The 105459-nt window shown below is 38.4% G+C and overlaps 12 protein-coding genes and 1 pseudogene across 21 annotated transcripts; 4 read left to right on the top strand and 9 right to left on the bottom strand.

Moving 5' to 3' along the window:
* The first annotated feature begins 2753 nt into the window (after nt 1-2753).
* On the top strand, nt 2754-6249 carry LOC116205988 (MDIS1-interacting receptor like kinase 2). Its single transcript, XM_031538708.1, has 2 exons — nt 2754-5579; nt 5698-6249. Exons 1-2 carry the CDS (start codon nt 2777-2779, stop codon nt 6042-6044), a joined length of 3150 nt encoding a protein of 1049 aa, XP_031394568.1. The 5' UTR covers nt 2754-2776; the 3' UTR covers nt 6045-6249.
* Nucleotides 6250-8916: 2667 nt separating this feature from the next.
* LOC116203810 (uncharacterized methyltransferase At1g78140, chloroplastic) lies at nt 8917-11995 on the top strand. Of its 2 annotated transcripts, none has more exons than XM_031535747.1 (9): nt 8917-9116; nt 9213-9430; nt 9895-9998; nt 10110-10250; nt 10464-10545; nt 10813-11006; nt 11118-11229; nt 11365-11472; nt 11620-11995. In XM_031535747.1, exons 2-9 carry the CDS (start codon nt 9263-9265, stop codon nt 11758-11760), a joined length of 1050 nt encoding a protein of 349 aa, XP_031391607.1. In that variant the 5' UTR covers nt 8917-9116; nt 9213-9262; the 3' UTR covers nt 11761-11995. The 2 variants fall into 2 exon arrangements, with proteins under 2 accessions (XP_031391607.1, XP_031391608.1); XM_031535748.1 differs by having other exon boundaries at nt 8933-9116; nt 9226-9430.
* Nucleotides 11996-14935: 2940 nt separating this feature from the next.
* LOC116203809 lies at nt 14936-17495 on the bottom strand. The gene is made up of 3 exons (XM_031535746.1): nt 16952-17495; nt 15843-16597; nt 14936-15759 (listed from the first exon to the last, which is right to left on the bottom strand). Exons 1-3 carry the CDS (start codon nt 17237-17239, stop codon nt 15234-15236), a joined length of 1569 nt encoding a protein of 522 aa, XP_031391606.1. The 5' UTR covers nt 17240-17495; the 3' UTR covers nt 14936-15233.
* A 1571-nt stretch (nt 17496-19066) lies between these two features.
* On the bottom strand, nt 19067-20594 carry LOC116203798. The gene has a single exon (XM_031535733.1). The coding sequence runs from the start codon at nt 20399-20401 to the stop codon at nt 19406-19408; it is 996 nt and encodes a 331-aa protein (XP_031391593.1). The 5' UTR covers nt 20402-20594; the 3' UTR covers nt 19067-19405.
* Nucleotides 20595-21161: 567 nt separating this feature from the next.
* On the bottom strand, nt 21162-25258 carry LOC116202874 (annotated as a pseudogene).
* Nucleotides 25259-26668: 1410 nt separating this feature from the next.
* On the bottom strand, nt 26669-28020 carry LOC116202897 (F-box protein At1g22220-like). Its single transcript, XM_031534534.1, has 2 exons — nt 27552-28020; nt 26669-27449 (listed from the first exon to the last, which is right to left on the bottom strand). The coding sequence occupies exons 1-2, from the start codon at nt 27935-27937 to the stop codon at nt 26903-26905; spliced, it is 933 nt and encodes a 310-aa protein (XP_031390394.1). The 5' UTR covers nt 27938-28020; the 3' UTR covers nt 26669-26902.
* Nucleotides 28021-32460: 4440 nt separating this feature from the next.
* Nucleotides 32461-33741, top strand: LOC116203081 (NDR1/HIN1-like protein 13). The gene has a single exon (XM_031534747.1). The coding sequence runs from the start codon at nt 32663-32665 to the stop codon at nt 33470-33472; it is 810 nt and encodes a 269-aa protein (XP_031390607.1). The 5' UTR covers nt 32461-32662; the 3' UTR covers nt 33473-33741.
* Nucleotides 33742-36340: 2599 nt separating this feature from the next.
* On the bottom strand, nt 36341-39676 carry LOC116202804 (probable trehalose-phosphate phosphatase D). 3 transcript variants are annotated; one of them, XM_031534415.1, is made up of 11 exons: nt 39306-39676; nt 39039-39179; nt 38871-38942; nt 38520-38612; nt 38201-38257; nt 37924-38025; nt 37624-37701; nt 37358-37427; nt 36973-37043; nt 36788-36880; nt 36341-36677 (listed from the first exon to the last, which is right to left on the bottom strand). In XM_031534415.1, the coding sequence occupies exons 1-11, from the start codon at nt 39555-39557 to the stop codon at nt 36615-36617; spliced, it is 1092 nt and encodes a 363-aa protein (XP_031390275.1). In that variant the 5' UTR covers nt 39558-39676; the 3' UTR covers nt 36341-36614. The 3 variants fall into 3 exon arrangements, with proteins under 3 accessions (XP_031390275.1, XP_031390276.1, XP_031390277.1); XM_031534416.1 differs by having other exon boundaries at nt 36788-36871; XM_031534417.1 differs by lacking the exon at nt 38201-38257.
* Nucleotides 39677-53993: 14317 nt separating this feature from the next.
* LOC116203586 (endoplasmic reticulum-Golgi intermediate compartment protein 3-like) lies at nt 53994-59753 on the top strand. Its single transcript, XM_031535380.1, has 13 exons — nt 53994-54402; nt 55150-55223; nt 55633-55716; nt 55918-55998; nt 56450-56530; nt 57243-57335; nt 57717-57896; nt 58045-58112; nt 58230-58281; nt 58825-58878; nt 58954-59046; nt 59174-59240; nt 59339-59753. The coding sequence occupies exons 1-13, from the start codon at nt 54261-54263 to the stop codon at nt 59428-59430; spliced, it is 1161 nt and encodes a 386-aa protein (XP_031391240.1). The 5' UTR covers nt 53994-54260; the 3' UTR covers nt 59431-59753.
* A 572-nt stretch (nt 59754-60325) lies between these two features.
* Nucleotides 60326-62354, bottom strand: LOC116203587 (ethylene-responsive transcription factor RAP2-13-like). Its single transcript, XM_031535381.1, has one exon. It carries the CDS (start codon nt 61648-61650, stop codon nt 60640-60642), a length of 1011 nt encoding a protein of 336 aa, XP_031391241.1. The 5' UTR covers nt 61651-62354; the 3' UTR covers nt 60326-60639.
* A 12539-nt stretch (nt 62355-74893) lies between these two features.
* On the bottom strand, nt 74894-80865 carry LOC116202260 (uncharacterized WD repeat-containing protein C2A9.03-like). 7 transcript variants are annotated; one of them, XM_031533734.1, is made up of 10 exons: nt 80532-80865; nt 80275-80428; nt 79906-80073; nt 79161-79247; nt 76856-76990; nt 76655-76765; nt 76475-76566; nt 76283-76388; nt 76102-76188; nt 74894-75662 (listed from the first exon to the last, which is right to left on the bottom strand). In XM_031533734.1, exons 2-10 carry the CDS (start codon nt 80416-80418, stop codon nt 75249-75251), a joined length of 1344 nt encoding a protein of 447 aa, XP_031389594.1. In that variant the 5' UTR covers nt 80419-80428; nt 80532-80865; the 3' UTR covers nt 74894-75248. The 7 variants fall into 7 exon arrangements, with proteins under 7 accessions (XP_031389594.1, XP_031389593.1, XP_031389596.1 ...); XM_031533733.1 differs by having other exon boundaries at nt 76655-76768; nt 80532-80864; XM_031533736.1 differs by lacking the exon at nt 80532-80865 and having other exon boundaries at nt 76655-76768; nt 77498-79247.
* A 3192-nt stretch (nt 80866-84057) lies between these two features.
* LOC116202202 (2,3-bisphosphoglycerate-dependent phosphoglycerate mutase-like) lies at nt 84058-88911 on the bottom strand. Its single transcript, XM_031533640.1, has 9 exons — nt 88657-88911; nt 87523-87788; nt 86838-87061; nt 86263-86381; nt 86022-86178; nt 85195-85296; nt 84953-85072; nt 84473-84545; nt 84058-84370 (listed from the first exon to the last, which is right to left on the bottom strand). The coding sequence occupies exons 2-8, from the start codon at nt 87785-87787 to the stop codon at nt 84501-84503; spliced, it is 1032 nt and encodes a 343-aa protein (XP_031389500.1). The 5' UTR covers nt 87788; nt 88657-88911; the 3' UTR covers nt 84058-84370; nt 84473-84500.
* Nucleotides 88912-95083: 6172 nt separating this feature from the next.
* On the bottom strand, nt 95084-96582 carry LOC116205768 (major pollen allergen Lol p 11-like). Its single transcript, XM_031538430.1, has 2 exons — nt 96326-96582; nt 95084-95650 (listed from the first exon to the last, which is right to left on the bottom strand). Exons 1-2 carry the CDS (start codon nt 96477-96479, stop codon nt 95325-95327), a joined length of 480 nt encoding a protein of 159 aa, XP_031394290.1. The 5' UTR covers nt 96480-96582; the 3' UTR covers nt 95084-95324.
* Between the last annotated feature and the right edge of the window lie 8877 nt (nt 96583-105459).

Genomic DNA, 105459 nt, shown 5'->3' with positions numbered 1-105459 from the left:
ATTTAAAATTTACATCCAAATGATCAAACTATGCTCTACTTTCTTAGGATAACTGATATCTGAGCTATGGAGTCTTGGCTCTGAAGATGTATCTTTTCCTTCCTTATTTATTCTTGTACAGCTATCCACTCATGATGAGTGAAAAGAAGTGAAAAAATAATCAACAATGTTAGTTCAAGTGATTTAATAATTGTTTTTCTTAAATAAAATTTTGAATTTGAATTTTATGAACATAAGAAAAAAAAATTGAATGATAAAGTTTTAGTCCTTAAAAAACTGATCCACTTTGAATTGGATTAATTGAACCATTAAACTTATGAATATTACGACACGCCCTGAAATAGTAGCAAGAAAATATTTTCCACAAAGCTTGACTTTGAATAAATATCCTTTTTCCTTCTTTCTATTTACTCTATTCTATGTATTACTATTTTATAAATTACAATGTGGAATTGGGGAAAATAGTGGGTCGAATGGTTATTTTAAAAATGTTTGACTGGTCAACCAAATACGCAACCATATTTTTCAAAGAAGAAATTTTAAAATATTAATTAAGACTTTTATTCTATTTTTATACTTCTTTTTTAATATCAATCAGATAAGGAGAAAATAGATATCCAACAGATAAGGAGAAAACAGATATGCCACTAAGTAATTAGTACAATACTAATCTAGATAATGAAGCCTATATAAGATTAGGAACAATACAAACTGAAATTTTGGCCAGCCAATACAAAATGAATATTAGAACATGCAATTTTAGAATTATTACAGTACTCAAATAATTCGCGCAAAGTATGATTTCAGCCAAAAATTGGCACGAAAGAAAGAAACTAAACATTTTTTAAAATATATTTTCATCTAATTAATATGTAGAAATTTAATTTTTTATTTTTTAAAAAAGAACCCAAAATTTACTATAAGTGAGTGACAAAATGCTAAGAAAAAATGTACTATTTTTTTCACTTCATTGGAATCAATGAAAATTTTAACATGACATCGAGCCACGGAAACATATTGAATACTTTTAACTGCGTATTTTGTATTTCAGTTCAAATATTTAATATTTCTATTATCGTGCTGAAGAGTATAAAATTACTTAAATTAAATTAAACTAAAAATACCAAACGTGTCATTCACTCAAATCATATGTTCTTGATAATGCATGACATTAGTTTTCCACACCAATTATGGGGGTCAGAGTCAACGGAAAGACTCGAAAAGTTCCAAGTCCACCAGCCATCTGATTTATCAAGAAATTTTTGTCTGGCATTTCCGAAATATTTCGACCTACACAACCAAAACAATACGAAAAAAGAAAAAAAAATTGGTAAAAAAGATTACACCACAAAAATTAACAGAAAATCGGGCCGTGAAAACAAAATTGGGCTCGTCACAGATTATTCTAATATACGATTCTATTAAAAAATAAAAATAAAAATAAAAAACACGGGAAAGAAAATATGATAAGTGGTAAATTACGAATTAGATATTCTTTTTCCCTTAGGTTTCATTAAAGTAACCTGCCATATTTCTCATAAAATTATCGGGAAAAAAGGAGAAATGAGGAGGAGGAGGAGGAGGAGGAGGCCGACCTGAATTATAGCTTAAGGAAGATGTCAAAAAGTTGCATTTTCTCCCAACGAAAATGACTAGCGAAAATGTATTGTGGGGCACTGAGAAGCCTTATCCCTAATGGAAGCTTCACTTCCTACTTGAAGGAAATGCATACATTACCTTTTGGCGTCAACCTCCAATTGGAAATGATTGGATGAGAGAATGCCAAAAGATAAAGTATTATCGTACTAGGTTTACGGGACTCATTTATAATCGAAAATAAAAGTACCATCAATGAACTCGATGCCCGACGGTGAATGACTTACTGATTTGATGATAGTCAGTTAAATGAATTATTGGTGCTTTCACTGATTTTATCATTCGCCTCGGCCAAAAGAAAAGTATTAGTTTATTATTCTCACCCAAAATTTTAGTTCCTCTCTTTTGAAAAATTTATACGAGAAACTTTAAATGAGTATAATTAATTTCAATTATTTTTTCATTAAGGAAGATCAAATTTATATAAATTAGTCCACGCAGTCCAGCTTTTCCATAAAAGACAATAGCCACTCTAACCGCGTCCACCTTCCTCAATCGCATGCTTCCATTTCTCATATCACATCAAACTCAAACCCCCGCAGAAGGAAGAAGACTCTCCGTCTGAACATCCCGACGACTTCATTTACCCTCAGGACTGATTCTTCTGCTTCTTAAATCCGTCCGAAGAAAACTACACGGCAAGTTTATAACTCAATGCCTTTTTATTAACTCGGAATGAAGTAATTATAACTACTGACCCGATATGAATCGAGAATTGTATCCAATATTGTATGGGAAAGGATCGTATTGTATACCTTGTACTTCTTTCCTCCCAAGGTAAGCACTGTTTATGACCCAGAGGAAAAACACATAAAAGTAAAATAAATAAAAAAAAGTGTAGATCAGTGAAACACATCTTCCTTAGTAATTCGGAAATTTTAATTTTGATATTCATCATGAATTATTCATGTGTCTTTATTATGTATTATGATTTTTTATTATTATATTAAATTCATAAGCTTTTCTTTTAGTAAAAAAAAACTTTTTGACTTGTAAAAAAAAAAAAGGCTTTCTGATCAAATTGAGTTGGGGAGTTTGGAAGATGACAGCCCAATGACTGCTTTGAAATGCTGCTATAAGTACTCGAAGAGGTGAACTCAAATTTGAAATCAAGCCAGCCATGGAGCCATCAACAGACTTCAACAGAGCTTCCCTCTCCCTACTTCTTCTTCCTCCTTTCCTCTCCCTTTCAGCCATTTCACTCCTCCTGTCCCCTTCCTCTGCCTCTGTCCAAGAGGCCACTGCCCTCCTCAGGTGGAAATCATCCCTCGAAAACCAAAACCGACCCGATTCCTCCCTTGCATCATGGACCAATGCCACGGCAGGCCCATGCCACTGGCTCGGGATCCTCTGCTATGCCGACTTAACCGTCAGAGGGGTCAACCTCACAAATATGAGCGTCTCCGGCACGCTCTACCAGTTCCCTTTCGATTCCTCGCCGAACCTGACGTACATAGACATGAGCATCAACAACCTCTCCGGGTCCATCCCCCGGGAAATCAGGCTCCTTCCCAAGCTCAAGTACCTCGACCTATCCTTCAACATGCTTTCCGGTGAGATCCCACCTGAGATTTGCGAGCTTACAAATCTCGATACCCTTCACTTGGTATTCAATCGGCATAATGGCTCGATCCCGAAAGATATCGGGAATCTTTATAAGCTGACCGAGCTTGCCTTGTACTCCAATCATATAGAAGGGCCCATCCCTACTTCCATTGGCAACCTGAGCAAATTAGTAAATCTTTTCATCTACAATAACTCCCTCTCTGGCCCAATCCCCCCTGAGATGGGGAACCTGACCAATCTGCAGATAGTTTTCATGGACACCAACCACTTCTCTGGCCAGATCCCGTCCACACTCGGGAAGCTCATGAACCTCCTTGAGCTCCACATTTACCACAATCAGCTCTCCGGTCCCATCCCGCCCGAGCTCGGGAACCTGAAGCAGCTCCAGAAGTTGACCCTTTATGAGAACCACCTCACTGGCCTGATCCCGCCATCTTTCGGGAAGTTGACCAATCTCGACCTTCTTTACCTGTACGACAACCAGCTGACGGGCCCAATCCCCGATGAGCTGGGGAACCTCCAGCTTCTCACCGATTTTGAGGTTAGCAATAACAGCCTCACAGGACCTATCCCCTCCTCTTTTCGGAACTTGACCAAACTAGAAGTCCTGTTCCTCCGCATCAACTATCTCTCGGGTCCGATTCCTCCTTTCATCGGGAGCTTACCAAACTTGGAGACGTTCCAAGCAGACACTAACCATTTCGACGGTCCCTTGCCGCTAAACCTGTGCCAAGGCGGTAAGATAAGGTCCCTCACCCTCAATAACAACCTTCTAGTCGGGCAGGTTAGTTTAGTCCTGAAGAACTGCACGAGCTTGGTCAGACTCCGGCTCGAACGAAACCAATTCCGTGAGAACATAACCAAATCCTTCGAGGTGTTCCCCAACCTCGAGTTTGTGGATTTGAGTTATAACCACTTCTATGGTGAGCTCTCGGACAGCTGGGGAAGCTACCCAAACCTGACCGATCTTCGCATTGCTGGAACAAATGTTTCCGGTCGGCTGCCGCCAGGAATCGGAAACTCCACTAATCTTCACTCCCTAGATCTCTCCTCGAACAATTTGAGCGGTGAGATCCCAAAGGAATTTGGGAAACTGGGGGCGATGATACGGATGAACATGAGTGACAACCGGCTCTCGGGCGGGATCCCTTCGGAGATTGGTGACCTATCAAACCTTCTGAACCTTGACCTATCGAGGAACACGTTGACATCCATTCCCGACAGCATCACGAAAATCTCGCAGCTGTACTCCTTGGATTTGAGCCACAATCAGCTGAGACAAGAGATCCCGCCCGCAATCGGGTCACTGACGCACCTCACGGACCTAGACCTCAGTGACAATTCACTCCGAGGAGAAATCCCTCCACAGTTAGGTAACTTGGGAAGCATTGTGAACCTCAACCTCTCCCACAACAACCTCTCGGGCCCAATTAAAGAGGTGCTAGGGAAACTACGCGCGCTGATGTCCGTGGACATATCATACAACAATTTCTCAGGCCCGATCCCAGACACGACTGCCTTTCGTAATGCTCCCCCGGCAGCTGTGCGAGGGAATATTGGGCTCTGTGGCGATAACGCTGCCCTACACCGCTGTCCTCCATCAGGAGCAACTGGAAAAACTTCCAAGTCAAACAATAAAGTGCTTGTAATCGTTTTCTCGATAGTGGGAGGAGTCCTAATCTTATTGATCGTGCTCGGGATTTTAATCTTCTTATGGAAGAGAAAGGAAGCTGAGCAAGTGGAGCAAGAGGAGATGCAAGAGGAAGTGTTCTCGATTGCGACATTTAATGGGAAAATCCTGTATGGGGAGATCATAAAGGCCACGGGAGGATTTGATTCAATGTACTGCGTTGGAAAAGGAGGATACGGGAGCGTGTACAGGGCGAAGCTCTCCTCTGGGCTCATGTTAGCGGTGAAGAAGCTCTACTCGATATCTGACAGTGAGACAGGACAGACATACCAGCAGGAGTTTCTGAATGAGATAAAAGCATTGACGGAAATTCGGCACCGGAACATCGTGAGGCTATACGGCTTTTGCTCGCATCCTCTCCACTCCTTCCTAGTCTACGAGTACCTCGAGAGAGGAAGCCTGGCTTCAATCCTAAGTAACAACAAGGAGGCGAAGAGCTTGGACTGGGACAAGAGGGTGAACATCGCGAAAGGGGTGGCCCATGCCCTGTCCTATATGCACCATGACTGTGCGATCCCAATTCTTCACAGGGACATATCGAGCGGAAACATACTGTTGGACTCGGACTATGAGGCTCGAGTCTCAGATTTTGGGACGGCAAAGCTTATGAAGCTCGACACCTCCAGTTGGACCGCTGTTGCTGGCACGTATGGGTATATCGCCCCAGGTAACATATATGCACAAATACTCTTCTTCATATGTTTTGACAGTTCCAATTCATAATCTATATATCGAACCACGACTGTTTCTCTATGGTTTTAATTGGTGCTTTTTGCTGCTTGCAGAGCTCGCATACACGATGAAAGTGAATGAAAAGTGCGACGTCTACAGCTTCGGAGTCCTGGTGATAGAAGTGTTCAAAGGACAACATCCAGGTGAGAGCATTCCATCCTTGTTATCTCTTGATGCGTCCCTGAAGGATGTACTGGATCCCCGACTGCCTTTCCCGGAACCAGCAGTCGAGCACAAGATCATGAGCATTCTCCACATCGCGAGGCAATGCTTAAACGGGAATCCACAAATGAGACCGAGTATGATGACAATCTCTCAAATGTTCTCGGCGGTTGCCGCAGCCCCCCCTGTCGAGGTTACAAGTCACGAAGGTGAAAATGGTTGCTGCCCAACTGAATGAAGCACTGACAAGCATCCCGATATGCCACTGTAGGAACATCAAACAGATGTACTATTTGTGATTGGAAAACAAAATACTAGGAAAATGTCCGGTCCGATGATTCATTGGATTATGCTATATAGTCATCAAAATGTAACGATACCATCATATATAAACAAGAAGGTGTGGATGAGAAAGTCCAAGACATTCTAGGAGCTCTTCATGACATTCATGGCATCAACATATCATGTTCCTCACTTTCTTGAAGTCAAATATATATGTCCATTCATGGCATCAACGTATCATGTTCCTCACTTTCTTGAAGTCAGATATATATGTCCCATGTGCTAAGCCGTATAACTGCTACCAAAACAACAAGTTGTATTAATCCCCATCGAGCTCCCCTTAAAACCAACGCTATACTGCTCTTACTGCACCCCTGCACTCTTCCTCGTGCTGTCAGGGTCACGGCCTCAATAACCAAACTTGGCATCGGTGTCACTCCGGCATATTTCACCCAAGTGCCACAAACTGGGATGTTTTCTCGGTGTATCTATATGATAAAATAATTTTTTTTTTATGTAAATCTCACCTTTTAATTAGAATTTTGGCATTAATGTGTGATCAATTATGGATAACTCTGACGAAGAATTGATAGGCTATATATATATATATATAAAACACTAGCCTTTTGTGCTAGAGTGTTTATTTTTTAATGATAATTTTAAAAATTTGCCATCCCAATTATAATATTTAATAAGAGACATCTTTCTAAAGTAAAACTACTCAAATGCTAGTAATAACAAATTAGAGACAGTTCAAAGTACAGTTATAATATCAAATATTATTTTCTTTAATACTATATATATATCGATTAAAATTATTAAGCATTTTGAGAAATAAACTCTTAATCAATATAAATTTGCCATTTTAATCTAATTTAATAGAGGGAGAGTGAAGTATATATATAAATATATGTTATTTATAAATATGTAGATCTATGGACGTTATTTTTTATATATTAATTAATTAATTAATATTTATAAATATTAATTATTAAAATGAATTAATTATATATGTGTTTATAATTGCATCGCTATGTATTTGCATTTAATTCATGCACATATTTTTTTATATATTAATTAATTAATATTATAGATATCAATTATTAAAATGAACTTTATTTTTATAATTGCATCGCGCCGCATTTGAATTTAATTCATTTACATATATCATTAAAATAGTACTTATTTTCTCTTTAAGATAGTATTTTTAATCCTGAATATTATTTAAACATTTACATTTATGGCCTTATGCTATTTAGAAAACTACCTTTCTACCCCCATTTATTATTGGGCTATAACTTTATATAAATGGTTTTCGTTAAGATAGTATTTTTTAATCTTGAATATTATTTAAACGTTTACATTTATAACTTTATACTATTTACAAAATTACCTTTTTACCACTATACATTGTTGGGATACAACTTTATATATATATATGTGGGTATATTTAGTGTAGGAATAGTTTATTATGAATAGCAATATATACATTTATATTAATAATGAAATAATATCTATATCTATATTTGTACTATACTATATATACAAGTATGACCTCTCTAAATGCGTGACCTCTTTAAAAGTGTTTCTCCAATTTTTCTTTCAATTTTACCCTCCCTTAAATAATAAAATTACAAATTTGTCCTTTCATATGGTCAATACCAACCAAAACTCTTGTGACTATCACACCCTTTAATTAGTGCTCCTTTACTCAAATAACTCAAGTGAGACAACATTTTAAGAGGGCTTACTCGTATTATGACTTGGTGAGATCCACACGTTCACTTAATATGAATTCTTATTAGAAAATTATATGTATTTTAAGTATAAACAAAAACTTATCATGAAAAATATTCATGCTGCCCAGATTATATGGAGTCAGTAATACACGTCCTCCGTGATTGTGTTCGGGCCAAGGGAGTGCGGTCTCAGCTGGTACCACAACATATGCATCGACGCTTCTTTTCCTTGCCTTTTATTGCAGTGGCTGATAGTTAATTTGCAGGAGGAGGAGCTATGGCAAATTTGGGACGCCTTGGTCCTCTGTTTTTGGAACCGGTTGTTGGTTATTGTGGGGGTTGGCGTAATAAAAATCTGTTCGAACCTCTGTTTATTTGTTTATTTGTCCTGCTTCGCCTACTGTCGTTATCTGCAGAGCTGCGCTCAACTTCAACCAAATCATCTGCAGCTCTGTCTCAAGGCTTGAAGCCGGATCGAGTGCTGCATTGGATTCGTCGGTCTCCTCCTTCTTCAGGTTGGATTAAAATCAATACCGACGGCGCTTCTTCGGGCAATCCCGGTGTCGCTGGGGTGGGAGGGCTAATCCGAGATGATAATGGGCATTGTATTCTTGGTTTTGCTCGTAACATCGGCTATGCAATGGGGGTAGTGGCTGAGCTGTGGGGTGTCCTGACAGGTATGGAACAGGCTTGGCACCTCGGGTACCGTCATGTCGACCTTGAAATGGATTCGAAGGTGGTTCGTGAGTTCATTGTCAGCGCGGATCCGATCCTAGGGCACCGCACTTGGCAATGTTGATCGACCCCATTCGTGATCTTTTGAATCGAGATTGGAATTTTCGGGTGCATCATATTTATCATGAAAACGGCTGCATAGATTGGATGGTGAGGACAGCTCTTACTCCAACGGCTGGACTCCATGTGTTTCCTCATCCTCCGATCTCCCTAGATTGCTTCTTTTTGGCTGTATTGATGGGTTTCCATGCCCCCGTCTTGTTTTCTTTCTTTTGTACTGGGCTTCGGCCCCCTTAACCCACCAAAAATAAATAAATAAATAAATAAATAAATGTATAGAGAAAATCGAGCTCTGCGTAAAAAGTCTTCTCGATTGTTGTTGTCGTCATCGCCCGGCTTCGACCAGAAATTAATCAATCATCTCGAATTCTCCGACCAAACATTTGCCGAATGATATAGATATAGCGGTACCTTGCAATTGTTGAAGCTGTGTAAGCAGTAGGGAGCAGTGACCTCACTCGGAATCTGCTGAAGAATTTCCATCTCTTTGAAATGTAAGAATTCAAGCTTCACATGGCAGCTTTTCTTCAATTTCTTCCCCTTCCCTTTCTTGGGTAATTGATTTACGGGGAAGTTTGTATATTTTGGAGCTCGTTGTCTCAGCAAGAGGGGTTCTGTTCTGTTCCGTTCCGGAGCTTTAATGGCGGCCGTGGCAATCTGCAGCAACCTTCCCGGCCTGACTCTTGCAAGACAGCTCAGGAATTCGAGAAGTTTGGTCCTCAGGCGGCCCAATAAACTGTTCCTGAGGCGCGCCTTCACCGCTAAAGTTAGAGCCTTGTCGACGGCTGTAGTTGAAACTAAGCAACCGGTATGAATCTCCCCTATATCAAGTCATATTCATATTCCTTTCTGTGTGTACTTTTTCTCTAGTATTTGTATGTAATTGTTAATGTTAATGTCCTGCTGTTCTGTATGTTCTTGAGCATTGGAATGGTGTATGTTGCGGATAATTGGACCTCAGTTTGCATATTTGTGAACAATAATACTTGCCCTGCTACCTTTCGTTTCGGTTGTTCACTCTTTCGCGTTTTTTCAATCGGTTTTTGGCCGTGTTATATTAGTTTGTTGACTTTCGTGGTTTTATAGATAAGGGACTAATCAAGTCAAAGTTTTTCCTTATATTCTCTTAGTACATGGCACTAGTCCCTGCTGTGCATCTCTTGATCCAGCTGTTCAGGGTTCACGGGTCACTGATGGCATCACAATCATAGTTATGTTCAGTGCTTCCTAGTTTTCATTTCGTCCATTCATTTAGAACCTGGTTTTGATTAGGAACCTGCTGTGGAAGAGACTAACGTCAGCACCAGCAGGAACATATTAGCTTGTCCAATATGTTACGAGCAGTTATCAATCGACAGTGATGGAGGATTGACAGTGTGAGCCCACATCTTATTTCTATCGGCCCTATCTTGTTAGTTTTTGTTATTGTGCTCAATTTTCCTTCTTTTATCTTTCATGTGATTTTGATGGCTCAAGTTCGCTGCCAGGGATTCTATATCTGGGTCGAGCTTGCTGTGCAATACTTGTAAGAAGACTTATTACGGCAGTGAGACACATTTTGAGCTCACAGCTTCTAGTGGAGCTAAGGAATATGGGGAAGCCAAGGCCCCATCAACTGAATTTTTCAGGTGCGTAAATGTTCAACTCTTGATCGGTTTCTTTGGAGGCTAAATCTTTCTCCATCATCTTCGCAAGCAGACTTTTGGGTCTTTTCGAGGGGTATAAATTATGTAACTATATTCAATCTTTGTCACTTTCAGCCCCAATTTTACACTACAGTAATTTAAGGATATAACCTGGAATCTTTCCTCACTGTCATATTGAATCAATTCTTGATTCAGGATTCCGTTAATATCATATATCTATGAGAGGGGCTGGCGCCAGGGCTTTCTATTTGGTGGTTTCCCCGGCCCTGAAAAAGAGGTACTCGGCCTTTCTGTTCCGTGCTTATACCAACATTCTGTTACCTCGGGAATATTTTTTTCTTTTTAATCTCCTTGAACATGTATATCTGTTATTTACTTTATAAGTAAGGACTGCTTTCATAGCTCAAAAACATACTCAGGATGAGCTGCTCAAGGAATGTGTGATTATTTCGGATTTCTCTTGCAAGAGACTGAATTAAGAAATAGAGGTTTTCTTATTGTGCTTGTCCATGTTACTATTGGACTTACTTCACCCTTGTTGCAGTTTGAACTGATCAAAAACTACCTCAAACCTGTACTTGGTGGAAATATCATTGATGCTAGTTGTGGGAGTGGCCTGTTTGCTCGACTCTTCGCAAAGAGTGGGTTGTTTTCTCTTGTCGTTGCTCTGGATTACTCTGAGAACATGTTAAAGGAGTGCTACGAGTTCATTAAGCAGGAGGACAATTTCCCGAAAGAGTGAGGACAGAACACTCACTGATATTTACTCAAAATCAATTGTTAATATTAGGGCTTACTAGAAATTTTAGAGATGAAGAGGTTTAATGCTCAGAATGTTGTTTGATGCAGGAAACTAACATTAGTCAGAGCTGACATCTCAAGGCTTCCATTCCCTTCGAGCTCTATTGATGCTATACATGCTGGGGCTGCTATACATTGCTGGCCTTCACCATCAGCAGCTGTGAGATTTTCTCTATCTTTATAGCTTTATAATTTGCATCAAGCTTTGTTAGTGGAAATTAACAGTGTTCGTTTCGCTTCTCGAACATTGTCAACGAATCATGACGTGGTGTTACCGCCCAATGATATTTTGTAGGTTGCCGAGATCAGTCGAGTCCTCCGGCCTGGAGGAGTTTTTGTTGGAACTACCTATATACTCGATGGCCCTTTCTCTTTTGTTCCCCTGTTAAGCCCTGTGACACAGGTACTGTTTTGTTTTCATAGTGACGAACTGAATATATGAAAGTAGTCATTTTTGTCATGGAATAATAGTAATAAGAATCACATTGGACCAGAACTTTGATGATGATCTTGACCTGATATTTTTGGTTTATTGAATGTATCATTGTAGAACTTGACTCAAATATCGGGCAGCCACATGTTTACATCAGAAGGGCAACTCAAAGATCTCTTCAGAGCATGTGGGCTCGTCAATTTCCAGTGCACAAGGCAGCGGAGGTTCATAATGTTCTCGGCCACAAAACCTTGCTAAGTATTTAGTTCCATTTGCTTCAACGCCAGATTCCGCGCAGAGCTTGATCTGAACTCTGAGTGGCATGATTGGTCAGTGCATATGATGCTTGAGCTTGTTTAATTGTTATAGAAAGCAAGATCCAATCGCAATGAATAAAGTCTTATATTGACCTATCACTGATGGTTTTCCAGTCAGTTTCGCTTTGTTTTGATGGATTAACGTGTGTAATCGTTCTTCTAGATTCCATTCTCCATCTTCGTTTGTCCTCGAATTTTACTTTGTCAAGTTGGATACTGCGACAATTTGGACCTGAAAGTCGAACATTCTTGATGGTCCTCTTTATCAGAGCGTGGATAGATAACCACAAGAAATCTTTCTCTACAACCAAGTAAGAATATTCTACTGGCCGGCTCTCTACTATTTACCCGTAAGCTATGTGCCTAAAAAATGGTTTTAATCTACACACAAATTCTCTATCTATTCGACTTTTTGAAAATTAAGACATTGTATTGGAAAAGAAAACTAGAAAGGGGATGTTCCCAGCGAAAGAAACTCCTCTAGAGTTTTGAGACATTGGCCGACTCACTCACCCGACTTCGCAAAGGTTTAACTGCCGATAAAGCAATGCGTTTTCATCTCCTTCACAATCCTCTTGCAACTCTTCGCCGCCATACTTAATGTCAACTGCGCTTCTCTCCCGTGCTAATATGTCCTCTTGATTGAAGAATGTGAAGAGAAGGAGCAGCATGCCAAGCTTAGAAATTATGCTTGTGAGCTGTTTAGATCAAAACCCAATTCAAGTGTGTGCTTGCAGGTGTCTTCTCAAACTCATCACTGTGAGAGGCTATAGATATGCTTGAAAGCTTGTATGACAGTCTTTTGGAAGGGTGAAGGCCTCTAATTGGCCTAGATAGATGTTTCCTAAATGGTTATTATGGGGAACGATTACTATCTGTGGTTGGCCAAGATGGGAATAATTCATTTTACGTGATCGCTGATGTAATTGTTGAAGTAGAGATTAAGGACAATCAGACATGGTTTTTTGAAGAATCTGGTGGAGGATGTTGGAGATTCAGTGTAGAAGAATAATACTTCCATATACAAAAGGTGAGTTATCTTTCAAGTTTTTTTTTTGAAAGGACTTCTTTCGAGTTTTAATCCTCTGTTGCAACTCCTCGATCATTGCTTGAGAACCGGTAGATATTTGATTCTTCAAGCTTCGTCCTCAGATTGAACAGCTCCCTATCAAACCTTCCCATGAATTCTAAGAGCTCCCTCATCTTGAATTCTTGATCTCAATCATGCCCTCGGGTTCAAGCACATTGCCCTTCGTCATTCGCTCAGCGAACATAACGATATAGTCAGAGTTGATCCGACTGTCCACAACCGCCCAAGCTCCCAGGTTATATTATCTGCATTAACCGGCATACCATGAAGAGGACCTTGGGCAGATTAATATGGAATGGTAAACCACTCCGTGTTTGCCGATATCCTCTAACTCTCGGTAGATCTGGATTTCATTGGTAGTTGGTAACGAGATAAAAAAAAAAATTATATCCTTAACTTACATAGTGAATTGATGTTAAAATAAGACAAACTTACGTGGGTTGTGCATGCATGTCTTGTCAAAATTTTAGTTCATCAACCTCAACCTAGTTTGATTTCTCCCGGACTTTAACACTACATTTGGTTTGCAAAAAATGGAATGGTGCACCTTCCCTTGTTTGGGTAGGCTAATTTTAAGAAAGGGGAGGGAGATGAAAGGAGACGTAATCATTTCTGCCCCGTTTGGATTCAGAATTCGTTGATTTTAATTTTAACTTTAATTTTAACTCAACATACTACACAACAAAAATACACATTTCCCAATTCAAAAATTTTAACTTTAACTTTAACTCAACACACTACACAACAAAAACACACGTTTCCCAAATCAAATTTATAATCACATCTCATTTGTCATTTTCCACAATCAAAATTAAAATCAATATCAAAGTAACTTTAACTCTGAATCCAAACGGCTCATCAATTCTCATTTCTTATTAAGTTTTTAATCCCCCAAATTGGGAGGATTTGGAAGGAAATGGAACAACTAAAACATTATAACCTTGAAGAGACTATTTTACCGCCCTTTTAATATAGAAAACTAAATTATGAAAAGGGAAATGCTAGTCAACTGATGCAAGTAAATTTTTTCCCCCTTCCTTTCTCTTCTTTATTGGTCTATCTAAACAATGAAAGCTTAATCCTCCATTTACCTCCTCTTCCCTCCCATTTTTTCGATAGGTTGAGTGCTACGAGTTTGTCAAGCAGAGGACTGTACGCTCTTTGTTATTACTCAAATCAGTTGGTAATACTAAGGGTTTTGGAAATTTATGGATAAAGAGGTTTAATGATGAGAGATGTCTTATTCGCGGCAGGAAATTAACATTGGTCAGGGTTGACATCTCAAGGCTTCCATTCCCTTCGAGCTCGATTGATGCTGTGCATGCTGCAGCTGCTACACATTGCTGATGGCCTTCACCATCAGCAGCTTTAGATGTTCTTTATTGGTATAGCTTTGTAGTTCGCATCGAGCTCCGGTAGTGGAAACTAATAGTGTTCATTTCACTTCTCGAACGTTGTCAACGAATCATGACATTTACATGGTGTTACCAAATATCACCCGATCATATTTTGTAGGTTGCTGAGATCAGTCGAGTCCTACGGCCTGGAGGAGGCTTTGGTTGAAACCATCCACGTACTCGATGGCCCTTTCTCTTTTGTTCCCCCGTTGAGGCCACTGACACAGGTAGCGTATTTAGTTTTTATATTGACGAACTGAAAATTTAAGCGCAGTGATTTTTGGTAATGGAAAAAATTATGTTAAGAATAACGTGGGAGATCTCTGCAGAACATGTGGGCTTATCAATTTCCAGTGCACAAGGCAGCAGCTGCACATAACGTTCTCAGCCACAAAACCCAGCTAAGTATTAAGTTCTGTTTGATTCGATGCCAGATTTTGCGCGGAAGTCGACTTGAACACCCATTGATATGATTGGTCAGTTGTATATGATGCTTGAGCTTGTTTTAATGTTAATACAAAGCAGATCCGATCGCAACGAATGCCTTGTGCTCTATCGGTGATGGTTTCAAGTCTTTCGACTTTGTTCAATAAAACTTTGGGATGAAAATATTGCGACAATTTGGACCGGGAAATTGAACATTTTCCATAGTGTTATTTATCGAAGTGCGGACAGATTGCCACAAGAAACCTTTCCCTACAACCAAGAAAGAACACTACCAGCACTGGCTCTCTACGAGTATTTACTTGTACGTTATGGGCCTGAATATGTTGCAATCTATACACATATATCTATCTAATCGATTTTCCTTTTCCTCTTTTTTTTTTTTTTTTTTTTTTGAAAATGAAGGCATCGTATCTGAAAAACACTACAAGGGAGAGGTTTCCAGCAAACGAATCTCCTTGAGAGTTTGGAACCTTAGCCGACTCACTCGCCCAAATTAGCAAAAGTTAACTGCCGATAAAGCAATGCTTTCTCATCTCCTCCTTCAAGATCCTGCTCCTGCAACTCTTCGCCATCATACTTGATGTCAATTACGCTTCTCTCCTGTACTAATGTATCCTCCGGCCCATTAATCAGATTCCAGGAAGAAGAAGAAGAATCATCCAAGTGCAGGTGCTGCATCTCCGACTCTATTAGGGCCTCCATGCGGGCCCTTTCCCTATCTCTCGGATACGTAAAGTAGAGAAATGAGTAGATGATGCAGCACAGAGTCATCGGGATGCCAATTGCTGCGTAAAGTGCCTTGGCCAGTGAAGTCGCGTTCTTTCGATCTGTCTCGATCTCTTGGGACGTACTGGAGCCCTGAGGAAGCTGTTTGTAGCCGTAGACGTGCTGAGCTAGGATCCCAACTATGGGGGGAGCGAAGGATGATAAAATGGACTCGAAGGACCGGTCCAGTGCATAGACACTTGTTCGGGACTTCGCTGGAACTATCTCTGCGAATATAGGACTGCATGGACCGATTAGTTCTGGTGTTAGTCTCTGAAGGAAGTTGCAATACTGAGAAAAAAGCATTGAGTTTGAATCTCTTACTTATTTGTTGCCGGTGCATTCCATGAGATGCACAGGCCCATGATCACGAGGACTATACCGTGGGCAGCTGCTGAAGGCGGATCGCCAGGTAAACCCAGCAAAAGTATAGCTGCGAGTGGGACTGCTGAGGCTGAGCTAATCTGCGCGAGAATTATCCTCCCCGAGTTTGGGAGTCGTAAAGAGAGAAAATCTCCCATTTTCCCTCCGAACAGGCCCCCGAGTGAACTCGAAACCACAAACAGGGCTATGAGAAACGCAGTTTTGTTGTGAGAGAATCCCATGAGCTCGAGCCACATTGGTGCAAAAGAGAGGGCAGACCAGGGGAATAAACCGGTGACCCCCTGAGCCACAATAATCTGGAAAGAAGGTACTTTGATGACCGACTTCGCCTCCTTGACCAAGTCTTTCACCTCTGAGCAAATGGACTTGCCCGGCTCTTCCTGGATGCTACCTTTGGCCCCCGTGTCAGTAAAATGCGGGTCACTCGCAAATAGGCGGACCAAAATACCGACAATTACGCTGATAAGCCCGACTAGATGGAAGGAGACCCTCCACCCTGGGATTCCAATGAAAGTGAACGGAGCTATCATGACGGAGAAGAGCCCACCAATGATAGCCCCAAGGTTGCCGGTCAGTTGTAGCCACCCGAAAGCAGTTCCACGGTTGTGATCGTCAGTCGAGTCGGCCACGAGGGACTGGATTGCAGGGGCGACAATTGCGAGCCCGATCCCATTCAAAGCTCGAGATATAGCAACCTATGAGCAAAAACTAAAGCCATTAAAGGCAGGTAAGGGACACATCCGGTGATCGGTCTCGTTATTCTCATCGTACCAAGAGGTATAACCAATCCTTCCTACAGACTATAGATAGCATAGCTAACACTGATCCAATACATGTTTCAGTTTTCCATTTTTTCCATCATACTACCGTCTAGTTTCTAAGGAAAACGGAGAACTGGAAAATTCACCAAGTTTTCCACTTTTTCACAGCACACAGGGTTCCGTTTTCCAGTAAAATGAAAACTGGAAAATGGAGGAGATCGATCGATACTTCACCACTGGCTCAATCCCAGACAGAAACAGAGGAATGAGGAGACGGGGGTCGCTCACCTCAGCGAAAGTGGAGGAGAAGGCGACGAGGAAAGTAGCTGCGGCCCACAGGAACGCCCCCAGCGCAATCACATGAGCTCGATTGTGGCGTGAGGCCAAGTAAGCGGCGATCGGGTAGCACAAGGACTGAACGGCGGACCTGAACAGGGTGAGGGAGCCGAGGCCGGTGGGGTCAGTGTGGAGGGCGGCGCCGACTTCCTTGTAGACCCCCGGGAGGAGGGACTCGTCGGCCCTCTCCATGATCCCGGCGAGGTTCACGAGGAGGAGGGTGAGCTTTTCCGGGTTCATCTTCTTTGGCCGGATGGATCTGCTAGGATCTCTGCTCGCGGGGCTCCATGGTGAGAGGATAAGCACGAATAAAGGTCAAGTCAAGGAGGGAGTTCGGTGGGGGAAGAAGGATATGGATGGATTACGTCGTAGCGTAGGAGCCGCTGCAGAGCTGAACGGGGAATATAGAAGACTGACGACAATGACGAGAAAGGTGCAGAGCGGCCGACGACCGGCTGGATTGGGGGTGGAAAAGTGGGAACTCATCATCAAGAATTATCAATGGGTTGCCATCCCTTCGAGGTTGGCTTTTGACCAATTGGGAAGATTCGCTTTGCCACGTGTTGTAAATTATTATTATTATTATTATTATTATACTATTTTTATATGTTAATTGAAAAAAAATTACGTACGCCAATGCGACCATCGAATTAGTTAGCATTCAGCCTGAGTTTCTCTTTGATTTTATTGAATGCCTACTAAGAGATCAGTTCGAGCCTTTTCGGCATATCGGTGCCGCTATAGGCTGATCGAAGGAAGCGGTTTAAAGTAGGAACAGAGAACATTGTACAATCATGCGTCATGCTAAAAGTAGAAAAATATGCTCTAGAATGAAAGTATCATCATCACACTAAGTTGAGAATTCGCGCTAGAACTTTTTCAGTAGAGTTTGGCTTGATATTAATTATTATAAAATTCGAAGATCATTATTAGACATTTTTTTAATTCAAATTTAAAGATAAATATCAATAAAAAGGATTTAGTTTCCCTTTTTTGAAGGGAAAAACTTTACTCCACTTGTAATGAATACCTTATTATATCCAACGAAAATAACCTTATTGTAGCGCTAGCATCAACACCGTGAAAGATGGTCCTCTTATTCACATCTTGAACGTGTAATAACTAGGAGGATGGTCTCTTGAGTGCTCGCTTGTCTTTATATTGTGTTTATTAGCACTCCTTTTAAGGGCCAAGAACAAACTCTCAAATTCTTTACATCATCTATCTTCTTAACCGAGTGTAAATTTAGCATTTCGTGCTAATCCTAAAACGGCCTCGAAAGCCTAGGATGATCCAACGACTCAAAAAATGGACCCTCTACAGATCTAGTATCATGTTACTCCTTCAGTCCATGAAATTATAGCTGCATCGTTGAAAGTCTTGTAATGGTGGGATTTGTTCCAAAAACGTTCTATGGACCTTCGATAGTTTAGATCATCGAATTCGGTATCATATTCTAGGATCATTTCAAGCTCATCCCGAGACCAATATATGGGGATCGATCAGTGAGCTCGTTCATGCATGTGGCCGGCCTTAGGCTTGGAAGTTGGAATAAATGATGCAATGAAGCAAGTAGCTATCAAGGAAGGTATCATGAAGTATAGACATAATTATGGGAGGATCATCATTAATAAAGATGGAAATTTGTCCCCACACAGCTCTTATTTTTTCTATACCCCTCGACAAAGGTGCCCCAAAGTAAAATTCCTAGATCCCACACCCACAGCTTATAAAGTTGTCTAAGCAACCAGTAAATTTACTGTTCTGATTTTTATCGGTAAAAAAGAAGAGGAATTTCAGGCTTTGTGCTCCCCGCCTTATAAAACTTGAGTTATTATTTTTTTTTAAGCCGATGAAATGACGAGATAATCTCAACCAACAGCTGAAAATTAAACCTTATTTTGGTATCAAACTTGGTCCTGACATGAAGTACTTTTAGCATATTTTGAATCCACGATTCACTGATAAAATGTTTGTTCACATTAAACGTAATTTGTCAGCTCCACTGCATCCGATGAATGCCTCGTAAAACCTACTTTAACATACATTAAATTAAACTCTAATTAATTTAAGAGGGAACAAATTCAAAATGTTGATATATTTGAAGTCTTCAATCTTAGGGAAGGCCTAACAGTGCATAGGGAATGCCCTCACCCAACAATCAAAACTGATGGGTGGCAGCAATATCTTTTCCATCCGAAGGAAAGTAACAGAGCTGTACATAGATGTATTAATCTTACAAACCATGGCAGAATAAACTAAGGATTAGCAACCCGGAAAACCGGTTGTAGCAGTAGAAGATATCCAGTCGACTCCCTTACTTGACCTGACAAATCACTCTTGCAACAAACATTCGAGAAATTAACTTGCAGCAGTAAATGTACTGGAATTCGGTCAATCTCACAGTCACCTCTTCCAACTTCTACTCCTCGAGAATGGATCTCTCCTCCGGGATACAACCCCTCTTCCTGTTCCGATATCATCAGATGAATCTACCAAAATGCCCGCTTCCCTCCTCTTTCTCTCTTCATCTTCCTCCCTCATCCTCTCCTGATTCATTAGAAATCCCAACTTCCTCGTTCTCTCTTCTGTTACTGCCCCATCTGATGAATTTTGATCTTCGTTGTTGTCACGATCTCTTTCTCCTCCTCCGTTTTCTCCTGAAGCTGACAATCTCTTCACAGGAGCTGACCGACACCGCATTAGCAGGAGCGCATTTGGAGGAGGAACGATTGGGGCATCATCACAAGACTTTCCTCCATCCGTTCCATCTTTACTGTAGAACTCACAGTTTTGATTCTCTTGTAGAACCATGAACCATTTCGAGAATATCGTTCTCGAAGTGCTCTCGTCGAAATTTGCCTCGACGACACCTTCTTCGTACCTTCCATCTTCGTCTTCATCATCTGTCTCGACCTCCGATACGGGAGAAGTCCCGAAGCACTGCAGATCAAACCTTATGCTCCTCAAACACGTCAGGAACTGCACGACATCCTTCTTGAAGACGCCAAGGGAATCGAACCAAGTCGACCTCCTCTTGTGCTTCCTACTGCTGTGGTGGATTTTCTCGATCTCTTCCATCACGGATTGCCAGCTCTTGCAAGGCCGGGTTCTGGGCCGAACCTTGATCTGCCCTGAGCAGGTCACCTTCGGGGAGGTGGGTTCGGAGATCTCAGAGCCCATCTGCTTGGGCTTGGCCCACAGTAGAGGGCTCGCCTGGCCACCCCGGGTAACCGATCTCTTGAGGTGTGGACGCTGTTCCGACCGCCTGCAGTTTCCAGTGTCTAGCGGCATCCCGGGGCCACAGATAGGCTTGGGCCTCAATGTGAAGTTCGCCCGAGAAGGGAAGCATAGTAGAAGATCTGCTGAAGGGGCTGACTTGGTGGTCTCTCTTCCTTTCATGGAGTTCAGCTTACTTCCTAGTATTGTAAAACTGCCAGCTTTATGATGTGTTTTGGGTTCCAGAGAGTTTCTGGTGGGTTTTTAAAACAGAGGAGGGAAGGGAAGGGGTGACAGCTTTTCTCCTAATTGCTCTTTTACCCTTCTTTTTGTAGATTTTATTACTTCCACACCTTTTCTGCTTCTTTTGAAAATGGGGTCACAAGAGGCTTCTTTCTTAGCCTTTACTTTATCTATTCTATTTCTATTTCTATTGCTTGGGGCCATTGGCCTAACTAATAATTCAATAAAAGATTGAGAGTAAAGGTTGTTGAAGTTGTAAAGATAGGAGCTCATGGGTCTTGCCTTATCATCCCAATCATACCCTCCACTTGCTTCCATTCCCTCCTTTACAAATAGAGGCAAAATAGAGCCTACACATTAAGCATAGACAAATCAGTCTCCAATTTGAAGTCATCCATGAGCGAATAATACCGGAAAACTGCAGATTTTAGAGTAAAAAACAGAACAATCTAGGATGCCGACAATTAAAGAAAGTGATGTACTCGAGAGCTTGGGATGATTACAGGGGGTCCCTCTAAGCTCGATTCACACTTAGACTAGGCTTTTTGCCGGTTGGCTTGGCGAACTCTGTTAGCACTATCTTTCATCCCTCGAGATCAACTCCAGTATCCCCCCAATGATAAATGGCTTCGAAGACGCATCTAGTCCTTCAAATAGGTAAAAGAACTTCATGTCCATCAGAGTAAAATACCGCTGTAAAGATTCAATGCAATCTCTTAAAAACAAGTACGTCCCACAAGTTTATCAACCACCTCCTCTTCAAGCTGAAGTGAAGCACTACCAGAATTAACAAGACAACCTACAAGCCCAAGGAGCGGGGGTGGTGTACACCCGGCCTCAATCCATACTTTCTCTATTGAACCAGACTTTTACCAAAGCTTAAAGCTCGCGAACCATGCCAAAATATAGACCATCAAAGCACATTACTGTCAAGAAATGAGCTTTTCCTCTGCAACTAAAGCACGTGCTGCCTTTCCAATTTCTCAATGAGCAAGTAAATACATGAGCAGTTAGCTATCATTCAGCACTAACTGAGCTACTAACTGTTCCATATGCATCTCCCAGTATATCTGAATATGGAAAAACATACTTCTTCAAAAACACCTCCTCTGAAATTTTACAAGTGGTAGTCAGAGTGGGCTTCTTCTTGAGTAGATTCTTGCTCTCAAGGATCTTCACGACCCGTAACCGCGGCTTCAACCTGCGCTCCGTGCTCAACATCAGCAACTCTGGTCGGCTCACCAACAAGGCCGTATTGGCCTCTCCTGTCTCGAACAAAATTCTTGACACCTCTCTAATTTTCTTCTCTGAAATAGTGAAAGTAAGGGGCACCTTTCTGAAGATAGAGAGGATATCTTCGTCGGAGAACCCCAGGCTCCGAAAGACTCCTAGCTTGAGCTCCCAACTTTCAGGAGACATCGAGCCAATTGCCCGAATTGCAAGGAGGAATACGAGGGACCCGCGCTCAACCCCCATCTCATCGACTTGAGCGATGAATCCCTTAAGCTTCTCGGGCTTGTTGAGGAACATCCTAGGAAAAACTAGCAGGTACCGGGTTATCTGTTGCGAGGGGACACCACAGCTCTTCATCATTTCAACATTAGGGAGAAGGGTTTTCTCAAGATCGCTCCTTAAAAACCATCCACACAGCTTCAGGAGCTTGGATGCATCCGCAACCGAGCCCAGGACGTTCTTCAGTGCCACGACCGACGGGAACAGCCTATTGTCGGCGCTCCGAGTAAGAATCCACGGGTCAGAGGAAGTTATCTCGACGATGTCGGAGGGGGAGAACCCTGCGTCCTGTAAGATCTTGATTTTGGGTCTGATGTTGTCGACGATAGAGAAGAGCAGACAAGGAGCTCGATACAGTGCCAACTCGAAATGGGTCGTCGTGAAGCCGACATCTTTGAGGAAATTTATGATGGCATCGGCCTTCTCCGGGTCCTTCAAACGGCTCCTGTAAGATGAGACTTTTAGGGCGGTTGTCGGGGAGAGGTTGTGGCGATCAGTCAGGTAATCGGAGACGAAGGTTGGGGCTGCTGATTTCTCAGGCTCAGAGGTAGAAAAGAAGAGAATTGACTCATAAATTGAAAAGGGTTTGTGGAGATGGGGACGGCGATTCTGGTTACAGAGTGAAGAGAGAGTTCTTCGGATTTGTCGAATCATACTTTATGGAAAAAGGCGGAAGCAAAGACTCATGAAACAGTGTTAAATTGAAGGAAGAGAAGGAGGAGGAGATGACGATAATGGAAGCGGCTTCAGCTTTGCACTCTGAAGCCGAGGATGAAGAAGAAAGATCACCACTCGCGACAAATTGCAGAGGTTTAGGGTTTTGTCAACGCGGCCTATATACCGACTGTTTAAAAAATATACACTTATCCAACCGGCCTTGCCCTCCTAGACGAAACTTAACGCCAACTCAAAATAACAATGGATCCAACCCAGATTGCAAAAAGGATGGAGCAAATGTATCAACCGATGTCGTGTGCCTTAATTATCTAGATTTTCCAGCCTCTTGATTTATTGATGTAATATATCTATATTGAACAAGCCGAATTACTTGTTGCAATCATAGAATCAGATGAAGCTCACGGACAAACGAACATTGTCATTTCCATAAGTCACTTTATTTCAACTTTTCTGATCATGATTAGCAATTGATCCTGCCATGAGTTCTTCCCGCTTATCATAACCCTTCGTGCTATCTCTTTAAAGAGTTAATTAGCACATGGCATTGCTTGCGCAGACTGGGGACAATGCAAATATACCATGGTTTGGGTTTGGCAGCAGGAATTCGTTCCATATATGAAATGATGGGCATATTACGAGGCGAGCACCGATGTATAAACATGTTCATCTGAACATACACGATCTGCAAGATCCACAAAATTCTTTAATGATCAAGTATTGCAACAGCATCCTCCACAACATAGCCATGGACTCCGTGGGATCCACTTGACCGGATGACCGCTGCCGTTGTGCCCTCAGGAGTCCAGGCAAACCTATCTGATCAGAGTGAAATACATTGAACTGTGATGATACAATCTTATCTCCTCCCATGAACAATGAGTCCCACATGTTCATTATCCACTTCTTTTCTAAGACAAGGTGAGGCACTATTAATACTAAATCCACATAACACAGCAAGATAGGGAACAAGACAACCTAGAAGCCCATGGCGTAGAAGGGGCGCGTGCCCTGTCCCACACCATACTTTATTCATCACACCCGACTTACACCAAAGCTTGAGAGATAGTCGATATCTAAGCTTTCCCAATTTCTCAATGACAAACTGATTAGAAACCATATAATCCATGATACAGCACTCAACCAGTCAACTCCCTGCCGCAAGAGATTGCAGTTTGCAAAACAAGCCTAAATAGAAACAATGGAGCGCATCACTATCAAGAATATGAACTTTCCACGGTAATGAAAGAGAAGGCTCCCTTTCCTAAACAAATTGTCTCAATGAGAAACACTTGATAAGCTCATATCAATCAGTACTCACTGAGACACCAACAGCCCCATATGCATCTCCCACTACATCCAAGTATGGAAACACATACTTGTTCGAAAACACCTTCTCCGATATCTCACAAACGGTACTCAGACTGGGCTTCTTCTTGAGTAAATTCTTGCTCTCAAGGATCTTCAGGACCCGTAACCTCGGCTTCAGCCTGCGCTCCGCGCTCAACATGAGCAACTGCGGTCGGCTCACCAAGAAGGCTGCATCGGCCTCTCCTGTCTCGAGCAAAATACTAGACACTTCCTTGATTTTCTTCTCTGAAACAGTAAAAGTAAGAGGTGCCTTCCTGAAGATAGAGAGGATATCTTCGTTGGAGAACCCAAGGCGCCGAAACACTCCTAGCTTGAGCTCCCAGCTCTCGGGCGACATCGACTGCCTGAATGGCAGGGAGAAACACTGGGGTCCCGCGTTGGACCCTCATCTCATCGACCTGATTGACGAATCCCTTGAGCTTCTCGGGATTGACAAGGAACATCCTAGGAAATGCTAGGAGGTATCGGGTTATCTGCCTCGAGGGGACACCGCAGCTCTTCACCATCTCCACATTAGGGAGAAGGGTTTTCTCAGGATCGCTCCTTAGGAACCATCCACACCGTCTCAGGACCTTGGAGACATCATCAAATGAGCCCATGATGTTCTTGAGTGCCTCGATCGACGGGAACAGCCTGTTGTCGACGTTCATAGTGAGAACCAACGGGTTGGCGGAAATTATCTTGACAATGTCCGAAGGGCATAGCCCTGCGTCCTGGAAGGTCTTGATTTTGGGTCTGATGTTGTCGACGCTGCAGAAGAGCAGACGAGGAGCTCTCTGGAGCGTCAACTCGAGATAGAACCTCATAAAGCCGACATCTTTGAGGAGGTCTATGACGGAATCTGCTTTCTCAGGGTCCCTCAAACGGCTCCGGTAAGATGAGACTTTTAGGGCGGTTTCAGGGGAGAGGTCGAGGCGACCGGTCACGTAATCGGAGGTAGAGACTCCGGAAGGTGGTTCCTTGGGCTTTGAGGTGGAAAATAAGAGAAGGGACTCGGAGATTGAAAAGGGTCTCTGCAGATGGAGATGTAGGTTCTGATTACAGAGCGAAGTGAGAGGTCTTCGGATTTGAAGAATCATTACTTACAGAAGGAATGTGATTTTCATGGAAAATGGTGGAAAGGTGGAAGTACAGCTGAAAGCTTGCTCAACAGGGATAAATGGGAGTGAGAGGATGAAGAAGAAGGGGGTGATGGAAGCGGATGCAAGCTCTGTCCACCAGAGGAAGCCCAAGACGAAGATGGAGGTGGATGCATCTGCATCTGCGCCTGCAACTGCAGTGCAGAGGTTTCATTTGGGCTTTGTCAATGTTGGTCAACGCTAGGCTGGGCCTTCTAGCAAGATTATGTTGTGGACACTGAGTATCAAATGAAGACGGCCTTAATTTGGAACGGTTTTAAATGAACGACACATACAAGTAAATTTTTTTTCCATAATTTACTTATAATTCAAGTAAATTATGTAAAAAGTAAATAAATTACTGAGATCATTTACATAGATTACTTATAGGTATAATGTTCTTGTTGCTTTTTTAAGTCTATTTTTCCTTATAATTTGTCTTATGGACCAATCAAGTGTCATGCTCTTGTAATTCATACGTTGTGCTTAGGTATTTTTTTTCTGTATCCGTTTTTACAGTGGACCCTTATATCCATTTGGATGTCAATGAAGGATCTTCATTACCTTTCAAGAAAAAACATAAAATAAATAAATTGCTGGAGATCAAGTAATTTACTTAAAAAACAAAAAATCATTTACTTAAAGGCAATGTCTAACATGACTTGGGATTAGGCGAACACGCACATCATTTGCCTTTGTTAGAAAGCAAGTTTGAGAAAAATGTATCTGTCATTTGCCTTTGTTATGTGGATTTTTCAGCCTTTTGGCTCGAGAAAGAGATCGTTGGTACAATGTGTGTATATAAATGATTTGATATGCAGCCGACTTCGAAGAAGCCGAAGTCTTGGCACCGTCCCTTGATAATTAGGTCAGAGCATTTATAGAATTCAATGTGCTACAACATTACTCAAAAGCTCATAGATACGAGACATTGTAAACGTCAGAAGGCTGAAACCTCCCAACAATTATTGTAATTTTTTTTTTTTTGTTATGAGGGAGGTTTACGATTCAGTACAAAAATGGAAATAACAAAGGTAAATAAAATGACACAAAAGTCTTACTGTGATGATCGAATCCATAACCTCATGGGTCTAGAAGCGACTCGTAGAATTGCATCAAATCTCCTTTCTCGTGAATTATTGTAAATTTGACTTTAACTTCAAGTGGTTGAAATGTCAGATAGCCTGCCTCCTATTAGGCTTGAACTTTCATTTGGCTTATATTCCTATCTAATTATATGATTCTGGTTTTGGTCTGCAAGTGGAATCAGTGATAGAAAAAAAGAAGCAAGAATAAGAGTCGTGGTTTCTTTTTCTTTTATCGTGTAATTCACTAAACGCATCGTGAAAATTAAGATTTGTTCTCGTATAACACTCGAAGACATTGTTGCAACGACCTCGATCGTCATCGAGAGCAAGTGATACTATCACAAACTGTACCGACTTATCACGAACTCTTCGTACACAAATACTTGGTATCAATGTTCAAGCTTAAAAGTTACCGACTCTTAAAAGGCGCAGACAGGAGACACTTGTAACTACAAACATTATACACCAATGAGATTCATCAAATTCGTCAAGTGATAATGGTTTTACATCAGAGAAGAAAGAGATCCTATACATACAGTACATACATATATACCATTTTTGGCAATTCCTATGAAGGAGCTATGTACTGTTGTGTCGGCGACATACATTAGAGAACTGCAGATGGATAGGATACAATACAATACAAAGCCAGCAGTAAACTCTCTTTCTTCCTTCCTTCAAAGGGAATTCATTTCCAGCATGTGACTCCTGCTCCTGAGCAGCGCCTCCACCGCATTGCCATACACCCCACCCCCGAAAGCCTCCATCGCCAAATCGGCATCCTCCACGTTATCGCCGCACTCTCCGTGGGACCCGCTCGGTCTCACGACCACCAGCGTGGCTCCCTCCAGGCACACCCCCGGACCAATCTCCGCCATCTTCAGGTGCCTCATTCTCATCCTCACGCTTGGCACCATGGGCGCGGTCCTGCTGCCCTCAAGGGCTCCTGACTCGGCAACGGCCTGCCTGCACTCCTCGATGCCGCGGGCGTCCATTGTGACCTCGCCCTCGCCCTCCCTGTCCCTCACCACGAGCCTCACCAAGTTCCCGTGCTGCCCCACTACCTCCCTCGCCACGTAGGCATGACGTGCGGACGCGGTGATCAGAGCACTTATCACCCACGCCACCCTCTCCCTCAAACCCTCCGTGAAGCCGCCGCCCCCTTCCCCGCTGAATCCCAGGATCACGCAGCTCTTCAGACTCGCCCCAAACGCGGCCTTGTATCTGTTTTATGACAACAATGAAAAGTGATTAATTTATGCTACAAATCAGAAAATGGTGATCTTGCAACGGGGTTCAGTTTGGAGGAATCGAATCGAACAGCACCTGACGACAGTGCCCTTCTCGAGCCTCAGGTCACCGGCGGGGAGCTCAATGTCGAGCTCCCGAATGCGGTCGAAGCCCCGGAGTATCCGCGCGGGGCTATTGGGGGCGGAGTCGTTGTCGCTGCTGGGGAGAGCGAAGGCTTTAGGGGAGAGGAAGGTGGAGAGGAGGGACTTGAAGAGGGTCTTGAGGAAGGAGAGGAGGAGGAGCGAGTCGAGGTCGGATTCCGAGACGACCCGGTCGACGCGGAGAAGGAGGGAGTCGGACTGGGGCACGAGGGAGCTGAACCGCCGCGAGACTGCGCGGCACCGGGCTAGCGTTTTGACGTCGGAGACGGAGTTGAAGATTTGGAGGATGAGCGGGTCGGGGATCCAATCGAAGTAATCCATTTCTTTATTTTCTGGGGAGCTCTGAAGTTCGGTGCGGAGAGAAAAGAAAGAAGGAAGACGAAGACGAAGACCAAAGCGTTTGGGTTTGGGCTTTTATTAATGAGCTGAGGTTAAAAGGATTTTAGGGAGGGTTTGACCGTTGACTGGAAGGCAGTTATGGGCCCTCACACTCCCGCCCTCGAATAAATGCTTCCCGTTGAAATTTTCACCCTCACGACTCCGTACCTACACGATGCTTACTCATATTGCTCATGGGCATGGACATACCTCCATTTTTATCCAAACTATATAATTTTTATTGCATTTCGATATTGAACCCGTCGAATTAAGAATCTTCCTCGAGTAAACCGAACTCATCGGATTTCTGCATTTGCCTACTTATTTAGATAAATTACATTTATAAAAAGAAAATGACGATGATGAATCACTTCTCACTTAATGTGCGTTTATTTCAATTTAATTTTACTGAAAATTAAGTGTTGAAATTTTTTTTTGTTTAAAAAATAAGTGCTTATTTAATTAAGTTGATCTTGTTTGGTGGGTTAAGTACGAAAATTTTCAAGTTATTTGAAATGTTATTTCACTTGATTACCCAATATTTTTATCTTTTTTATTTTGACCCAAGTCTTTGACTTTTTATTTATTTCCAAAATTTTTAAAAAGAACGAAATTAAAAAACAGACACGGTGTTTCAAATCGAAGGAAGAGGGGACGCTAGTGGTGCCGTCGCCGGCCACCACATCCACAGAGGAGGTCATTGGTGACCTACTATAGGTAGGTAGTGGCCGGGAAGAGAGAGAGGGAGGGAAATCGGGCTGGGTAGGCTCTGATCCTGGCTGCGCTGCTAGCACCAACACCCCCCACCCCCCCCCCCCCCCCCCCCCCCCCCCCCCCTCTCTTCTGCTACTGTTTCAAAATTGAAATGGAATGTTTTGCAAATTACATTAAGTTGAGGGTTACTGCTACTAATATTAAAAATTGACCCTTCAACTATACGAATTAAGTCACAAATAGGTATGTTCAGCAAAAAAAATCACAAATAAGTGGAAATTTTCTAATTAATTGATTCAGTATTATTTATAGCATTTTTTACTTAAGTCAACTTATTTGTATTTACCAAACAAGTTGAACCAAATTAAATGCTGAAAATTTGATTTTTCAGCACTTAATTTTGATTATCAAACAAGCCCGTAGTTTGTTATTGGGACTCATGAGATTGTGTATAGATATATAATTTTGATAAATATTCGAAGAGCAGAGGTGTAAGTGGAAATAGCAAAGCTCCCTTCACTATTCCTTTTAAATCAGTATCTAAATATTACTATGTTGATGGATGTGATTATTGTTAATTGTAAGATAATAATTGATTTATTTTGGCTTATATAGAAGATTTATGTATCTAACACAATGAAAAATAAATCTCAATAGTTAATAAAGGGGTATAAATAGTCCAATCACGAGATTTGAATATAGAATATCTTAATTGTCATGTGAGAATATACAACATTGCGTTACACTCTCTTTTCTTTGTAATATTCAAATTTGTAAATTTCGTTTGTTGGAATTTTGTTCATTTTGTTGGTACTTAATTATCTTTTTGTGGATAGAACGGGAGAAGACTGATGCATGAGCGTCACAGTGGGCCAGGATCTTCCCTAGTCAAAGGCCCACTTGCGTAAGAGTTTGGTATTAAAATAATTTAAGATTAGGAAAGTGACAAGTTCTTAATTTGTCATTATTCTTTTTATTTCCAAATAATTATTGTTTTCTGTTGCGAGTATAAGCCTGCCTGCCAGCCAGCCAGCCAGCTGAGAGATCATGATCCTATCCTGATTTTAAAATATTATAGCAATGATCGAATAATTAATAGAGCCAGCCAACGTTTTGTTAATATTAATTCAAGATAAAATTGGCTCATCTGGGATTTTGCAACATATTTTAGTTTATGTACATCCTTATATACGGGTTGCTCTTCCAAAATGTATAGGAAAATCGGGAATGTGGTATAAATAATAGTTGCTTTATTTTCTTAGACTCAAAATACAAAAATTCCATGGAAGGAGTTAGTCCGGTTTGTGAAAAGGGCATCCGTCACAATGCAATTTTAATCTTAGAGGAAGAGTTCATAAATTTGTGTTTCTTCACGAAATCTAATGAGGACACCAGAGCATGCATAATGAGGATGCTATAATTTGTAATAATTGATGGAGTTGGTCGAATAATTCTTTTCAACTGTATACATATGGGGTATGATGATTAATTCTTGAAGGTGTCATGGGCTTTGTCTTCACCCCCCCCCCCCCCCCCCCCCCCCCCCCCCCCCCCCCCCCCCCCCCCCAAAACACAATAAATTGATTTATTAGGTTATTACGGAGCTAGCTAGCTAGCTAATGATATACTATTATGAAGAGAATGTCCCCTGGAAAAAGAAAAAAAAAGATTAATTTCCCTTTGGGGGTAAGAATCCAACACTAGTTTTAAAAACAAGATTATGTATGGCTAAATGTCCATTTTAATTTATATGGGTTTGGTATTTTCTGGTTACAAGACAAAGTTTGAAGAGTGAATGACTTTGGTCCTACTTTGGGAAGTTCTTTGCGTCATATGTTTTACCAAAACATAATATTTCTGCCCCTTAATGATTTTGAAAGGACCAAAATTCAGTTTTGTTCCACCAAATTAATCCGCTTCTAGAGAAGGGCAAAATATTTCCACATAATTAGAAATTGTTGAAGCAATTTGGTATGTAAGCACTTACCAATATCCAGGACCAAAACGAAGTCGAGCAGGGAAATAATAACACCTCATGATTTTATGAGAAGGAAGAAAGAAGATTTTTATTCTTTTTGATAATCATGAATTTTTAAAAGTTATTATGGTAATAATTGGTGTTTCGTAATTTTCTTCCCATTATTCGCGCCTATTGTTGTTGTCATCATTTAATTATTATTCGACAAATATAAAAAATTAGCAAGGAACGAACAAATAGAGATTATGTAACCACCTTATTAAGAATGCATGATTTGACTAATATTTATTGAAAATAAAATCACATTTGCTTAAAAATATAACGAATTAAATGTAGATAAAAGAGAATTAGAGGGTGTATGTAATTGATGTCATCTCCTATTATAACTTGATCGAGACATTACATCTTTCTTTGACTTGCTAAGCACCCCCCGAAGATTGTCCACGTTTGAACAGGATCAATCTTATCTAATTAATGCTTCCTTGGATGGTAAGATTTGTAATACATATAAACTTGCGAAGCAAATTATTGTTCTTTTATTTTTTTTGTATTTATTATGCTATGATTTAGCAAAATAAAAATGGGAAAGTGAGGAGAGTTAGGGAATTTTGGAAGATAGAGCTCAATGATGACAATGACTCGTGAATAACAAACTTCAAGAGGGATCCTTGATGGCATTAGGTGTCTCGAGTATTAATAATGGGGATAATAATATCAGGAGAAAATAATTATTCCCCATTTGAAATTATATATTGCTACTAATCACACGTGATATGATAGTGTCCTTGTGATGAATGTAATGATAATCAAATGAACGCGGCAATTAAAATGGCTAAAAGAGTCAAGTTATCAATTCGGGTGAGATCTTAATCTTATTGATTGAAAGGATTCACTAGGTCGCTAGTTATGGTAAGAGAGTTACTATTTGCCCCATGAGGCCAAGCTGCACGTTTATGTCGAGTCTATCCTTGGAATGCCCTTGACCTGGTCTAGTGGTCCTAGTCTCTCAATCTTCGATGATTATCACGTCAAATTCACTAATGAATGATTTTCGATTACATAAAACTCGATACTGCCGGCCTCTAAACTATCTGCTTGGGTTGAATTTTCATGAACACCATAGGAACATATTATGGAATGTGGGCTCGAGAATCATGTGGATGCGGCCTCTAATACCGCCAAAGGCCCATCTGTACATTGCCCATCCACATATCTATAGTCATGTCATATCATAGAAAGTCATGCACGTCAGTCCCTTTATTATTTTCTAGTTAAATTATTTCTTTTTTTTATCTCAATGATTTTCCGGACAGTTGTATTTCATTTGTTGCTTGTCTGCGATGGAACCCCTTATCTATCTTCGCAACCGGACACATAGTAAATCCATCAGTCTTAGGTCCCCGATGTACTCTGGAGAGGCCTTCGCCATGTCATGGTCCGTCCCTATATTATAATAGCATATGATATGTCATTTCTTAATCTTTACTATTGGTGAAACTCTTTTATACTTCATTTTTTACATGACAGAACTCAGTTCAAAGATTTAAAATGTGTACAAATCTCGATTGTAAAATGGGACACACGACCAACAAAATTTTAAGCGTAATTAACCGGTGATTAGTCCAATTTTCCATTGCTAGGAGATGAACTAGTGGATACTTTTTCTACCTACCTCAAATAGAAATAGTGCGATAAGTAAGGCCACAGCAATCATTTGTGACCGTTAAAACTCTTTCAAATGGCCAAAGTGAAACTCACTCTAATAATAGCCTCACTGATTACAAACCTCTCTTTCAATCAAGAACTAATCAACTGCCTCATCCAGATATTTTCCTCCCGGCATTTTGTTGGTGTAACTTAATGACGCCGCTGCCGCTGCGGTCGCCGCCTCTGCCGCCACTGTCTCATGAAAGCTGCTACATCGTCCCACGGTAAATTTCCCTCCGCATCGCTCCTCCACCGCTCCCCATCTCCCCATGGCGGAGCGGGCCACCGTCCCCCCTGCTGATATTCCCTACGATCCCGACCCTGACTGCGCCTCAGGCCCAGATTCCGCCTTTGGCCCACCTCCTGAGCCCGCCCACGAAGTTGCAGCCCATGGCTCCTTCCCCTCCGGCACGTACGTCGTCCAGGTCCCCAAGGACCAGATTTACCGGATCCCGCCGTCCTATAATGCACGCATTGCCGAACTGCACAAGAAGCGCCCGCCTTCAAACAGCAAGAGGTCGGGCTGCTGCAAGTGCTTCCTCTGCCTCTTCCTGGTCATCGTCATCGTCCTGATCGCGATGGGCATCATTATCGGCATCTCCACACTTTTTGCCAAGCCCAAGAACCCGGTTTTCCAAGTGGATCGCCTGGTTTTCAGGAACTCGACAGGATCGCGTGAATACGACCTCAAGTTAGACGCGCATAACCCGAATTCCCGAACTGGGATTTTGTACAAAGAAGGGGGTGTAGCCTCATTACATTTCAAGAACAATGATATAGCTGATGGAAAATACCCATCCCTACACCAGGGGAAGAAGAACACAGCTGCTGTCCTAATGGTGCTTAAAGGATCAAACTCACGGCTGCCTGAAGAAATTAAGGAAAGCTTCAAGAGTGGGAACACAAAGGTTCATGTCTCATTTCTGCTGAACATTAGTGTCCCCGCCAGGATGAAATTTGGGTTTTTTAGCGAGCGGACTTCGGACGTCGCCGTTACCTGCAAGTTTACAGTAGATACATTAGCACGAGGCAGTCGAGTACTTTCCCAGAGCTGCCACACAACCCGGCATCGCCACTGAAAATTGTATCATAGGACACAAACATGTTGAATTAAAGTTTAAGTTTAAGGATCTGATGGGGCCTGATAGACTGTATTGGAATTGTATAGCATGTCCAATAACGTAACTTCTCTAATTTCTACGATCTTTTGTCCCGGATTCCACTAATTATATGGCGGCGTTCTTTAGCCGACTTTCGCGAGCTCTTAAAGCCGAATTTTGTAGGTTCTAGCTTCTTCTTTATGACATTGTACACAACTATATTCATTCAGATCAAGCTGTACATTTAACATATAAACATTTTGATTTGCAATATTGTTAATATATATTTTCCAATAGAAATGCCCCTTTTTTATGACTATGACTGCCTTGCTCTTGGGGTAGAATACTGAACCAGCCCAATAACTCTGGGCCGTGATGGTCTGAGTGGCTCTCTATAACTGAACCTGTCTAATTGAACTGGATATCAATATGAAAAATCAGTCCATTACAGATCAGTCCTAGTTTGCGTCTCAGTCCAAGGCCGAGTCGTCCCCGACCTAGTATAGTCTTGGAGCTGAGAGAAATGATACGGATCCCCAATGTTCTATGTGTACCTCTTTCCCACCTCTGAGACTTCAGCTTAGTGTTGCGGGGTGGCCAGTGGCAGTAGTGGTGGTCCTTGCATTGCCTAGCCGAGGTGTGGTTAGTGCGGAACTCGGAATTCACAGTTGCGTTTATAAATTTATAATTTTGGATGGTGTTGTTCCTCCTAAGGGTAGTAAATGCACCATCATTCTTGCACGAAATGTTCTCATCTAATCATTTTAAATATTTATAAGTAATCATAAAGTCCTTACTTAGAAAGATAAAATAGAGTGGATTGTAGTTGGTTGGGTGTCCTAGGGGAAGTGCCCCCTTTTCGACCAATAATTGTTCCGTTCAGGATACAATCTCTCTCGGTTTTGACAGCACATCAATCATGAATTATTGAAATCTAAGCGTAGAAAAAGGCCACAAAGTTTAAAAGAAAGCTTAGCTAGCTTATTGGCTAGCAAGCTAGTGGGGAGCTTCTTTTTTCTTTTCTTTTTTTTCTCTCTATATATTTTCACTTTGTATCGACATCAATGAATTATCACGGGACATATGGAGTGCGACTAAGTGATAACCCGAAAGAGGGAAAGAGTTGGGATCGATGACTACGTAATGAATAACATTCTCATGTAGTGATTTAGATCTTGAGATTGATCATAGTATGAATTTTTACGAGACGTTTGTATGCACGAGTTAATCAATGGCATCTCAACTCAAGTATCGCGAGATCTTGCTTCGCTGTTTTAGTACTTGTGAGTGGAGTCCAACTCTTCATTCAACAAAAACAAACTGAGCCCTTTCACCCTCAATCATATAGATATGTATGTGTAGTGGGTTTCACTTTCACCACCTAACGTCTCTGTAAATAGAATGAGATACATAATTAATTAATTATCCATAAATCAATTTGATTGGAAAATATATATAATCCATGGGCCCCATTGATCATAAATGAAAACAAAGTACGAGATTCCTGAATTAGCTTAGCTTCAGGATCCATGGATCCAATTTTATCGGGGACAGTTGGCCTAGCTAGCTGCTTCCTACACACACACATACATATTTATGCGTAATTTGTATCTGGGAATTTCCAATCATGTTTCGTCAAAAGATCTTTCATAAATCTGACAACTGGAACCAGTTTAGTAACATATGCATGCATCACGTCGTGTGGGGAATTTTCCTCTGAAACTTTAAAACGTGTTTGGTTGCTCTTTGGCATTCATTATTTCGGTACAAACATTTGAGTGAGCACCATCTAATTGCACAAACAACTACACACTATGCACGACCCTAATCAAGTAAACCGGTTTAATTTCCAAGTATATGGATATATATAAGTGTACACACGCATATATGATATTAGTTTTCCGTTGGATCCTCCAAGTTCGACATGCATATATACATACTAAAGCTTGCATCCGTGTCACGCGTAGTCGATAAATTAATCAAAATTATGTCAAAATTTTTTCAAGAAAAAAAGAAAGTTATAATAAAATGAGAAAAAAATAAAAGCAATTGGAAGGTGAGGTTCTAATAGAAGTAACGAAAGAGGAAATGAGAGGAATATGGGAAGCGGGATACATGGCGTAAGAAGAGGAGAGGAGAGGAGAGGAGAGGAGAGGAGAGGAGAGGGGAGAAAGTTGTGCACAGTTACAATTTTGTCCCCATATTTATTTATTTTTTTAACAATATAGTTAGAGTTTTTAAGGACAATTTAGTTAAAATCACTGCAAAATAACTCTTAAGGGGATACCAAAGATTTTCTTTCAATATATATATGTAAGTAGTATAGATACATGTATTATACTTAATTACCAAAAAAAGATATATGTATTATGCATATGCTCTCACATATAATACATCAAACCTAGCAAGAATCATGCCCTCTTAATTCTATTACACAAATTGCCTTTTCCTTAAGTTAATGATCGATCCGTGTAATTTTATTCTTGTCTGACAATATGTGTAATCATGAAGAAGATTAATGCAGCTTGATGGTTTAACAGGTCTAAACTAAAGTGAGATCGAAATATCACGTACTTAATTTGATCACCTGCCCCTCCTTTTCTTTTTTTTTTTTTTTTCTTTTAACAATAGTTGAAGTAGGACATATTAAATTGGTGGGGGTGGGAGGTGTGTGGGGGTTTTAAGAAGTCAATTTATTTGGTTATCTTTGATATGACATATTAATCAAAGCCTTTGGGTACAAAATCTAATCCTACGAGGTGAAACATTAACATAAGATAATTAAAGAGAAAGATGGCCAAATTTTGTTTGTGACTTTCTTAGTTCAATGCAAATTATGGATCGGTAGAAGATAAATTGTCAATAGAAGTTATCCATTGCCAAGATGAAATTACAATTGCGACTCAACCGACATGTGCATGAGTTCACATAATCATATATTCACAATTGCGGTATTATCGTTGATATATTTCTCTCATCATCCTTAACCTATATCACTGCAAAAAGAACATATACATATGTATATGCATTTATGTATGTTGAAAAGGCAGCCTTGCTTTGTTCGTCCCAAAACTTTTTTCCACGGGGTCAACATCGGATTTAATTTCTTCTAGTGCAGGTACTATATGCTTGCTCGGATTGAATTGCGCTTCCATTCAACTAACCGCCGCAAGAAGTCCATAACCTAGAAAAATTGGTCGGAAAAAATTGGTTAGGTCAATGTAAAATGACAATCAAGTAAACCAAGTAAATAAGCACTAAAAATATATTCGTAAACTATACATGCATATATACCTCGGATGGTTCTTGCAGAGAATAAGAAGCCCTTGTTTCCTTTGGAACTTTCGAGACGACAATCCCTAGACCTTGTCCTCTATCCTTCAATAACTAGGTCAATTTCCGACAACTCGAGTTAGTAAAGTACAAACACCTCAGAAAAAAGTAGAATTGGAGGTCTTGAAGGAAAAGTCGATCAATACCTTGAATGCATCTTCATCCGTCCGATCATCTCCAATGTAGACCGGCAAAACATCGTCGGAATTGGCATATCCTGGATATATGATCATTCAAACAGTTTAGTATGTGGTACATATTTTAGAGAATTAATCTTTATTAACGTAAACAATTTCATGCATGGCGCAACTTAATTGAGGAAATTTCTTTAATGCGGAAAACGCTGTCGAAATTTTCCGCCGGTTTGTAATATATAGGCTGCAGAAAAAGAAGAATATGTATGTGTGTACATAAACACGTGCTTTGTTACTGATAGTCTTTTAGCAAATATTATATTCGACAAATAAATATATATATATATATATATATGCTTTATTAAGTGTATAAGCTATTTTAAGTTGTAAAATTCACCTAATGAATTCAGCAAAAACTCGAGGGCCTTGCCTTTGTCCCATTTGATGGCTGGTCGAATCTCTAACACCTGTTTTCAAAACCCATATGATCTCATTAATCTAATTACTCATAGAATTATCAATTACTGTACATTAATGAAAATCACATTGCAATATTTAATTCGTATCGTCATTATTTATTTTTAAAATTACAAGGGAGGAAATAAAGATATGGAAAAGAAAATATTGAGTCATAATATGCATTATAAATGGGAGGACATTTACCTTTCTCCCATGTGTGAGCTTGAGTTTTGGGTACTCCTTTAGCACTATTCGAACTTGCTCAGCTAAATCAACCCATTTCTAATAAAAATTAAAGAAAAAAAGAAACCCAAGTGTCAGCAAAATAAAATAAGCGAGCGAAATGCCAATGGCTTTTAACATTTGTCGAATTATATTATTTTCATTATAAGAAATAATTTGCAAGATAAAAACTTTATATATATATATATATAATTCTTTTAGAAATATTGCGCATATATGGAGGATATATATGATTCTTTTTTCTTTTGATGATATTCATACCTTTTCATCAACACAGCGGAAGTGCACCGACAAACAAAATTTGTTGGTCTCAACTTTTGCTCCGGGGATAGATTTTGTCCTCTCCAACAGGATTTTGTAAACCTGTAGGAGTCAAAATATGCTAAATTGATCATTTATGCTTGTTCAATATCTAATTACTTTCAATTTTCACACAACACTCTTATATTACACATATATGAAAAGGGTGTCAATTGTCCAATGAAGAAAGAGATATATACAAATTTACCGAAGAAAAAAAAAAGATATATATTCAAACCTCATCAATCATTGGCAGAAATTCACTTGCAGGTTGAAATAGCACCGATTTACCACCCTAAAAAAAATATAGCAGCACCACTATAATAATTAATTACTTAAATTTAGTAAGTAAAGAAAATATATTCCTACAGAAAAAAAGAAAAAAGAAAAAATATATATACACTTTAATCGAGTGTCACGAAGAGAAATATTACTAACTTACATGTCATGTCGTTTGGTAAAATTAAGAAAATTTATATATAGAAACAGTTTGGCTTATATATGTTTGTACATTGTTTTATTCAGCAAAAAAAATAAAAATGTTTGTACATTGTTACCTTTTGCTCTTTGCGGCTTCTAGAAGGCCCTCTAATGTCCATCCCATGACTGCCTGCATAAATTAGTCCTCCCAGCCGCACAAAGCCGTAAACCTGCTTAAAATAAAACATCAACTATAAGCATCATTGGGTCAGATTGTTACTGTGCCGTGTGATCGAGTTAATCGTGTTTCACAATATCCGGCCGGGCTTAACTTTGCAATAATGTACGTGGAGTATCATATGCTTTCACTGCAGGAAGTCTACTTTATTGTCCCCACGGACCGATCAAAGTCCGTTAGAGAGAAAGGTCTTTTTCCATGCAGGAATTCGATAGTTTAGTAATTTCAAGGAATTAATGTACGTACGTACCTTGTCTCTGCATCTGCCACTAACAATGGCTGTAGGGAAATGTCTAGCTGTCTCCTTGACAGCTTCTCTCATCTGATCAAAGTACCGTAACCAAACCATGTAAATATATTAGCTAGGGTATTGTACTTCCTTCAAATCCAAATGACGGTATGTGTTACTGGGACCAACCTCGTCGGACATGAAAGCTTGGTCTGGGTCTTGGACTATCGGCGAGAGCGTCCCGTCATAGTCCAAGAACATGACTACCTGTTTCCCTTTGGAGGCGCTTGCAATCTGCTCAAACATTCCCAGAGCTGACGGATGACGGACCTGCCATCGAAGCTTTTGAGTCTATTGAAAGATGGGGAGCCATGCTTGACTATCGCTGATATACATGTGCTGCCTTGATGAAATACATTTTCAGTTCCGAAAAAGAAGTTCGTTCGAGAGACTCACCATCCATGAATTATGCTGCTCAGCCTCGAAGAGGGAGGCTGCGGGCCGGACACGTGTCGGGGAGGAAGCCCTCATCGAGGCGACCCACGTAGCGATCTTCCCCGGCTCTGTCGTCTCACTCTTCAGTAGCTTCCTTCTCGATGACGACGAGATCTCGATGCAGCTTTCAGCTGCTGCGAGAAGCTCCAAGGAAATGGCCAGCTGCCCGATTCCCAACTTGGCATCGGATATCATGACACTCTGCTTCGTCATTTTGTTCTGCTTGCAGGATAAGAGAACGGAGAAGAAAAAAACAGAGGAAGCTCAGAGCTTCTGTGTTTTAATGGCGATGGAGAGCTTAAGATGGATGAGGAAATTGCACGCGCTGCGCACTTTGCTTATTTCTCAGGGAGACAGATGTTCGTCGATTTTATAGCACTCTTCTCCTCTCAATCAATTGTCTCTCAGGCCACTAAAAGACGAAACGACCAACTTTTGCCTTTTTTTAAAAAAAAGAAAAGATTATTGTATTTTTCTAATTAAAATTTGGTTTGCTTTTTAAGGCCAAAATGCTTCCTTCGGGGCCAATGGGGCAGGTGTCCGAGAAGAAGCTACCCTAACTTCTTTATCAAACATCAAAACAAGAACTACTGCAAAGCATTATTACTTGCTGATTGGAGCAATAATTCTCTGGTCGTTGTGCTAAAACAAGGGTTAACGATCTCACATCGGATTCATGTCTTTTTTCATAAAGAACTTTCATTAATTATATTCAAAATTACGTAGCTTCATAATAATAATCATTTATTTTTTTGGCATGTATCTTGATATTCGAAAACCCAATAAATTTCGAATAACTCAGTTCAAGTCGGATCAATCTATTAAAAGGATAAAGTTCTCACACCATGGATTTTCTCCATTCACAAAACTAATAGTCATTTATTTGATCGGTTTTGTTATGCAATATAACTTAATTTGCTTTCATACAAGGAATTTTCCGTCCTTTCATATGGTCCCAGAAGTTGCATGCAGCCGATGTCACGTCTCGATATATTCTTGGGAGAAATGGCACTTACTGCTTAATATTGTTCGAGTTATAGGATGCCCCGATAGCTAATGTTTGCCGTGTGTAGCTGGTTTGATTTCATAAAGGGATCCCATTCTGTCAAGCTTTTTAGTATTTTAAGGCATGCATGGGCTAGCTATAGCTGGTGGAGGACCTCGACAGAGGTATTGGTTCACACCCATAAATGATACACACAATACGGTTCTCCTCTCAATATGCTACGGGCTGGTCTAAGGCTTTAACCAGTATGAACGACAAAAGGAAAATAGTAGTATGAACTGAATTTTCTATAAAAATCTAAATAAATGAGTACACGTAACCCTACATGTGAGAATCTCTTGATTCCAGAATAATGACATGTCACTGCACTACGATAAAATTTTATATGTAACAGTTATATGCAATGAAATTCACGTGGCAAAATTATAACCCTCTAGGGTATCACAAATTGCTATTTTAAGGAGAGTTTTGACCGGAGAATTGTTATTTGGAAAAAAATTTGATGTCTTGTGGTGTCACTAATCATTATATGAGCATCAAATTGTCCTAACCAATAAATAATTTCAGTGAATTTCAACTCTTAAAATGCGATAAAAATCCACCCACTAAAGTGCAGTTTGAACTTTGAACCATCTAAACCACAATTCAGAAACATCGTGATGGTCCGCCCTAAAATTTATATATATGGAAAACTGTCGCATTTGTGAAATTAATTATAAATAGTAGACTCGGTGGAGACAAATTATTTAGTCTTTGGTGAAGGTGGGGAGAGATATAAAAGAAAGTTCCATGGAGAAAAGTGTGCAAAGGAAATGTGAAAATGATTTTGCGCAAAGGAAATTTCAAATGCTAGCTAGCTAGCTTTTAATTTTGTGTCGGAATTAATAAGCTGTGATTTCTTTCTTTTTTTTTTAATTATTAGTCATCAACTTCCGCGAAATTGCATTGAAAATTACTTTGTTGCTTTAGTTGTTAATTCCCATTTGAATACGCTGCGGCCTGTTGGTAGTTGCAATGGCAAACATTAAAGTGCTCCAGCAAAGCTGTTTTTGAAGCATATTAAGTCCATGGGTCTTCTATGACTCCCCCCAAAAAAAAAAAGTAGTTTTGAGATCATCATTTTCTCATCGTTTAATTTACGCGAAAATTAACGATTACAAAAATATCTATAGCAGCTTGTAGGGAATGGAGCGATATCGTTTTTTCCATCGAGCGTATAATAATGGATCTAAAAGCCAGCGGATCTCTCAAATTAACGGTCCCGAGCACGGCATTGCTCCGGAAGAAGAAATTATTAATTAAGCACGTGTACATGAACATAGTATGTGGCTGAACCCTATTCTTTAATTTAATTTAGACCTTGCTGCCGAGCATCAGACGACAAAAAAGGTTTTTAATTGAAAGGCGTTAAGGCAAATGAATTCGGCCAATCAAAAAGGTATCCTTTCACGCAGCCCCTTGTAATGCTTAGGGAAACCGGGAGCCCTAAACCTAACTTTCACGTCGTTTTGGAGCAAAACCAGCAGCGTTTCCGTTTGAATTGTTAAACTAATTTTAGAATCATAATTTTGATTTTAACTCAACACACTACACAACAAAAATACACGTTTCCCAAGTCAAATTTATAATACTATCTCATTTGTCTTTTTCCACAATCAAAATCAAAATCAAAATCATAATTCTAAAATCACACTAACAATTCAAACGCAGCCTAAGAAATTGATGTTCCCTTCCATTTTATTTTCCATGTTCTATCTTTCAAGTAACAACAATGTTTTAGAAATATAAAGTTTTGGATGCGCAAACGAAGCTCCTACGGACGCATGATTATTGACTATTAATGATGTTTCTCAATGAGGAAAGAGTTTTGGTACAGTGACACAAGACGATAACTTGGAACCAAGAGATTCTGAGTTCAATCTTCACCACTAGAGCTTATGTGTCCATTTATTTTGCTCTACTTCCTATATTTATATTAGGACTATGGAACTCTTTTATAATCGAAAAAGAAAATGTCTCTCTAGACTATTTTCTTTGCCCTTTTTTTTCGATGAGTATCTTTGTCCAATTAATATAGCTAGCTCGATCGCCATTTGCTTTTTTGTAAATTTCTTAGTAATTTAACTATAGCTAGCTTGGTCGCCATTTTTTTGTTTTTATTTGTAAATTTCTCAGTAATTGCCTAACTAACGTTCAAAGTTCTCCTAAACATATGAGGGAGTTTGTCACGCCTCGCGAATCCCATATCGTTTTGTAAGGAGGAGATATGGGATTTATATATAAGGCCCAATGATCTCATTACCAACTAGCACTTTTGAGTAATGGTCCAACAAGTACGTTACAAGATCCTTGCATATATGTTGATCAGTTTCTAAGAAAAGATGACACAATTTCCATATATTTGCCTTCATTATATATGTATATGTGCGCTTGCTTGCTTTTTATATGAATATAATTGCAAGTGTGCCTTAAAAAAAAAAAAGAGGTGTTTGGTTTTCTGCGAAGACGAAATTTCGAGTCTGAACTGCTTACTTGACTTTGTCTTGGGCATTGTCTTGTAATGATGAGACCCTTTTTCCAATCCGTGAAGAACAAATTAACCGAACTTTCTTGGGCACTTACATTTTGTCTAATACGTCATGCATGATCATCCTGAGTCTCTTTCTTCAAAGCATCATTTGATCCTATTTATATTACGTGTGCATACATTTCTGTTTTACGAACATTCATTTAGGTCGCTATATATATTTATATATAGTTGGTCTATATAATCCATATTAAGGTGAGATTTTGGCGGCATATTATGATCGAATAAACCTTGCGTTTCACACGAGAAGGGTTAGACCGGATCCTCAGTTGATAACTGATTGTTTCTTTTTAAAAAAAAAATTGGGATAAATTGATTGGTTTATTCATTAAAAAAGGAATTGATTGATTTACCTTATGCATATTTGATTTGATATATTTTTTAAGAAAATAATAACAACTATATATTTGTCAAGTCAAAGTCGGTGGTCAAGCATGCATGCAAGTAGTAGATTCAACGAAATTGCATGCACAAGCTTTAGGAAGGTCCCTTCATTTTATTCCATTTTAAAGCTGGAGAAGTTGAACGATTGTCAAAAAGGAAACGAGAGTTAGGCAAACTAAAGTAGAGGAAAAACATTTAAATAAGAGAAGAGATTAATTTATGAGCCTTTTCCAGATGAAAATGGAGTCACCTTCTTAGCGAGAAATGTTCATCATTTGTCTGCCTTTCGCACGATAAACATCGCTTACGGTCTGCACGGAGTTACATGCATGAGCTAAAATCACAGTCTCCACTGAGCCCAAAAGTCGGTTCTATGATCCAAAGCATCTACCTAATATGGACTGTTCATAGGTTAGGCGTAATGGCGTATGCGATGTTGAAGTTATGATGTGCAATATGCTTTTGTTGATAATGCATAAAATGCGGAATATTTATTTGCAATGCCAATATTTTTTATTTATCAAAAAAATAATGTATAGGTATAGACGCACACGTATAATTTGCTCACTTTTACAAATTATTCCCTTCTTTCCACTTGGGTTATGTGAAATTTTGACCGATGCCCACGATGATTGAAAATTGGAACAACTATACGGGGAGTTTTATGCTATATTTTCTCGACTGATGTGCTGCGGAAAATTTTATTATTTTGCTCTTTTTAATTAATACTTCTTGATTTCATTTTTGACCGTCTCCGTCCCAAACCCCACGCGTGGTAGGGCCACGAAATGAGGTGTCGTGGTCGATGAATAATTGTAAATATGCGACCTAAAAGTTAGGTGATGATTTGTAGATCTGTGGGTTTTTATGCCCAAAGACTTTTTGGATGCCTTGCTTAATTATTAGGTATGTGGTTTGGCCTAGAAACATATGCTTGTGTTTGGTTTTTGAGTTGGAATCCCAACTCCCAACTCAGCTCTACTCAATTTTTTGAAATAAGAAAAGATAAAAAAGTAATTATTACAAGTGCTGAGAAATATATGAATGGATGCGAATATATATATATATATATATAGATACGAAAGTATATGAAGAATTTATTATTAAAATAATTATTATAAAAATGGTTAGAAAAAAAATATGAGTGATAAATTATTATTATTAAATGGTAGAAAAAATAAAACAATAATGATTATAATGTTAAATTTAGGAAAAAATGGAGTTGAATTGGGTAGAATATAATTTGTATTTAAAAAAAATGCAATTTCCTCTCGTTTTATTATTTTCCTGATTTCATGTGTTAAAAACAAATCCCTATATTGAAGAGGATATATTGTAGTTGATTAAGAGGTATCTGATTTGATACTGATGATGGAACTATTTGTACTCTATATTAGCTATTAGGAATATTTTTATTTCATTATACTAAATTTATGGACATCCCTTGTAATCGAAAAAAAAAAAAAACGAACTCAATGTTTTTGGCTTTTACAATAAATTTATGCATATTTTTGTGCTTTCAAGATAAATAAACTGTATCTAATCTATTTAAAAATTCAGCATGCTTCTTTAAAAGATATACGAACAATTTGATTGTTCTGTCAATTGCCATGCTGGATCATTACATGAATTATTCATTATATATATATATATATATATATATATATAGATATGTGTATATGAAGTTGACAACAAACTAATAAATAGGTGCAAAGCAGTAAATTCATTACTAATTCATATGTTAATATACTATATATTAATTAAAAGACAATAATTAATATTATATTATAATTAATAATAATCAATAAATATATATATATATATAAACTTGACTACATAAAAATAAATAGGGTAAAAAAGGTAAATATTATAATATTATAAGGTTAGAAAGGTCATCTGATATCTCTCTATATACGTGTATAAATATAAACTTGACTTCCAACATAATAAATATGGGAAAATAGTAAAAGTCTTAATTAGTCTATCTATATAATGTATAAACTTGACTCGCAGCATAATAAATATGGGTAAAATAGTAAAACAAATCTTATTAATTCATATATTAATATATTATAAATAAATTATATGATAACAATTCATTATTATGAGTAATAATGATATAAGAAAATGGTCAAAGAAGAAGGATTTTAATCACTTATTATTATTTGTAAAAAAATATCTGTAATTTAAATGTTAAAATAAAATTTTCTATAACTATGTGACATCAGAATTTTTATTAATTATTATGAATGTAATAACTTTTTTAAGCAAAGGAAACACTTAAAATGAATATGACTTGGGTAATGACCACCATAGAGGTAATTATTCATTTAAATTTCAAGAGAAAAGATAAATTTAGATAAAGTATTTAAATTTATTCAAATTCACGAACACTTAATATATAATAAAATGTATAAGTGAGAAAAATTCATCATGGAATATAGAAGTTTAAAAGTTTAAATTTGTAATTATTATTTTTTCACCAAATAAAATTTAGGATTTTGACTGAATAGAATTTTAAAATTATTTTATAAGAAATTTCTTTGATGAGTGAAATGATGAATATGCACAAACTTCTCTCATGGTTCTCAAAGTAAATATTTATCATTGTAATATAAAATTTACCATGTCCAAATTTGTAGGATAGAAAAACGGATTGTAATGTAATACAAATCCCACAATCCATATCATACTTAATTTCCTATTATTAAATTTTCTAAACAAAATCCGTACAATACACGGGCTCAACAACCTAGTATATATATAAAGTTGACAACACACTACTAAATAGGGGTGAAATAGTAAATCCATTTTTAATTCATATGTTAATATACTATATAGAAAATAAAAGATAATAACTAATATTATCATTAATAATAATATATGAATATAAAGAAATATTTAAAGAAGAGAATATTTCTAATTTCGATCATTTATCGTCATTTCATCAATAACTAAATATATACATAAATAAGAAAATAAAGAATCATTTATAAATATAAAGTTAAAATCAATTTAAATTTTTTTTAAGAATTATATCTAATCTTATAAAAGCTCAATTAAGTAAAATTTTCATTCAAGTGATTGGGTCATTTTATCTTAAAGTTTATTCAAATCTATAAAAATTAATATATGAAATATCAATTATAACAAAGACAAGCAAATAATGAAATTTAAATGTTTTGATTTGCTATAAGATTATTATTCTTTTATCAAATAAAACTAACGATATATATTTTTCTATTACAAGTATGAATTTCCCACATTAAAGTTTGTATAATACAAAAAAAAAAGTTTACATGTTATTGTTTTTATAATAATCTCTTCTTTACAAAATTCGTGCAACGCAGGTTCCGGTAAATTAGTGTGCATTGAAAGACAGGTTAGGCGGGCCTATCTCGAATTTCTTATTGAGAACTTTGACCTGTAATTTTTTTTTAAAAGAAAAGGTCTTAAAAAAAGAGGTTATAATTTCAAACTCTTTTTCATAAGATATCCATTAAGGTTTTCCCATTCTTAAACTCACGGGGATCCCTTAAGAAGGAAGCTGAGATAGCTGATATATTTTTAGGATAATCTAAATCATATATGACAAAATAGGTGCGGGTGCATAGTAGGAAATGATTTTTATCTGAAATCGAGAGATTTTTTATTTGACAATAAGATCTCATTTTGCTTGAATTTTTTTTATTAAAGAATATTAAGATATCATATTTCTTACTTGAGTAAAATGCACTTTGCACCCTGACCTTTGGATCTAGTGGTAAAGTGCCTCCCGACCTTTCAAATTTTGTACTAAACCACCCGAGCTATTTAGAAAGAAGCAAAGTACCCTTCCGATCACTTGTCCAATCATTTTTCCGGCAAAGATTTACTTTAATATGTTTTAGTAATTTCATATTTTAAAAAGATGATTTCAATTATTAAAAACTTCGAAAGTTGAAAAGAAAAGCAGCCCAAAAGATCGTAGGGAGAGAAGGGTGGAATCATTCTGATGAGAAGGAGATTGTGTTGGTTTCTTCTGGTGTTTGTGTTAGAGGGGATGAGAGAAGAACACAGTTAATAATCAGGACAGTTGCCCAAGCTTTGTCTTGTGAATTGCTCCACAGACCTCAAATTCCTGAATGAGAAATTCGAATAAGTTACACCTGGTAACCCCAAGGGGAAATATTAGATTTGTTAATCAAGACAATGCACATATAAAAAGAGAGGATGGAGAATAATAAACCCATTGGAATCCTTCCGAAATCGGTAGAGATTAATCCCACCAGAATCCTTCCATAGAATTTGAATAAGCTCCGTCTTTCGGTCTCTTTGATCACAACTTCCATCACATACGGATTCCTCAATGATGGATGCTAACCGAAAATCGATAAGAAATCTGGCTGGATCCACTGCCAGCAGGCCAGTGAGATTTGAGGAGAAGACAGTGTCTTTATGTTCTTTCCCTTTTTTTTTAATTTGAAATTTTAATAATTCAAATTATTTTTTTTAATTTGAAATTAAACAATAATAAATTAAATGTTGGCCGAAAAAGTGATCGGAGAAGTGATTGGTGATGCACTTTACTTCTTTCTAAATAGCCCGTGTGGTATAGTGCAAAATTTAAAAGGTCATGAGGCACTCTGCCACTAGGTTCAAAGGTTAGGATGTGAAGTGCATTTTACTCTTCTTACTTTCTTATCCTTTGCTAATCAAGTTGCCTTTTTCTCGCGTCTAGTATGAAATTGATCGACTTATATCTGAGGCTCTAGTTGATTCTTTTTTGCACCGGTGCCATAGGGCCAGGTTCAAATGAAAAAGTGATATATGCTAATATAATGCCGAAAGCGTGCAAGAGAGAACAATTTTGCATCATTTAAGCTAACTGATACGCATATGAGATAAAGTTTTATTTTTATTTTTATTTTTGGGTAGGAACATACGAGATAAAGTTGTCCATGTATAATTCTAGTACCTGGGAATTTCCTTGTTCTTTTTGGGATATTATATTCTATCAGAATTGTCAAAGATTTAATAAAATCAAAATCTGAGTCCAATTAATTGGCCCTCTAGATTTTGCCCGCTTGAAGATTTTCCCTTCAATGATTTAATATATTAATTTACCTGGAAAAGAATGTTGACATGCTAATTTGGGGAAAAAAATTTTATATAATAATTTGAATGGAACCGTAATAAAGTGCATAATACTTGTATATGCAAAAATATAGTCCATTCCATCCTCTTTTCTATATCTTTCATATTAAATCTGATCTTAATGATTTGAAAGCAGCCAATTAATGGCTTAATGATTTATTAGCCCTTTTTCTCGGTGATTATACTACGTGTTCAAGAATTTAGTGCAGAAGAATCCCTTAGCAACATATTGCGCATAATTGAAGAAACAAGCTATATATATTTGCGTATCGATTGTGATTTTATTTCACTGATGTCCCATTTTATCTAGTTCTTTTTAACACGTCGGGCATAGGTACCTCACAAGAGAATAATTTCGTTTCATACTTGAAAGAATAAGGATCAAATTATTAAAATTATTGATTTGACCTGCAGGAAAGACTGATCAAAAAATTGAAATTCATCATGGATAAACTGAATTAAGACATAGAAACGCATTTAATCACATAAAAAATTTTCTTTGATGATAATTCTTCTATTATATGCAGTATAGCCTAAATGGTCTTATTCCAATACTCACATGAAATACTATGGAAACTATACATACATACGTACGTATATAATGTAATTGTGCTTGAAGGATTATATAGAGCAATACTCGAAGCAGAGAGACCTGCAGAAGAAAAAAAAAGAACAATGGGGAAGATATATTGTAACGGTGGTGTGTTTATGCTCATATGGTGCAAAGAGGAGTCAACTGAATAAGAATCGATGAAAGCAATCGAGACATCCCTTCGCTTAATAAAGATAATATATGATATCGTTGAAAAGTGATATATTCCGTCAAGTATTGAAAATTTTCACGTGATTATATATAGAAGAATTCGATTCTAAGATGGTAGTCCGCATCTTATTAGTCCTCTTGTGCGATCTCGCACAAATCGTCTATCTTCTGATGATCAATCAATAATCCCCAAAGAATACTGCATAGTATTTTTCCATATAACATGTTGATGCGGCCGATTCATTGGGAACCAACTGAAAAAACTGCCGAAAGATTTCGATAAAAATTAATAAAAGTTATTTAAAAAAAATATCCATGGAATGGAAGAGAAAAACAGACGCTGCTTCATGTTCTAGAGGAGGGTCCAACGGACATCTCTTTTGCTGTGATGGGACATCTCAATCTCACATATTGCCATGGCAAAAGGGTCCATTCATGGTGAGTGGGACCCATAATATCATGGCCATATAGTGCTTATTACACTCATTCGCCACCACTAAGCCCACTTCCGCTTATTATCTATCTTAATGTAGATGTATATATATACTACTTTGATCCTCTTTTCAAGATTTTCTCTCCCTTTTCTATCTCTTATAGAGCATATATAATGTAAGGTTTAATATTGGCTTTAATGGGCCATCATGAGAGCTTAAAAAGGTGGTTATTGAAAGGTGGGAGTGGGATGTTGTTAATTCAATATATGTACTTGGAGCAAACACACTTATCTTGGTGGTGGTTCACTGATTAGATTTTTAGCTTCGATTGGGTGGCGACTTGGAGCATTAGACCAGAAAACTTAAATTATCGATTGGTTTTCTTGCCCGGAGACTTCTTTTCACATGATATGATTTCGATACATTCTACTATTGATCAAGTTCCTAGTGTGCAGTTGTGGACCTCTATACACGTATATACATATATTAAGCTACCTTTTTAAAAAATAATATATATATATATATTAAGCTAGTATTGCTCCGTATATATATATGTGTGTATATATACGTATGCATATATACTCAGTATATGCACATTCAACAACCGACCAAGGTCCCGCCATGATTTATAACAGTTCTTAATTTAGAGTTAAACTTCACTTTCTCTATCACCGGAGCAGAAATTATTAATTGACGAAGACCACAGATATTGGGCAATTAAATAAAAAAAAATTGTGCTTAGTTTGGAACTTATTTGATAGGTGGACTGACGAGATTTCCGAATCAACAAAGCAAACGAGAGATTAGGATATAATGATTTAATTAATAAGGAGATAGAAGATCATTCGAGGATTAAATTGTAAAAAGTATGAAGTGAAATAAAGATTCCTACGTATATATTAGTATATGCGATATATGGCCAAACTTACATTATTGTTTCTTGATCATACACGCTAATAAATCCTCGTTCCTCCACTCACCCCGGAATCTTGGTTAGCACTAGCTACTCAGTTTTCTATATATTCATTGGGAAATTTAAGCATGAAGCTTGGTATATTATAGACGTATATATGCAGTTGCAAGAGTATGCCGACGGAGTCATCAATTCCAACCTATAATTATATGATCGGTTCACCGTATCGGCTCTCTATCACCTTGGAATTATATAGAACTATATGATGAGTATACATTCGACCAAATTATTTGTTGCCAACACTTAAAGTTGAGCCATCTACACATTGCCCACTCTTTCCACATAGTCATCTAGCTAGTTTACAACTAAATTTCGTCCAAAAAGCCATAATAATTTAGACATTAAAAATGACGGGGTTATTGCATAAATGCATATATGCTTTTTGCTAGGCCAAACCCAAGGGGGGAATGTACTTGTCCATCCCACAAAAAACAAATAAATCACATGTAACATGCATTGTATATATATGTCTTTTAATTTGGAATGTGTCTTCTCAATTTAGTAAAAGGCGCATGGGAGATATAGTGCATATCTATATATGTACGTAATAAAGGTCCGTGAGTATAAAAAAGAGAAAGGAGATGAGAAATAAAGCAATAATGTAAATTTCTATTAAAGAAAATCGAACATGAAATTCTTGATTTTAACTAGATCAAGTTGTACATGACACCATATGTACATGTCATTTTTCTCATAACATTTCAACTTTTTCACTTGAATATGATAACTCCATCTCATATTCTTTCTTTCTTTGATTTGGCGATATGATTTCTAGAGAACTGATTCGATGATAATTCATGAAAAAAGAAGAAGAAGAAGAGATCTTTGGCGTAATTCCGATTGAAAACGAAGGCAGAAGCAGCGGCCGTGAAAATGAAGGGGGGAGGTGTGCGTGCTTGCGTAAGTGGCGTGGGATCAAAATTTGGCAAATTAATCATTGTGAGATTGAAGAACACATTTTTTTTTAATGCTTTTTTTCTCTCTTAAATATTCTTCCAATAAGTCCAATCACAAGAAGAGAGAAAGCCCACTTGAAAGAAGGGAAGTAGATTCTTGTCATATCGGTTTTTCAATTAAGTGTGCGATGATCTGATTTGATTTCTCAAAGCTTTAATATGCATGATGAGAATTCTTCCAATTCCACCACGGCTGATCATCATTTTCAGACAAGTAAAGTTAAGAAAACTACGATCGATTTGATGCAACCGCAACTTGGAGAGAGAGAGTACAATTCAACATAATGAGCCACGCGAAAGAATCTTTTTGTCATCTCGACCCTAGACGTGATCGATCCATGCTCCGTACTGGTATGAAAAACGTTAGCTATTCCTATTCATCTTTTGTTTTTCTTGATAAAGTTAATTTCCGAACCGATTTATGATAGCGACCAATCAAATAACATACGATATATCTGCTATCCGAATAAAGACATATATGCAAATTGAAAGATTTGCTCTATTTTTCTAGGATAGATTGAGATGATGATTCCCAGCATCCATTAGTTCTTCATTTCCCTTGTATGAAAATGAAGAACTAGAAATAGCCTTCCAGGTTCAAACAGTGTAGGCTCCGCAGAATTCAGTTTGCGCGTCCAACTGCAAGCCTTCGCGCATATACTGATCCCCGAGTTTTCTGTTTCTGCCATATTTGATACATACAAGTACAGAGTAAAAATCATCATACGAACTGATTGCATTTTTATGGTGATTCCATACCTTTTCTTTTTAGGCAAATGAAAATGAGGTTTATTATAGATCATAAAGATCACGTGCTATAAGATTATTATCGGATAAAGAGATTTGATGGAGAGATTATGATACTTGCAAGTTGACAAGTTGTTTTGCCACCACTTAACTGTTTCAATATTGAGAAGAGGCTTCTCGAAATCAAACAAATGCATCTCTAACGACAACTCTTACGAAGAGCTAGACAGAACATTAGTACATTACTGAGCCGACAGTGGGTCGTTGTTAATGTATGTTCATAGGGCCTTAATGACCCAATCATAGGCCCATTCTCCTGTCTGTAAATTAAATTTTGGTCATGTAACCGGTTATAAGTAATTTAAACCTATAAGTCTGGATCACTTTGCGGTGAATCATCGGCTACTCTAGACATTCAAGATGGTGGTATACTCAGCCGATCACTTCTATTCACATGATTGTATTTTCGAAATTCATACATGGTTGCAAAACTAATAAAAAAAAAAGGTTTAACAGACACATTAGGATGCATTCGCCAGCCAATGAGTCGAGATTGTGGGCCATTTCCTGAGCCGCCATGGTCCAAGGGTTGGTCTAGAATCCTAGTTTGTTATGCCATCTCCGGCAGCCTCATTCCGGACGGAGGTGGCGGGGTTGAGCCACCTCCATCCCTCTTGATCCACCCTCTATCTTCACCAATTGAGTTACCTCATTCGAGTTTCAATCCAGGAATGTGAACCTTGTGATCTTTCTTAAGGCCCAAGTTTCTTGGGCCGCAGGTTCTATTAGGCCTAGTAATTCCCCGTGAAGAAAATTTATGTTTTGCACCCCACTTTTTTTATATTATAACACTTCGCACTCAAACGTAGTGTTTGATAAATTAAGTGTTTAAAAATTAAACACTTAATTAGTTAATGGAAGAAATGCATAGGAAGAATAGATGAATGAATAAGAATGAGAAAAGTTTTGTGAGAGATAAAAAGCATAAAGCTCATTAAGTCAAGATTTTTTATTTATTTCATTAAGTGATTTTTTACTTAATGATTAATTAATTTAGATATTTATCTCTCATCTTTCTCTCTTTCTTACATTCATTTTCTCTTATAATTAACTCGTAACTAATTTTTAAGCACTTATTTTTTTATGAGTAATCGCACTATAAAGTTTGTATATCACCCTGAGCTCTATAGTTCATTACTAGGCCACTTTGCACTCTGAAATTCTTTTTTTCGGTTACAAGGGAGACCCATTAGTCTAATACATTGAAATAAATATCTTAAATATTAAATAAATGAATACGAATAATTTCACTGAGTATTAAATATTGTGAGGAAATTCTATCGAACCCCGTCTCGTGATATACATTGGTCATCACTGCATCTCCTACAACCTTTAGGGCCACTCCTATACACTAATAGAAGGACTTCACGGGATAATCGGTTGATGTAATACTGAGAAAGAGGCATAATACAACAAATTTTATATCAAAATATTGACAGGAAAGACGTTTTAATTGCGGCTCCATTCCCAAAACTTGAAAGTTCAGGAGCAAACTGGTACGACTGCAGAACTGCAGGGGCTAGGATATAATTTTCCTGAAAGCAATATGGAAAGTCGGTCTATCCAAAATCCAAAATCTAAAACGAACTAAAAGGACGAGGAAGGATAAAGAAATAGGTCTGCGATTTTCCGTCACTAAAAAAGATTAAACGCCTCGAGAAAGGAGGAAAGGGATCGACGGAGATTCAACGGCGGGGGGTCGTTTAATTTATCGGAAATTCAATTGAAATCCAATAAATCCTTCTTGAGATTCCAATCCTAATCCAAGTTAGATCATCAGATTCAGCTTGGATCCCTCTTTCGCTCTGTGTTGGATTGAAGGAGAAGGAGGAGAGGGGAGCTCGGGATTTCTTTGGGGTGGTTGATACTGATGGACGGGTTGATCAGCAAGCTGAGGAACCTCGACGCCTACCCCAAGATCAATGAGGACTTCTACAGCCGGACGCTCTCCGGCGGCCTCATCACCCTTGTCTCCTCCGTCGTCATGATCCTCCTCTTCATCTCTGAGCTCCGTGCGTCTTCTCTTTTCATTGTTCCTGCACTTCTTCTGTTTGCGTGCTTTGCGGATTTATTGAGATTTTTGGTTTTTATGAGCTCCACGATTGCAATTTCGTGTTTTCATTCATATAACGGTCAAAGGTAAATTCCTGTCGTGTGGTCACTTCACGCTACGGAGATGGGATTTTTGGGTTTGAATTGATCTCAAACAGCTGGAAATTTGTGTTTCTCAAGCTCAGTTTTGCCATGTCTGCATTCTCGTCGTTACTTGAACTATGTGGAGAGTTTTGGATGATGTCGGACGGCGCCTCTCATGAGTAGTGGGGTATGTATATTAGGCAAAGAGACGGATATTGTGCTTGTTAATGGTGGACATGTGCTGCAATGGGTCGTTTGTTCCATGCCACTAGATAAAGACTAGGTTTTTGGTTCTGGGTTATGCTCAGACTGCTAAAACAATATGATCCTCGAGTTTAAATTTTGCTCTCTGTACATTATTGAAGTCAAGTCACCACCAAGTAGAATTCTGATTCGAAGAAAATATATAAACTGATCTCTTCTCAAAACTCACATTTTGCAAATGCTTGCGCACCATAACTATATTAGTTATTCTGAAGTCACTGAATGATTATTTCCTTTCTAACTTCAAACTTGTTTGTGGGTATTCATTTATGTTTTTTCCTGGATCAGTGTGGACTATTTATTTTGCTGTCTGCTATTCTCTCAGAAAAATATCGCTCTTGCTTTTCATTTGGCTGCAGGATTATATTTACATGCAGTTACTGAAACAAAGCTTGTAGTGGATACTTCAAGGGGAGAACATCTAAAAATCAATGTAATTTTGTTCAGTTCCTTTTCCTTCAAGCATGAAATTTCTCGTCAAACATAAATTCTTTGGTGTTGATGGGTTGACTTCTCAGATTTTATCTTTTATCGGAACGGATGCTGTAATTTTAACATTATTATTTTACACAGCTCCACAGGGGTGCAGCAGTTGGCATTCTTTGTATTCTTGTCTGCTAGGAAGTATTTGAAATCAACATTGATGCATGTTGGAAAAATGTTGGTTAACTTCTAGAAAATGCTTCAACTTATATATTGGTTTATAAGAAGAAAGTCATAAAACATGTAAATATACACTTCCTGGTTTTCCTTATGCAGGCACTATCCTGTGTGCTGTATATGAAATGAGACACTCACCGTTTTCTGAGATAGAACTCCAACTTAAATTTTTCATGGTGCAGTTTGATGTCACATTTCCTGCCCTGCCATGTTCTATTCTAAGTCTTGATGCTATGGACATCAGTGGGGAGCAACACTTGGATGTGGTAAGTGCAATTTTCGATGGACTCAATTTCATCTTTACCTTCATGCAGATGAATGGTTAAGTTTGTTATTGTCATATGGTGGATAGTGTAGGTGATTACGGTGCATTGCAATTTCCTTCATAGTGGAGACTATAAATTCTTTAGATGTTTGTTATTTCCGAATAGAAATGACATTAGTTTTGTGTTTTGAATATCTTGCAGAAACACGACATCATCAAGAGAAGATTAGATTCTCATGGCAATGTTATAGAAGCCAGGCCAGATGGAATAGGAGCTCCGAAGGTTAGTTTCCTGAAAACAATATTGGAGACACTGTGTCTTGAAGAGTTACGTAATATACATTAACATGGTTGGTCAATACTACTCTCTTTCCGGAATAAAGAATAGTAAAGCTGCTCCTGTTAAACACCCCACCCCACCCCACCTCACACCCCCAGACACATGCTAAGGTTAGTAAATAAAAGATTGAGACTTCATGTTGTACGTGGACATTGTAAATGCTGTGGCATTAGGTAAGTCTATCTTGAGGAAAAAATGAAGCAGGGGTTTTTTTTTTTTTTTAAATAATTTGATCAATCCACTTTCTTCCCGACTACTATGATAGCTGAACTCTCTTTATTAACATGGGTATTTTGAATATAAAGGATCTATTCTGCAATGTGTTGGTGAAGTTAGTTTTAACTCCATCACTTCCGTTGTCCTAATTTTTTGTATGTAATTTCCATTTAAACAGATTGAAAAGCCTTTGCAGAGACATGGAGGCAGGCTTGAGCACAATGAGACATACTGTGGTTCCTGCTATGGTGCTGAAACTGTAGGGTTCCCACTGTGCTATAACTTGAAGCCAGTATAGGCTTTCTGTTCGAATATTTTATTTTATTTTTTTACAGTGTTATTTAATAGCCTGGTGCAATATGGCCTAGCCATGGTATCGGTGATATCTTGATATTGATGAGTGCTTTCTCCTGCTAATTTGATGAATGCATGCCATTTATTTTAAAGTGAAGGGCTACGTGTCATTTCCGTGTCAAATATGTTGAATCTTTTGGAGATGATGTCATCTGTTGATATTTGCGGTTTGCTATAGTATCATTTGTGCTAACCCTTTGTCTCTGGAAAGAAATCAGTTATGTGATTTGCATACTTGAAAAAGGAATTTTTGTGCAGGCAATAAGCTTTCAGTGCAGTTTCATAGTTGTTAGTAATCTAGTTATGTCAAGTTCATGTTGTTTTGGAATGTAATTGTTTTTATTTATTTAAATGATACTTTTGAGAGCAGTTGCAAACAATTGTTTTTCAGTTGCAAAAAGTTGTTTTATGTATTTCCTGATAAAACAAGTATCTAGAAATTCATCAGCGGACAAGCCATGTACTCTTGAGCTATGTTTCATTTTAACGTTTTGCTCTTTCCATTCTATGGTGGGACCTCGTTCATCGTTCTGGTTGGGTGTTGATATTTTTATTGATATTAAATGCACAATTTTCTGAGAAATTATGTAAACAAATTTTCTCCTCTATTCCTGTAGACGGATGATCATTGCTGTAACTCTTGCGAGGAAGTCCGTGAAGCATATAGAAAGAAAGGCTGGGCTCTTTCAAATCCAGATATGATTGATCAGGTGCATAGCTCTGAAAACATTATCTTGATACTTTCAATGAGGCTGTAGTCTCTCAAGAAATTCACTGTCATCTGGTAGTATGGGTGTTACTTGAAATTTTCATTTATCTTTATGAATTAGTAGAGGATGAATTACCTCCCAACGATGTCTAATATCCAGTGAAGTTGGACTAAGATAACTGATGGGTCTAAAAATGCTTGAAATTTTTCCATATTCTTTCTGACCTAAAAGTGACATTTGTCCTTTGGCTTGTGATGTTTTACCTTCATTTGTGATGTATAATCTTTGAATGATTCTACTATTATGTTCTGAAATACTTAGCTATAAAGTTGCATTTTGTTCCAAGTTCCTGTTTAATTCTATTAAACACGTCCTATGCAGTGCAAAAGAGAGGGTTTTCTCCAAAGGATCAAAGATGAAGAAGGTGAAGGCTGTAATATCTATGGATTTTTGGAAGTCAACAAAGTTGCCGGAAATTTCCATTTTGCTCCTGGGAAAAGCTTTCAACAGTCAAATGTTCACGTACACGATCTGCTGGCATTTCATAAGGACAGTTTTAATGTAAGTCGTGCTTCTGCTTACTGTATGGATCAACTTCAAAGATCCAAGATTAGTTATCAATTGTAGTAACTGTATAAAAATTAGAGAAAAAGAGGGGATAAAAGTTAATACTGTTTAAAGCACCTAATAATTATAACACCTGAAACAGATCAGCCACAAGATCAACAGGCTAGCTTTTGGAGACTATTTCCCTGGTGTTGTGAATCCTCTTGATGGGTAAGATTAGTATTTCCCTTCAGGATTCTCTTCCTCTTGCCATTCGGTGAAGTGAGTTAATCTTTACCATTGGTTCTAACGCACGTTTAAGAAATCGGATTTCTTTTTCTATTTCAGTGTGGAGTGGACCCAGCCGACACCTACTGGGATGTATCAGTACTTTATCAAGGTCCCTATTCCATTTCTCGCTAGTACCTTTATTGTCTGTTTTCACGACTGCTAAAAATTGTCCTTCACCCTCTTCTGAATATGCATCAACCGAAGAGGCAGATATACATAGGAAGATTTGAGATTAAAAGTCTCTGTGCTTTAGAAAGGTCTTGTTCGGGCTGTTGTTACTCATCCTTCAAATACTCAATTCAGTGAAGATACATAAATTGGACTTACATTCAAAAACTCCCCAAGCTCTTAAAACATGTTTTAGCTTAATTGGGTTATCTCTTAATCGAGTTGTCCCAGGAGTGGTTCTTGTTTGTTTCTGCATTGAGCTTGCAGAGGACATAAAGAAATGCTTTTGGTGCATCGAGTAAAAGAGCTGCCCAGAGTGTTTCAGAATCATGTTTTATTTTGTTGTGAACTGCAATGGGAACTGTGTTTCGCTGAAAATAATAATAATAATAATACAATACAATGTTCAATGTCTGTCTGCTTTTCCTGTCCCGGTTCAATCATTTGGCTTTTCCATTGATAGCATCTGATATTCATTTTGTAGGTTGTACCAACAGTATATACAGACGTGAGCGGTCACACCATTCAGTCAAATCAGGTGCATTTTGTATAATGTTCGACTTCTTCTTGTTATTATACATTCCGTGACACGTACTTCTCATTTCATTTGTAGTTTTCGGCAACTGAGCACTTTAAAGGTGCGGAAGTGGGGTTGTTACAAGCCCTACCTGGAGTTTTCTTCTTCTATGACCTCTCTCCAATTAAGGTGGCCTGCTCCTCCTTTATTCAAGAAAAATTGTGTCTTGTGCTTATTACATGTTGAACAAGTGCCTGAAGATCTATCTTGTAAATTTCATAAATTGCTCGTGCTGGGTCTAATTTATGTGCTGCAGGTTACTTTCACCGAGGAACACGTGTCATTCTTGCATTTCCTAACAAACATGTGCGCAATAGTTGGAGGTACATTCTAAGATCCTCTCCACACTGAACATTGCAGAAATTGCAAATGCCTTGGCTCGAGGGTCATTTAACTTGCCATATCTGGCACGTGGTTTCAGGTGTTTTCACGGTCTCTGGGATCCTAGATTCCTTTGTATACCACGGGCAAAGGGCAATCAAGAAGAAGATGGAAATCGGGAAATTCAGTTGAGGAAAGCCTTCCCATCGTCCATTCGACTGCCAACTCATTGATTTTTGCGAGGAAAGAGCCTTCCGAAAAGCCACAGCAGGACGAGAGGAGCAGGCAAATCGGTATTTACCTTCCTGAGTCGGGACGTGATTGTAATCGGGTGACCGAGACAGCTTTTTATCAGTGATGTCCTGTTCGATCAAATGGATTGAACTGATGTCTCTGCTGGGTTTCACATCGAATTGTGGTTTCTTGTTCTCCTGTCTGATTTCACAATTGATTCAGCTGCTGCTGGGAAAATTTCCTTTACTAGAAAATGCAATTTTCTATCCCTTCTTCTCCCACTTGCTTCCTCTCGTCCTTCGTCCTCCTCAACCCTCTCCAAGTTCTTGTTATGTAAAATCTAAATCAGAGAATTATTATCCCTTTGCTGAAGCGAGTCAGGCATAATATTTCGCCTCATCGAGGCAGGCTAAATACCACTTTCGGGAGCCAAGCTACAAGAGAACTACCGTGACCAGTTGCAGGTATACTCGAACAGAACCTTCTAATGCTAAGTTCAATAAGCTCACGGACCTAATCGAGCTTACAAGAGATTTGTAAATTTACAAACACGACACATAACTAGGCAAAAGGCATCAATCAACATAGCGGTAGAGCTACGCAACCTGAAACAAGATATTATATTGCAATCCCATTAATCTCAATAGCATGCTTTCCATATATTCAATCACCACCAGTAGGCAGTAGTATCTCAAGTTGAATGCGCACACAGAGTTCGGCACTCGACGAAAGCTCGTCTACATGCTCTAGTCCATCTCGAGATTAGCCCGCGGTTTGCCAATACTCAGCTCTGATCTCGGTTACACTGGTTTTGACACGCTTGACAAAGCTTAATTAATCATAAAGCGGCAAAGAGAGAATATCAATCATCAATTGCATAAGATAAAATTCGAGTCACAAACATTCATTAGTCCTCTACACTGACATAATGGACAACTACGATATTACATAATATCAATAGTACTAAAATAAAAATACAAAATTACATAACAAAGGGAAAGTAAATTCAAATCTCCCATGGCTGAGCAGATAAAAACCCTAGCTCACCATGGCCATGAATGAACAGAACATCCTTCATGAGAGAGGTTTTCTGCAATTAATTTAAGCCCTCTCTCTCTCTCTCTCTCTCTCTCTACCAACTTAAATTCAAGATCAATCCGTTGGCGCCTAAGAATATATCGCCGCCCAATCGGTCTCCGACGGGTACTTCTCCAGCCTGAAGTTCTCCGACCCAAACTCCCACTGCGGTTCCGTCATCGTCACCTCCGACACCGGCGGCGACCCATCCGACCCCTCGCTATCCGGGGAAGGGGACCTCTCCTCCTCCTCCCCCTCCCCCTCCCCCTCCTCCGCCTTGCATGCGGCCTTCCTCGACGACTTCCTCCCTCCGCTGCTCGCCTTCTCGGCGATGCTCCGGGAGACAGCCTCGAGCTTGGCGTCGATCGAGGAGTGCAGCGGCCGGAGGTCGCCGAATCCGCAGTCTCCGTTGCCGGCGGAGGCGGCCTTGAGGTTGGGAAAGTTGAGACGGGCGAAGTCGCCGCGGAGTTTGTAGGCGGCACGGTCGTAGGCGAGGGCGGCCTCCTCGGCGGTGTCGAAGGTGCCGAGCCACAGCCGGGTCCGGTTCTTGGGCAGCCGGATCTCGGCGACCCATTTCCCCCAGTGCCGCTGCCTGACTCCCCGGTAGAGCTTGGCGGGCTTGCTGCTGGGCTGGCCCGCCTGCTTCATCACCATGGGCCTCGGGCCCAGGAAGCCGCCCTGCCACGTCGTCGTCTCGCTGCTTGGGCCCTGGAACTGGATCTGGTGCTGGGCCGGGGTCACCTGAGACTGAAACGATGAGTAGTAACCCGACCCGATTGACTGGGACGCGTCCGACGACCCAATTGAAAAAGGCAGGGTCGCTGGCGCGGAGTAACCATCAAAGGTCTGATAAGAGGGATGAACAGATTCAGCAGAAGAGAAGAAGAAAGAAGAAGAAGAAGAAGGGACAGAAGGTTGAGCGAAGTCAGAGCCAGAGGGAAGATACGAAGAAGAAGAAGAAGAAGAAGGGAAGTGATGGGTTTCTTCCAAGGAGGAAGCGCTCTTCATAAAAGGGCCGAGAGCTTCCATTAATTCATTGTTACCAAAGGGATCTGGTTCCTGATACTGATTGGTGTTGTAGAAATCCATTCCTGCTGCCATATGAAAAACCTTCAAAGCTAAAAGGAATAAAAGCAGAAAACCCGACCTGTTTCTTGTCAAAATTTAAGGGACAGGCCCCGAGAAAATTGAGCGAAAAGAAGGGGATGAAAAAGGGGTTTTTAATATTCAACCTCTTTTCCTTCCAAGAAGAAATAGAGCAAAGAAAAATGGGGGTAAAAAGGAAAAAACCAGCCTTGAGGGACCAAAAATTTGCCCTCCAAGCCTATCCAGCAGAAGAAAGAACGAAGGGGGGAAGATATTACATGAGCAGAAACATCACAAACAGAGAAAAGAATGGGGAAGACATTAGCTTGCTTTTTTTTTTTTTTTGGGGGGGGGGGAATTTTCTGGATCTCGATTCTGAAAACACCTGGCTTTCGAGGAAAAGCCCTGTTCTTTCTAAGCTTGCCTTGGAAACATTTTCATGGTAATCTTGAGCTTCTGGGAACAGAACAAACCTTGAAAAATCAGAACTTTCTTTGGAAAGACAGATGATTAACAGAAAGGGATTCAGAGAAGCGGGGCAATCAGAAGGGGAGGTACGAAGAAGAAGATGCAAAAACAACCACGCGGAATCTCTCTCTCTCTCTCACAAACGCACAGTGTTTAGCTTTTCCTTTTCTCTTTTTTTTTTTTGGTTTTGTATTTGTGGAAGAGAGTCTCTCTCACCTCACCTTCCCTCTGCCTTAACTCAGTCCCAACTCCTCTCCTCTGCTTATATAGTAGTCGTGGCCTGTGGGGCTCCTACACGTAATTACTAGATCACCCCTCAAATCACTCTCCCTCCTCAGTACCACCCCTTCTTCCTCATTTGCCCTTTTACCTTGCAATGCTTCCTCTACAATTAAGCGCCGGTGAATTTCTTAAATCATCTGACTAACGTAAAATCCGTGCATCATTTGTACCTCGGAGGTGAAAAATGAATCCTTTCCGCCAAAGGATGACTCAACTGTTCATCCATTTTGATATCCAACTATTGCTATTGTGCGATAAAAATATTATTAGAGTGAAAAGACCATTATATTTCATGAGAAAAGAAGAAAGTGAAAATATTGAGGTTCAGAAAAATTACGACAATCATTTGTTTTTCATTTATTCCTAAGTATGCATACAATAAAAAAATAAAAATATTAATCATCTTCAATGATGTGCCTAAAGATCTTTCTAATTCAACATTTCACTTACATCTATTAAATAATTTATCGGTATTATAGAAGTTATAACTATTGCTATTGTGAATTAGAAAGATTTTTCGATTGTTATTAAGAAAATATAACAATTACTCTTTGGTTAAATGATTGCTATTTTGGGTAAATACAGGCTAGTAGTAGTGTTTAAGTGGCCATCCCGTTCCTTTGATGTTTCAGTCAAGACGGCCGATCATGACGCTTGACTTCTGGCAAACTTTCATAGCCTTGGACCACCCGATGTTCAACACGTGTCCGCGGCTTGGCCGAGCCACCGACACTTGTCCCCTTCCTGAACGGCTTGGTCTCCCGGTGTCCTCCCCCTGTTGAATCCTTGACTGCGGCGTTGCGGGTTCACACTCGGAACCTGATTGATTGATGGATTGGTTAATTGGTCACATGTTAATGGCTCTCACTTCGATGCCTTCTCTCTCTGTTCTTTTCTCCAAGACCGAATAAAGTTTTACTTCAATTTTGCCTTTTCCTTTGGAATGGGGATAAGAAGTTAGTGAATAAAAAATGATAGGGGTGTAAGGTCTTTCACTGCAAGAAAATTTAAAATTCTCGACAAATTTTTTTTTTGTTTTTCTTGAATTGTCCCTCGCAAATTTCCATAAGGGAGGGATTTTTCTTTTTAATTATCATTATCAAGGGATTGAATTTCCAAAGTGAATTATTGAGAAATTACTGATGAACTTTTCCCTCGATTTCTCTAAGGATTTCCAATGAAATATATTTATTCAAAAAAAATTTAGGAAAATTTCGTCGGAATTTCCTTGGTAAACTTTTCGAGGAAAGGAAAATTGAAGGACGTACAGTTTAGCCTTCTAAAATTCGTCGAGAGTTTGTCGGAAAGGATCAGATTTCTGAAAGAATATTCCTCGATAAGTATCGAATTTTCTTATAGTGTTCGACTCTTTAAGATATATAAATATAAAAAATAAAAATTGAGTCAATTTTCACCGATATAAACACCCATATATACTTATGTTCAATCGATATTAAAGATATATAATATTTGGTGAAATTATCTTGTTCTTACTCCATTAATTTCTCTTTTATGTTGCGAGCTCATTAACCATCATGTCAACTTCTACTTTCATCATTGCGTTGGCGAATGGTGATTGATATCTAATGGCATGCATTTTATGACTTGCCACAATTAATCTGCTATTAATAATTCATAGTATTGCTTGCCACAATCATTTCGAAATTTTGGAGTCACATCCCCATTTTTTCTGATATTTTATGTCGATAGATTTCATGTTTGTATCATTCTCTAATATAATATATGTTGATGGGAGAAAATGAATTACTAGTATTGGAAAATGGTCATTTCTAACTTTATGATTGAATTGACCCACTCTTGCATAATTGATCGATCTAATTGCATCAATGGGCCAATAGCTAGTACATATGCAATCATGGACTTGCCCCTAGAAAAGAAAAAAAGAAGTTCGAGAATTATGCTCAGATCAATTTATTAGAGAATCTGAGTTGTGGCCTGAGGTAAACATTAAATAGGGAAAGCCGCAAGTCAAGGGATTGGATGAACGGTTGAGGGTAACCGAAAGGCTCAGCAAGCATGACATAGCGACACCACCAATACTGTAATTTAGTGGTTAAGTATCAAGCACTTTACTTGAACATCATGAGTTCTAACCTCACTAAAAACGTACAGTTCGGCACTATGTGGATATATTATGGGATGGCGGTGATCGGCCCATAATGCTTGATCTAGTGGACCTTGAACTTAATTTACTAGTGTGTTGGTAGGATTGCAGTGACCAAGTTGGGCTAAAGTCTCAGCGAGTTATGGCAAAAGAAACATTTCGTGATGGTTAAGTTCCCTTATTTGAGACAGCCACAACAGGCTAATAACTCGACCTAGCCTTTTATTTAGCAAAAAAAAAGTATGACATAGCGCCGCACGCTTTCGCTTAATAAGTAAGAAATTTTAGAATCCATACTCGTAATGGAATTATCTATACCTTTTATTAGTTACTTGAATTTTTTTTGTATTATATACTAAATGCATATGTCTCGTTTGTGATAAAAAAAAATGGTCAGCAACCCGACCGTGCACTTCTCTTCCATTATTGGTTTTGACCCAATTAAATTCATCAATTATGTAGCACAATTATATGCTTATTGTGTAATTTTCATGATGGGATATTATTTGGTCATTTCAACTGTGTGTTGTACTTGTGACGTGACAATTTTGGATCGATCTACGTGAATCATCCACCCCGTCACATAATATGACTACATAACATATGAATCTCTATATGCGATAGGGTTTAATTCCTTAAACAGCCACCTATAGTTTCACTGAAGAACAACGATACTCCTAAGGATAGTAAAGCTCCACGTATAAGGACTCCGACATCCCTTTGTAAGTTTTAAAGATGGACATTGAACGCCCTCGCTTAGGTTGTATAACGTCTCTTGAATTTTTACAAGGGGAGCCAGTGTTCATTGATAGTTTTAGGAATGTCAGTGTTTGAATAGGGATATCATTATCTTTTTCTTAGATTAGGGAGTATATGCTATATAGTCCTTTAATAAAATAACACGGAGTGTTTGTGGAATTACCCAAAAGATGATGACCATATAGAACGTGACGACTCAGTACGAGCTTATTTAATTCTTAAATAAACAGGAAATCAAGGACCACAGGTTTAATTACGAGCAAGATTTTGAAGAAAGGGACCGCCAATAGAGAAATTCGAGAAAGAGGAGGAGGCAGACTAAATAATTAATAGAATTAAGGGCATTAATAATATATATTTGGGAATATTAAATAATAAGTCACGTTATCGCATTTCAAGTTGAATCCACTTCTCAACCTAATCTAATCATGATAATTAATACATTAAGGAGCCCGCTACAATGTGCCACCAAAAAAACCACTATACAATATGAAGATGATGACATCCTCATGAAATTCCAAGGAAATAGCTTATGATGGATGTGAGTCAAATAGATAACCTAATATCTATTCTTAATGTTATCATTATCGCATTATTTGCGCATAAAAATGTCAACAAACTGGTGTTCTAATCGCTTAGCGGCTCTTACGTCGAAATATGGCAACAAGATGCTTATATATGTGGCTGAGAATATTTAGAGTTTTGTTTAATATGATGGTAAGCCGATGTGTGACTTCTCGAGAGGGGTTAAGTTTCAAAGATGATCAAATGCCCGCATCAAAAACCGAAAGGAGTGTCATCTTCATCGCACGATAACATATAGAAAATTCGACCGATGACTGCATTTTATCGAAGTTTAATCAGTCTCGAAATTTCTAATCACCACATGGCAAGTGATGATCAAGTTGGTACTAAGTGCTAACTAGAAGAGGGAGTAATAAGCCATTATTCTATTTCTTTTTTTCTTTTTTTGAGTATTAGAGAAGTGAACCAGTTCGATGCATACAAATGATTAACTGATTGCCATGACCAGGTCACGTTGAGGTTGATTGAATTGATTATTGCCTGAGAGTAGCCACAAAGGACTTTAGAAATCTAAGAAGAATATATCAAATACCATGTGGTCGGTTAAGATAATTAAAGATCGAAAAGTTATAATCAACTAGACCTGCACTTGACCGCACGTAGTGCCCTACACTATTTTTTCACTTCTCATTTGTTGATCTAGCGTGAAATTATATGTAATAGTATTTTCATCTAGGTTTGTTGTTAAGATATCTTGGATGAGAGAAAATCCTAAATGATCATTTGTAACTGTGACGTTATGAAGAGAAAAAGACCCAATTAGATCCCACGATAAGCTTTAGCTTGACGGACCAGCATCCTCTCTAACCTCGCTGCATTATATTGGAATGCCATGCATGTTTGGTAATCCAAAATGATAATAATTATATACCAAAATTTTTATTTATATATGATGAAGCAGCAGATACAAATATTTGGGGTGATTAATTATAATATTAATTAACAATGTCAACTTTCCTCGACTGGATCAAAGACGTGCAATTTCAACTGGCTAGCTGTGCTTGTCTTGAATTCAGCTCATTGAAAGTCTAAAGGGCATGCTTGGAGCATATACACCCTGGCTTTGCCCACCTTCAGATGCACTTTGAAAATTGAGATTCTCCACACACAATTTGTTCTTCATTTTGTATTAGTTCCATTTCCATATATTTGCTTGCAAAGAGGGGTTTTGTTTCCCCATGCATACATATACACACACATGCGAAGGGAATTTTAATATGAATTTGATCACCTCTTGATCAAACTAACTGGGATTACATTATAATTCTTATGTGAAATCTTGATATTTTTTTTTAAAAGCCCATGGACATCATTAACCTATTAGCTGAGACAAATTTCAATTCAGGTGTCGATTTACTCCTAACCATGAGATACTTCTAATGGATTTTTAATATCTTCGTATTACAAATAAAGTTCACATATTGAAAACTCAATTATTTATCATTGAGCTACATGTTCATGGCCAATCATGACTGCAATTTGACCCAAGAACACCCGGTGAAGGCTTCCCACAGAAAGCGAAATCACAACTTAGCCTTGAAATCGTAAAGATAATGAATAGATTATAATTGTGAGAATCAGTCAATGGAATCTTACATGTGAAGAATTTTGAGTGAAAAGTTTTACCATCCTTTCAATGATAAGTTTCTTTGACTCTTCGAATCATCAAATCGATATCAAATTTTAAGGGTATGACGATTCAAAAGAATCGAGGAAGCAGTGGAGAGAAATTCTCTTTCTCTTTTTTTTTTATTTTTTTTTTTCGGTTCTTGGAAAGCGGCGTAAGACGACTTTGATTTGAAGGTTGGTGAAGAAGGAAGGGGAGGAGTGAATTGGAGAAGAAGAACATGAACATGCCACGTGCGAGTCCCACGGGACAAGCTCTTCAATTGCGGCGGCACTCCAGTTTTGCTTGCTGTTCTGATCTGAATGATTCCCCTTCCTGTCCAGTCACCAATTTTACGTTTTAAAATCTTTCCGTTGACCCACGCGCGAAAATGCGCGTGTCACATAACATAGCCCCCCGACGAAATTCAGTGCCGTGCCGTGCCGTGCCGGGCCGAGGCAATTCTGCGGAAGAGTGGAGCCGCAGTGTATTTAATTTTGGGTTATTCTACCGTGATAATCTGTCGAATTATTGGATCAAATGATTCTGCATATTGTTTCTCTAATAATTACCGTGCTGGCAACATTTTTTTTCTGTTTTTTTTAGTTACAAATAGAATTTAATACAATTAAATAAAAATTTTAATGACTGATGAAGGGATATGGGTAATTAATTTCATCACGAAAATCGAATTTGTAATCTCTTGGTTGATATATGTGTGGCATATATCACTGTGTTACATTCTCTTTCTCAACATATTAGCAATCTTAACCTAAGCATGTATGAATCAAATTCATTGTGTGATGCATTCCTCGTTACAACGCAAGCTGCACGTTCATGTCTTCATTTTATGACATTGTGTTTAAGAGAAATTCGGGATGCTTCGGAATGTTTCCCTTTCAATGGGTGCAGCCCATTTTAGGGCCTTCCTGGCGTAGATTTTTGTTATTCCTCGCGCGACCAATATCTCGTTTGCTGCTTATTGGACGACACCTCCTCGGGACTTCGTTAGGGTTGGAGGGGTCATCCGAGATGTGCGTGGTCGTTGGGTTGCTGGTTTCAGTATGAACTTAGGCATCACGACGATTGTGATTGCTGAATTATGTGGCCCTAGACAAGGCGTTCGAATTGCCCTTGACATGGCTTTTCGCAGAATTTGTGTCAGATGTTGATGCCATCTTATTGCTAGACTGAATTTGATGTAAAGGATGCTCCAATATTTTACTGCAACCCCTTGTCAATGATTGTCGGATGCTTAGCGACCAATTTGCAGAGATCAGGCTGGATCACACCTTTCGAGAAGCGAACTCATGTGTGGATTTCTTGACCAGGCAGGGAGGTGTCTAAGAAAGCCCTTTTATCTGTCTTCTACCTGATCCATCTTGTTTAGATCTTTTATTGCTTAAAGATGTAATCGGGGTGGCTGTACCCCGTTGTGTAATGAACTCTGTTACTGTTTAATTTATGATGAATTACGTTTGCTAAAAAAAAAAAAAAACGCATTGCCATGGCATTAAGTAGAATAAATCAGAAATAACATTTAAATTAGTCCACGTATATTAATGCACCCGATAAAAAAAAGAAGAAGAAAATACTCAAAAAGTACGGAGACTTTGGGACATCACGTGAGACAAAAACTCTGTTTTTATTGGTTGAGCACGTGACATCATTTATTCTCAGGGTACAACTTCGCACATTTTTATTTTCCCACTTGTCCCCTAAAATATTATACTAAATAATAATGATATATTACGGATGAGTATATTTTTTTACGATGGAAAACGAGGAGCACAAATTGGGAAGATGCCTCTACGATGCATGTCCAAAAAACATATTCAACCGCGCTTGTCCCTCCTCAAACTTGTTAATATAACACGAGCAACTCCAAGTTCAATGTTGAAGTAGCTGGTAAAAGTGATGATTATGATCACTATGAATTGGTTAAAATAGTTCGACGTTTATTTTTCTTAAATTATATTTCAAGTTTGAGTTTTGCGAATGAAAAAAAATTCATACTATGAGACTATTGTTTCTTAGTATACTGATCCGGATCGAACTAAATAAGTCGAAATTTATTAGACTTCTGAATATTATGTTACGCATTGAAGATCGAAGAAGTGATGATTAAGAGTTCTTTCTATGGATTAGCTTAATCGAGAAAATATGCGAAGTACAACCGGGAGTTATACATCACCGCTATTTTCTCGAGATGAAATGATATAACAATTATCGGGTCAAAGTCAACTGCTTCAGCCAATGAGGGGACAAACTTTTGCTTCCGATAGGAGGAAAATATCGAATAATGGGGGTAAAGGGCAAAGAACGAATGAAGTGGAATATAAGTAAATTCAAGGGGTTTGGCCTAATAATTAAGGTGCACTTAAATTTACATTCGATCTCGGATTCGAATCCGTTTAGAGTCACTGGAGCGCCTTTGGCATGATTATCTACTATGTGCGTCGCCGGGGGTTTCCAGAGCCCCGAGAATTAGTCGGGCGAAGTTTATACAGCTCGAGTTAGCAAAAAAGAAAAAGAAGAAGAAGAAGAAGAAGTGGAACGTACGTAGCTTGTGGGCAAAGCGATGGAGACAATACAACTTTATACAACTGTACATAAAAGATATCCAATCAGCTTCAAAGCATCACTTAATAATCAAGGCAAAGCGGATGGTTTCCAAGTTAAGAAAATGGTGTACCTTGTAGCAAAGCATCAGTTCATATTCATGTTATTAGGGCTTATGAGTCAGTGAAGAATTGGAACATTGCTCTTTTTTGGACGTTGCCGAGCAGTAAATTTTGCTATAAATATCTAAGTTGAAATTATTGGTTCACATCTTCGGGGTGTAACATTTGACATGCCTAGCTCTCGTAACTTCGACTTTGAGATTGACTACACAAAAGCAAACTTTTGATCTGCATATATGTAGTGAGTTCGAAATTTAAAGGCTTATTATGCACTCTATTTCGATATGACAACTGGTTTTAGGATGTGAAGCTCGAAACAATTCCTAAAATTAAGGAGAGCTGCACGATTACTTTATGTGGGAGATCTTTCCTCTTTTACGAGGGGAACCCGAAGGCTCATAGGCAGCTGTAAAGGAAAATCAATCGGCAACAAAAAATGGGGCAAATTAGAACCGAGCCGTAGAATTTTTTGGCTGGAATTCGCTATAGTACATTACAAGACAAACAGCATTATATTGCATTCCGATCGACATTATATATTCTAACACTTGCAGTGCAGAGATCATGCTGAGAATAGATGCATATGAGAACTTTAGCTCCTTCGATAATTGATCGTCGATTATGTGTGTGTGTGTGTGTGTGTGTAGTCACATCTGAAGCTAGATAGTACGTACACGTTATACATTATCAATGTGATGTCGTCAGCATGAATTATAGGCTGTTACATCCATATAATTCTTGCAAGTAAAAGAAACAAGATCTTATTTATCATGAATGTCATCCACGAAATTATCAATTTTTCGTTTTTGAACGCCAAGTATATGTATTTCCTTGCGGACATGGGAATGCTACATGTTTTATGTTTCCTAGTCCCTTACAGCCAAATCACGGGTATATATATGTTTTGAACGAAATCTTTGACCATATCGATACATCAAAATCAAAAGAGGCCGTGGCGTAGTAACATACGCCATCGCCTATTAATCTAGAGGTTCGCATGTTCGATACTTAATGAGACTACTCGTACCCCATTTATTAGTTATTTAGGTTTTTCTTTCATTGTATTGAGCCTTGGATCTCATTTATAACCGAAATCAAATTCATAACATATGTGTTTCCTTCATTAAGTTTGGAATATTGTGGGGGCACCATTACCAAATTGGCAAGCATGCGCGATAGTAACAACAGTACGTTCGTGGGGACCAGAAATTCAATTATTTATTTGGTAATTTGCTTTTTTTCCAGGAAAACTTTATTAGGTAAAAGTGAAATCAAATACTAACCACTGAACATTATTTTCTCTTACCCTTTTTCGCATATTATTGATTGGAAACAGGAAAAAGCTTTTCAAGGTTTTGAAAAAATTGGAAAAATATACAAAGAGGTGATTGGGTGAATTCTTACTTCTCATAAATGGGTGAAATATTTCGAACTTTTATTTTTCCGGCAGGGTATGGGTCGTTGCCGGGCAATTCGAATATTTATTCGTCGGAAAACTCTATTTGGAAACGCCTGTAGGAGGTGGTTGAGGTGATAATTCTTCATTTCGTTGGGAATTTTCCGAGTCTTGATGAAATTTGGTGGGAATGCGATTTTCTAGATGAACTGTACAGCTCGGAGAACAGATGCCAACAATTGATTGAATGAGGAAAAACAAAAATCGTTGTCTTCTTTAAGGAGGCAGTTTCATGTCATTGTTGGTCAGATATCATCTTTGATTTGGTTGAGGTTATCAAATTTGATCTTCATACGACAAGGTAAGACTTTCGTAATTCGAATATCTTTACAGCTAAAAGTGCGAGAAAGAGACTGCGAAATTTTGTTTAATTTTCAGGTGTTTTCACGAGGAATATTGTGCCTTTAGAGCATCGTCTGAAAAATATCGACTGATATTAGAGAAAGGTTAACCTCGCCCGAGCTTTTATTCCTTATAATCGCGGTACTTCATCTTCCATGCATTTCCGTTTCCTCTGGGCAACATGCGAGCTAGTGCTGAAACAATGATCGCAATCGCGTTAAAATTGCAATATCGGTTCTCCGATGATCTATTGATGTTGAATTTTATGGCTTAATGATGGCAACGAGAAAGAAACCATGCATATATTGACGAGCGTTACAGGTTACTATGAAAATGAGAAAGAAGATCATGTCATCATCATCACGAATTTCCTGCTCCTTTTCACGAACATACCCGCGTCAATTTTACTCATATCACATGCTTCTCGCGACCATGCGTGAAAGCATATCGCGCCCCTTGGGATCGGAGGTTTCACTTTCATCTTTTGGTCGGTAGAAGAATCCATTTTTTGGATTAATAAGTGATATGATCCAATCCAACCCATCATCTTCTCAACCGATTTACATTAACTCAAATCAAACACGCACGCGCCATTAAGAGTTGGTTTAAGCAATTCGACACTTATTCCCCTTAAAGTTTGAGCCTTGTAAATGAAAAAAAATTCTTGATGAGGAGAGCTTTATCCCTTAGTGGACCGATCAGGCTCGAACTGGATTAGTTATGACCCGTTGAGTTTACAGATATCAAAGTACACGCCGAAAACACGAACACGCACGCGACGTCAAAATTCATTACAATACAAAACATATTTCCTTCACCACTCCACCGCACATGGGACATTTATCCATTCAAAATTAAGCCTCTTTACTTTACTAAGCTAAGTGTTGATCAATAATAACAAAGATGTATGAGCTGTTGAGCTGGTAAACGTTTACGTTACCAAATCACATTCTTTGCTGCGCAATCGAATCGATAAGGAACGGACTGGCCCGTGATACAAAGCAGCCCGAAAATGCCATTTCAAGAGAAGATTTGCACGAGTTGAAAAGATAGGCTTCCACGCATTCGACTGAAGCCTGATGATCAGCTATCATTTTTTTTTTTCAACCCCCTAAAACGTCTACTGAAAAAGCCACTGGAGCTTCTCCTTCATAAATTGCCAGGGGAAGCTGGTCAATCTATGGCCTCAACAGGACGTGCGAGGAACAGAAAAGAAATCAAGCCCAGCCTGGTTAGGAATTGACAACTCGGCACTTGTTTGTCAGCAGATATTGCTTCCATATGGGCTCGCTTTGCTAGTTCACTGTTTAGGCCCATCGGGCTAGACCAATCTAAAGGTAGGCCCAGAAAAAATATTATGTCCATCAGGCTAGACCAGTTAAAAGATAGGCTCAGAAAAAAATATGGGCCCACCATGACAATTAATGTCGAATTTGAAATGGTATTGTGCACGTCATTTTCTTCCTTCTTTTTAATTTTTTTTAATACTGGTATTCGAAACTCTAATGGGATCCGATTAATCCAATCAATCTGAATTAGTTCATTAAAGGATAAAACTCTCATAGAGTATATTTTCTCCATTCACAAAATTCTAACTCAAGATTTTATCAAGGAGAACAAGCGCGGAACCACTTGAATTAACTCACATTATTATTATTTTATGAATATGTGCATGTCATTTTCCTGAACAGATCAGCATAAATATTGCAATGATTACAAGAATCAACGTGGGCTAGAAGGTGGGCTTTGGAAAATTTTTTTTCGATTACAAATGAGGCTTAATGTCTAGTATAATAAAAAAGAAATCATAGCTAACTAATAAATAGATACAGGTGATCTCACTAAATATCAAACCTGTAACTTCTAAGTCAACATGCAATGACTTAAACCCTTCTTTTAAGAATATAAAAAAGATAAATAGTTAGGATATTTTCTAGATTTTTTTTTTCGTGGAGAGATTTTGACTATTGTTATCACATAAATATCAATATTCTTTTCAAACAGTTGTAACAAGACAATGTTCCTTGCTCTTGTCAACTTAAGAAACAAAACGATACGTTTGCTTTATATGAGGAATAGGACGTGGGCATGGCCCTCAACCTGCAAGAGACTCTCGTATGGACCAAACCCCGATGTATAACACCATAAAGGTGCTTGTCTTCCTCTCGAAGAGATTCTTCGAACCGAGTATTGGAACTTAGCTAACACACGCCGCACTTCGTAGTATTATTTTCAGTGGATAGACTCGTCTATAAAGACTTTAAGAGAAAGTGATGTTTCGAGTCGGGGGTTTCCAGGTGCCGTTAAACAACCCCAAATAACGAAGTCAATCTTTGATTGGTAGATCATAGATGCGACAGGAACGCCACCATTATCAGCTGTTCCACTTAACTGTGTTATGATATCTGGATATTCCCATCCCTTTCGATGAAGTAAATAATTCAATTGCCAACCGTATCTTCTTATCTCTAGGCTGAGAGAGAATTTCAGGAGGCGTTTAGTTTCGAAATTAAAGTAACTTTGATTTTAATTTTGATTTTAATTATAAAAAAGACAAATAAGATAATATTATAAATTTAATTTGAAAAACGTGTACTTTTACTGTGTAGTGGATAAAATTAAAATCAAAATCATAATTCTAAAATCGAAATCAAACGGGCCCACTATTTGCAAGTAAGGTCGGCACGCTATTTGCAACTTACCGACTGGTGGTTGGTCACCTACTAGGCTTTACATTTTTCAACTATAATGACGACCCAACTTTCACAATTCCATTGACACGGTCCAACTTCAGTAATAGTCGACACGACACTGCTCGACATCCTATTCACTAGTAGAAATAGAACAGAGAGGGGCTCATCCAACCCGATTATATCACCATATGCACGTCCATGTCCCTCATCGGGTAAGAAATTTGTTATGAAAGCAACAAAATGTCTATGATACTATTGTTCAACTAAAAAGGAAAAAAAAAATCTTCATAAAATAATTGACCACAAGTCCAATCTAATATAAACAAATTGCACGCAGGGTCTTCAGGTCCTCACGTACGCGAAGAGCAAAACAAACCTTAAAAAAGGCCAACTATTTGAGGTTACCAATGATCTGCTCTCCAAAATCAGCAAAAGATCTTTTGGCCACTAATACTCTCCAAACCAACCAAAGGGACATTAGTTAACGTCCTCCAACATCAGTACTAAGCTGCTTCTACAAACCTTATATCGAGATATATACACTCTCAAAACAATACCTTTGTCCTATATTTATCTACAATTCCGCATCGACAATTTTGCTCAATGAGCACGACTAGATCATTGCGTCCAAATATCGGTTGCAGTGCCTCCTGTTTAACTCCAACAAGCTGCCATAAGTTCGGTCTGCTACCCCAACGAAGAGAGACTCCGTGTCAGGACTGAAGGATATCCCTGCAATCTCGCCAAAGAGGTCGATCTCTTGAGACTTAGAGTAGCCTGATTGAGCGTCAAAGATGTGAACAAAGTCCGCGGGCTCCGCCATGGCCATGAACCTGCCATCGGATGTGAACTTGAGGGCCCTGATGGCTCCCATTCGCCCCTTTAGGACGGCTATGGACTGGGACGGGTTCCTAATGTCCCACAATCGGCAGGTCGTGTCTTGGTTCCCCGTGGCAAGGATTCGACCATCGGGGTGCCAAGCTGATGCAAAGGAGTAATCCAAGTGCCCCTTTAAGGTGCTGACCGTCTGCAGTTTTAATTTCAGAAGTTAAAAAACTTAATTGCAGAACTAATAAAGAGTTGAAGCAGAATCCATACAATGACTCGCGGAATGCTCACAGCTCTTACAAAAAGGAGAGGCCAAACTTGTTTTTGGAGAAAAAAAAAATTTTGATCGCAAATGTTTCATCTTAAAACGTTTCTCCAAAAATCCTTTCTCTAGAAACCGTCTGGTTATAAATTGGTTCACCCAAATTTGTTATTTTGGGATGAAGACTATCAGCGCTATCTTTTTTGTGTAGATGTTCGATATGTTAAAAGAGTAAACTCTCCACTCCCCCAAGAAGAAAAGGCAAAAATTTCCAATCGAGGGGAGAGCAACTACAAATATAATTCAAAAGTCAATCTGGAAATAGAAGAGGTAATTAAACAGATTTTTCAGTAAAAATCTACAATCAGCAACTTACTTTGCCAGATTGAGCATCAGCTATCAGGCAATTTTCACAGTCCCCGAGCACTGCAAGGAGTTTACCATCTGGACTAGCAGAGGCGTTCTGAGAAATTAAACCATGAGAAGTCAGAAAATATCACAAGTATCAAATACCTAACAGCATGTCAATAAGGTAACTACGTTCCTCAAGCACTCACATTTACAGACCAACCGAAGTTGAAGTTACTTAGGCAAGCAAATTTCTGAGTGTCAAAAATTCTGATTCGGGCATCATTGTTTGCAGCCAAGACCCTCAAAGAACCCCTGGACAAGAAAAGGACCATTGATTTAAATGACTGAAGGGAAGTGAAGGAATTATGCGCAAAAAGATATATGGACAGAATTCTCACATTGGGCTACGATATATGTCCACAGAATTAGTGATAGCATTCTCCTCTGCTGTTACTTTGGTGCAGAATGCAACATCAGGTTGATCAAGGAACTGGCCAATGAATAACAAATACATTAGTGGGACAGGTGGAAAGGTCTTACGATCAGATCTACAATTAAAAATACTATAGTATTACTACCTTGCATATGAGTTCCCCTTGGAATCCTCCGGCAACTAGTAAGTTGTCTTTTACAGCCATGGTGCTTATTTGCACTCTAGAGAGGGTCTCCATCAGAAGGCTGGGCCTCCTCTGCTTTAAAAACAAAGGTAATGTTTAAATTTTATGAATGCAAGGAAAGCAAACTTTACCAAAAAATTGGGTGAGGGATCAGCTACATACCACATTGGCAGTGATTGGTCTGGCCACATTTAGCACCTCTTTGCTCCTTCTGAACAATGATGACCAATGCATTACAGAGTAGTTTTGCATAAGGTATACATCATGCTTTGATGTGGACCAAAGAAGATTCCGCAGCTGAATGAAGGACAAAAGAAAACAGTGAAACTGAGCTTCCATATGACAATTCAATACAAGCGTTTTACTATAGCATGGCCATTTTAAAGTTTGTCTCATGCAGTAATCGCTTTTTTGTTTTGTTATAATTTTTTTTCTTTTGGCTCCTCTAGTAGTACAAGAGTCTCAATTTTGGGGTATGCAGTAGCTTGTCACTACAGTAAATATCAAACTCTCGGTGAATGAAAACAAAGCAAGGCATGCAGAATTTTTTTGGACCACCTGCCGCTTAAAGGAAGTTGTTCACCATTAATGATTTTAAGTGAATTTACCACTAAGAACTACTCAGCATATACAAACGAGTACCTGATGGTCTCGTTGGAGTGGAAATGAAGAGTATGCATTGGTAAGTAGGTTATCATACAATTCATGCAAATGGAATAACACAAACTCCAAAAGGCAGACAAATGAAATGATGGAGAATGTCATGCAGCCCCCTCTACAGTGATCAAACACTTCCTATCATACCATATATACCCGTTTGCTTACTGTGCCAGCTGCTCAGATATAACTTCCACCTTGCTTTAAAAGCTGAAATAAAGAGAGAAGTATAGCATTCCTAATGCCAGAGAGTTAAAACACATAATAATTTGCAACAACAAATGCGTCAAATGTGAACATAAACTTGTCTGATGAACAATCAAACATTAACTTTAGTGCTTCCCCAATATGGTCCCTCATCCATTGTCCAATCACATTATGTTTCCACATCAATCTAAGCTATTTGGTGAGGTTGACTTATTGCTGCTAGAAGAATAATTACCTTACCATTTACTATTTTGTTATCTCGAGTATAGGTCATCAGAAATGCGGCACTTTGCTACAGCTGTTATTGAGTCTATATATTCCCTACGATTAACAATTCATATGGCACAGAGCATTTGCAAACTCTCCGTGATTAGATGTCCTTTCCAAAAGAAATCTAAAATCCAAAGCCACAGCAAGAGCATGATGCATTCAGTACCTTACCACTGGGAGTCAAAATAAACCAAGCATTCTCTAGCAGGTAGCCCAGGTCGAATCTTCCACATAATAGTTTTTGGTTCAGAAGGTCAAGGCAATATCTTACTTCAAAGTTCAAATTATGACAGCTTTACCATCAGCAATTATAAGCGCCTAATTGAAAGAAATGCTAAGAAACTCTACTTATTGCTGAGAAAGATATAAAAACATTGTCTCAAAAAAACTATGTTCCAGGCACAATTCTAGTTTGGCCTTCTTTAAAAATAAAGATAAAAAGTTGCAAAGAATTCTTCAAGAGCTACAACATGTGCGTTTTATACCAGTATCTAAAAGTGGTCATCATAAGTTCTCCAACAAGACAGTCATTTACTTATCCTATATGTACCTACACCTAGATTTTTTATTTTTTTTCCCCCAAAAGCATTATTCATGAAGATGAAAACAAAAATATGAAACAAGTCAGTTGAAATAATTGGACAATAATCCATAAAATGCAGTTGAACAGTCTCCCAAGTTTATGACATATTTGAAAGCCCAACACAAGTTCATCACTTGATTATGATGTCTTGATCTTCGATTATCTAAACAATCTACCAAAACCTAACATTCAGTAGAAAACCTGTGAACTCCAAACCTTCCATCAAATAGTTGTAGCACAGAGCTACTGAAGCACATGATATCCATAAAGAATATATCAAATTGATAAACCTGCAAAACTTGAAGACGTAATATGCATATAAACAGATATTAAGAGCGCCTTATTGAAGAACGTACAGAATCTAAAGGCCAAAGTCTGTTAAATGTGCAGGGCATGCAATGATTGTTTTTTGTTTTATATATAAGAATTTCCACATGACAGCCTTATTTCATGTACATTCCGTTTGAAAGACAAACGATCAGATTTGAACAGGCAAAGAATGCAAGGACAATCATCTTCAGGGAAAGGTTAAAGATGACGATGCAGACATTCATCCGAAGAAAAGCATAATAAATGAGGAATGATGATGCATCAAATCTGCATACTATTTCTTCGAATTTATGGAGGTAGCTTTATGAACAAAATATGCATGTATAATGCATGAATTTACCAGTGACTCACCGACGAGACATGTCGATCCATGAGTTTACCATTAGGTAATTAAAGGAAAAAAAAGAGTAAATTCTCTACCTGAAAATGCACGATTGTGGACTTGACAAGCCTAGTGTTGAAGTGGAAGTCATAAAAGTTGTTCCCCTTCTCCACTGGTAAACACTCCTGTCATACAATATATTCGGTAAAATTGTCCAAATATGTATATATGCGCACGCTTGTGTGTGTGAAAGAGGAAGTACAGTATCTTAGAAAGAAGATCAGGGAAGCAAGAATCTAGAAGACTTAAGAATATTTTAGGACAAGAAGAACATTAAGAGCTACGATTACTCCGACAAAAAATAGATGAGGGAAAAGAATTATACAATTTTATTAGAAAAAGGACTGTTGATTCCTCATGGATTTTTTTGAAGTTTTGATCATATGGAAAAGTTCATATGGATCAGATTTTTTTTATAATACTCCATTAGTATTGAGGGTCAATTATAAAAAGAGGATCATCTATATGAGATGCAACTATACAAATATCATTTTTGTTGTGGTGAAGAGATTCCATCAACAAGCAATCAACTTTCAAACTAATAAATTAATTCCATCATGAATCTTCTAGATTAATCAATTTTTGCAAGCACAATAATAATAGTAATAGATACTCCTCCACTAAATATCCTCTGCTACAAGAAAACACATAAAAAAGCCACGAAAATCTGAAACAAACTACGAAAAAAAACACACGTAACTTCTTAATCAATGAAAGATTTTTGAGCAATGTACGATTATGAGAACTGAAGAAAAAAAGAAAAGGCGGACTTAAACAGCCAACCTTCGCGAGCTCCTCTCGGGAGGATGAGAGGCTCTCATAGTTCTTGTACTGCTTCAATCGTTTCTCGCGGTACTTATCTCTCGTGTAGTTCATCCTCTCCCAAGGTATTCCCTGTATGTCCTTTCCATTCCTCGCTTCAAAAGCAGATGTATCAGTCTTTGACTTGCTCTGCATTACCCAAAACCACCAAACAGCAGAGGTCATGTTCGACCCAACCAACAGACATCAGGGACACAAACATCAATCAACTGGAATTCTCCACTAACATTTGACTGTCCTTCACTCTTCTTATTTATATATATATGACTGAAGAACAAAAGTGGAAGAAAAAGAACGCATGCAAAAGCACTGCAGCAATAACAAGCTTACCAACTCGAAGTCATCACGGAAGTCAGAGTCGCAATCGGTGCGAATAGGTGATTCGGGCTCTTCAAAAGGGTTTTCATCCTCGAATTCATCGTAGAAGTCATCAACAACAAACTCGAGGTCGTCGTCGCGGTAGTTCTGTTCCATCTCCTGCAATCTTTCGACAGATCACCAAAATCAACGAGTTAAAAACAGGGACAAATGAAACCGAAAATGGATGATCAAAAGCACTAGAAGAGATGAAAGCGGGGAAACTGTACCTGCGGCGGATGGTGTCTGTCGAAGGAGTTAGTCGATGAAGTACGACGATCAAAGCACGGAGGGCTCTTCGGAGCCAAAAAGGGCAGAGCACGGGGAGGTTTAAGGATCACCGGAGAGTGGGAAAGGGAATCGATTCGTGAGCAGGCGAGAAGGTTTTCGCGGGAAACAAGCGGCGAAATGGGCTGTGAGATTCTGTTACGGAGGAGAATCGAGCACAGGGGAGATCTTCGAGGAGGGTTTAGGTGGGGGGAAAGGAAGAGAAGTGTCTAGAGAGAGCTTTGATGGATGGGACGCGCAGCGCAGTGAATGAACGAAAACCGGAGGACAAAGGTGGCTGATCCGACGGTCTACTTATAGAGGGGGGGGGGGGGGGGGGGGGGGGGGGGGGGGGGGGGGGGTTGTTTGGTTACTGACCTTACGGTGGTTTCAGTGAGGAGAGAGAGAAGGATGCATGGGCCCCGCGCTTGACCCAACTAGCTTCAGGAGGAAGGAACCCGTGTGTCGCGGTGGCGGGGCCCGCCCCGACCGCCCCCCAGACCCTGTATGACAGCGACGTCCATGTACCACTTCTCCAATATAGTCTTATTTTTTAAACTATTTTCTATAATAATCTTCCTTAAGAAATATTTTTCACAATAGTCTTATAAAACTTTTTTATTTGTTTTTAAAGTCCCTAAAACTCTATTACCGAAAAAAGGTCCCTGAAACTCTTTTACTATTTTATTTGAGGTCCATTTCATAAACTTATAAATTGAAAAATAAAAAGAAAAGCACAAATAAAAAGCAACGAGATATAAAATAGCTAGAATGGGGTGATGTGGGGGCCCTGGAGGTGGGCATGGTTCGCTTCGGTTTGCTCGTGTCAAACTAAAAACAAATGATGAAATTCGAGTGATAAATTCGAATCTTAATCACTTTGTGATAAAAAAAAAGTCAAATATTTTACATGAGTATGGTGATTCTCATCTTCACTATTCGAAGGGGTCGTGGTCGATGTTGGGGTAGGACCTAGGGCAGTAAAAAGAAAACAAAAAAAAAATCCAATTAAGCTACGAGTCCAATTGAATCTAACAAATAAGAGTTGAACCTCTCAAACTGACTCTAATTTAATGCGGTTTTTAACTAAAAAGAAATTCGATAATAATTTATTGTATTCAATCCGAATAATTATGGTCCACTGAACCTAACCAATTTAGTTAAATTATTTTCCAGAAAAAAAAAACTAAAATACACTAAGATAAGTAAAATAACTCGATAAATTGAAAAATGAAATAAGAAAAATACTAAACTAAAATCTTTTTTTTTTTTACGGTTTGACTCATGACAATTGTGTCCAATGGAGCTGAACACAATTATTTCCATCTAATTTAATATATTTTTAAGGAAAAATTAATTTAACGAAAAGAAGAAAAAGAAAAAAGAGAGTCACATTTGATTCGATTTTTTCTCATAAAGTGATTATAGTTTGTACTTGTAATCTCGAACTTTATTGAAGCATTTTGTTTTTTGTTTCAGCATGATTTCCAAATCGAATCGCGGCATGCCCAACCCTGCGGCCACCTACCACTCATCCCTTTGTAATTTCAACCTATCTTTCTTTCTTTTATATATATATATATATATATATATATATATATTTTCCATCTTTTATTTTATAAGTTTCATAAAGGGACTTAAAATAAAATAGTGAAAATATTTAGGGACTAAAAAACAAATGAAAGAGAGTGTAAGACTATGATGGGGGAATAGTTTGACAAGAAGACCATTTATAGGAAATTGCTTGAGAAAGAAGACCACTTTGAGCAAAAACTCTTATGTACGATTGCCGTGGACTAAAATTCCGCGGTCTTTTTGGGGACCTGTCCGATAATAGGAATGACTGGATTACCTAGTCGGCGAATGATCAATCGATTATCATCGTAGAGAGATACCGCGATTGCTGGCTCTATCGGCTTTACAGGGAATGCTCAGTGAGTAGGTTCGAGTGGCAGCAAAATTCGAGTGGGATTACTTTTTCTTTTTTCTTTTCCTTTTTCTTATTCTATTATCTTGTCGGTCATATATATATATATATATATATATTATATTCTCTTTGCTTTTGTATTTATATTTATATATCTATATTAAGAATTAAAGAATCCGAATAAAGAATTCGGCTTGAAATCCGACATTTTCCGAGGAGGGGATCTTCCAATTCCATCACCAATGTGAGAAAATGATATCACATAAAATATCACAAACAATTTGATCGACGGATAAGCGATATAAATATCTGGGAGCATCGATGCCTCTTCCAAATTGCAAGTCCAGCTAGCACCAAACCAGTCCAATCCGCGAGGTCCACTTGGTCGTCCCAGTAGCAGCGACCCCAAGAAAGTCCACTAAATAATAAGTCACTTCGTGATAAACGTTCATGGATTCGCCTAATTATCCCGTTTATCGAAAACGATAATCGATAAATTATATCATAATTTCTGAAAATAAGCGAGGAGGGTGTATTTTACTAATTCTGTACGTGACACGTATGTTTTTCATTGCAAGCTATGGGTTTACCCAAAAAATTTGAATCTCATGCAGGTGTTAGTTAGCGGTCAAACCATAGCGGGGCATGTGTTTAATTGTCACTGGGAAAACGTGTCGCCTTCTGCGGTGTAGAGGTCCCATGCGATGATCCCCCATTCGGGGCAGAAACAGATGGAGCATTATCAAATGGGTTATGCACCAAATCACGAGGTTGTAGAGCCGATATCATGTATAATCTCTTTATTATTTATTAAGATTAAGATTTAATGGTAGCGGGACTGGTGGGCCTTCAGAAAGAGCAGATTGGACATTGTTATTATTAAGGAAAGCAAATGAGGCCTTATAGAGAGTGTAACATAATAACGTACGTTCTACCTCATCAATCAAGAGAATATAAATTTAATACCCGTAAAATTATTTGTACTTTTTTATTAAATATTAAGATTTTTATTTGATTGTATTACATCCACGAACAAATAAGGGAAAAAAAAAAAGAGCACCAGATGAAGCATTGTTATTGTTATTAGTAATTCTAATATGGCTCTCTGTCATAACATAACGGTAAGGAGATTCCATGTCTATAAGATAATACTAATAATCACATGAGGAAGATGCCATACACATGGAAGGATATTAAATTCGATCCAAATCCACTTTGTTGCCGAAGATAAATTATTATCATATGAAAAAGAGCACACCAATGTCACATCATTTGATTGTTTAATATTTTGGAGCTCTCTAGATGCATAGTGACTGCTGGACGGAAGACGATTAAGGCCCATTGACATAGACGAGCCAACTGCATCAATTTCGTCTGTAGGTTCGAGTCAAGTCAATTAAGGAGAAACTCACTGCTGATAATTGATGATGGTTATTCTTTCATTTTCATTTTCTTCCGGTTTTCATGCAGGATGACCAACACCCCGGGACAGATGTCTAACTACTTCAGATGAAAAGTGACGAGTCGAATCCCAGACGTGTCGTATCGTGCTATTTTGAAAGTGCAATGAACATAGTTTTGATCACCAAACAGATTCGATGGAACAAGAGAGAGAAGATCTAACAATTAATCCCTGAACGACAGAGAAGTTACTCGCAGTCCATTGATCACGAAATACAGCTTTGCAACAATCTAAACAACAGCTATGGTTGCGGTAGACGGGCTCAAAAAAGATCAGCCTTCATCAATGCATTTGAAAAGAGACAACACGAAAACAGCAGCAGGCCTTCTACTCTATAATTCAAGAACATGCTTCGTTCTGTATCCCAACAAGGCAACATCTGCCTTTTCTTGTCATCGAATTACTACTACACCCTGAAGATTGGGCAAAAAAAGACCAAAGAGCACATCAGATGATGCAGACTATTCGAAAAGATATTTAAGAGCGAAATGGATGCAAGCTAGAGATCATTTAACCTCAGTAGAAGATCCAAAAGCATAACTATCAAAGCACCACTTCATCCAACTTCTGCCTGTACTGAGCCAAAGTCTGCAACATAATTTGATTGACAGTATAGAAATGAGAAGAAGATAAACAAAAGAGATGCGAAAATAACAATTCCCTGCGAGAAGATAAATCTAAGCCCTTCAAGTCTACAATCCTCCACTAGTAAGTGTATGAGTTTAGTGTTTCGCCCAAAAAGAAAACGTGATTCTTGGGAGGGCATCGGCAAAAATACAGTAGTAGTCATGAAATCTCTATGCGAACGCGAAACTTCCTGAACAATTAGAGGATGATGAAGGGCCACGAAGATAAACCGAAGTTACTTCAGTACCACTATCATCCAATTTATTGGTCCACGCATTTTGAGTGCAATTTCAAGTAATATAAAAAATAAGAGATAAATAGAGACTCAAAATCAATAGAGAATCATCAAGAGGCAATGAACAGCTTACCCTCGTATAAGCATAAACCCCAGCCTCGCTGGGTCCGACAGGGCTTCCCCTCCTGATGAATTTGCCTTCCTTAATAATGTAGAGCATCGGAATTCCAGTTGATAGCTCTAAGCTTATAACCTGTTAGGACAGGACACCACAGCAGTTCCTTCATCATGAGTTGAATGCAGAAAAGCAGCACTGGAAGGAGGAAAAAAAAAGAAAAAGGATTAGGTCTTTCGTAGGATGGAACTGACAATCACCTCTTGGGAAGTCAATTTGTCGAGGTACATAATGATGGACCTCAAGGAATTCCCATGAGCAGCAACCATCACATTCTTTCCTGATAGAAGTTGAGGTTCAATCTGCAAGGTAAGCAATTGCATGTAGATGCTGTCATGTAATAATGATATGACATCTTTGAATATGATATATAAAAATCCATATATCACGTCATTTTGATATCCGTGGTCCTTCCCTCTTGCGAAAACCATTTTCTCATGGCCAGTGGTTTCACCAAAACATTTGCCCACAAAAATATATTTCATTATATTTTCTCGGTGCTTATTTGATACAAAACCCATAAGCTTATTTTGTCAGGAAAGTGATTAAGCATAGAAAAGATATTTGTGTAAGTAAATATAATCCAGTTGACACAGTTTTCTCTGTCACACAAGATACTTGAGAATTACAAACAAGGGCCTTGATGTTGCGTTTTCTTTTCCAGTGGGTGTTCATTTGTTGTCAACTTGCCCTTCTGAGTTGAGCCCTTTATTGTTTGCTGATGTTACTCAGGCCTCCATGCCTCGTCTTTGTATTGTTTAATTTTATTAATCGTATATAGGGATTCGGCCCCGTAATTTACCCCAAAATAAAAATAAAAATCAAGGGGGCCACTTGGATTAGGAAACTTCAGTTTTTTCTCATTTCCTTTTTCATGATATAAAACATCATATCCTCGTTCTCTGAAAAGCAAAAAATAGATAAATAGAAACTTTTTCCTACTTTTGCATAACAAATAAAGCCAACCATGGATTGCCTTCCCTGGAATGGCTGAACCCTACATGAAGGGACGGATGAAGCAAAATACCTCATCTCTGAAATATGCAACAGCTCGCTCAGCACACATCTCCAAGCTTTCCCCATTTGGTGGAGGGATGTCATAGCTTCGGCGCCACTCGTGAACCTGCTCCTTCCCATATCTGTCCGCAGTTTCCTGCTTATTAAGACCTTGCAATTCACCATACCTGCAGATGAACAACATTTTTTAGAATTTAAACACAGCAGTGTTGAGGAGAAAGAAGAAGCGAATAATGAGCATCAGAAGTTACATTCTCTCATTCAACTGCCAAGCTGTTATGACAGGAATAGACTGCTTCTTGGTATCTTCGCTAAATATCTGACTCCATACCCGCGCTCTTTCATTCTCGTCATGCAAAATGATTGGCACCTAGATGCATCGAATCAAACTAGTATTCCTCATTATTTAAACCCGAGAGGTTAACTTTTGAAAAATGCTCTTAGAATACTAGACCCCTGTTGAAGGCAATAGACTATTAATGCAAGTTAATGGTGGCAAATCACAAGATAACTAAATATAAGAAGTCATAACTAACAGCAGTAGGGCCACAGATATTGACCTCCCGACCTCATCATTTTTTCTATTTCATTGGATTTCTTACTACGAATTAAGAGGGCATGTTCTTTTCCGGATAGCTTTTACTTTTGCTGATTTCCAGAGTTCCTAAAAATATTACCTCATAGTTCTTATTGCACCCTTCCAATAGAAATTGATTGGCTCCCAGTACAAATTTAATCTAGATGTACACTTGAAGATTATCACAGCCTTAGTATCAGGCAGACTTGTCTCTTTACCTATGTCAAAATGATTAGTAATTGATTTTACCTTTTTGCGGCGGTGCTGAGTCATTGCGAGCATTGCAGTCATCTGGGCACGAATCAGTGCAGAAGTATAAATCATGTCAACTGGTATGTTGCTTATTCTCTTCCCAGCTTCAATTGCCTCTTCAATGCCTTTCTTTGTAAGCGGCACATCCACACAGCCTGTGAATAGGTTCTTCTCATTCCACAAAGACTCACCATGTCTAATCAGTATCAATGCCGCCTCATCTGAAATGGAAATGAAGAAGAATTACAGGAGGTAATCTGAAATAGTTATTTCACGTACAAAGTACCTGGATTAACATATATAAGCAAGCTATTTCGAGCCAGGCTATTTGCATATGCAATACATAAAGAGATATCAAGGATCAAGATTGCTCAAAAATCTATAGCATGCTACAGTCATTCCTTCTGAAAGCTAAAAGCAAGGTAGCAACAATCTAAATGAAGAAAACTATTAGCATTCTCCTCCCCTATAAGCAAGGTATACAGGTGCATACTATATTAGAATTGCACACAACAGAAACTGCAGTTAAATAGAATCGACATAAAACTTTAATTGAAACCTCTACTCTTAACAGCATCTTGAAATTTAAGCTTGCAATAGGTCACATCAAGGTCCTTTCAGCAGGAGCTTCCTACTACTCGGCAATTTTATATTAAGGTTATATTTAATGGGAGTTTCTTACTTGACTTCTTTCGTGACTCAGAGGAAGTGCTCTTTGAGTTTGAGGGCGTCGAAACAGGATCAAAGACAGAAGTCTGAGAAGCTGATGCTCTGATAGAAGAAGCAGACCTCTGATTATCTTGTTTTAACCCTATAACCTGAAACCTCTGCACCTTAAATGGCAATCTCACGGAAACTTTGCCAAGCTCCCGGTGATCGCGAGATTTCTCAGAGGAACCAAAGCTATGAAGTGTCCCAATGACTTGATTTAAAACTGAGGATGCCATTCTGGAAATTCAAGAAAACTGACTTAATCAATGTGCATAAAGATGCAGAATAAATGTCCAGGGTTCCTAAAGAGTAGAAGACAGCATACCGCATTCCGAGAAAAGCAACTCATTCTTACAGTTTTCGATTGCCATTTTCTAACAAATATGATGATTAAGGCCAAAAGAATCAGATTGCATTTGAAGACAGCATTTGAGACGGATAAAAAAGAAAATTTTAAAGATATATTCCGTGAACGATTATGGTAAACTGCAAAATGCTTTTCAGTAACAACAAATGGAAATGTCTCCAACAGAAGCTACTTCTGGAAAACAAAAAGAAAGCCAGGAAAAGATAACTACAGAAGCTGAACATGTCATGAGATTGAGACCTATGATTAAGACTATACATATTTTGTATTGCAGGGACCTATCTAGAATTCACCATGCACAGAACACCAGCTATTACATGAACCCCCACCGCCCCAAAACAACCAAAAATATATATATATATATATATATATAGTTGGGAAATGGAGAAATGAAAAAAAGAACTGTTGAATCCACAATCAGCAGCAGTAAAAGGTGCAACTCATGATCAGGAACATAACGCCCCAGTCAGGACAGATATACAGCAGCAACAAAAAGTTCGATTTATTTTTCACATAAACAAGCACGCATTATCCATCTTCCCCGCTGCTTAACGTGCTTCATACCGAAAACAAGCATGAACTAACCGATCAAAACGAAAAGAGGGGTAAATGATTAAAAATCAAGGCAATAGAGAGGGGAAATGCCTCGTCTTCTCAGGCGAGCAATATGAACCAAAAACTCAGTAGCCCAAAAATGCAAAGGGAAGATATTTCAATCAGCCCAAAAAGGATCATTACCTCGTTTTATAGGCGGGGTCGAGCTGATTGCAAACAAGAGCCGACGGAGAAGGAGATGACGATGGGGAAGCAGATTACAGCTTTCAATTGGTAAAATATGAACAAGAGTTCTGGCGCAAGCAAAACGATCAGCTCAATTTATAGGAGACATCGCTGGGGGTTTCTTAGCAGTCGTCGTCCTCCTTGGATGCAAAAAAACAGAGAGAACAGGGAAGGACAAGTTCTTTTCCCTCTCCCTTTTCTTTTTTTCGGTTCCTCCAGTGGTTGGCCAGTCCTTTCCTTTGACAAGTGCAGGTGCTGGGGGCAAAATTTTTTTGTTTCGCCCTTGAAGTTTTCTTTGTTATCTATTTAGTCCCCGTACTTTATGGTCCACTCATTACTGGTTAAAAGTGCACATAGATCGGTTCATTTTCCGCAGTAAATAAATAAATACAACGTGGCTATTATTAACCGGATTGAATGGCAATCGACCGAGAAATGGCATATGGTTGCTAATTTAGCTAGCTTATCCACTACAACCTCTTGGTTAATTCAAATAACAAGTTGGTAACAATACTATTGAAGATCTTTTATAACATCATTTAACAAAAGAGAGGGCCAAAGCACTAATTCAAATCTTCTTTCCCATGCTTTCTCAAAATGGACAACACGGCTGATGAATGGATCAACCATATCGGGTTCCTAATTGAACCATTGAAATTATAACATGTTTGCTTCATAATCTCTACATTCAGCTCTATTTATATACTATTTGTTGCCAGCATAAAATTAGTTTTCCAACCCATGCCACATGGCATGAATCTGATAGGCTAGCATTGGGCTAGTGCATTCGGGGTCACTGATGTAAATATATAAGGATCGAGGACTTATTTATAATAATTAATAAGTTCATGACTCGAATTCGCCGTGTCATCTAATGTAGAAGAATGATACGCTGCTTTTTGGAGATGGACCGAATGGTATGCCCGGTCGAACCATCCACGGGTGAAAGATGACCAAAGGACACATTCGGCCGAATCATTTTGAGTAGGAGAAGAACGATTTGATGAGAATTCCGCTTGGATGAAAACAAAGACACAACCCTCAAGGATAATATCACGTGGAAAACATGTGTGAAAAACACGACCTAGAGGATTATTAACGGATTTACTTGGAGTGGGGAGTATAAAAAGGCTTTCCTTAATCAACAAGGGAATTCGTTTCAGCCACTTGCCCATGATCTCTATCTCAGAGAAACAAGCATAACAACAGGGGGAGCTTGAAGACCTATAAATACTAGCTGACCTCCCGCGGCAAAACACAACAACTCAACACACAACTATCGATATATTGCAACTTAGTTTAGGTCGAGAGCATATTCCCTCTTATCATCGGAGCAGGGTAATTTAGATAACCGAACTTATAGCAGCTTGACTTATCCCTCAACGATTCAGGTTCAAAGTTTGTGGCGGTACGAGCATTCCTTAATGACACGGTCACGACTCCATCAGTCCTTATTCAGGAAGGTTGTCACCAACCAACGGTATTTGCTTCCGAGCATCTCAACTTGGTCATAATTCTTCCAAATCTTTGAACTTGGGCGAGCTTGAGTCAAGGTTTTCCGAGCCTAAGCTACCTTTGTCAATGGAAAGTGGAGTAGGTCATCTTCTGTAATTTTGTTTCAAGTTTTTTTTTTAATATCCCAATTGTAATTCTCATATTGTTGTTAAAGATCGCAATTCATTCTCATTCAATTGCTTTGCAATTGTGTGTTTCTTTCTATTATCATGAAATCCTTATCCGCAAGGCATTACCTAAAAGAATCCATGGGATTTGGACCATAAAGAAGTCTTCCAAAAAACTGAAAATTGGAAACGATCTTCTTAGTCTGTCAAAATTCGCAAACACCATTTTAACTCTTAATTTATAGAAACCTATTGCATGTCTGATTCATCTTTCGGATTAATTGACGTAAACGTGATTCAAGGTTTCACGAAGGAGCTATTAGTAAATTTAATGCGTGCGGGCATGGTTTTCTATAAAGGAGCTATATCAGATGAAGAGAAACGTCTAGGAGCAAAGTGTAGTGAATGGAAAAATTTGGGGTGGAAATCGAAGACATGCAAGTCCTACCCAGGGTGGAAAAGACAAAATTTCCAATTTGTGGGCTCTATAAGGATCCTTTTGTACTTTTGGTGGGTTTGACATTTGATTTTGACATTCTGCATTTTCTTCTTCCCTTCCCATTATTTCCAATTTTGTATTTTTTATGGCAGCTTCGCATAAATAGATAATAAATCTCAATGAAATTGTATTTTTAGTCATATATTTTCACGACGCATTTAATTATAATTAGTAATATATTAAAACAGGCAAATTTTATTTCAATAATTGATAGTTTTAGTTATTCCCTTAACGGAAAAGATTTAGCCAAGAAAAAGCATATGCATGAAACCATTATGTATTTTTGTCATTTTACGTAGGTCGAGATTGCAATTTCTATGTATATAACAGCACAAATATAAATATATATGTATATATATAACATGTAAAAGACATTGAAATTTTTGTCCATTTTTTTTCCTATGGGCATCTGCTTGTAAAATAATGATTTCGTTTTACTCGTTCAAAAATCATATGTTGCAAATGCCACAACATAAGCCATGCATGAATAAAATTAGACCAAGTCCTTTTTTTCCTTTAGTTTAAATTAGATCGAGTCTTTTCATGTTAATATGATTAATTAGTGATACGTGTGCCAGCACGATGTTGCGGGAGACAGTTTTCATGACAATCATATCATAATTTGCTACACTTTCAAAATTGTTATATTTTAGGAGTTTTAATGCCATATATTACATGGTTTGACATTTTTTTCAAATTTATCTCATGGTTTAAAAATTACCAAAAATTCCTATAGTTTACAAGTTGTTCCAAATCTATTACAACATCAATTTATTCGCCAATTTTTAACGGTGTTTCTGACGTGGAACGTAAGTGGGCTCATCCTTGCCTCTGTGGTCCATTGTCCGAGAAAAATTTGAGAGAAAAATTAAAATCATGGGATGGATTTGAGAAAAAATTTAAACAATATAGATTTGGAGCCCACTTATATTTCATTAATTGACAAATTGACATCGTGATAGATTTAGAATAAAATGTAAACATAGGCATTTTCGGGTAATTTTTAAAGCATGTGATATATTTGAAAAAATAATAAAACCATGGATATATGACATAAAAACCCCCATATTTTTATATGTATATCGACGCTTCATCTAATTTTCTGGAAATCATATTGACTCGAAATCATGTGAAATGCATATTTATTGTTTTTTATTTTTTATTAATTTATCTAATTAATTTTTGGTAATATAAAAATTGAGGAACAGAAAGAAAAAACTATTTCACAGAAACTTTTCTTGAAAGCATTTTTTTAAAGGAATAGAAAGATCAGTGCAAAAATAAATAAACAATAGATTTAGAAAAACAAAAATCTGCTAGTTTTTTTCAATTTTTTATTAACTTATTTAATTGAGCTTGTTAAAAAGAAGCACATTCACTTTTTTATATGCAACCAGATATGAATGATGCATTTTCACTCCCATATTAAGATTTGACAAAATAAAAATTGTGGCCAATTTTTCCAAAAAAAAAAAGTTATTTTGAGGTCTTTCCACGTATTTTTCCTTATCAAAATTGTAAGGAACAAAATTATATGAACGATGCACTTTTACTCCTATATTAAGGTTTGACAAAATAAAGATTGGAGGCACTTTTTCAAAAAAAAGTTATTTTAGGTCTTTCCACGTATTTTTCCTTATCAATATTGTAAGGAAAAAAAATAGAAATGTGTAAACAATGTGAGTTTTTTAGGTGATTCGTCACATATGCCACTTAAAAATAGGCTCAAATTCGAGTATCTTGAATAGAGAAAATTCAAGATTCTTAGAGGTTTATCCTTAGTCAATCAACTCGACTCGAATTGATTCGTCGCGACCAATTGAACTTCCAAACATTATGGTGGAGACTAAAAAATAGAAAAATGTAAATAAATAAATAGTATATATTATGACAAAAAAAGTTTTGGAGTATAAAATTTGCATATTCTTTTTTTATGTGCCGCCCTGATATGGGTGATGCACTTTAACTCCTCTAATATTAAGCTTTGAAATGAAAATTAAGGGCTAATTTGAAGAAAACATTATTTTGAGATCCTTTCACAAATTTTTTTAAAATGCTCAAAATTGTAAGTAAATAAATTCGAGTATCGTGAATGAAGAAAATTTATAATTGGGCGATTTTTATTCTTTAGTGGGCCCAAATTGACTCGAACTAAACTAGTCAGAGTTTATTGAGACTTTCGAATATTAAAGTTCAGATCAGAATAGGTTTTAGAAAATTAAATGAACAAATAATATTATTTTAGTAGTTAAATTAAAAAAATGTAATTGAGAGTATAAAAAAGTAGTCCACTCTCCCTGTGGGAGAGATGGACCAATTTTAATTGTTTAGTATAATTTATGAGAGCCTATAAGCTATTTAGATATGGTGATCGAGGCAAATAATACGCTGAGCTTAGTTATTTTTAATTCGTATAATCATAACAAAAAAAGAAAAAAGAAAAGAAAAAGAAGTTGGAATTGCTTTGGAAGACTTTAATTATATTTGCACAATTTATTTAATAGCATGTAAAAGGGGGCATGTGGTGTGAAGAGCCTTTTCGTGAAGTTATAGAGACGAACCCTCTCATTAAAAGTTTGGCCTCCAGAGATTAAATAACATATCGTCCACAAATTAGCTAAGCAACCCTTCAAAATTCTTTAAATAACACCCCCACCTACCTCTCCCAACATCCCTTTTGTGGCCTCCTAGGGTTTGATGATATATATAAATCACATGCAAGTCACCATTCTATTATATGGGCGCGCACATGTGACATGCATGTGTGCCATGTCGTGTTGAACCTTCCTATATTGTGACCCTAGCTAACAACACGCCAGCCACGAAATACTTACACCTAACTCTTCTTCATCACAATCTGAAGCATATTCGGTTATGTTGTCCGAGAAAATTTTTTCATAACTTTCGTTTCTTGATAGTCGTTTCTTAATTTGACATTACGTCTTTCGTGACTCTGTTGCGTTATCATTGTAATCATAATACTCATCTTGTCATTCACTTGACTTGATCCGATAGAACCCTTTATGGTGATGCACCGAGCATATATATGAACAATATAATTCGGATTAATTAACCCGAAATTTTAAACCTAAACTACATTAATTATTGTCGGTTGGAATGGAATATACTCCTAAATATTCTTCATCTACCTATTCAAGGGAATAAACAAAAAGTTCGTTCTTCTCGGACAAGTGGGATATCTCAACGGACGGGGGAGTTTCGGGTTGAGTCGGTGTCTGTCTCTGGTCTTTTGTCTTCGTATGCTCGGCCACTTTCCGCTTTCCCCATTCTATATTAATTAAAAGAATAAATGATGTGACCCTTGCAAATGCGTTAAAAGTGATTTTGCTCTAATTTGATGAAGCCCCATCTATTTGTAATTAGCATGTAAAATTTATTTCTCTAGTTTCATTTGGATCGAGATTGAATGAATGTATAGAGAAGTAACTTCACCGTTTGGCCATGTCGCAAGAAGCTTGATTGACCTCCATAAACCTCCGAATCAACGCCAAACTCTATTCGAAAAGCCGTTTGCATGACTGAACCATGTTAACGAGGGGATGATCGAAATCTAAACCCGTCATTATGCAAGGAATGGTATTGCTTAGCAAATGGTATTATGACATTGTTCTCTGGCCTGAGTTTAGACTATGGGTTTTGTCTCTCCTTCTCATTGAGAGCCTTTACCGTTTAAGCAAGTCAGTCGGTGTGATGGGCTTCTCCCAATTCTCAAGCCCATTATGTAAATTGTAAACAGTTTGGGCCCATGGCCCTACTTCACTTGTCTTATTGAGAGCACGTATAATCAACTCAATCATATGTTGAGGACCCAAGGCCGGAGACTTCCATGGATGCGTACTGATCTGAGACAACCCAACCTAAACGTGAGAAAATTTACGAACCGGCAACCTGAAACGTGGCGTTCCAAAATGTTCCATCAGCCGGTCATTTCGATGTGTACCCTGATATCCACATCCTTCACCACGTCCTCGGTAGAAGGTACCCTAATTCCGAATCTCAAACAATCCTTTTGATAAGTGAATTTCACATAATCTCACCTCATAAAAGTTCGGTTTTTACTCTAATCTCATCTGCTACGATGACTATGAAGATTAATGTACGGTTTTTACTCTAATCTCACATGTGATGCTGACAACATGAAGATTATTCTGCATCGGAGCTGCACAGCTCAGAACCTCACCCGAGAAGTATGAAGTTCATCTTTTCTTAAGAGGTTAATTTATCCCGTGACCATACATACGGCTACATTTCAACTGCGGTGTTAAAAGCTTTAAATGAAAACAGCTGAAGACAGTCCATCACCCATAGGAACTGCCAAGAACATCAATAGGTTTTAAAGAATCCATACAAACACATGTAGATTAATATAAATATCCGGGCACTCGAGGATGCATATACTAATGGATAGTCTGATTAACGATAGCTAAATCAAACTTAAGGAATCCGAGAGGTGGATAACCAAGAGAGAGATCATCTGCTCATGCCTAGTCATCGAACTCCTGGTACTGCTGGAGGATCTGGGCACAGACAGCCATGGGCTGTGCTGTCATGAAACCCATGCTGTTGGCGAAACGATCATCCGTACAAATCCCGTTGTTGCGGGTGAGGATGACACGAGCCTTATCCCGTCCCTCCGTTGGGATATTGCAGGTGGGGTGAGGGCTGCTCACGAGCATTGCATCACAGCACTCGTCCTTGTGGTCCTCAGAGACAGGGATCACATAGGTCCCGGTCGAGTCAGTGGTGGCTTCCCGGCTGTACAGGAGCTTCGACGTCTGCCTGTGCCTGCATTCAACCTTCACCTTGGCACCTGTGGTACAGGCAAACAACCCAAAGCGATCACTTACGGGCTCCACCACCATCACATTGCAACAACAAATCAAAAACCAAAAATCCATTCTTTATACTCCGAAAAGCAGAACAATGGAATTTCAACAAAATCAATTATCGAGCACCATTAGTGGTTCAAAAGAACGAAGTAATAAAACACCGGCAACACGATCCGCTAAGCTACCGACATTTCGGCAAACTTCCCTAATCCTGTTTTCCAGATTATAGCAAATGGTCTCTCCAATTGTTATAGCTTGACAGGACAGATCAGACCAATGTGCATAGTCAGAACCACCATATAGCCCCAAGCGAACTAGATAATTACGATTACGCCATCCTTAAGTCACAAGGAACCACTGTAATATATCATTATCATACATCCGTAATTCTTGACTGCGACATTTTCATGAGCAAATCAAATCCGCCGACTAAAAGTTCGACGCTGACAGAACCATTCACTACCACAACCAACATCAAGAGAGATCTAACAGATCCTAAGATCTAGCGACCGGATCGGCGCCAACTTTGCAGCAGATCTACAGTCTCCAAGTCCACCGGGAAGTGAACAATCGCCATTCTCACTACTTCACGGGAGAAATTGAGCAGGAAACGGAAGATCTGGTCAGAGAGAGAAAAAGAGAGTGGCGTGCTGTACCTGCAATGAAAGTAGAGGCGGAGGTCTCAAAGCCGGCCTTGCAGGGGTCGCAGTAGACCCTTCCACGCACCACGAGGGGGTGCTTCGTCGGGCGGGCGGCGACGGCGATCGCCGGGAGCACAAAGAGAGCGAAGAGCAGCGCAAGTTTCGCCATTGCGGTTGGACTAATCTTCAGAAGAGTCGTAGACGAGAGAGGACGGTATGAGAGAGAGAGAGAGATTGGGGCAACCGAGTGAAGAGATACATAGGCGAGCGAACGGAGAAGCAAGTTGAGGGAAGAGGAAGACGGAGGGGCGATCTTGTGCGAGAGGTGCACGGTGGCTTATGATGGACTTCTCTTTGGGCCGTTGGATTTGATCTTATTTGCCTGTGTGCTGATGTGGCGTCGAATGAGTGGCAGTAGAAAGAAGGGTGCGGTGGGAGGAGAGTGAGGAGTAGGGGAAACAGACTGTCGTCGTGATTGAGTGCAGCTGTCAGTGTCGGTGCTCACATGGGTCCAATTGGCGCGGCCGCGAGGAGCCATGCAAATTAAAAAGCGGCAGAATAAGAGAGAAAAACAAACGCTTTTGCTTTTGCTTTTGCTTTTGGAAAAAGAAAAATAAATCGTGTAATTAATTAATTAATTAATTAATTAATGCCTGGGGAAGGGAAATAAGCAAAAATACTTTCTTTTGGGTGGTGTTATAAATAAAAATACTTGCACTGCGTAATTATATATTGAAAAAAAATATTTGTCGGCTCTATTTTTCTAAATCGATCTGTCTGGCTGGCATGGCTCAATTAATTATAAGAATCTTCTTGAGAATGGGAAATTGGAGCTGTAATCCCACCGCGAATGGAGGCACCGCTCAATTTCCTGAAACCGCGTCCGAGTTTGGCTCTCATCATGACCAAATGCATCTTCCCAATTTTATTGATCCAGCAAAAATTAATCAACAGTAGTCTACTACTACCCGTGCAACGCATCATATGACTTGGACGAATCATCTCTGGCTTAAGTAATAGAGGGTCGAGTCGGACAGCAGCTCCTCATTCGAGTTCGTAGTTTCAGTAATGAAGGCGTCAGTGCTGAGGATTCTATTAAGGGAGCGACTGGCAACTGATCCATCCAAGTCTATAAAAAAAAAAAAAGAGTAATTAAACTGATGGTTCAAAAAGTTTCACTAATATATCAAGTTGATCCAAAAAGTTTTTTTTGCTACTCGACGATACAAAATGTTTTAAAGTTGTAACATGATAGTACAAACCGTTATCTCGCCATTGACGTCGTCATCTCGCCATTGACATGGGTGGACCTTTAAGTTAATTAAAGAAATATTTTGTACCATTATGTTACATCTGTAAAACATTTTGGACCATTCAGTGACAATTTCAAAAGAGTTTGAACCATCATGTAATATTCTACCAACTCCTAAAAACATATCCGAGCCACGTGTTGGCCACGTTAGCTTTGCTTGACGGTGCTAATGGTGAGATAACGATTTGTACTATCATGTTACACTTTTGAAACATTTTGTACCATCAAGTAACAAAAAACTTTTTTGGACCAACTTGATACATTAGTGAAACTTTTTGGACCACCAGTGTAATTACTTAGAAAAAAAGTCGAAATACAGACTAATGTGCGATAATTTGCTGAAGAGTTCCACCCCAAACAGCAAAGGCCCAGAAAATTTTTGGACGAGGATTCAGGCTAAAAAGCAACCACACCTCATCCCCGCAAACAGAAAGAAAGGAAAGCTTTCGGAGAACAATTTTGTTCTCCATCTATTAGTGAGAGAACAGAAACAACATTAGACCTAAACGTACATTTTTTAGCATTTTCACTATGTGAGCAAAGATAGAATATGTCATATTTGATATGTGGTACTTTTTCTGTTTATAACTTATCATATATAATTTAATATAGATAATATATCATAACTATATTTATAAAGTATAGTATGGTTTGTTTTTTGAAAGTAAATTATGGCACATCATATCTATAAAAAATATACGATCTAATTTGTTTTTATTTAAAGCAAATATTATCTTAGGTGATTTGTTATATTTGAATTGTTCCCTAAAATACTCTGGATCTTTTGAAAATTAAGAAGATAATTGGGTGTCTTATAAATGTAGATTTCTATTTTTTGCAAAATCAAAAAATCTATTTTCAAAATTGAGAAAATAATAGTAGGTCTCGCAAATTTATATATATATAAGTTTCAAAAAAAAATTAAAAATAAAATATTTTGATACTTTCTTATTTTTTATATTTATTTTTCAAAAGGAAAAATTGGCTGGGGGCTTTCGGTCGGCCAGAGATGGATCGGGGAACTGAGGGTGCCAATAACATCCCCTAAAATTTCAACATATGAAAAATCATAATTTTTTTTTTAATGAAATTACTTATATTTGCCCCATAACTCGGCAAAGTGGCTTTTCCTTTTGCCTCGTAAAGACTCGCCCCACCTTGACTAAAATCCTCTAACCGTCCCTGGGTGGGCCCCCACCCCTCAGATGAGGTTGCTCGAGGACCCTCATGGAGGAATTGATACGTTGGACGAGAAATCAATATCCTAATTTTGATTGTTGATTTTTTTCCTTATGAATTTGTATTTTTTTCCCTTAAAATTAAGCACATGAATTTCTTTTCTTTATTGAATTTGCCGATTTCTGAAATTGATGTAAATCGGGATTAAGTCATTTTTGGACTTGGTTGATCATCATCTCAAATATATAATAAAAATAAGGTTGGGACTATTTCCACCCCACTTTGACTAATCCATTCCATTTATTATCCATCACACCAAATTGCCCTCGTATTTTATTAATTGCTCTAATTAAATATAGATAAAACCCTTAAATTACTATCTAATTTCTCATTATTTCCTTTCTTAATCCATGTGTTCAACTTACAATTTGAAATTTCTTTCTTTCTTTTACTTTTACTCTAGCTTACGCAAATGGTTTTCATAAGAAAAACTCATGGGTTTAGTGCTATCAATTTACAAAGCAGCTTAGTGCTATCAAAACGTCGACATGCCATTGATGAAACAACAAAACTCAGACAATTAAAGATAAATGATGAGTCAATATTTAAAAAAAAGAAAAAGAAAATAAAAATCAAGAGATAGATGATAATAAGCAGAGGACCTTTGAGTTTCTTAACAATATCAGTTTCTAACCGAGGAGGTGGGGCACATGTGGTCTCTATTCCCGGTTAAAGGAAGCAATTGTTTATTACAAACTGCAAATCTATGGAAGCAAACCCCACGTGAGTGCACATTATTATACGATATGAATACACACTTGCTCCGATCCGTTTATATCCATCTTGGTTCCAGGAACCTCGAGACCAGACTGCATGTCAATCTTAAACTTGTCATGAGATGTTATTCTGCAACCTGCTGCCCTCCTTCAATTTGATCTGCAAAACTGCCATACATACATGAAATATAGTCAGCAAATATACCATTTGTTGTTTAGGAAAACCAGAAGCCACAAAAAAGAAAAAAATAAAAATCCTAGAGCCATATATATAGCGTGCAGCTGAACTTTCTGAAACACTAGCTAGGATGAATTCCAACATGCACACAGTTTACCCGATTTCTCGATCTTTATGTGCCTAATTGCCTGACCTGAAGCATGCCTGTTAAATTGCATGTACATCCAATCCAGAAAAAATAGCCAAGGAAGTGCAATGTAATATAGACAGCTCGATACATACAGAGAGAGAGAGAGAGGCAGTCGCATCACAGCATAGTTATCAAAATCACCGACTTTGAGAGCACCTTCGGACTTGACGGTAGCGACAAAGTTCTTCCCCTCAGGACGTTCAGGCTTGACCATTGCGTAAGGAATATCCTTCAAGTTCCCAGGCATAGCCTCCGTATCTCCGGTTTGAACATGACCTCTCATAAAGATGGTGATGATAGGGCTTCCATCCTTAGAGCAGCAACGACCGAAAGCATGGGTCACCGAATCATCATTCTTCTAGTCTGGCACCTGCAGTGCTCCCGTCAACTTCTTGGAGGACAAGTAGTAGATAGTCATGTTGAGGATATTAATTCCACATAGAAAAGATGAATCAAAATCCATTGATTTATATGAAACTTGAGTACCACCACTTATCAGCTTAAACTTTTAAGTGGATATGAGCTTGAGTACGTATAAGCCCAATGGAAATTCAATATGGTATCAGAGTCTAGGTTACGCGTATGCGTGCCTACGCGCGTGTGCGCACTCACACCATGTCAGACCCAGTACGTCGAGTGTAGCCAAAGTGCGCCTCGTGTTAGTCCCCCCTCACCCGAGCACGGAAGAAGAGCCCGACTCGAGATCAATTGTTGAGGGTGGGTGTTTAAGGGCACGTGACAACGTATAGGCAAAAATAGACCACATGTTACACGTGAGGGCGGGTGTTGAAGATATTAATCTCAAATAGAAAAGATGAATCAAAATCCATTGGTTTATATGATACTTGGGTACTACCACTTATCAGCTTAAGTTTTTAATTGGATATAGACTCGAGTCCGTATAAGCCCAATGGAAATTCAATATGTCCAACTAGCTGCCTGGTGGATTATGAAAAGAGTGTTGCGACCCCAAAGAACGAAATCCTTTGGGATTCATTGGAGTAATTCAATTTTTAGTCTGGAATGATTTGCAGTCGGTTTTTCTATGTGTTTACTTGTAAACCTGAAATCCTTGTTTAGACGTTGGTTGATTTGCGATCGCTTCTTTTCCTTAAATTCTTTATTATTCTGTTGGGGAGGGGGGGCAAACCACTGTCATATTTAACATAGGCAATGTAAGGCCTCCCTTTCTCCCGCTGCCTCGATTTTGTCTCCTTGCTTGCCTCTTGCTTAACCCTAACCCTAGAATTATATATGTACTGAGGATCAAAAGTAGGAATTAATTGGTGTACTGCTGGGATTGATTAGAACAATCCAATTGCCATTGAGAGGGTAACGAGTGGTTGATATATGCAGGATTTTCGTTCCCGCCTCAAGGATGGAGGAGGAGGGAGGGATACCCTTCTTTGCTTTCCTATCGCCGGTCGAGGGTGAACCTATCAAATGCTTATATTTCACCGAGGCTGATTTGGATAAAAATGTCGATCCTAAAGAACTTCTTTGGGTGGTGGGTTAGTTGATGAATCAAGTGATAATGAAGAACCAAATGGAGAGGCAAAAAAGTTCTTTAGGCAATTGAAAGATTGTGAGCAGTCACTTTATCTAGGATGCACTAAATTTACGAAACCTTCTTTTCTCGTGCAATTGCTGCTCATAAAGTGCCTTTATGGTTGGAGTGATAAGTCGTTTGACAGGCTACTTGAATTATTGAAGAAAGCATTTTCGGTTGGAGAAACGATATCGGGTTCTTATTATGAAGCACGTAAGTTCATCAAGGATCTATGCCTTGGTTACGAGAAGATAGACGTGTTCTGTAATTTTTGCATACTTTACTGGAAAGAAAATGCGACTGTTGATCGCTACAGTAAGTGTGGTGCTTCTAGATGGAACCAATATAATATGTAACCGGAAAATGATAAGTTTTTTTTGTTTTTCCGGGGTACCCATTTCTTTACCAATCCAAAAAAAAAAAAAAGGCAACCACTTCTTTCGATGAACAAATATAATTAGAACTATTTCGTGAGAACTCTTTTGTAAATGACGCTAAATCTTGTACTCTTTCCTTTATGTCAGTGGAAAACTTAAGCTGAAGTTTTAAAATTTCGAGTGTAGATCCACGCTTATTGGGGCTAAAACAAATAAATGACATTACGACCTTGATTAATTATTGTGAACTCAGTTAGATTGGTCATATAGATTGATCTTCCTTGGGGATATTATGTTCTGACTGAGTTTGTTGTATTTGAAGTCCTTTTTATGTTATCTGAATGCTTTCGTAGGGGGATTTCAGTTGATGATTATTATATCCTCTTTGACTTATATTTCTACGAGTGACGTTAGCATGCAACCTGTACACATATATATTTATGATCCTAATTGTTGCCATAAGTTCTCTTTTTCATCTATTGACCCAATGGTGCCATTATTTTTATTTATGATCTGTGGTGCAAGAAGGATTTAGTCCACAAGAGATGGTACCGAATTATTACCTAATGCGGGAAGAGAAATAACCACTACCTCAAATTGTCCTTGTTCTTGAATAGGTTGAGAGCAGCTACCACTATTGACAATATCTAACTATATAAATTTTATTGTCTGCGATTCCACAATTCTAGTACCCCTAGATGGACAGTATAATTTGTACCCTTAGAATGATCAGGATACCCTATAAAGAAAGAATAAACAGATCTAGGATCCAATTTTCTTTGAAAGGGATTATATATGGAACTTCTGCAAACAACCCGATATGCGAAAGTGATTTAAACTAGGTTTCCTTCCGGTCCACAGCTCAAAAGGTGTTTTAGGGATTGATTTACTAGGAACTCCGTTTAGAATGTATAATGCCATTTTAATAGTCTCACCCAGAAATTCAAGTAGATTGGTTCTACTCATCATGCTCCTCATCATATCTTTTTGTGTGCGGTTACGCCTTTCGGCCACACCATTTTGTTCAGGGCTGCCGGGCGTACTATATTGGGCAACAATCCCACAGTCCTGCAAGTACTTGGCAAAATGACCCATATGTTGTTGCCGTACATCGTCACTCTTGCCATTATACTCACCACTACGGTCAGGCCTGACAATTTTGATAACTTTTCCCAGCTGTTTCTCAATTTAAGTTTTAAATACTTTGAATTTATCAAGAGCATCAGACTTTTCCTTAATCAAGAAGAGATAACCATATCAGGGAAAATTTTCAATAAAAGTTATAAAATATTTGCAACCACACAATGTATTTGAACAAGGCCTACTAATGTCAGTGTGGATTATCTCCAAAAGGTTTGAACTGCAAGTTGCCTCTTTTGATTTAATTGTAGTTAATTTACTCATGCAACAGTTTACACATGTTTCCAGGTTACTGAAGTCAAGAGTATGAAGGATATTATCCTTTATTAACGTTTCCACCCTATCCCTAGAAATATAGCCCAAATGCTTATGCCATAACATGGAAGACCTTTCCTTTATAAAGGGTCTTTTAGCAACAATATTTTCAACACTGTATGATGTATAAATTTCAAGAGGAGCCAAACACATTCTATATAAATTATTTGACAAAATGCAGTTCCAATAACTTTTGAATCAAAGATCAAATCAAACTTAGAGTCTTTAATACAAAAAGAATAACCACACTTGTCCAAACATGAAATTGAAATCAAATTCTGCCTAAAAGGCGATACATAAAATGTGTTTTCTAACAAAAGCTTAAACCCAATTTCTAAATTTAAGCAAACAGCTCTTATGAATTCAACTTCGACCTCAGTATTGTTGCCTACTTTAAGCTTGGACTCTAACTCATTTGGCTTCCTTGTGCTTATGAACCCCTGCATGGTAAAAGCAACATGCATTGTTGAAACACTGTCAAGCCACCAGGAACTAGATGGGGCTTCAATAAAATTGGGTTCACAGCAAATAAGAGCCAAAGAATTACCTGCATCCTTATGTCTATGCTTTTCTAGCCAGTTTTTATATTTGGAACAGCTCGGCTTCAAATGACCTTTCTTCTTACAAAAGAAACCCTTGACCACCTTTTTTATGACAACATTGAGGCCTCCAACATCATGAGCCTTACTAGAACCATCAGCCTTCATCTCTTGAGCCTTCTTAGGGGCATCAAACTTGTGTTTCTTTCCTTTCCCCGGATGGGATTTGGAATGGGAGACAAATAAGGCATTGTCACCGCTCTTTTTCTTGATCTTCTCCTCTTCAAAGATACACTTGGTTATTAGCCAATTATTGGGCCAAGTCTCACTCTGAGTGTTGTAGGCTGTTTTGATCTGGCCAAATTCAGAAGGCAGAGTGTTGAAAGCACAATGGACAAGAAATTGTTATGGCAAGTCAATTTTAAGACCTTTGCGCTTCGATTGAATGTGGACCATCTTTAGGATGTACTCCCTAACACCTCCAACAAAATCATACCGCATTTCCATTAGACTTTGCAAAAGAGTGCCTACCTCGGCATTGTCTAAAACACGGTACCTCTGTCCCACAACAGCAAGAAATTACTTAGCAATGGTTGTCTCAAGCAATCCACTCATCAAGTGTTCGGAAATTGATTTCTTCATGGTCAGCAAACACAACTTGTTCGATCTTTCCTACTTGGCATACTTCTCCTTTTGGTCCGCACTGCTCTCAGCAGTCAATCTGGCTGGCTTATTCTCAATCAGGGCCATCTCAATATGAGCAATTCCAACTGCAAACTCGATATCTTGCTTCCATTTCTTAAAGTTCGAGCCAATCAAGATCTTAATTCGATTTGAGTTGTTATTAATAGCAAAGGAGACTGAAAAGAAATTATATAATATTAGCACTTAATGGGCAAATAATATACACTCCAAGACTATAAATGAGTATACAAAATCAAGAGTTCAAGCACATAATCATATAATCACTTTTGGACAAAAAACATGACACGTAATTTAGAACCCTCTACATGAGACAGTCCCGAGGAATTTCTCAATTTTCAAAAATTATCACTTTTGGGCAGAAAAGTCTCTAAAGCTGATCAATCCTCAACCATATGTCTCGTGTAAAATCTCAAAATCATAATACTAAACCAACACATTTGGGCAGATGATCAAGCACAATGATCTGAGACGTCCCTACTAACATGGGAGACCGGAATTTCACGGACCTAGCAGCCACTTTGGCGGCTACAAAGCCGCATCAATTCATGAAACTCTCTCACATCATGACACAAAATAAAAAGCCCTCCTATTTATCCATATATGATCCCACTTCTTGATGAGACGTGGGACTCAAGTCTTCCGGATCATTATCATATATATATATATATATGTATGTGACTATCTAGATGGAATGCATGTCCCATACACCCCATAGTCATCGTCAAATTCTATATAACTTGATTCGGTGTCAATCAAACTGTATACCAAAACTTCTGAACTCTATGACTATATAGAGAAATTAATTTTAAACCAAAAAAAAAAGCATGAATCCTTTCCCGGTCTTTATTGGAAAACAAGCGAATTCAGGTACAGGGAATAATTCAATCCA

The sequence above is a fragment of the Punica granatum genome, chromosome 4 (assembly GCF_007655135.1).
Source record: "Punica granatum isolate Tunisia-2019 chromosome 4, ASM765513v2, whole genome shotgun sequence".
Taxonomy (NCBI): Eukaryota; Viridiplantae; Streptophyta; class Magnoliopsida; order Myrtales; family Lythraceae; genus Punica; species Punica granatum.
The sequence above is the reverse complement of the archived record's forward strand: the minus strand, read 5'-3'. Positions and strand labels throughout refer to the sequence as shown.

Bases quoted from the DNA above. Each gene is read 5' to 3' on its own strand.
- LOC116203798 (XM_031535733.1), bottom strand. From the start codon at position 20,401: ATGAAAGGAAGAGAGACCACCAAGTCAGCCCCTTCAGCAGATCTTCTA.
- LOC116203810 (XM_031535747.1), top strand. From the start codon at position 9,263: ATGGCGGCCGTGGCAATCTGCAGCAACCTTCCCGGCCTGACTCTTGCA. The intron at 11,007-11,117 runs GTGAGGACAGAA...TGTTTGATGCAG, and splicing joins GAGGACAATTTCCCGAAAGA to GAAACTAACATTAGTCAGAG. The intron at 11,230-11,364 runs GTGAGATTTTCT...GATATTTTGTAG, and splicing joins GGCCTTCACCATCAGCAGCT to GTTGCCGAGATCAGTCGAGT.
- LOC116202260 (XM_031533733.1), bottom strand. From the start codon at position 80,418: ATGGAACAGAACTACCGCGACGACGACCTCGAGTTTGTTGTTGATGAC. The intron at 76,991-79,160 runs GTAGAGAATTTA...TCCTTCATTCAG, and splicing joins CCACAATCGTGCATTTTCAG to CTGCGGAATCTTCTTTGGTC. The intron at 75,663-76,101 runs GTAAGTTGCTGA...TTAAAACTGCAG, and splicing joins CTGATGCTCAATCTGGCAAA to ACGGTCAGCACCTTAAAGGG.
- LOC116202804 (XM_031534415.1), bottom strand. From the start codon at position 39,557: ATGACGAAGCAGAGTGTCATGATATCCGATGCCAAGTTGGGAATCGGG. The intron at 38,258-38,519 runs GTAACAATGTAC...TATTTTTTTTAG, and splicing joins GAAGCCGCAAAGAGCAAAAG to GGTGGTAAATCGGTGCTATT. The intron at 36,678-36,787 runs GTATATATGCAT...CAATTTTTCTAG, and splicing joins CTCTGCAAGAACCATCCGAG to GTTATGGACTTCTTGCGGCG.
- LOC116205768 (XM_031538430.1), bottom strand. From the start codon at position 96,479: ATGGCGAAACTTGCGCTGCTCTTCGCTCTCTTTGTGCTCCCGGCGATC. The intron at 95,651-96,325 runs GTACAGCACGCC...CCTGTACCACAG, and splicing joins CGCCTCTACTTTCATTGCAG to GTGCCAAGGTGAAGGTTGAA.
- LOC116202897 (XM_031534534.1), bottom strand. From the start codon at position 27,937: ATGGATTACTTCGATTGGATCCCCGACCCGCTCATCCTCCAAATCTTC. The intron at 27,450-27,551 runs GTGCTGTTCGAT...GTCATAAAACAG, and splicing joins GAGAAGGGCACTGTCGTCAG to ATACAAGGCCGCGTTTGGGG.
- LOC116202202 (XM_031533640.1), bottom strand. From the start codon at position 87,787: ATGGCATCCTCAGTTTTAAATCAAGTCATTGGGACACTTCATAGCTTT. The intron at 86,179-86,262 runs GTAACTTCTGAT...GTTCATCTGCAG, and splicing joins TGGCAGTTGAATGAGAGAAT to GTATGGTGAATTGCAAGGTC. The intron at 85,297-86,021 runs GTATTTTGCTTC...CTTACCTTGCAG, and splicing joins TTGCATATTTCAGAGATGAG to ATTGAACCTCAACTTCTATC.
- LOC116203587 (XM_031535381.1), bottom strand. From the start codon at position 61,650: ATGGCAGCAGGAATGGATTTCTACAACACCAATCAGTATCAGGAACCA.
- LOC116203809 (XM_031535746.1), bottom strand. From the start codon at position 17,239: ATGAACCCGGAAAAGCTCACCCTCCTCCTCGTGAACCTCGCCGGGATC. The intron at 16,598-16,951 runs GTGAGCGACCCC...TTTTGCTCATAG, and splicing joins TCTCCTCCACTTTCGCTGAG to GTTGCTATATCTCGAGCTTT. The intron at 15,760-15,842 runs GTAAGAGATTCA...CGGTCCATGCAG, and splicing joins AATGCACCGGCAACAAATAA to TCCTATATTCGCAGAGATAG.
- LOC116203586 (XM_031535380.1), top strand. From the start codon at position 54,261: ATGGACGGGTTGATCAGCAAGCTGAGGAACCTCGACGCCTACCCCAAG. The intron at 55,224-55,632 runs GTAATTTTGTTC...TTCATGGTGCAG, and splicing joins GAGAACATCTAAAAATCAAT to TTTGATGTCACATTTCCTGC. The intron at 58,282-58,824 runs GTCCCTATTCCA...TTCATTTTGTAG, and splicing joins TGTATCAGTACTTTATCAAG to GTTGTACCAACAGTATATAC.
- LOC116203081 (XM_031534747.1), top strand. From the start codon at position 32,663: ATGGCGGAGCGGGCCACCGTCCCCCCTGCTGATATTCCCTACGATCCC.
- LOC116205988 (XM_031538708.1), top strand. From the start codon at position 2,777: ATGGAGCCATCAACAGACTTCAACAGAGCTTCCCTCTCCCTACTTCTT. The intron at 5,580-5,697 runs GTAACATATATG...TGCTGCTTGCAG, and splicing joins GTATGGGTATATCGCCCCAG to AGCTCGCATACACGATGAAA.